Genomic DNA, 144,179 nt, shown 5'->3' with positions numbered 1-144,179 from the left:
AGACGTCAGGAAGTTAAAGCTTGGTCGCAAATGGGTCTTCCAAATGGACAATGACCCCAAGTACACTTCCAAAGTTGTGGCAACATGGCTTAAGGACAACAAAGTCAAGGTATTGGAGTGGCCATCACAAAGCCCTGACCTCAATCCTATAGAACATTTGTGGGCAGAACTGAAAAAGTGTGCGAGCAAGGAGGCCTACTAACCTGACTCAGTTACACCAGCTATGTCAGGAAGAATGGGCCAAAATTCATCCAATATATTGTGGGAAGCTTGTGGAAGGCTACCCAAAGCGTTTGACCCAAGTTAAACAATTTAAAGGCAATGCTACCAAATACTAATTGAGTGTATGTAAACTTCTGACCCACTGGGAATGTGATGAAAGAAACAAAAGCTGAAATAAATAATTCTCTCTACTATTATTCTGACATTTCACATTCTTAAAATAAAGTGGTGATCCTAACTGACCAAAGACAGAGAATTTTTACCTGAATCAAATGTCAGGAATTGTGAAAAACTGCGTTTAAATGTATTTGGCTAAAGTGTATGTAAAGTTCCGTAAGAAACTGAAGTAAATCAACAATGATTTTTGGTTGCTCATGCTCATTCTTTGTACCGATAGATTGTGAATCTCCCTTATTTCTCTTTCTGAAAGTAAACAAGATGGATATGATTGAGGTGATGGTGAGTGTTTACTTGCAGTGTGATTATAGGGCCTGGAGTCCTTTTATGTTTTCTGGAGCCAAGAGGATCAGCAATGCAGTCAGGGCAGTCTACTCTGCATGCCAAGCCAGATGACATACCCTGTACAACAGGCTGGGGCTGGGGAGGCAGAGCATTTTTGTGATAGGGAGAGGCTGTTGTCACATAGCTCAGTGAAGTGATGCCTGTTGCTCACCCATCCCTTCAGAACAATTGTAACCTTGTGCTGTAGAGCAACAGGGGGAGCAGCAGTTGACCTACTAAATATAGTCCTATATTTGCCGCTGTCACTCTGTTCTTTCCAATGCTCCACTTCGCTTTGTTAACGTGATGTATTTGACAAAATTATTAGATCTGTTTTTGTAATGGTCCTGTATGTTATAGATGCCATTTCACTGTCCTTTTTTCCCTAATTCAAATGATATTAGTAATGTTAAACCTACACCACATTTTACAATGTCTCTCTTTGATTGATATGCATCAGGTTTTAAAGAAAGACAGTATGGCCTCAGGTCCAAGATTCATTTTGAGGTGTCACTCATCTGTGTTGAACAACTCCCCAGTTGGTTTTCCAAGGAAGGAAACCCCGTTGGATGGCAGCGACATATTCCTGCTATTCCCATTTCCTGCCCTCCATTCCAAAGGGAGGTAATGGGAGTGAGTGAGTCTGGTCATGGGACTGGTCGCCCCTTATCCCTGTTTTAGCGTCCGATCCTGATACATGCCTGGTGGCAGGGTCTCTTCCTTTCATCCTCTGATGTAATTAACTAGGGATTAGGATTGGACATAGTTTTGGAAATCCTAAATGCTGGTTTCCTTTCTCACACTTTGCTTTTGCTAACTCAATTATAAACTAACATGGAAAAGTAATATTCATGGCCTGTAATGGCCCGTCGTCACATGATATCCCTGTGCTCAACTAGTTTCCTGGACATCTACTAGGTGGTGGGTTTTATTTGACCGCTTGGCCCTGGCTGAGGTCAACTCTGTGACGATAGTAAGTCCCTCTCCTCAGTGACAGGATCACTGTAGCAAAAGGCATTGTCTCACGTCGGCTCTGGCAACTGCGTGTCACGTTAGGAAGACAATTGTAGGAAAGGGGAAAACCACTCCTCATTCCACTACTCTACTAGCTAACCTTGAGATTAGGAATGTCGTGGGTCAACTCACTTTCTCAAAGGGCAATAAAATGTACATCGTCTGTCTTCTGGAGCAAGTCGGAATCAAATATTTCCTCGACCTGTGTAGTAAAAATATATTTTCTCTTACTGTGTATACATTTTCAAGCTGTGTACACTGTACTCAAGGGAAGTAGTAATAATGCATACTCCTGTGCTGCTCATTATGCAGGGTCATCATATCAGGATCCATCTGTCTTTTTCCTGTCTCAGCGAGCGAGTGGCCTATTTACATGTGAATTCTTCCATCGTCCCAGCAGCCTCTCTGAAAGTAGGGTGAACGGGGCCACCTGCAGGGGGAAAGAAAAGGGGAGGGAAAGAATGACAGAGAGCTCTAGAGAAGCTTGCTCTTGCTCGTCATTGGTGTGAAGAAGCCCTCTTTCCATTAATCCTCAGAGGCATGAAAAGAGAGACGGAGAAGAAATGAACAGGACCAGATGGGCGTGTAACAGGGTTTTAACGAATTTATCCCCGGGGGTGATTTTATTTGGCCCCCCATGTTTTCTGAGCAAAAAACAACACTAGCAAATCAGCTCCAAGTGATTTTAATTTGGAAATCTGTTCCAAAGTATTCCCACGCATAATAGATATATGTGATTGTATACAAATGTAAGCAAGGATTGAAATTATTATGTTTTAGTCAAATATATAATTTGGGCTTCAAATTATTTGTCATTATGTTCTGGCCTCCTGACTATCCGCTCAAGAAAAAAATCAGCCTGCGGTTTAATGTAGTTTATGATCTTTGGCATATAATCTTTCATTGGTCCCATAGATTAATTCCATGTCCATTCATTAGGGTTTCTAAATTTCTGAATCATTGTGAATATGTTCCTAGAAATTATCCATTTAATATTCTGGGTCTTGGAAGTCATGGGAAGTAAGACCAATAAACATTGTGTTATCCTTGCTGTTGTTGTTTGTGGTGATTATTTTTGATAAAATATCGCTCAGTTGGTTTGGATATCGTTCTGGCAACGCCATCGCTATGAGTTAGTTCATTAGCTACTCACTGAATGTGAATGTGATTTTATTATTCCTGTCTGGGCTGTTTTGCTATGCATAGAAGTCAGTGCTGCCTGCGTGTTCATGTGATGGCATCCCCTGCCTTACCCTGTGTGGAAGGCTCTGTGATGGCATCCCCTGCCTTACCCTGTATGGAAGGCTCTGTGATGGCATCCCCTGCCTTACCCTGTGTGGAAGGCTCTGTGAAAGGCTCATTGTCAAGGTGATGATTGCTTTGTCAACTCTTGTGTGTGACTGAGAGGGCTTGAATGTTGGCAGCTGTGATCTGAATGGGAGACTGTCAATGTGAGAGAGGGGGACACAGAGAGAGAGAGAGGTAATGTGTAGATTACTTTGTCATTCTCTGCCATTCGGGCCATACACACACTATATATGTATGAAAAAACTCCCGCCAGTCTAGTCATTGTGAAGCACAAGCCTGTGAAATCTGGCTTTCGTTTCATTTGTGCATGAAGGATTAGGACAGGGGGAGAACTGAAGTCCCCATAGCTTTGTAGTGGCTCCATTGTCTGGTGGCAAACGTCAGGGAAAGTTGTGACTTGCAAAAGCAAGGGGTCAACTCAAAGGACTGATTCTTTTGGTGAGGGGGGATGCTGGAGAAAATATATTTTGATGGAGGCAGCTCAGATCTAAATAGGCTAGTTGTGAAGTATTTTGTTCCACTTGTTGTCTCACCAACTTGTTTACTTTGAACTATGTTTATGAAAAATGTTGTTTTGTCCGGAAGGTCCCTCTCTGTTTTGCATTGATTTTCAAATCAGCCTGTCATAAGGATGTCGGGCCTAAAATGAAGTTGCAATCCATGAGAGGGTTCTTTTGAGAGGTGTGTGTAATGTACCATACGATACAGAAGTTAATGCAGTTGCCCCTCCTGACTTTGTTCTCGTCTTTGTCCCATTGAATTTCATTCCTGTTCCATACAGTATGTCACTAATGCCATATCTAATAGATGTGATTGTAATCACATTGGATCATAATCTAACTGTTAAACATCAGCGTGCAGAAGAAGGTTTTGGACAACTTAACACTAATTGCTAATGTAAGTCACCGTGGATAAGAGCCTCTTCTAAGTGACTAAAATGTAATTCCATTCCAGTTGTAAGGGGTAGACATCTCAGAAATGGCTTGACTGTCAAGGTGGACATTTGGCAAGCATTTTCTATGAGACACTGTGGGTGCACCCTAATATCTGCAAGGTAATTCAACAGCCGTGCCATAAAGACTTTATAGGAGGAGTTCATTAACTACAAAGAACATTGGGATTGAATAATGGAACCAGATGCTTTTAATAGAGTCTAGGAGGGGTCGTATTGATGTTGCCCAGCCAGTCATTTACGCCCACCACCGACTGGCCAGGGGTCCTCAATCTGTTTCGATTTCCATGGCACTCAGGGATGGCCCTCACTGTAGGAGCACTTTGCTTTCAGGCCGAGGCTCTCTGCTTCGGTACTCTGGTGTACGAATGCGCCATCTGCCCCACAGCCACATTAAAGTCAAGATAAGAGAGCAAATGATTGGGTTCAGTGGAGTCTGTGTTTCATGGGTCTGCACTCAAGCATACCCTTTATCTTTCTCAGTGTCTCTCTTTTGTAATGGCAGTAAGAGGAAATGTCTGGTTAATCTCTCTCACTCTGTCCTCAGCTGTCGGCATGGAGTGACAGAATCTCTGAGAAATAATTCAATTATTTTCAAACCCTTATCTTACAGGGTCAGGGCTTGATTTGTAGGCTACAGCTAGCAATTTGAACATTAGGGTTGTGTTCAGCTTTGAAGAATGTTGTTTGTCCAAAATGTGTGTGCTAAAGTAACTTGCAAGAATGGTCCCACTGGGCAAAGATGTCAATTCAACCTCTATTCAACATTGTTTCCATGTCATTTCAATGAAATTCAATCAGTGTGTGCCCAGTGGGGTACTTCAAATTAAGTATATTGATCTGTTCATAGAAAAGGTTCCATGGTTGATCAGCTTAATCAGTTTTGAAACACAGCTGTTATATGTCAGGTAGTGAACCCAAATATACAATATTACAAAAGACATGAACGACAATGATAGTGTAGGTTTCATATGAAGTAGACACGGGACGGGACCCCTTACATACGCTCTCTCTCTCTCTCTCTCTCTCTCTCTCTCTCTCTCTCTCTCTCTCTCTCTCTCTACAAGTGAAACCCCGTGGGGCGGTTATTGCCCTCTGACCCCCTTAGTCATAAATCAAACTAAATTAAAGTCAGGATCCCCAGTGCGTCTGGTGTCCCACCCCTGGTAACAGAGCCTGGCCCTGCCGTTGCCCCTGCTCTCCCTCTGCATTCATCACTGCTTCTCCCTGGTGTGCTCACTCATCTGTGTCCAACACACTGGAACACTCCCGTCTAGGAAGGCGCAACAGGCTGCCAGGCAGGAAACCCCTGTTATCAGGAGGAAGCAAGAGGATTCTTCTTTTCTTCAACCCAGGTTTCTTCAGATTTTCTCTCTGTCTCCTTCTCTCTCTCTCTCTCTCTCTCTCTCTCTCTCTCTCTCTCTTGCTCTGTCTCTCTCTCTCGGTCTCTCTCTCTGTCTCTCACTCACTCTCTCTGTCTCTCTCTCTCTCTGTCTCTCTCTCTCTCTGTCTCTCTCACTCTCTGTCTCTCTCTCTGTCTCTCGGTCTCTCTCTGTCTCTCTCTCACTCTCTGTCTCTCTCTGTCTCTCTCTCTGTCTCACTCTCTGTCTCTCTCTGTCTCTCTCTCTGTCTCTCTCTCTGTCTCTCTCTCTCACTCTCTGTCTCTCTCACTCTCGGTCTCTCTCTCTGTCTCTCTCTGTCTCTCTCACTCTCGGTCTCTCTCTCTGTCTCTCTCACTCTCTGTCTCTCTCTCTGTCTGTCTCTCTCTTTGTCTCTCTCTCACTCTGATGGATCATATGGCAGCAATCTGCAGTTAAGCCTCCTATCACTTTCTCCCACTGTTTTCATGAACCCTTCACTCTCAACTCACCCTCCAAATTCTTCAAGCATTCTCCCCTGCTTTGAGTGACGGCCACATTGGAGCTATTTGCGAAATCACCACAGTACATATGTTCATATGCTGTTTATCAATGACTGCTATTTGATAAGTCACAATCAGGGTGTCTCCAAAGAGTAATGGACAAGTAGCAAGTTGCTAATTAATTGAGCCCATTTAAATTGAGCGGAACAATTTGCGACCTGTCCAGTGTGAAGACATCCGGTATGTTCCGTGCTTGCCTAGAAGCTGCTCTATGGCATTGGGGGATGTGAAGGGCTGATAAACTGTAGGGAAGTCCCTACTAAAGCTGTGGTTTAATCTCCCTAGATATGGCTGATAATCCGTTTTTAAAAAGGGTAATACTCTCAGTGTTACTGGTGATTTGCTACAGCCTTAGTGTGGACACGTGACCCAAATGCAGCTCTCTGACACCACTGACCGACACTTTCATGTGAATTCGACAGGTTCAGTATGTCCTTACGCTGTTAGGTGTTGTTCTACGAATTAGACCCAAGACCGTGAACACACCTTGGTTTGTCCTTGATTGCAATGAACATGCTAACCCAAGCATGAACTGTAAGAATGGGTAGATCTACAAGTGCAACTACGTACAGTCAGAGGACTGAGTGGATGGTGATTATCTTGCCTAAAGCAATTAGACTTGGCATGCTAAAATGGCCATGAATCCAACAGTTGCTGCTCTGCCAACCTGGCCGTTGTTCCTGTTCCTTTCTGTGGGGAAACCTTTATGACTTTCTACTGTACCAGGTGGTTCCGGTTCAATCTGTTTCCTGCTACTGCTACAGTCACAGTCTCTCTTTCCTGTGTTTACCTCTCCCCACTTCCAATACCGTAGACCTTTTCTAACGCCTTTACACAGAAGCGTTTGTATGTCTTGAATTGATGTACACGCACATATTGGGCTTTCTTACACCCTAATTGTCACATCTGAACCGTAGAAATACAATAACTCCATTCTATTTCACGTGTTCCTTATAACCAAAGAACGTCCCATTGAATCAGAGCACATCAAGACGACTCGATAAAAGTTTCATTCCTCTGTCTCTGTGAAAGGGACTTGACTCTCTGCCGGTCCATAAGAAGCTGCTCCGCCCAGGCGCCCAGCATGGGATCAAACAAACAGATTCCTTTGAGCGGTACTTTGTTACAGAAATGAAAGCACAGCGATAATGACTTTGTGATGGTAGTTGAAACTCTAGCCGAGCCTCCCAGTGCCAGATCTGAGGCTGTAGACTGGAAGCTCATTAGCAGTATATCTCTCTGGCTGCATTGACTGAACACAATGTAGCTTTGTCTCTATGCAGTCCGGGTGTTTGACACAGTGAGGCCCTGTGCTGAGAAAGACAATCTGACTCAGGACGGAGACACTTCAAAAGACGGCTGGCTCCACCTTTTACCTCTCCCTGAAACCACAGAGGACAGTTAGGTGTTGTCCATCATCCACCCTCATCAAGGGCAAGGCCAGTTCAGTACCTATCTCCCCTTGAACATGAGCTCAATCTCAATTGTCATACAGATTCCACTAATGCAGGTGCATTTCATCCTACAAATGTGGTCACAGATGAGATGACTACAGGTGCAATACCACAATTGTGGAATCTGGTACTTCACTTAGATGATTTGGGAAGTATTGATACCCCGCTACTATCACTTCACTTCTTCATTGGAAGGCTGATATGCTTGTTGACGTTGATCTTGAAGTGTGGCCTACTCGCTCTGGGAACCACAATAGCCTGGCAGGTAACTGGAAAGGTTTGAATGAGAGGTAAAAGTGAATGATGCAGAAACAGGAAGGCAATTGGCTAGCAGATGGCAAAAACACTAACTATCTGTCACCGGGGACAACATCCCATTCCATACTGCTTGAGGTGTTGTTTATGTTGTATTCTGAGCCGTGGACCTGAAGACAATGACAATTGGCATCTTGATTACTCAGACAGTAAGTGTGCAAATGCTGTTATTTAATGCCAAAGTGATTCTGCTTATGTCTGTTCTCACAAACACCCAGTAAAGAATGATAATTGTATTGAGTTGGGGTCAGCAAAAACATTGATAGAGAGTTGAAGAAAAGTACAAGCCAAACCCTCTAAAACTCCATATTACTCACAAAGAACATACATGTTTGTATTTGTTGACACTTTGCTCACTACTGAGTATTATTTGAGTTCAACTGTCTCCTTGTCCTCACAATGGACCCCTCCGGTGGGAGAAGGCGTGGGTGGCTGGTGTTGTGATTTGGACTAGCTCTGCTCAGGACTGGTTTCACTAGAGCAGGTGCTTCCTTGTACAAAATCCTCACCAGCTGCAGAGCACACCGGTCACTGAAGGACAAACAACAGGCATGTGGAGAAAGGGAACTCTCTTGGCAGGAAAACCCATTGCACATAATCCCTCATCAGCCATTGTTAACATCAGCATCGCAGCGTTTCTTGTCATGTGAGGGCATACCACCCGGAGACGATCAGTGATAGAAATACAGTGCCGTTTTATTTTGGCATAGAATGTGACATTGTTGTGGACTTGCTGTAAAGCCTGGAAGAAATCCTCATGGTCTGTCATGACAATAGTCAAGTCCACATTTCATCATTCCTAAACAAAGCTGCACGACCAGTATATAAGGAAGCAGTCTGATTTTGAACCACTTAGGGAAATCCCTGTCCACATACCACTCAGATTCCACACCGTCCATGATGCTTCGAGCCATTTGAATTTCTAGTGTGCCATCAATCGTCACATACATTAGTGGACGGTGTCCTATTTCTGTACTGTTGCTAATGGAGAGAGGGAGAATGTGGGATGGTTTTGTTCCCCCATCCGCTGTCCTGTCTCACAGTAGGGGGGATACCCATTCCCCCTTTTCTCCCTCTCTCCCCATTCTCTTTCACACTCACCCACTCTACAGGCAGAGAGACAAGCGGTGCTATAGGCTAGGGAAGTAGGCCATAACCCAGCCAATAAAACACATGTGCCCATGCAGAGCACATGAGGTTGGTGGCACCTTAACTGGGGAGAAAGGGCTCTTGGTAATGACTGGAGCAGAATTAGTGGCATGGTATCAAATATGTGTTTGATGCCATTCCATTTGCTCCGTTCCGGGCCATTTATTATGAGCCTTTCTCCCCACAGCAGCCTCCACTGATGCAGAGACAGAGCTAGAGATATGTGTCCTATCTGGACTCCAATACAAAGAAAGACATTCTGAGCCTCAGGGACCCAAGGCTCTCCCATGCTAGTAAAGGAAGGGCTGGAGTAAGTTTGCGTGATATTGTGATTGTAGAAAAAGATCACCTTCACACTACAACAGAGAGGTCACAATGAGGATTGTGTTACTAATCATACCCGATTGACCAACTAGCCAGACGTTTGTCGAGGAGTGTTTATTCGCCATGGATACGAGATGTGCTATGGTTCTCAGTTATCTAACTGGCCTTTCTCATAACGCTCAGCAAAATCAACAACTTCCTCCTGGCACTTGTAAGAACGAGCTTTCTCCAGAAATGGGGATTTCCTTTCTGACGGATTGCAGGAGGTCTCCCTAAATGAATGTTTGAATTATGCAGTGCAACATTTTGACAGGTCAGAGTATAATTTCCTGTTAACCCAATCACTGGACAGATTAATGGACATTTAGATCTATGGGAATGAGGCTCTGTGGTTCACATTGTGGACATTGACCAATTGAGATCTGTCAGCTTAATGGGAAGGACAGTAAAGACAGTAGATAATAAACAATCTCAAACTGGTTTATTGCATTTTCAACACATAACAAGTCTTCCCTGTAAGTTTAAAGGATAGTCAATGCTCACAATGACTTGGTTTAGTCATTCAGAAGCACCTCTGTGAAAACAGCCTTCCCTCTAACAGTAATGACCAGCTACACCTCGTAAGCAAACAAGACTCCATTCACTATGAGATAACCCGCCGTGACGTTGTTAAACAAACAACAGAACCTAAAAGTAATAAAACTCTTCCCAATGTTTTGTTGACGTTGCCTTACCAGTGGGTGTTAGCTTATCCACAATGGTCAAAGTCTAACTCTAAAGCCGATGTTTTGTGCCATGCAGTCTAACACAACAGTCATTACATGTAGTCATGCTAAACATTGACTCCTACAGGTACCTACCTGCCTGTGGTGCCATTCAAAGAGAATATTATACAGTAGGCCTCTGTCATTTTCAGCTTTGCCAAAATTACAGTTGCCAGTATGGTACTTTTGAGTGTAATGACCCAGGATTAGAACATCAGGTGTGTGTGTCCTGTTCTTCCCATTTATTCTACAGTTTATACATTCAGAATGTTAGTACTCGTGCATCATTCTAGAAATCATTATCACCGTGACAACCATTTCTAAGTAATCTTTTGACAATACATGATGCATTAGGTTCATCACATCTGTAGGCCACTGACTGAGCAAAACAAAGGCCACTAGACAAGACTGTAAGAAGGCCATCTTATGTGAATCAAGTGCAAAACCAGCTATGTTGAGGGTTTGGGTGTCTTCTGTTTGTTGTTGATCATTGGCTTGGTTCTGTGTGTACAGTTGCTTGCGTGACCACTTTCTCACCGAGTGTCTTTCTTTCAACAAGCAGCTCATGACGTCTGTGGATCACATGAAAGAGTACAAGTGAAAAGAAAGTCCAGGAGGGCCAGATCAAAGGAAGGAATGGAGGAGAAGGTGACAAGTGACAGTGAAGAGGAAGGGGAAGATTACTACAGAACGGAGGGAGAACGGACGAAGAAAGCAAAAGCCGCCATTGTGGCAAGATTATAAGCAAGAGAGGAGAAAACAGAGAGGAGTAAGGCGGCGATGGACAGAAAGGAACAAGAGATGGAGATGACGAGGGTGAAGGAAAAGTGGGAGAAGTTCCATAAACGTGAGGAGATGGTCTTGGAGGGATTGGAAGTGGTCAGAGAAGAGAGCGAGCAGTTAAAGGAAGAGAGAGAGCGGATTCAGAAGGAGATGGAGAACATTCAAAAGGAGAAAAAAAGGCAGATTGCGAGAGGAAGCGATGATCTGAGGAGACCGAGAGTGCAGGCGGTGTCGTACAGGCAGATGTTGGAGAAAGAGGGGAGGAGCTCAGGGAGTGGAGGTTGATGAAGGAGCTAATGGAGATGCTACTTGAAAAGGAGTAGATGCTCAAGGAGCGAGAGAAGTTTAAAGAAAAGAGAAAGATAAAGGATAAATATGTGAAGAAGGAAAGGAAGGTCATTAACTTGGCACGTATGTTTATGAGTGAAGCGTTAAAGGCCATCGAAAAACAGCGGAAGAAGAGAGAAAAAGAAAGGGGGCCATTGAGGAGGGAGATAGAAAGGATGCTTAAAGAGAAGGAGATAATAAAGGAGAGGAGCAAGGAGGAAGGAGGAAGAGGAGCAAGAGGAGGAGAGGGCTCGGAGGAGAGGGCTAGGAGGAGAGGGCTAGGAGGAAGAGGGGCAAGAGGAGGAGAGGTCTAGGAGGAGAGGGCTAGGAGGAGAGGGCTAGGATGAGAAGGCTAGGAGGAAGAGGGGCAAGAGGAGGAGAGGGCTAGGAGGAGAGGGCTCGGAGGAAGAGGGGCAAGAGGAGGAGAGGGCTAGGAGGAGAGGGCTAGGAGGAAGAGGGGCAAGAGGAGGAGAGGGCTAGGAGGAGAGGGCTCGGAGGAAGAGGGGCAAGAGGAGGAGAGGGCTAGGAGGAGAGGGCTAGGAGGAAGAGGGGCAAGAGGAGGAGAGGGCTAGGAGGAGAGGGCTAGGAGGAGAGGGCTAGGAGGAAGAGGGGCAAGAGGAGGAGAGGGCTAGGAGGAGAGGGCTCGGAGGAAGAGGGGCAAGAGGAGGAGAGGGCTAGGAGGAGAGGGCTCGGAGGAAGAGGGGCAAGAGGAGGAGAGGGCTAGGAGGAGAGCGATACAAGTTAGTCATCACTCATTCTACTGAACCGCAACATAAAAAAATATGATTTACAGCATTAAACAAACGCAGCATGAAATTCCTTAACCTTCCACTATTTTTTCTTTACATCCTTAATAGCCAGCTCTAGTTGAATGTTAAGTTAACAATAGATTCCTATCAATAAATAATACTTTATTATTGTGGATGAACTATAGCATGCTAGTTGCTCTCCCTGTTTTCTGAGATATGCTTGCCTGGAACTACAATGCTTCAGAGATATAGTTTCCTGGAATTTGAGGACTTCCAATGGTGGCCTTTGTTATTGGTTGAGGTGTATAATAGCATAGTGGTGAAAGGCTGTACCATAAGCTACATTCTACAGAGTTACAGAAGAGAGGGGTGTGAGGACTCTGTGGCTGGTACAGGCCGTGTGGGTCAGGTGGGGTGAGGGTAGAGGGAGTGCATTGCATTAAATCACTGCTCTGAGTTGCCCTTAATTAAGCACAGATCTAGAATAGTTTGTGCTCCCTTAATCCAGTATTTGCTAGCACGTATTACAGTGCACAAGACTGACCTTAGATCAGCAAATGACTATAGAGAGCAGTGTTTATCAGGACTTAAGTATTAGGAGTGGCACTCGTATGTGGATACTTACACCTGCACCTTAAAAATAGAAATGTTGCTTATAGCCCCAAAATGATTCATAGTGTGGGTATCCAGTTATGTCTTCCCAAAATGGGCATCAACATGTCTGCAGGCCAATCACTCCAATAGGAGATCGATGGTCAAGTTTAGGAACACTTCAAATGTGTCTTTTCAGGCGATGGAGTATGTAGGCTATACACTGAACATTCGTTATTTAGTGTATCCAGTTGAATGGATTCAACACTTACTTATAACTGAAAACGTTTGAGATATGAAGCAAGCTCTTTGGATCATTTGTGGTGTATGAGGCTCTGCTGTAATATTATGAGGCTCTGCTGTAATATTATAATATCTGCTGTAAAACTGCAAGATTCCAGTTGTGTGTGGTGCATTAATATGAAAAACTCCTTCAAACAGGGTTAAACCATTTAATGGTTTCATTTCCCCTTCAAAGTCACATTTTGGCTGTCTTTAAGATGATCGCATGGGGCTAAATCAGTGAGTAATGCGTCCCTGTATGTGCATCAATCCCCCATAGACGACATATCCTCTGCCCACATTAACTATGGCCAAAACTGCAGAATGTTTACGTCGTACATCATTAATGACTTTAGAAGACACAGAGGGGCCAGAGGACTAACATTAACTTTGTTTTTTAACAATAAAACGTGCAGATACACTTCTTTGATATGGATGCACTGGGGAACTGGGAGAGAGTAAAATCAAAAGCAGTGCAGTGCAGAGGAATTTATCATTCAGCAATTACAACCGAGCCATACATTCCCACTCCTTTGGTTTATGCCAAGTGTCTGGAGGGAATGTTTCTACTGTCAGTGGGAGGAGAGGGGGAAGAGAGAGGAGAGAAAGAGAGACTTCTAGGGTCTGTGGGGGGTAAACATCTCTGAGTGCCATAGGGGAGACGTATTTGAGAAATGTGTTTTTGTTGAGTTCTCATGCAGCCCAACCTCTCTTAATGCTATTCTCTTAAGGCAGTTTAGTAAGGGGATAACAGAATACTATTTGGTGCCTATGTGGAAATACCCTGTGAGACTTTGGGGAATAATCTACTATCAATATTTGTGTTTTGAAAAGGGGAAGATTTTTTTATTTAAATGCCGGTTTCACGGTTTTTCAATTGTAATCAGAACAATTTCAATGACTTTATTCTTTTGAGCTTATTTTCCTCTTTAACAACCTCCTTTCATTGCCTTCAGGATCGGCACAATGTGGCAAAATGGACCTGTGAACTTTAGGCATGAAATTAGACTGATGAGTTTAAGTACTTCACAGACCCTTGCTGTATTTCTGGTATTTATTGCCATATGTAGCGTTGGCTATAATTAAAAGATACATGCAAATAGTAGAGATATACAGTTTTATTAGTTTGTGTTATTCTGTAAAAGTAGTAAAAATTTGATGTTCCTCACCCTGTGGTCACTATTTTGGATCAGTTTTCTTTAAACAATTTGATGTTAACAATCAATGGATTTGATGGCCATCATGTTTAAGTTTTTTGTTAACCCTGAAAGTGGTCTATGGGCCAAGAGAATCTATAATTCATGGATATCAAAGTTTTCTTGCAGGTGTAAACAGAAAAGCCAAAACCTAGGAAGAAACCTAGAGAGGAACCAGGCTATGTGGGGTGGCAAACTGGCCAAGATGTTCAAATGTTCTAAATGACCAGCATGGTCGAATAGGCAGAACACTGGAGCACTGGACTGCTCAACAATCAATGGATTTGATGGCTGGCATGTGAGCATGTTTAATTCACACATTTTTGGACACCGAATTTTTATTCAGGAGACACTGTGGCCCCACCCGAGGTCCAGGGCCAAACAGTTTTATAACCCCACCCACTTGCCAAAGCACAGCCCCCATGGACTGGATACAACCATTAAACTACTCCTGTTTTTGCCCTAAAACCCCAAACAGCATAATAATCAGGCCAGGAAGGAAACCTAGTATGTGGGGTGGCCAGTCCTCTTCTGGCTGTGCCGGGTAGACCCCACCCACTCACACAGCAAGGAGTCATCATGTCAGGTAGTCCTGGGGCATGGTCCTATCAGGTCCTGCCACCATCACTTCCATTGATTGTTAGCTTGTGGTGGCTAAAGTTAGCAAAAGTTTGTAGTGGCTCTTTAAAGAACCATGGATTACACTTTATCCGGGCCCATAGGCTACTTTAAGGGTGAGGAACCATGTAACATAAAGTGGTAAAATACATATTAAGAGGTTGTTGGTTTTCAGTCCAGTGGGGTTTTAACAGTAAAGGCCGTTATCTGATGCTAAACTGCCCTCTAGTGTAGAAAGGTGTGGCTGCAGATATTCTGTCAGGTCCCACATTACAGAAAGACCAGGATTCAATCAAAGGAGCATTATGTTTTCGAATAACATCCCCAAGACATACACGCAGTTGATTTGTCAGAGACAAACCATCCACAGAGACAAACTTATCTTTCCGAAAGGTAAGTTACAAAAGAATGTGAGCCTTTATCCGACATCCCAGTGTTTACCATGAGTATGATCTCCTTGAACATCAGGGGAATTGCCTTCAAAAGGCACATTGTCGACGACGTGCCTTTGATTGAATCTCGTCCTAAGTGTCCCTAATATACCTATATTTACATGGTACTGCTTACATAGACAGATATAGTATCATTACATTGTTATACACTTTTTTGATATATTTCTCACCATGTAGAGTGACTGCAAAGCCTCTGTGGTGACTCATCCCCATACATCACAATAGTTTGATGTTCTGATTTCATACAATCAGTTACCAGTGTCACAAGCCTTTCGTACTATTGTCATGTCAACAGCAGGGTTCCTGATATTGTGTTACTGTACACCAGCTCTCTTCTTGTGTAGTGTTAATGAGTGACTGTCATTGTTTTTGTTAGTGTGTCACAGGGATGCTCCCTAGCACCTAGCCCCCACACCCATCCCCTTTAAAGTGCTAGCGAGTGATTCCTACTGTACGAATCAACCCTCTGCTTAATTGGCAGCACGAGTTCTCATTGTTGTACAGTGTTGTCTGCTCTTTGTTTTCCCGTTGTTGTATTGCGGATGTCTTTTCAGCGCATCTCAGCCCTTTATTTTCATATCATCATCACGGTGATCGTTATTGTCGTCGTCCGTCCGCGCAGTGATCAGCGCACTGATGGTGAAGTCTTTTGGTTTAATCCATCAAACATTCAACAGAGGGCGCTATTGCAGCTCCCATGAACACTGAAGAGAGTCCTCAATGGAGTTTTACATGTTGTTTGTTTGCCTGTCTGACATTCTGTATGCGATGTGCTTTAGGCATGTAATTTTGGACACTTCTATATTATTCTCTGAAGTGTGTAATATTGTGTTGAGTTAACTTTGAAGAGCCCAAAGATGAAACGTTTGTTTTTAACCAACAGGCGTCAGGGCCACTGAATACAAGCACTCTGCTCAAACTAAAAACGGTCATTTTAGATGTGCAACCATTAATATCTATTTGAATTCATTTAATTAATTACTTGAATTAATATATTTTTTCTACCCCAAGAAATGGGTAATAACAGGCCATACATTGTATAAAATATCATGTCAACTCAACTTTCAGTCATTCTACCAAATGTCACCTTCCTAGGCCCTTTGAAACTGCTTTTCTGTTGTTGTTTTTCCTCGATCTGGCACTGTGTCACACCACAGACCGCTGTAACACTTTGCAGTTTGCTCCGTGTTCTTCTCCCACAAACAGCAACACTTGAGAGAGTACATGGGCGGCAGCAGCGTTCGCAGCTGCTTTGTATGCATGCTCACAGTCGCACGCCGGGCCGTCAGTATCTGCGAGCGGTGTGATTAATTAACATCCAGTTCATAACCCCCCAAATTAGCGCTGGAGCACACAGGCTAATGAGCTGACTGTGAACCTGGAGGATACAATAACCAAACCACACCTCATCTATCAATACTCAACTTTCTCTTAGCTAAATAGGCCCAGGCATGACTTAACTGAATCTCTCTCTCTCTCGCTCTCTCTTTGTCAGTTTATACATCATTGACCATGGTAAAATAGAGATAATGAAATGGCCCATGTCTTTTCTCTCATATCCTATAGCCTTGTCTGTCTCACAGGCGGGTCTTTCTCAAACATTCACCTTGAGTGACTATACCGGGCCAGTGAGCTCACCAGTCTCAGCCAGAGCCCCAACCAGCGCCATCAGTGTCAAGCCTAGTGGCAGTAACGACAGCTGCACAAACATACACGGTGTAGTTCTTATTTCTTTCATACTACATCCAAACCAAATGCATTATTTTGCCATTCAGTCACAGTCTCCTGATGGTTTTCGGGTGGACACAAAACAAACATGTTACCTAGACAGAGCAGAATACATGTAACTGTGCCTTGTTAGCTCTCAGAGACCTCGCTAACAGCTAACCCACTTGGCCTGTTAGCCACATGGTCCCATCCCGAGCTGCCAGCCGCTGTTGCCGCAGGTGATGATGAAGATGTTGGCACAAGCAACACAGACTCAGGTGCCATCTCCAAGGGACCCAGCATGCACTGTGACAATGTGATCACCTCTCAGGCGACTGATGCCTGCTAACCTCAGCCTGTGAAGCTGCCTAACTGGAAGCAGACTGATAATGCTTGTGTATGAATGACACAATGCCTTTTATGACAGGTTATAAAAGGTCATGACAATGGAGATGAAGAAAAAGGTTATGGTAAAAAGACTGCATACGCTACTTTATGTAGGAAAGACGATGTAGGCCACTTTATGTAGGAAAGACTGTGGGATACTTTATGTAGGAAAAACTGTGGGATACATTATGTAGGAAAGACGATGTAGGCTCCTTTATGTAGGAAAGACTGTGGGATACTTTACGTAGGAAAGACTGTGGGACACTATGTAGGAAAGACTGTGGGATACTTTATGTAGGAAAGACTGTGGGATACTTTATGTAGGAAAGACTGTGGGATACTTTATGTAGGAAAAACTGTGGGATACATTATGTAGGAAAGACGATGTAGGCTCCTTTATGTAGGAAAGACTGTGGGATACTTTACGTAGGAAAGACTGTGGGACACTATGTAGGAAAGACTGTGGGATACTTTATGTAGGAAAGACGATGTAGGCTCCTTTATGTAGGAAAGACTGTGGGATACTTTACGTAGGAAAGACTGTGGGACACTATGTAGGAAAGACTGTGGGATACTTTATGTAGGAAAGACGATGTAGGCTCCTTTATGTAGGAAAGACTGTGGGATACTTTACGTAGGAAAGACTGTGGGACACTATGTAGGAAAGACTGTGGGATACTTTATGTAGGAAAGACTGTGGGATACTTTATGTAGGAAAGACTGTGGGATACTTTATGTAGGAAAAACTGTGGGATACATTATGTAGGAAAGACGATGTAGGCTCCTTTATGTAGGAAAGACTGTGGGATACTTTACGTAGGAAAGACTGTGGGACACTATGTAGGAAAGACTGTGGGACACTATGTAGGAAAGACTGTGGGATACTTTATGTAGGAAAGACTGTGGGATACTTTACGTAGGAAAAACTGTGGGATACTTTATGTAGGAAAGACTGTAGGAAAGACTGTGGGATACTTTATGTAGGAAAGACTGTGGGATGGAAAGACTGTGGGATTATGTAGGAAAGACTGTGGGATACTTTATGTAGGAAAGACTGTGGGATACTTTCTGTAGGAAAGACTGTGGGATACTTTACGTAGGAAAGACTGTGGGATACTTTATGTAGGAAAGACTGTGGGATACTTTATGTAGGAAAGACTGTGGGATACTTTATGTAGGAAAGACTGTGGGATACTTTACGTAGGAAAGACTGTGGGACACTATGTAGGAAAGACTGTGGGATACTTTATGTAGGAAAGACTGTGGGATACTTTATGTAGGAAAGACTGTGGGATACTTTATGTAGGAAAGACTGTGGGATACTTTATGTAGGAAAGACTGTGGGATACTTTACGTAGGAAAGACTGTGGGATACTTTATGTAGGAAAGACTGTGGGATACTTTATGTAGGAAAGACTGTGGGACTGTGGGATACTTTACGTAGGAAAGACTGTGGGATACTTTATGTAGGAAAGACTGTGGGATACTTTATGTAGGAAAGACTGTGGGAGGAAAGACTGTGGGATACTTTATGTAGGAAAGACTGTGGGATACTTTATGTAGGAAAGACTGTGGGATACTAAAGACTGTGGGATACTTTATGTAGGAAAGACTGTGGGATACTTTATGTAGGAAAGACTGTGGGATACTTTGTGGGATACTTTATGGAAAGACTGTGGGATACTTTACGTAGGAAAGACTGTGGGATACTTTATGTAGGCAAGAATGTGGTATACTTTATGTAGGAAAGATTGTGGGATACTTTATATAGAAAAGACTGTGGGATACTCTATATAGAAAAGACTGTGGGATACTTTATGTAGGAAAGACTGTGGGATACTTTATATAGAAAAGACTGTGGGATACTTTACGTATGAAAGACTGTGGGATACTTTATATAGAAAATACTGTGGGATACTTTATGTAGGAAAGACTGTGGGATACTTTATATAGAAAAGACTGTGGGATACTTTATATAGAAAAGACTGTGGGATACTTTATGTAGGAAAGACTGTGGGATACTTTATATAGAAAAGACTGTGGGATACTTTATATAGAAAAGACTGTGGGATACTTTATATAGAAAAGACTGTGGGATACTTTATATAGATAAGACTGTGGGATACTTTATATAGAAAAGACTGTGGGATACTTTATATAGAAAAGACTGTGGGATACTTTATGTAGGAAAGACTGTGGGATACTTTATGCAGGACAGACTGTGGTATACTTTACGTAGGAAAGACTGTGGGATACTTTATGCAGGACAGACTGTGGTATACTTTATGTAGGAAAGACTGTGGGATACTTTATGCAGGACAGACTGTGGTATACTTTACGTAGGAAAGACTGTGGGATACTTTATGCAGGACAGACTGTGGTATACTTTACGTAGGAAAGACTGTGGGATACTTTATGTAGAAAAGACTGTGGGATACTTTATATAGAAAAGACTGTGGGATGCTATGTGTAGGACAGACTGTGGTATACTTTACGTAGGAAAGACTGTGGGATACTTTATGTAGGAAAGACTGTGGGATACTTTATGCAGGACAGACTGTGGTATACTTTACGTAGGAAAGACTGTGGGATACTTTATGCAGGACAGACTGTGGTATACTTTATGTAGGAAAGACTGTGGGATACTTTATGTAGAAAAGACTGTGGGATACTTTATATAGAAAAGACTGTGGGATACTATATGTAGGAAAGACTGTGGGATGCTATATGTAGGAAAGACTGTCGGATACTTTACGTTGGAAAGACTGTGGGATACTTTATGTAGGAAAAACTGTGGGATGCTATATGTATGATAATTGACTTAACACTAAGTTCTGTATTTGATTATTATTATCTCATTATTGCTTCAGTTTAATATGTTTCAGATGTTTTACTTGAGTGATTTTCCTTGAAACTGTGTTGATCACAGTTAGTATATAAAAATAAAAGTCGCACTCTATACACACAGTAATGTATTCGGTAAAACACTAACGTTTCGGGATTATTGTGCCTTCTTCAGGGTTAGTATGAAACTTATGTAGGCTGCATATTTGGCAATATCATAAGATGGGAATTGAGTTTGTAAGCTTTTCTTATATGATGACATATTGTAAAGTTTTCTAAGTTGGAGCTGAAATAAAGGCTCTTGAGCTCCTGGGTAGCTCAATCAAGTTAGAGTGCAATCCTCGCTTTGTCATTATTCAACATTTTCCCTCTTTGATGTTGATGTTTCGGGTTTATCCCTCCCAGCTAAGTACTGTACACACTCCAAGCTTTTTCATATTTAGGTGATGTCCCCCCGAAGCAGCTGTTTGACAGGGTTCAACTCCATGTAACAGGATCAACTTTATCTTTCCTTGTTAAATCAAAGGAATACAGACATGAAATTCTGCTGGCCCATATGAAACTTATTACTGTATTGTAAAAATCAAGCATAAAATGTTTATACTACCAGAAACCAGCAGTATTTTGTAAAGGACACCAATTTATTCATAGACATGTTGTTTTGAATATTGGTAATTTATGTCATATAATGCATTTGCCCAGGTCAGACAACCTCAATAGCTCATTGCTAAATAGAAGTCTTTTAAATGTTCATTGGTTCATTAGATAAGTGCACCCATTCTGATTGGTAAAAGCATTCACTGGGCTTTTTCTTATTGGCTCTCCCTTATGGGCCAGATGACCATTAAGCATCCATGGGTCCGAGCCTTTTCATTACCTATGTCACATGTCGCCACTGACAACAACAACAAGGAGGGAGAAAGGATTTAAGCTCCCTCTTTAAAAGTGTAATGCTATATTTATAAGGCAGTATTTATAAACACATTTGCATATATCAAGATGAAAAAGTTGTTTGAATTGGGGGCAATTTGCATTTGGTGAAACATATGGCGGAGCCGCGGAAGCCATGGGCCATGCCTTCATTACCCGATCTTCGTTTCATCAGCTCCTTGCTCCCCCGCTGAGCCTCCCCACGGTGTCGCCTTCTGTCCCCGAGGTTCCAGTGACAGGGGACAATATGTCCCCAAGGTGAGGAGCAGGGGGAAAACCATGCGCGCCGCTTCTCCAATGATTATTTAATCAGACTTTTCACTCTGGATCTTAAGAGAGGAACAAGGGGAGAGAGACAGAGAGGTACAAAGTGCCGCTTATTACCCATTTGTTAAATGCTGGGATGAGAACGAGGGGAGACAAGGAGATTGGTGATTTATTAACGTGGAGAGAGGAAAGATGAGAGAGAAGATGGAGAGAGGTTTTTGAGAGAGAAAGAGGAGGGTGAGAGGATATAGTATCCAATATTGCAGAGAGGAGAGATGGGGACAGTTGATACGAGAGGAGAAAAAGAGCAGTGAAGAGGAAGAGAGGAGGAATGAGAAGGCCGAGAAAGGAGAAGGGAGAGTAGAGCAGGGCAGAAGGGAGAGGAGAGGGGGGCATTCAGGTGAGGTGCCGGTTGGCAACTTGGCACTTGCCCATCACGGCTGGCTGCAGCTCGGCGTGCCACTCGCGCCACATTTGCATGTGCAAAAAGGGCTTGTGTTGATCCACTGCGGTGGCAGTCTCTCTCTCTCCCCTCCTCTCCTCTAAGCATGTGTGGTTGTCACTGCTTGTGCTTTGTGTAAGTGCTTATGAAAGGGGCTCATCACAACTCTCTTTAGCTCTGATCTGATGTGTTTTGACAGGCGATATCTCATCTGGTCCCATCTTTTCATGACTTCAGGTTATTTTCAGTCACTATTTGGAGCCTGAGTGCACAGCCAGGGCAGAAATAGTACGTCACATTTGTCCGTCACGGTTTCTCTTCACAATGTTTCTCTTGCTATTTCCATAGTTGATTACATTTAGATGCTGCTGGATTTAGAGCCAGGTGGCTTTTACTGAAGACTACTGTTAGTCAAATATGGTGAGGTGAAAGACCTGTTTAGCAGATTCTGTGTTATTCCATTTAAAAATGAGTGACCCATATTTTTATTGCAGAAAAAATCATTCAATTGCAGTGAAATTACCAGTGAAGAAAGTAACCACCCTTTTAGAATTTGTTTTTGCAATTGCTGTCTATACTGAACACTTTCCCTCCTGCAATTTTGTTCAATCTTTTCTGCAGGAACTGTACTGCAAGAACAGACAACAGGATGTAGCATATTTATATTTTTAACAGAGAATAAAAAGACATTGACTTTTCTACATAGAGTAACCAATAGTATGTTCTACATAGAGTAACCAATAGTATGTTCTACATAAAGTAACCCCAATAGTATGTTCTACATAGAGTAACCCCAATAGTATGTTCTACATAGAGTAACCAATAGTATGTTCTACATAAAGTAACCCCAATAGTATGTTCTACATAGAGTAACCCCAATAGTATGTTCTACATAGAGTAACCAATAGTATGTTCTACATAAAGTAACCCCAATAGTATGTTCTACATAGAGTAACCAATAGTATGTTCTACATAAAGTAACCCCAATAGTATGTTCTACATAGAGTAACCCCAATAGTATGTTCTACATAGAGTAACCAATAGTATGTTCTACATAACGTAACCCCAATAGTATGTTCTACATAGAGTAACCAATAGTATGTTCTACATAAAGTAACCCCAATAGTATGTTCTACATAGAGTAACCAATAGTATGTTCTACATAACGTGACCCCAATAGTATGTTCTACATAGAGTAACCAATAGTATGTTCTACATAAAGTAACCCCAATAGTATGTTCTACATAGAGTAACCCCAATAGTATGTTCTACATAGAGTAACCAATAGTATGTTCTACATAAAGTAACCCCGATAGTATGTTCTACATAGAGTAACCCCAATAGTATGTTCTACATAGAGTAACCCCAATAGTATTTTCTACATAAAGTAACCCCAATAGTATGTTCTACATAGAGTAACCCCAATAGTGTTTTCTACATAAAGTAACCCCAATAGTCTTATCTACAGGGAGTAACCCCAATAGTCTTATCTACATAAAGTAACCCCAATAGTATTTTCTACAGGGAGTAACCCCAATAGTCTTATCTACATAAAGTAACCCCAATAGTCTTATCTACATGGAGTAACCCCAATAGTCTTATCTACATAAAGTAACCCCAATAGTCTTATCTACAGGGAGTAACCCCAATAGTCTTATCTACATAAAGTAACCCCAATAGTCTTATCTACATGGAGTAACCCCAATAGTCTTATCTACATAAAGTAATCCCACTAGTCTTATCTACAGGGAGTAACCCCAATAGTATTTTCTACATAAAGTAACCCCAATAGTATTTTCTACATAAAGTAACCCCAATAGTATTTTCTACATAAAGTAACCCCAATAGTCTTATCTACATGGAGTAACCCCAATAGTCTTATCTACATAAAGTAATCCCACTAGTCTTATCTACAGGGAGTAACCCCAATAGTATTTTCTACATAAAGTAACCCCAAAAGTATTTTCTACATAAAGTAACCCCAATAGTCTTATCTACATGGAGTAACCCCAATAGTATTTTCTACATAAAGTAACCCCAATAGTATTTTCTACATAAAGTAACCCCAATAGTATTTTCTACATAAAGTAACCCCAATAGTCTTATCTACAGGGAGTAACCCCAATAGTATTTTCTACATAAAGTAACCCCAATAGTATTTTCTACATAAAGTAACCCCAATAGTATTTTCTACATAAAGTAACCCCAATAGTCTTATCTACATAAAGTAACCCCAATAGTATTTTCTACATAAAGTAACCCCAATAGTATTTTCTGCATAAAGTAACCCCAATAGTCTTATCTACATAAAGTAACCCCAATAGTATTTTCTACATAAAGTAACCCCAATAGTATTTTCTGCATAAAGTAACCCCAATAGTATTTTCTACATAAAGTAACTCCAATAGTATTTTCGACATAAAGTAACCCCAATAGTATTTTCTACATAAAGTAACTCCAATAGTATTTTCTACATAAAGTAACCCCAATAGTATTTTCTGCATAAAGTAACCCCAATAGTATTTTCTACATAAAGTAACTCCAATAGTATTTTCGACATAAAGTAACCCCAATAGTATTTTCTACATGGAGTAACCCACTAAGGGATCTATTCAATCTGTATCTCTGAAGCGAGATAGAAATGTAAAGGTCATTTCAGATTGAGCTGACATGTGCAGCGTTCACCGTGAATGCTGTCTCCACTAACGAGGGAACATTGCCTTGAAATTTCAATCACTCTATAACGCTGAACTTCAGCGATACAGATTGAATAGAGCCCTTAATCTTTTCTACATAAAGTAACGTACATCGTCTATCTAACATTAAGTAGCCCCAATCGTCTTTCCTACATAAGCTCATTCCAACAGAACACAAGGGTTAAAACCATCAGTGGGCCGGGCCCTGAAGAAACAGAGGCATTAAGCACAACCAGGCCTGAGAAAACGACTTTTCAGCTATGTACACAGTCAATTCAAAATACTGGTTTAATTAATTTCCCCTTATGATAATGATTTCATCTGGGCCAATAAATAGACATTTTCACTTAGTTTTATCAGCGCGCGGAATAACCCTAATATTTTTTCTGCCATTTAGTTCAAGTTAAAATAGGGGTATACAGGATGGGTGCATGTTTAGAGCCACACATCCAGTTGGTTAATAAGTAATGACTGCCCGAGATCACAGGAACCTTACACTACAGCAAAACAAGTTAAGCACAAGCTTTGATAATGACTGTTAATAATTCAATGTGTGTAATTATCCCAATATGAAAAGCAACAATGGTGGCGGGGCGCTGTAGGGATGACGAGAGCAATTACAGCGAGTGATCGGGGTCACAAGATCAAGGGGGACATGACAGGCTACCATCTTGTCGAGTCGACTTTGTTGAACGCACAGGTGTTGTCGTCGAGACCGACTCCGTCAAACTAACTTGATCTTCTGTTTCCTCCGTCTATCAAGGGACGATGGGATTCTTTGGATGACTGACAATATGATTTACATGCCACTTCAGATGACAGACAAGGGCACAAATGACAGCATTTTCTCAAATTCTATATATTTCTGGAGGAAATGTGTTCATCTCAATCAATTCACGAGACACGAGGCTACTGCTTAACATTCACAGGTTCACAGTGTGCTCTGGCGTTTTGAGTAACCTAAATGAACTGTGACCTATTGCTTCCTCAGATATGTACCTCCTTTGTCTGTGCCTGTGATTCACTCAGGGCCCACATTTGGAGGTGAAGGATTTGCAACTCAAAACCATTTACATTAATGCCAGAGCTAATCACTCTATTTGTCATCTCCAGATTTGAATCTCATAATGTGCTCCAAAAAACCTGGAAAGAATCTGGCGTCACACAAAATCACTGTCTTTCAACAGCCTCTCTCACTCTTTTACGTGAAAAGGGCATTCACACGCATTTGGCATCCATTGTTGGGGGGTAAATGACTAATCATAACATCATTGAAGTGTAAAACAACAAACGCGGTGTCATTGACAACCTTTGCTCCCGAGCAGTGAGAGTTAATTTGATCTTGATGACACCAGGCTCTTTCAGGCCTTTTCAGGCCATAAGCAGCTGGAGCTAAGAGCACAAGATGAACGAGGGATGAATTCCACATGAGGAGAGAGAACAGAGGGGTAGAGTTGTTATTATACCTCTATTGAGGGGCTAAGAGGGGCTGCTGAATTGCCCTGGATTACATGTGTCTAATTCCAGCGCTAGGCCCTGTGAGCACTGAGCAGCCATTGGGCCTAGGGCCAGTATTAGGCGCTGGTGGAGCGCTGGTAAAAATAAGATCACAATTGCATTTAAAGCCCAGAGAGGGAACGAGAGGGAGAGAGAGAGGAAGCCTATGAACCCTAATTGCCAGATGGTGAATATTTTCGCTCCCTTTCAACGGCGCATTAATTGCAGGGCTGCCCGGGGGTTGAGACGCACTGATCAGTGTGGTAGAGGATCCTGACCCTGATTATCCCCCCTTGAAGGAGGGAGGGCGAGGGGGGTTGCAACAGATATTCACCCAATCATTTGCCTATCGAGCCACCTGGGCCTTGACACTAGGAGTGGCGAGTGTGGAAGGGGGGGGGGGTTTGGAGGGTCTGTGGGGGCAAGGGCAAGGCTGGTGGGGTGGTAGGGCTGCGGTTTAGGAGGTTTGAGGGGTTGTTTCAACATTCCGTGAACCCCGCCATCCAACGCAAACTCCCTCTACCCACCTAACCCTCCTTACAAATCCCTCTTACCCCACCACCACCCTAACGCCCCCTCTGCGACTCGTTTACATATCTCCCAAAGATGTAATTGAATTAAATGAAGCTTTCTTGGGGGCAGCTGCCACAGCTGCTGTTTGTGGCATGTCAAAAGGGCCGCCACGTTAAGAGCACTTACATATGATCCAAATTAGCAGGTCAGATAGGCAGGAGCTCGATGACAGGGCTGAGGCTGCCAGCGCTACGAGGGGCCTACAGCTGGGAGCATTTCATTGGGAGTGAGGGGCCTTTTCAGTTTAGACCCCTGATTATGAAGGGTGAGACAAACACACACACACACACACACACACACACACACACACACACACACACACACACACACACACACACACACACACACACACACACACACACACACACACACACACACACACACACACACAGGTCACTGGGGTAATTAGGGAGCATTAGTTAACTGTCCCATTAGTTGCTCATAAACACAGAAAAGCAGGGGTCAGTGAGTCAGAGGATGAGCTCTCTAACCAATCAGCTGTGAATACTGTAAGACAGGAAGTGATGCATTGGTAAAACTGCCCTTCTAAAATATACATTGAGGTAAAATGATTTTAAAAAACACACATTTTGAATGAATTCCATTACATACAGTGTTTTCCTGAGGATTATCAAAAGTATTTATAGCTGAAATCCGAAATAGGCGCAACAGCGCCACTGTCCGCCCCAGGCGCATTTATTATTGTTTTGAGGAAATGAACATCTAGCATCGTGGTAGGAAAAAAACATCGCTGTTCTATCGCACGTGCAATGATGTCGGACGTTAGTTGTTTGAAGTAAGGTCTTTGCTTCTTTAATATCGCAAACGGACATGGCAGTTTACCGGTATGGATTCAAGCATAAAGGATGATGTTATTTCAAACCAATATCTCAATATATGTCCCAACATTAACTGCATTATTTGTCATTGCTCATTGTGTTGTCAAATTATTTCAAAGGTATACTTTAATAAAGTCACTGCTTATTATAGTGTTAATAGTTTGCATTAGTTGCGCATCCAGGGGATACGTTTATATTCCAGTAATGCCTGTCATACTAATCAGCTTTCGCAAACAATTATCTAATGACTTGTCACTCAAAATCCGTCTGGCAATTATGTTTATTTTTACTGCATGGTAGTGTGGTGTTTATGACAAATGAACCATTATGTAATTGCACCTCTGTTTTCTTTAAGAGGTGTGCTGTATGATTAGCTAGCAGTAGGATTGACATCATTAGACAAATTAGCCTTAAAGTTAACACGAACATTGACAACCTTATGTAAACAACCTTGCACTTGTAAAGTGGTCATCAAACATGCGATGACAACGTGTGAAAATGTTTTTAAAAATGGTTTCACACCGCTATGAAAATGTGTTAAATTATATATCTAAACTATTGGATAAGTGCTTTACAGTGTGTGTATAATTATAGACGTTGCTCATGATTCCCACTGTGTGTTAAAACTCGTGCCGTTTATTATCTAGTTCATTCAAGCCTCGTTGCATTGGTGTATATTGAAGATTTTATTTCCAAAACGCTATATCCATACACTATCTTTAAGATGAATCCACTTAAGGTAAGTCTTTCTTGATAAGAGCATCTGCTAAATGACCAAAATGTCAAATGTAAATGTTTTACATACAGATATTACTTGACGTAATTATTTGTTGAAAGAAATATATAATATTGATGTCACATGTAGCATAGCACAGTTCTTTATTTAAACATAGTTATTTGTTACATTTGACTGTGTAAAACCTATCAGTACCTCTTATTTCTCTGAGAGTGAGGCGGATATATAGCATTTTGCAAAAACAAACATGATTATTTGTCTCTGAAATGAAACCATCAAGTGATAGATTTGAAAACATACATGGAATGTCATTGAACAACCCCATGCCATGATTAAATAGTGAAAAAACACACCAATCTCTTTCATAATGTCTTTCAACAATAAAAGCTGATATACCAACATTTCTGAAAAGGGATGTATAGCGTTTTGGAATGAATCTCTTTATCTGCCTTTATCAGACTTATCATCTATGAGGTCTACCTGTCCCCTCCAAAGCCTAACATGTTTCCTAGCTTCTATCAAAGCTAGGAAACACCACTACTAACCAAGATTATGAGGAATGAAGTTGAGTTATCGTTACCCATTTATGTATTTTTTTGTCTTATTATTTTTCCATTACTTCTCTTATTTTCTCTCTGCATTGTTGGGAAGGGCCCGTAAGTAAGCATTTCACTGTTCGTCTCTAAACCTGTTGTTTTATGTGACAAATAACACTTGATTTGATTTGAATCTAAGGCGTTATTGTTTCTTTCCCGTCCTGTGGCGAGCAGAAAGCCTGTGACTCAGCTGTTTCCATGCTGCATTATAGAAAATGAATGTGAAGGCACACCAAACAGGCCCTTTAAAAATGCATGAGCGCTCCCTAAACCTCCCTCTCCCTCCTTCCAATAGAGCTATCACTGGGGCCTGTTATCTCCCGAACCCCCAGGTAGAAAATGGTAATGATACCACTTAACATCGCTGCACATATGGAGGGAAAATGGAAATGCCAACAGCACCTCAACTATAAAGCAAATCAAATTGAAATATTAATCCGCTGATTAATATAACATTATGAGAGCCCATTCTCTTTGTTGTTTAACAACAAAGGGTTGCAAAATAAGCAACTGCCTAAGAGGTAAGGGGTTTAAAAGAGTCCCACAGAGGTGCTAAAGCCTCTTTCAAACATCATTACTGTGCATAATGTATTCACTTCCACAGTGCTGAGATTTGATATTGATGTTTACTCATTTATTTTTTAATTCATGTTCGTTGTTAATGAATTCTTTGATGAGGGGCATTTTGTAAAGCATTATCCATGCAAGAGAAATAGTGGTGTAGCGTTTCTCGGCCGTTGAACTGGGTATAACAATGCTAGGTGTAAGGAGAAAAAGTTGATGAAAAGTGGGGTCATTTGTCCCCCCCCCCAAAATCCCCAGCGATACATTTTTTTGTTGTGGGTTTGTGATCGCAACTTCTATCCACGCGGGGATGTGTGTTGAGAAGTCGACTGGGAGTTGCACGGGAGTGAGGAGAGAGTGAGATACTTAGCTAATTAAACGAATCTTACTCAAGGCTCCTAGAGGAGGAGATACAGGTTGGTTTCTCCACAGAGCCTTTGGTGGAGCTCTGTCCTTCCCCTCATCTATATTGATCACTGGGGATCTTATGGAGGACAGAAAGTGAGCAGGGAAAACAGGAAGTAAAGTGAAACCACCATCGCTCAGCATCAGCAAGAGATAGTTGAACAAACTGTTTACTCTGAGTTTTACAAACACCTCTTGTATTATTGGTGAACTATTGTACTGTATGTTCCTCAGTTACCACCAAAGAAAGATTGTCCCATGACCTTGGATGATACTGAATCTGTGGAATCACAGTAGGCGGTTTGTACCATTTGGCCATTGGTGAGTCTCCATTCCCCTACCCATCTGGAGACCGTTTTGAGGAAGCAGAAACCTGGACCTCGTTAGACAGCTCTTGGCAAGGCCAGTGCTGTCTCTCTACAGATACTGTACAAGGCTGTTTAAGGCTCTAATCCTACCAAACAATTAATTGCGTAATTGGATCAATTAGGCATCCCAATTGGTCACACTGATCTGCCCCAGTTGCATTATGGTTTATAAATGTATGGAAAACTTTAACACAATATAACAACACGTTCCATTCTGCTACTATTCACCTACATAAAAAGACAATCCGCCAAACATTTACTCAAAAATGTTGAAAAAGATTGCATGAAGTGTCTCTAAAGTGGAATTTGAATTCATCCTTGATCCTTTCCAGGTTTTAGGCAACACATGCAGTTTTGTATTTAGTAGGCTTTGGTCTGTATCACAAACATTTTAATTCCATTTCAATCATGAAAGCACTTTTCAAGTTTCCATGTCTTGTCATATTTGCAGTATATGTTTTCGAGACAGAGGGGAAATCTTTGTGACTTATTGTGTTTGCAATATCTCAATGCTCATACAGCTTCTTTTTCTTTCTCTCCTTCCAGCCAGTCTCAAATGGAGCCCAGCCACACCACTTTAACGGCACATTTGTCAAAATGTGAAAGCGAGCATGGTGCAGATGTTACGTGTGTCGTAAATGATTGCTCCCACTTTCCCCAAAAATGTCGCAACTAGAATTACGGCTTTTCATCAGCCGATATATTTCACTTGTGATTAATTGCAACACTCACATTTGGATCATTTCTGCACAAGAGAAAGCATTTCTGCTTTGTGAAATTGATATAAAAGAAATGCAAATCGATGGTGTTCTTGGCACCAAACATATGCTGCCACAATGCCAACAAGCCTGCCCCTGACAACCCCAGCTGGGGGCTTGTAAGACTTGCTCTTGGCAAAAGACGTTTTTTTCCAGCCGCTTTGCAAATGAACACCAATTAATACGAACAGCATCCAATTCTAGTCCTGCACCTGGTTAAGTCTCTGAGATTCTCCAAATCTATTACATGCTAAGCATCCAATGGATTGAAATTCCATAAAGATCATCATTGTATTGGTGAGTATGTGAAATCCTCCTGAATCCAAACCAAGACAAATGACTCTGGCCCACCATCTCAGTTCAGTTTTTTTTCTTGATCATCAGGTACAATGTAGCATTTTTGTCCTGTCCTTTAATAGCTCACCACTAACCTAGTTGTCTCTCAGCAAATGCATAGACATCTCGACTAGTCAGTTTCCCATCGACCAAATTCTGAGCTGCTGTGGTAACATCCCTGTCTCTCTCTCTCTCTCTCTCTCTCTCTCTCTCTCTCTCTCTCTCTCTCTCTCTCTCAAACGGATAGTCACCATATGACTTATGATGGATAGGAAGCTTTAATGAGCTCTTACAAGCAATTAAGTAATCAGGGAACCCCGCTGCTCGGCGCTGGAGCTAGCGAGAGCGGTGACAAATGGAGGCCCATCAGTACTGTAATCAACACAGGACAAGCTCCTCTCCTTCGCTCACCACTCCCAAACAATGACACGCAAGGACAGCGATGGGGCAACCAGCATGGACCAATCTCATGTTGTTGTTGTGTCTCCAAATAGGATCTGAACCGTTGGACATTCCAATGTACTCTTTTAAAATTGTACGCACATTAGATGTGACTTGCAATACCTACAGGTTATATAGGCACTGAGTGGAAATAAGCGCAATGTCTATGCTATGTGATGTTTTTTCTGCGTTCTGATCAACACAAACATATTGCTATGCACGATTCCTATCAATGATATCAGTGTACAGTTACATTACCACTTCAGTGGGTTCCAGATGTCCAGGTTTACATCTCAACATGTGGTGACAAGGAAAATAGAATCTAATTGCAAGACTTGGCCTGCTCAGCTCCCAGTCCGCCTGGGGCTACAGTATGTATGTAGTGAGGCTCTACGTTCTCAGTTTCACATTCTCACCCACCCAAAGCATGGTGTGCACCCCAGGGTGGTATGACACCTCTCCCACACTCCTGATCTTCCCTGAATAATTCAACTCTTACCATACGTCTTGTGTCGCCGTGTTGGATATCAGAACAGAGTTGGAGCCCGACACAATATGTTGCATGTTGAAAATCAAATATGTTGCTTATTAACAGGGTGGCTTTGGCGAACACTACCTGGAGAAATGCCTAAGGGAGGCTGAGAGAAGTGCGCCCATAGGGTAATGCTCTCTCATGTGAGTGAGGGAAACAGCTGAGGGTGCAGATTTGACATCACTGAAACTGGCACAGTGAACACACACCCACACACACACACAAACATGCAAGCACGGACTGTATGGAAATCAGAGAGTTAGGCCAGCCATGCATGACAAACTGTGTGTGTGTGTGTTTGTGTGTGTGTGTGTGTGTGTGTGAGAGAGCGAGAGCGAGAGAGCCCTGTTTATACCTGGTGCTAACATGGGTCCTTTGTCTTGATCGTGTCTACATTCTGATTGTGCCCACATTTCCAGAAATGTGTCTAAAAATTTAAATTAAAATGTGTCTGTTATCCAGCCACTGTGTCCAGATTTCCTGGTCCCTTCCTTTATGCAAATTAATTCACAGTAATTTGTATTTTTTAATTATTTATTTATTGTAAGACATATATTGATGTAATCAGGCAATGGTGCCACCTTTCAATGATTTTAGATGTCAGAATAATGATGATTTAAATGGTTTCTCTGTCCAGATCTAGCTACACTTGTAAGATATCCAGACACTATGCATGTCTGACTACCCTCCGGTGGTGGGCAGGATGATCTAATCACAATCAGATCACAATGTGTCTTTTGAATGCTTACACCTGTCTAAAAATGTCGGGACAAAGATCGGGACAAAGGATGCGTGTTAGGGAGAGGGAGAGAGAGAGAAAGATAGGGAGAGAGAGAGAGAGCTGGGGGACAAAGAAAAAGGCAAGCTGGCAGGAAGTGAGTCCAACCCTCAATTGACCTCTGCTTTGAGTCAATGCTGAGGGACAACACTATGACAGCACACAATCAAAACAAGGTTTGATGTTTGGGTGGTTGCAGTATCACAATAAAGCACCGGACCAGTTATGTTTTGGTTAGCTACCATCTGGCCCGGTGCCACATGGATTGTGTTCCTTCCAATTCAAATTGGCTCGGTGAAGGACTCATGTCCTTTCATATACTGCTCATTACATTAGCCACCAAACTGAAGATATAATAATTACCCCATCCACTGCAATTATTTCTTCACATTTTTCACTTTAAGTCATTGTGTAAGCAACAATGTTACAGATATCTGTGGGTCCATACAGTGATGGTACACACGGAAGAGTGAGCTCTGTTGCACTGCTAACTTGGCGTCATTTCCTCAGATTCCGTACAGATTGCATCAGCTAATTATGATCTAATAACTGGCAGACTGTCTCAATATTATTACAGGAAGAGTAGGGTTAAATGAATAGCTCATCATCTGCCCTCAGTATCAGTCATGTTGTTTTAATGATCATAATTCCACCATTAAATCTTAATAATATGTCAAGGTCTTAAGGGAAGTATGTCAATTTGCTGCTTCAATTGGGATTAACCCAAGCATTGCTCAAGTTAGGTCTGTTTTTCCAAGGAGGCAAATTTTATTAGCTATGTACACCGCACGCGAACAGACGCAGAGCCACATCATTCTTCAATCAGAGACACAAAAATGTATGTCCATTCCTTTATTAATCTGTTGATGTAGCACAAGATACAGACAAACCAATGGTTTTCTCCTTTGATCATTTGGGCTCTGGCATGTGCAAATACTCAACCATTGAAATGTTGGAAAAATTAACTCTGTTTTAAAGAGCTCCGTGTGGTTTCCATTTGGATATGCATCCCTAAATGAACTAATTTTCAGAATAAATGTGCATCTCTGATTTATAAAACAACCATAAAGACTCAAAGGACCCATGGCGCTTTTGGCTGGACTTTCAGGATCTCTAAAATCACTGCTTTGAGGTGTAAATCTGTAAGATAACTGGTTTTCTCCCCAAGGCGTTCTATTTGTGAGGGAAGCAGACACTGCAAACAGCTTCCAGCTAAGAATCGCCGTAGGAGACAGAGAGAACAAGAGAGCAAGAAACAGAAGGAAAAAAAGAATAAGAGAAAAGAGGGAGAGGATGTGGGAGGGAGAGAGAAAGAAAGAAAAGAGAGGGAGAGAGAGAAACAGAAGAGGGAGAAAAATAGAAAGAGAGAGAAAGAGTGCAAAGGCGTCTGATATAGTAAACATCATCACTGCCATCCGGTAGTGTCTAAGTCTGTCTAGCTCCGCGCTATACATGTCACTAGAACACTAGAGGGGCGGTGGAGCACCAGCAAGACATCTAAATCAATCGGTGGGGAGGAGGGTGGTTGGGTGGTAACAGGGTGTACCCAGCCCTGGGCCCAGGGGTCACCACGGGCATGGGAGGGGGACCAAGGGAGAGGGTGAATGGTGCACAGTGTCAATCGCCCTGTTGAGGAATAGCATGAAGAGACAGTGCTAATGAGAAGAGCACAGTGTAAAACTCACATTAGTGTTGTATTGTGCAGTAGATAAGAGGGAGAGAGACTGTTTTATGGACTGCTGTGTTTAGCAGCTTTAACTTTATGGTAGGCATAGCCATCAAGTCCATGCTACAGTCTTATAATAAGTTGCTGTTTGACTTAGCAAGAGTGGGCTCATGATCTCTGTCATTATACTGTGAAGACAGATATGGGGTCATAGGTTATCGATGAACTAAATACTATTTTTCCATTCCTCTGAAATGCCATGAATAGAAAGGTGAAATATAGACTACATGGTAAAAATAAAAATGTTTCCTAACATGAGCTTTACCACACTCAAAGGCAGAGCCCATTAGAGCAACAAAGTCTCACGAACTGAGAAACACAGTTATCTCTGAATCCCCCCCTCCTCTCCACTAGATCCTCACCTGCAAAACAACATCTCCCCAAAACGAGGTGAACGCTTGTTAAAAATAAACATTACACCTCCAACACCAATTGATCAATTGTAATTACCTACCTGTGGATTGGCCTAGTGCTGCTAGTGCTGCTTCTAAGGCCCCTGGGGCCGGTGCTATAGACAGACCTGGAGCCTGAGAGCCAGTCACAGGTAGAACTCCATAGGAAGGAGGGGAGAAGGAGCTTTTAATTGCTTTGTGCACTGTGTGTAATTGAAGGTTGAAGTGTGTTTGCCATGAGGAGTGTGACTTCACTTGGCCCTGTCTAATTAATCCTGTCACATGAGCCTTCTGCCTTCAATTTTCACTTTGCCGCTCAGCATCGCGAGGTGAGAATACAACTGGAAATATAGGTTGGTAACTGTATATCGCTCACTGGGCCAGATGCAGCACAAAAACAGCTCTGTCGCACGCTGGGTATGTACATAGTCAATGGTAGGCTTTGAGGGGAATCCTATGGTAGGTACACCTATAGCTCATCTCTTGGCAGTAGTACTGTAGACTACTTTATCACTGACCTCAACCCAGAGTCTCTCAGAGCGTTCACAGTCAGCCCACTGACACCCTTATCGGATCACAGCAAAATCACAGTCTACTTGAACAGAGCAATAGTCAATCATGAGGCATCAAAGCCAAAGGAACTGAGTAATATTAAGAAATGCTATAGATGGAAGGAATGTAGTGTGGAAACCTACCAAAAAACAATTAGGCAACAACAAATTCAATCCCTTTTAGGCAACTTCCTGGACAAAATGTGTTGTTGATGGTATCCTCAATGAAATGATCAAATATACAGACAACAAATTCCAATTGGCTATACTAAAACTTAGCTCTGGCATCTTCCCCAATATTTGGAACCAAGGACTGATCACCCCAATCCACAAAAGTGGAGACAAATTTGACCCCAATAACTACCTTGGGATATGCGTCAACAGCAACCTTGGGAAAATTCTCTGCGTTAACAGCAGTTAACAGCATTAACAGCAGACTCGTACATTTCCTCAGTGAAAACAATATACTGAGCAAATGTCAAATTGGCTTTTTACCAAATGATTGTACGACAGACCACGTATTCACCCTGTACACCCTAATTGACAAACAAACCGAAACAAAGGCAAAGGCAAAGTTTGATGACTTCAAACAGCTTTTGACTCAATTTGACATTTGCCATACAAATTGATAGAAAGTGGTGTTGGGGGAAAAACATACGACATTATAAAATCCATGTACACAAACAACAAGTGTGCGGTTAAGAAAGGCTAAAACACACACATTTCTTCCTACAACGCCCGTGGAGGGAGACAGGGATGCAGCTTAAGCCCCACTCTCTTCAACATATATACCAATGAATTAGCTAGGGCAATGGAACAGTTTGTGGCACCTGGCCTCACCCTACTAGAATCTGAAGTCAAATATCTACTGTTTGCAGATGATCTGGGGCTTCTGTCACCAACCAAGGAGGGCCTACAGCAGCACCTAGATATTCTGCACAGATTCTACCAGACCTGGGCCCTGACAGTAAATCTCAGTAAGACCAAATTAATGGTGTTCCAAAAAAGGTCCAGTCGCCAGGACTACAAATAATTCCATCTAGACACCGTTGCCCTAGAGCACACAAAAAACTATACATAGCTTGGCCTAAACAACAGCGCCACAGGTAACTTCCACAAAGCTGTGAATTTCACATGAGTTGACGCTGGAGAGACGAAGCAGGTACGGGGAGTAAAACATTTAATAAAGACGGACATTGAATGAGACAGGAACAGCGTAAGCAAACTAATATTAAAGACAAAAACTATACAATGCAGCAGCGGGGAACAGATCTGGGAACTGACAAAAATAGAGGAGGAAATAAACAGGTGATAAGTGAGTCAAAATCAAATCAAATCAAATCAAATCAAATTGTATTTGTCACATACACATGGTTAGCAGATGTTAATGCGAGTGTAGCGAAATGCTTGTGCTTCTAGTTCCGACAATGCAGTAATAACCAACAAGTAATCTAACTAACAATTCCTAAACTACTGTCTTATACACAGTGTAAGGGGATAAAGAATATGTGCATAAGGATATATGAATGAGTGATGGTACAGAGCAGCATAGGCAAGATACAGAGTCCAGGTGAGTCCAATAACGCTGATGCGCGTGACAAGGGAAGGCAGGTGTGCGTGATGGATGGAAGGAGTGCGTGATGCAGGGCAACCTGGCGCGCTCAAGCGTCGGAGGGAGGGAAGAGCGGGAGCAGACGTGACAGAGACAAGGCAAGAAGGGCATTCTATGCCATCAAAAGGAACATAACATTTGACATATCAATTATGATATGGCTAAAAATACTTGAATTGGTTATAGAACCCATTTCCCTTTATGGTTGTGAGGTCTGGGGTCCCCTCACCAACCAAGAATTCACAAAATGGGACAATGGGACCAAATTGAGACTGCACGCAGAATTCTGCAAAAATATCCTCTGTGTACAACGTAAAACCCCAAATAATGCATGCAGAGCAGAATTAGGGCGATACCTGCTAATTATCAAAATCCAGAAACAAGCCTTTAAATTCTACAGCTACCTAAAGGGAAGCTATTCCCAAACCTTCCATAACAAAGCCATCACCTTCAGAGAGATGAACCTGGAGAAGAGTCTCCTAAGCAAGCTGGTAATGGGGCTCTGTTCACAAACACCAGCAGACCCCACAGAGCCCCAGGACAGCAACACTATTAGACCCAACCAAATCATGAGAAAACAAAAAGCTAATTACCTGACACATTGGAAAGAATTAACAAAAGAACAGAGCAAACTAGAATGCTATTTGGCCCTAAACAGAAAGTCCACCGTGGCAGAATACCTGACCACTGTGACTGACCCAAACTTAAGGAACTCTTTGACTATGTACAGACTCAGCGAGCATTGCCTTGCTATTGAGAAAGGCCACCGTAGGCAGACCTGGCTCTCAAGAGAAGACTATGTGAAGAGAAGGCTATGTGCACACTGCCAACAAAATGAGGTGGAAACTGAGCTGCACTTCTTAACCTCCTGTCAAATGTATGACCATATCAGAGACATATATTTCCGTCAGATTACACAGATCCACAAAGAATTCGAAAACAAACCCGATTTTCATAAACTCCCATATCTACTGGGAGAAATACGACCGTGTGCCATCACAGCAGCAATATTTGTGACCTGTTGCCACAAGAAATTGGCAAACAGTGAAGAACAAACACCATTGAAAATACAACCCAAATGTATGTTTATTTATTATCCCTTTTGTACTTTAACCATTTGCACATCGTTACAACACTGTATATATACATAATACGACATTTGTATTGTCTTTATTCTTTTGGAACTTCTGTGAGTGTAATGTTTACTGTTCATTTTTATTGTTTATTTCACTTTTGTATATTATCTACTTCACTTGCTTTGGCAATGTTAACGTATGTTTCCCATGCCAATAAAGCCCTTTTAATTGAAATTGAATTGAAAATTGAGAGACTGTTTTTCTCAATGTGGGGGGAACACATATTGGGAGATGTTTGATTCAATCAAGCTTTAGCGAAGCAACTGTCCCAGTACACACATTTGATGCCAGTTTTTTTGTTGCTATAGGACCAATACTGTAGGTTCAAGAGTATCAATATTAATTCATTAGCATAGAGATTAATTATGTTTTTAATGAGTGAAATCTCAAATCAGATGAATATGACTCATTCATACCTTCTGGCTTGAACATGTACCGTTGAAGTCTGAAGTCTGAAGTCTACATACACTTAGGTAGGAGTCTTCTAGAGATGAACGTACTTTGGTGCGAAAAGTGCAAATCAATCCCAGAACAACAGCAACGGACCGTGTGAAGATGCTGGAGGAAACAGGTACAAAAGTATCAATATCCACAGTAAAACAAGTCCTATATCGACATAACCTGAAAGGCTCTCAGCAAGGAAGAAGCCACTGTTCCAAAACCGCCGTAAAAAAGCCTGACTATGGTTTACAACTGCACATGGAGACAAAGATCATACTTTTTGGAGAAATGTCCTCTGGTCTGATGAAACAAAAATAGAACTGTTTGGCCATAATGACCATCGTTATGTTTGGAGGAAAAAGGGGGAGGCTTGCAAGCCGAAGAACACCATACCAACCGTGAAGCACGGGGGTGGCAGCATAATGTTGTGGGGGTGCTTTGCTGGTCACAAATGGGTCTTCCAAATGGACAATGACCCCAAGCATACTTCCAAAGCCCTGACCTCAATCCAATAGAACATTTGTGGACAGAACTGAAAAGGCGTGTGCGAGCAAGAAGGCCTACAAACCTGACTCAGTCACATCAGCTCTGTCAGGAAGAATGGGCCAAAATTCATCCCAACTTATTGTGGGAAGCTTGTGGAAGGCTACCCGAAACGTTTGACCCAAGTTACTACCAAATACTAATTGAGTGTATGTAAACGTCTGACCCACTGGGAATGTGCTGAAATAAATCATTCTCTCTACAATTATTCTGACATTTTGCATTCTTAAAATAAAGTGGTAATCCTGATTGACCTAAAACAGGGAATTTTTACTCTGATTAAATGTCAGGAATTGTGAAAAACTGAGTTTAAATGTATTTGGCTAAGGTGTATGTAAACTTCCGACTTCAACTGTATATATCTTTCTTATATGATGAAATCTTATATAAAGATAAGAAGCTTACAGATGTAAGATCTTAATATAACCTATATTGTCACAGCAAAATCCTGCAGCAACAGGGTTTAAACGTTCAGTCCATAATGTTGCTTGATCAGCGGTAGGCTATTACCTGGCCAAAAGTAGGCTACATGAAAAGTGTAATACTGTTAATATAACCGATGTGTTCAGTGAATTTATGTAAATCATGAAGCTCATCTGCATTTCCTGCAAAGAAAATTCTCAGCAACAAAAGAGTAATCAAATTAAGATCCTACATCTGTAGATAAATACTTGACTTACTTCTCAATACACTAGAAAATAAACACATACACATAAAGTAATCACATATCATACCCTCTCCAGCCTACAGACACTGAAGGGCAGAGCCAGGGACAAAACAAACAACCTCCTTGCCTCCCAACAGACTTAATGCTGACATGTTTGGCCCACATTCTGTACAAAGTGTTGTGATCATCATCACTTTTTACTATTTTTTCCCCCATTTCCACTGTTTTCCCTGCCTGGACTTGCAGGAGGAGTGAAGACGAGCCGTTGCCCACAGTGAGTCCCCCTGGCACAGATAGACATGGGATGGCCGTGCAACAGTATGTACAGCCTGCCTTCCTTCTGTTAGCAGTGCATCTGAAGATAGCAAACTGCACTGTTGCTCGCACTCCCCGATCCTGTTGTTGTCGTTGGCCAGCAGCCACCGCTATAGCGAGCCAACTGAGTTAACAGACACTTCCGCTCGGCACATAAGGAACCATCTGTTTAAAGACAAAAAATAAATAAATTAAGTGCCTCTCTATACCACCCGTTTCCTCCCTCCTCCCATCCTTCTATGACCATGCTACAGTTAAGTGTTTTACAACATAGCTACTCCTCATACTTCACTGAATAGCCAATGAAATAGCGTGAAAAGTGACTAATGTGCCTAGGGTCTCTATCTTAAAGGAATGACTTAACAAGTACTTCTCGACACCTAGATGACCTTGATTCAGGACTCTCCTCGCTGTCTAATGGGCTTTATTGAATTTCCCATATTTTGTCAGATTCTCTTTTTCTGTCCGCAACATTATTCATTGGTTGACTTCACACAATACGTGTTGTTGTCTCTTATGAATGATTTAATTGTCATGTTACTTACTAGGCGCAGTCTTTGAGCAGTAGATTACTGTGGTCAATGTCAAGTAGGGTTTTGAAGTAGGGTTTGATCCTGAAGTCTCGTTGTGTTTAAACCAGGGTTCCACAGTAGCCTTGGCTTTGTAAATCTCTTCAGACACGCCAGCTTGTAGCTAAATAAATATTGGTTGAGGGGCATTTGAAAAAACATATTGTCCTGGCTCGGCATCCAATCCCTCGGCCCTCTGTTGCCAAAACAAGACGATGGGGGTCTACAGCAGAATTGATCCTCACATGAGTGGGTTTGTAATGGTCAACTCAAACTCACTGCCATGGCTGTCTCTCAGGCTTTGTTTAGGTTTTGTGTATATATCATATGCTGTATATGCCATATATAGGCATATATTACGGTGTCATATATATGACGTTACATCATGTAAGCTTGTGGAGGAGCCTGGTTGTGCCGTTTACAATATCACACAGCACCTTTGTTGTTCCCAATATGTTTGACGAGAAGAGATGGGGGGGGGGGGGTCTTGTTCTTCTGTCGTCTGTTTACACCTTGAAAGAAACACATTCAGAAATATATTTGCCTCCCTTGTTTATGACATGTATTTTGAGATGGTGTTCTAAATCTGACAGGCGCCACACTTGGGTTTATTTTTCATCTTTAGATATCATTGGCCAGGGTCTGTGTAGGCCTCCGCAGACAATTGTTTGCTTGTGCCATTTAATATGTGCACTATTTGGAGCATTTTGTTAAGCTTAAAATCATAGTGTTTCTATTTTTGTTTTCGCTTACTTTATTGACTCTGTTAGGTTCAAATATGCACATTTTTAGAATCTCGCCAGATCCTGGATTTAGCTAACAATACAAAGCAAACTGTTCTCTGCCTACCTTATTTTAACATTAGGGAAACTTTAACATTGAGCTACAAAAGAATAAAATAACTTTAAGAGAGTTATGACTAGAATACTACCACCTGTACTCAATCTCACAGGTGAATGTCCCATAAATTCTCATCATAAAGAAATGAAGGTGTATTTTAATAGGTGCATTATTTAGTAGATTTGACATGGCTGCCATGTATTAGCACAGCGAGCGCATCTGTAAAAACTCCACAGAGAAAGAAACTGATCATTTTCCCTGGACCTATTTCTAGTTCTCCTCTTAAGCCTATTTTAAGAGCATTAGGTCGTTATAAATGTGAGGTGGTCTACATTTAGCCATGCATCTATCATCATCTGACTACATTAGTGTACTTTCCAGGCTCGGCACTGACTAAACTCTCTCTGTGAGTTAAATGAGTGGATTCCCTGACTCTTATATTAAACTGATTTTTATTTTAAAAATGTTTACTTCTCCCAGATACATTTTTCTTAGCGTTGTCATTATTGTTATTTACGCTACTGTCTATATAGCAGAAAATATTTGTTAAACGGCTGAGGAAAGGCATTTAAATGGTTGAAAAATGAATTATGTATGTATACACTGAAAAGCAGCCGTATGGGAATTATGTAGCTAGGACTCCATTTTGTGCCTATTAAGAGCCCCTCTGAGGTACACTCGCTGTATGTAGCAGAGCTAATGGTCCAGGGGAGGGGAAACTGTGCGTGAGTAGGTTGGGTCCTATGCTGCTAAGTTCTCTGGGCCCGGCGACAGATGGTTGGCCACCACACTGACACTGGGTGGCTTTGTGTACTAGGGTCTGTCGTGAGACTGATCTGTGGTGTTGGCGTGGCAGAGATCAAACGACATTGTGGAAGGTGAAGAGACGGGTCGAGCGCCAGGCCAACAGTGTGACACCCGGAGAAGGAGATGCGAGACGAGGCGCTGTCGTGGCAACCCTGCCTCGACTGTTGGTTTTGACAGCCTCCCGTTTGTGTGTACAAAACGTCTCCGGAGTCGAGCGTTGGCTGGCGGTGAATGTGGCACGCCACATGGTGTGTTGGGGCTGTCGTGTGAGAGTTTAACCCTCACCACTCGTAGTGCAGGTAGGAGACGAAAAAAAGGAGCCACACTAACAATAAGTACAACAACAAATGATCACCATCATCATCATCACCATCATCCTCATCACTAAACGCAAAAACAATTTGCAGGTGCAGGCAGTAATAATGACTTCAAAGCTATGTGAACAATAGATGCCATGCTGACATACAATCACAGATCATCATCAAGACACAAACACACGTCATGTGTCATGTAAAGGGTTGTTTAAATACATCACCCATTTTGGATATTGTGTAAACGGTAACAAAGATAGGTCTACATATTGAGAATAGACTTTGAATGGCAAAGTATTTTGGTTTTCATTTAGTGGTAGTAGACAAAATTAGATGAATGTGAGAAATCCCCATTGAAAATAAGCAGGGCATCCATTCTACAACAGTTCCACCCACTGGATAAAGGATAGGGCTGTTAAGCGATTACTACCCCGTCCTATGATCAGATCATCTTCTGCAGACAGTCTAGTCAGAAACTACTTCGACCCGACGCTCCCACCTAAAAGCATCTCAATATCCAATTTCGCAGCTTTCTAAACATGGATCAGGCCCCTATATATTACTGCCATGATCTTGGTGTCAGTTTCTGTCAGTCAGTCTGCTCTTGGTGTTTCATCTGCTCCAGAACAGGGAGATGGCAACCAGATCAACAGGGGAACAGTGTAATGAGTGTGGATGGAACCACTGGCGATGCTTAGATCTGAGAAGGCTCCTCGTAAATTACAGACGACGCTGTTCGTCTCAGGAGTCAGCAGCTTCTCTGAGACCTTTGATCCATTCGCTGTGTGTGAGTGGCTACTGGAGAAAACAATTACGTCAGACTATACATTGCACAACCTGGATGGGCTCGGTGCAATTAATGAAACTGTTGTAGATGTAGGCTCACCTACATTGGACATTAAAGGGCCAATGTGTATTTATGAAAATTATTGTTTTCATGTTTTGAAATATGATTGGTGTGTAAAAAATATATATACAGTCAAAGGTTTGGACATACCTACTCATTCAAGGGTTTTTCTTTATTTTAACATTATCTACATATTAGAATAATAGTGACATCAAAACTATGAAATAACACATATGGAATCCTGTAGTAACCCAAAAAGTGTTAAACCTATCAAAATATATTTTAGATTTGAGATTCTTCTAAGTAGCCACCCTTTGCCTTGATGACAGCTTTGCACACTCTTGGCATTTTCTCAACCAGCTTCACCTGGAATTCTTTTCCATCAGTCTTCAAGGAGTTCCCACATATGCTGAGCACTTGTTGGCTGCTTTTCCTTCACTCTGCAGTCCAACTCATCCCAAACCATCTCAATTGGGTTGAGGTCAGGTGATTGTGGAAGCCAAGTCATTTGATGCAGGACTTCATCACTCTCCTTCTTGGTCAAATAAGCCTTACACAGCTTGGAGGTGTGTTGGGTCATTGTCCTGTTGAAAAATAAATGATAGTCCCACTAAGTGCAAACCAGATGGGATGGTGTATCGCTGCAGAATGCTGGTTAAGTGTGCCTTGAATTCTAAATAAGTCACTGACAGTGTCACCAGCAAAAGCACCCCCACACCATCACACCTCCTCATCCATGCTTCACGGTGGGAACCACACATGCAGAGATCATCCGTTCACCTACTCTGCATCTCCTAAAGGCATGGTGGTTGGAAACAAAAAAATCTCAAATTTGGACTCATCAGACCAAAGGACAGATTTCCACCGGTCTAATGTCCATTGCTCGTGTTTCTTGGCCCAAGCAAGTATTTTCTTATTTTTGGTGTCCTTTAGTAGAGGTTACTTTACAGCAATTTGGCCATGAAGGCCTGATTCACATAGTCTCCATTGAACAGTTGATGTTGAGATGTGTCTTTTTCTTGAAATCTGTGAAGCATTTATTTGGGCTGCAATTTCTGAGGCTGGTAACTCTTATGAACTTAGAGTTTCAGTTTCATCATAGCACTTGATGGTTTTTGAGATGCACTTGAAGAAAGGTCTTGAAACCCCCCTTTTCTCCCCAATTTTGTGGTATCCAATTGTTAGTAGTTACTGTCTTGTCTCATCGCTACAACTCCCGTACGGACTCGGGAGAGGCGAAGGTCGAGAGCCATGCATCCTCCGAAACACAACCCAACCAAGCCGCACTACTTCTTAACACAGCACGCATCCAACCCGGAAGCCAGTCACACCAATGTGTCAGAGAAAACGCCGTACACCTAGCGTCCTGGTCAGCGTGCACTGTGCATGGCCTGCCACAGGAGTCGCTAGATCACGATGAGACAAGGATATCCCTACCGGCCAAACCCTCCCTAACCCGGACAACGCTAGGCCAATTGTGCGTCGCCCCATGGACCTCCCGGTCGCGGCCGGCTGCGACAGAGCCTGGGCTCAAACACAGAGTCTCTGGTGGCACAGCGACACCCGGGAGGCCACCTTTTTCCCTTTTTAAGTTCTTGCCATAATAGGGCCTTGGTCTTTCACCAACTAGGGCTATCTTCTGTATACCACCCCTACCTTGTCACAACACTGATAGGCTCAACACAGATAGGCTCAAATGCATTAAGAAGGAAATACATTTGTCAAAATAACTTTTAACAAGGCACACCTGTTAATTGAAATGCATTCCAGGTGACTACGTCATGAAGTTGGTTGAGAGAATGCAAAGAGTGTGCAAAGCTATCATCAAGGCAAAGGGTGGCTACTTTGAAGAACCTCAAATATAAAATATATTTTGATTTGTTTAGCAATTTTTTCCGTTACTACATGATTCCATGTGTTATTTCATAGCTTTGATGTTTTCACTACAATGTAGAAAATGGTTCAAATAAAGAAAAACCCTTGAATGAGTAGGTGTGTCCAAACTTTTGACTGGTAATGTATATGAAACCCGTTCAGGGAACAGAACAAAAAACTGGCAAAGAATGACATTTTTCAAGGAACAGAAATGGAACCTGGAACAAAAGTGATCCATACTGTTTCAGAACAGAATCGTTATTTTAAAAGCATAGGAATCAGATAATAATGTTATTTTATGTTCCAAACATTTTTTTTCTATTCCCACAACAAAACACATATGTAAAGCCCTCCCTCTGTCAATCAGAAACTTATTCCGGTGTCTGCCTGCAAGCTGAAAATCTTTGCCTGTGCATGTTTAGGCTGTGTCTGTGCATGTTTACCCCCTCCGAAGCATAGGCTAATGTAGCTACTGATGTTGCAAGCATGATTCAGAGATTATGGAGAGAGATTTTTTATGAACTAGAGAATAATGGATTAACTTTTTCAATGTTAGTTAAGGATACTATAGGCCAAGATACTACTTTTTACATTGGATTTATTAACTACAAAAGGTAAGATGTGTTTTTAATTCTGGTGGCGCTCTGAACACACAAGCTTTCTAGCTAGCTAGCTCAAGCTTGTTAGCTAGCTGACTCAAAGGACATTCAAAGTTCCTCTATAGAAGTGGCTTCTCCTAGGTATAATTCTGTAGACCTAGTTCATATAATGCATGTCATAGCAAGATGCCCAGCGCTTCAAGCCTCCTCCTCAACCCTCCCACGCTATTAAATGTATATTTTTTTAATCAGCAGACAGTGCCTTTAACTGTACCAACAGCTGTAATGGGCCTGCTATTACACAGGCTTTATTATCTCCCTGCTTTTCCTTGTAAAACCACTGTTGTTCCTCTGATTTACCCCTGAATGATTTATGCTCACTGGTCTGGCCACTGATAGACCATGGCAGGAAAGATAGAAACACACTTAGGGGCTTTCTCATGGGTAAACACACCATATTAAAAGCACACTTGTTTCAAAAGCCCAAACACATTTGCTACATAGGGGTGGCCCAATGTCATTTCACTTGTCAAATACCACAGTGTCAGAGCCAATCAGGCGACTCGGCTGGCAACACAAGCCATTTAACCTGAGCAAACACTGCGTGTCATGAAGCCCAAAGAGAACTTAGAGCCTCTGCAAACACCGGCGAGGTATAGCGAGGACCATTGGGCACGAATCAAGGCAGCCACGGTGAACAAGAGTCACTCCCGTAATGGGTTTGTGATGACTCAAGAACTAAGGGCCATCTGCTTGCTCCAGTGGGGGAGGACCGAATGGACAGAATCACAGTTCAGAGACACACAAATCATCCCATATTAGCATGACTGGTAGTAAAGGGAAAAATGTAGCTACTGTCACACAATGCATAAGGTTTAAAAAAATGGAAATCTAAAGTGATAGTTTAGTGATTTGGCATATTTAGATATGCGTTCTCTTTGAAAAGCAGTATATGGACAATGACAGAAATATGATAAATTAGCTGAACTATCCCTTTAACCCATGTTCTATGTATTGTAACCAGATAACAGGATTAGCATGGCGATTTTCAGCTCCTATACATGAAGCCTAGAGGACTTCACAAAATGAACTCCTTTCTCTGAAATCTATTTGTTTCTTGGTGAAATAAAATGTTATAGGATCTCTATAAGCTCTCTTGCTTAGTGCTCTTTTGTAGGGCATTCAATTTCCCTGATGACATGAACGCTCACCACGTATTTAAAACACAGAGGTTTGCATGGGATTTCAATGTGGAACTTTGAATAAACCACAGTCATTTGTGTCCGCTCTTGAACCGTGAAGTTCATTTCAACAGCCAAAGTCAACCACAGCCTTGGACACACACAACTGAGATGAGGCACCAAAACTAAAAGTATTTTCTCCGGAAGCACAAGTTTGAATATACGGTCGGTCCACGACAAAAATGCCTTTTACATTCTTTTGATATTTTAAGTAGAAATTGTGAATCAATATTTAATTTTAAAAGCCTGTTATATTAAATGAAATTTAATATAGACCATGTAATCACAGTTGTAGTATAAACAGAGGCTTGCTAAAGTGAAAAAAGTCAACGTTTCACCATCATTGTAAAGACCTATTTATTATGTTGCTTTGATAAAGTCATTTCTGAAGACTATTATTTATTTAATGTGATTAGTGACTCTGTCCCTCATTTTAAGGTCAACCCTTAAAATGTACTGAACATTCAAACATTCAAATGTACTGAACATTCACTTTAATATGGTGAAACTATGTCTTTAAAAAAAAAAATCCTAAGAAACATTGAACATCCAATAGTAAAATCGTAGTGTCAAATCAAAAGAGCTGGGTCGAGCTGCGCCACTTTCTGATGTTTTGTGGTGAAAATCTGAGCGGGTTGAGCATATCACACTAACCCTGTTACCCATAGATAGACCGGCTAGAAATATTTGAGCAATTAAATTGCCACTCCCTGTTGCACACAACAAGCTTCCATTCCTCTTGTCACAAGGAGATTTATGGCTGATTTAAGATGAAATCTCCAACCCTGTTACGGTCAACCTAGTGTTTTTATGTATACTGAACAAAAAAGAGTAATTCTGTCTGTAATAAAGCCCTTTGTGGTGAAAAACTCATTCTGATTGGCTGCGCTCATGTGAAATCCATAGATTAGGGCCTAATGAATGTATTTCTGTTGACTGATTTCCTTATATGAACTGTAACTCAGTAAAATCATTGAAATTGTTGCATGTTGCGTTTATAGTTTTGTTCAGTATAGTTGAACATCTGTTCTTTATGACAGAATGTAAAAATTAGGTCAAAAACTGTTTTTTTTAACCAAGTTACACTTCTCAAATCACTGAATTGGCGGAACGACCCTTTAATCAAATAATATGTAATTCATCATATTAAAAGTTAGGTGTTAGTAAATGCTTCAAAAAAGCAATCAGATGGATAAAGTTAAAGGGGCAATACATTGCACTATAGGCAATCAATAAAATCATCTAAGACTAGGACCTATAATAGGGTTTGCCTGTAACCTGGCCTGACAAATTAAGCCAAACTGTGCTTTTTCATTACCTACACATCCGTTTTCATTTTTCCCCCAGTGAAACCAATTAAACAATGCTTCCTTAAATTAGCCATTGATTTTTTTGCGAGTGACACTTTACAAGAGGCAATAATAACTTTAAGGCAGTGTTACTTTTTCATTACTGACACTCCAGCTTTTAAGAGTAGGAACAAAAGACACCAACAATTGTCCAACATGAAAAAAATACTGCCTTAAATTAGACATTGATTTTTCTTTGGGTGTCACTTTTGGCTAAATGCTTTGCGGTAGAGAGTATTCCCACCAACCTGGAAATTGACGAGTTACTTTTCTCCATTGCACTTCTCTACACCAACCCACACATGCTTGGTTGAACTGCTCTAAATTTGTCTATGCCTGTCAGTAAATCTATGAACTACAACTTCTTATCCTTACTGAGTAATGCGGTTTTGAAAGCTTACAGAATATTATACTTCAATTCTCTTTAAAAATGTTTACTTGCTAATAAATCTGAAAATATTGTATTCATGGTTAAAAAAAACATGTATATATTTTCATGGGTGACAATCACGCATGTACCAGTTTTTCAGCACTATTTTATTACAGAATTTTGGCTATTGCTAATTCCATCCCAACCTGTATACTTTTTTTCACAGAACTTCATTGTGGTGACTTCATTTTTTTCCCTTTTTGAAGAATATAAAACAAAACATATGACTAAACAAAACACTTAAACACAGAACGCAGAATTGCAGATTGCAGTTTGCCATTATGTTTAGACTATAAAATGACAGTTACAATTCGAAGCAGCAACCAATGTGCATTTACCTGATTATACATGGAAACCCTATAACATAACATGGATCTTTATAATACTAGAAAATTCAAAATATTTCTGATACCTTTTAATTCAAATGCAACACGTACATCATTTGTCTACAAACAAAAAGGAAAAAGTTAGATATGATTTGATTTCAGTTAGCATGTTTATCTCTTTTTTGTATGCATTCCTCACATTACGTTTGTTTTTAAAAGGGGGACAACAACATCGTGTGATAGGATATAAAGGGAATGTTTGTTTTGTACAATTCCCACATTGTGGCCTTGAAATATCGGATAACTCGTGTTATGGCTGAATAAATACACATCATTAACATAAAAAACATTTGTGTCGTATAATGTAGGACAAATCAGAATTAAATGTTTGTTATAAATATGTAATTCATTAAGTTGGCCGCTGGTGTGATATACACAACAATGCAAAGACTAAATAAGGTACAGTCTCTGCTTCATTTGTCTTTTGAATACAGGTCATTTGTATTACATATAATAAAGTATGTTTAGGGTGAATTTGTTTGCATCTGATCGTTTCGTGTGGAATTCCTACGGGTCTACACAGTCAATGCAGTTTTGAAAAGGAACCCAATACTCCGTCATATCATGATGCACTGTGGGTAAGTCAGTACTGGCAAAGGGGCACGTTTAAAACTGGCAGCAAGGCAGCATGTAGATGTCAACTAAGATTTTTATAATTACATTACTGTTTCAAGTCTAGAATTATGTCACTTCACCATAAAAGTATTTTAAAAGCATGTCATTACATTACATTGCATTATTCACTTAAATGAGTAAGAAAGTACACATGATGGAGATGAAAGGGCAATTGAACAAAAAGAGGAATGAAAGAAATAATTGAGGATGTTTCCTGTAGCTGTCGAAAAGATCAGGAGGATTTTTTTTCAGCTGCCGAGACTGCAGGAATATGTCCATATGTGACCTTTGGCCTTTGAGTCCTGTCTCATACGAATACGGCATGCTTATGGGGGGGGGGGGAGAATCCCTCCTTTAAATTCAACATAAACATCTGAAACGACCCAATTACATAGCTAGCCCCCGCAGGTTCACAAACTGTCAGTCAGTCCATAAAGTGCACTCTCCATCCTGCAGCACAGCTTGGACGTCAAAACACAAATGGAAGAAAAAGGGTGGTGTTTGTGAGAGAGGGTGACTCGGGATCCTCTGAATGACAAAGTCTTTCCCCTCCGTTCGTAGCGACTGTGAAGTACACCAGTTCGGCGTCTTGGGGCTTTACGTTAATAAACGTAGCCCTCGCTGTACGGGTGTGGCGGGTTGCAGTAGGGCCCCGCCTCCTGCACGTAGGCCATGTTCTCGTCAAAGTGTGACAGCGGCACTGTGTCCTCCTCGTTGATCTGCCGCTCCATGTCCGTCTTCAGCACGGGCCGCTGATTGTCAGGGAAGGCCATGGAGAACAGAGCCTCGGGGTCGCACACAAATTTGTACACGTATCTCTCCCCTGCCACCTGGAGATAAGATAAGATTAGATAAGATGAAATGAGATGAACTTTATTGTCCCCAAAGGGACAGTTGTCAGAGCTCATGGTTGACTATGGAGAAGAAGGTATTTTATAGATAATCAAACGTGGAACCATCGTCATATGTCTCTTGTCAGGGTGCCGCCTTAGGCCTCTTTTACCTTCTGCATAATGCCTTTTTCGTAGTAATAGCGTAACGATCGGCTGAGTTTGTCATAGTTCATAGCAGGTCGATTCTTCTGGATTCCCCATCGACGTGCAACCTTTGTCACACACAACCACGAACAGACAGACACACATAAACAAAGGGGAAATGGTTATGGTGAAATGAATAGAACCAGAATGTCAAAGAAAGATCACATTGTACAGATTAATGGCTTCAGTCTTGTAACATATTCCTTGGGCATAATAAGAGGTGAGAACATAACACGCCCCCTGTTGCACAACTTCCCGGTAAAAATGCAATGACGTTGTCTTAATGTCAGAGCTTACTAATCCATATTTCCTAATAACAGCAATTAGAGTGGAACCAGACTCCACACCCCTTGACAGGGATGTGTTCATTAGGAACTTGTCACCCACCCAGTGGAGCAGGCAGCAGATGTTACAGCACCTGTCTACCAGACCACACAACCTCCCCAGCACCCATTCTAAAGCTCTCTCTCTCTCTCTCTCTCTCTCTAACCCTGTATCTCTCTCTAACCCTGTATCTCTCTCTAACCCTGTATCTCTCTCTAACCCTGTATCTCTCTCTAACCCTGTATCTCTCTCTCCCTCGACCCAACACTAAAAACGTTGCACCCTCTTTCATGTCCTCATGCTCATTCATGTGTTACGGCCACCCAAAGCCCAAAGTTAGCGCGTTTGGTCACCTGATGGTATGAATGCCCCCCTGTTCGCTGCAGCTGGCTGGTCCCACTGAGTTGGGCCATGTGGACCGATGTCAAGTTACCCCCCCAACACACACATACACACACACTCCTCTAACCATTACCCTACCAACACACCAGACACTGACTGTGCCTCTCTGTCTGCGATGTGAGCGCACAAACCAAGACCTGTTCCATTTCAAAGGGCAGAACCGTCAACACCGTTTATATTTTTAGGAACAGGTTCATTGAAACATTTAGTAGGCCACTCTCCGGTTGACAGTTTGTTTGATTTGATCAGATTTCATACTTTTAGCACGGGGTGAGGCAATAAAAAAGGAACGTCAGTATGGTACATTTCCTCGTTCAAATGTTTCCTAACACATTATTCTGACGGTTTGAAGAACAGATTTCACCTCAAACTCACTTCAATGATCAGAATAATCTGGTCACTGTTGCTTGAAGGGACTAAGATACTCCATGTGGAATATGATGAGACAGACATGCTCTCACCTCCTCTGGCTCGATGAGTTTGAACTCCATGCCCCGGCCGGTCCAGGCGATAAAGTGAGAGTTGGACGGGTCGTCCAGGAGAGCCACCAGGAACTGCCAGAGCTGCAGTGAGCCTCGGCGCTGGTAGGTTGGACCTTCACGGTACAGACCTGACTCCTGCTTTATGTCACCTAGAGGGGGGGTGGAGGGACAGGGAGAATGGAGGGAGGAGGAGGATGGAGGGAGGGGAGAGAGGAGGTTGTTATTTCACGTTTCAATTAATATCTTTGATTGAAATTACAAGTGAAAGCAGCCGTTTATGTGTCGACTCTTGGACATCTCACCTTCAACCTTTTCGGGGACCACGCAGGTGTCGTCGTAGAAATGTCTTGCAACTTTATCGAACATGCAGCCTGAGAGACGAGACAGTGTTGAGAAATCACGTTAGGGAAACGGCAACTTGGACGGGATGAATAACCCAACCAACATGCATGTCTCCAAGCGTCATCCCTCACCTTCAGTCCTGCTGCTGTGAGCCAGATAGCCGTCTTGCCTCAGGTAGACAGAATGGCAGCTAGGCACTTCTGCTGGAGACAGGGAAGAATGGGTGTTAGAAGCCCTTAAGGGAGCATTAGGACAGTATCAGCTATCTGAGAGCAGTCAGTTACTGCTCACTCACTGCACCACTGCCCCTGATTAAAGAACATGTCTTCTAGCATGACACTGGAGCTCAGCCAACACTAAGCGCACAATGACACTAGTCCTGAACAGTGCAGTGTCATAGTCTAGGCTAAGCTCAAGATAACCTATTAGCAGCGTTGGAGTAAATGTAGCATAAAATGCCGGCCATGTTTTCGGCTTGTTCTGTTTCTTCAGCAGTGAAGCATGATGGCTGTGATGACTGTTTCACTGACTGCAACTTCACTGGTACTATTTACAACAGTATAATATGACATATGTCTGGCCCTCCTACCACATTACAGCTGCTGGTTACAATCAAAGGGCCGAAACAGTTACAAAGTGAATGGTCAATAAAATGACTAACCCCGTTAATTTAGGGCCATCAACATTTCTCTGAACTTCATCAAAGTAATGGGATTGTAGAGGAAATTACTGCTAATGAAATTACCAGGCTCCCCTCCCATCCTCTCCACAGGCATGGTCTAGTAAACAAGCTGCAGAATGACTGCTAATAAATTCGCCTAAATGGTCAATCTGGGATATAAAACATGCTGGAAAAGGGCTCCCTCTGTTCATCCACGCCATCGAGATACTTGGGAAACCTGCGTAAATGTTTGCAGGGTAGTGTTCATTAGGCACCAAACTGAAGACAACAGACTGAAATAAACCTGTGTAGCTCAGTTGGTAGAGCATGGAGCTTTGCAACACCACGGCTGTGGGTTCCACTCCACGGGGGAACAGTATGAAAATGTATGCACTCACTACTGTCAGTCATTCTGGATAAGAGAGTCTGCAGAATAGCTCACATGTAAATAGTGAGGACTACCTGGATATAGAAACATTTGTTTTCTGTTGCAAATGTTTTCTGTACACGCTCTCTTATGAACATGTCCCTGTTGAAAAGGGCTCATGTTACAGAGAGAAGGCCAACTCAAAGGGAGCTCAGTGCTGTTTATATGGAAATCTTTCTCTGCATGGGGCAGCAGAGTGGACGCCACATTCCACCCTGACTGGGCACACTATTACACCACTCCATAGTAATCTCTCCTTTGGCTCCAGCTTATGAATGAAGCAAGCAGGATTAGAACACCCCACCACCCCTTCTGCGGGGGCGGACTGTGACCAGGCACAGACATTAGAGCACCACAGGAAATGGAGCCCGGCACAGATACCCAAACCAGAAACCCCTGCGCTAATAATGGGTTAATCCAATCAACAGGCCCATTCCTCAAATGACAACTATCTGGTCTGATTAAAAAGAGGGTGGTATGATGCTGTGGTGGGTCCAAATGCTCAAGTATTTGGTTATATTATTGAGTGAAAAGAGTGTTCTTTGGCCGAATTTGTCATATTTCTCTAATGATGTACACTAAAATATAAATATACAGTAGGCTACATTTTTCTATAGCTCTAACCAAGGTTATAGATTCAACGGTCGTAAAGGTGGGGAGAGGTCTGTCCGTAATAAAGACATGCTTTTTTTGACACCACACTCCACAAAGCAAGACCTGCAGGCTGTATGTATAGATACGTAGGCTATGTGTGACGTTTTTAAAGGTATGTAGTTCTGTCCTTGATCAGTTCTTGTCTATTAATGTTCTGTATTATCTCATGTTTCTTGTTCTGTGTTGGACCCCAGGAAGAGGAGCTGCTGCTTTTGCAACAGCTAATGGGGATCCTCCTAAAACCCCAAAGACTAAATAAGACAATGACACCACAATATTAAATACAACACATTTTACTGCATCTCTATTACCACCACCTCCTCCCCCCAAAAAAGAAGAGGACAACTAACACACCTACTCACCTGAGTCATAGGTGAAATCCCTGGGCTCCTGTTTGATCATCATGGAGGGGGGGTACGTGGGGGGAATGGGCGCCCCTACCATGGCAGGGTGCTCAAACAAGGGGTCGGGGTACTCCTGCTTGAAGCCTTGTGGGGGGAACAGGATGTTGGGCTCAGACATCTGTCTGTGGTACATGGGCCTTCCGTCCCGAGACATCGACGGTGGGGAGGGGAACGAGTGGCAGGGCTCCGACAGCTGACGTCGAAATCTGAAAAGGCAAGAAAATGACATTTTCACAAATTCTCATGATAACCGATTGAGACAGATGGACTGACATCAATACACATTTTTATACCTAAAACTTGACAATTTATACAACCTGTTGTGTATAATTAGAATGGTACATCGGGATTCAGGTAAGCTGTACTGAATGTACTATAATGATCAAATAAACTTAAAATGTGCACTTGAAACTATGTCGATAATGTTTTGTTAGTGCCAGTTTAAAGATGATGTAGTGGTAGCCCACAGTATACAGTAGCTGTGTAGTACAGTACCTGTGGTCCATGGAGTAAGTGCTGTCCGGGAGGGGCTGGGAGGGCTGGAGGTGGGGGTACGTCCTGTCTGGTTTGGGGGTGGGGATGGCCGTGGGGGAGCCATTACGAAGGGGGGACACGGGGTTGCTGCAGGGGGGCGTCGCTGGGCTGGAGGGCTTCATGCCTGTGGGGTGTTTGTGCTGCTGGTAGGCACTGAGAGACACATGGGGTGGAGGGATCAGTCTGTTGTTGTATTTACATTATGTCGACGCATGCCATTTGACAGAAGCCATTGTAGTGTGGCCTGGTATTTGAAAGCTATCCTTTTCCATATCCAATCGTCTTTTATGTTACAGTTATTGTCAAAACGACAGTTTAAAAACTTTTCGGGCATAAATCTGAACTTGAATTTTGACACATTTTCCTTTAAGAATATATATATATTTTAGCGTATGCTCAGGGTTTAAAATACTTTTGTGTTTCCTCTTCTAGAATACATCTTCATGATGACCCTTGACATACACGGCACTGTAATATCGCAAGCATATGCCACAATGCCATATATCACAAGTCAAATCAATTAAAGATTTGATGTAACTAGGCAATTATTGTGCCATAGTCATTTTGGTTCATTTGAAAAAACACCTGAGGTAGACAGTATATTATCCTAGATCTATACCCCAAGTCAAGCGCATCCCACTTGAAACATTTAGCACAGCACCTGGCCTTTTGTTTCATAGGGAATGGCTGCAATTCCAATGTCTTGAATTCTCAAAATGGAAGGAAGTAATACAACTTTGAAAACAGGGTGGGAAGCCAGAAGTACTGTAGTTTATCAAGCTATCATAATGAAGCAGTCATTATCCATCTAACAGCGTGGAGATATATTGGACAACCTGTGGGGATGAAAAAAGACTGTACAAAATGTGATTCATTTTCATTTTCATCAAACCAGATTTACCTGCAGAATCCTTGTGAGATTTCACTACAGGTAAAAGAAATACTACTTCAATATCCCACAGGATATTTTCCAAACCACCAAAACTTATAATGTTCATTTTTGTGTGTTAGTCTATCTCTTTGTGTGCAATCTGGCTCTGATGGTTCCAGATAGCGGAAAGTGGAACCTCATGTGATGTCATACTGGCTGATGCAGAGAGCTCGGATGTTTTCAACCTGTTAATACTTATTTTATCAAGCTGAGGCTGGTGCTGTGGCTTACCTACCTGATGTTGTACAGGCACTTCTCCCCATAGTGGAGCTTGAAGGGCCTCTCCTGGCTACAGGCGGAGCCCAGCTCGGAACAGGGGCTGTGGGGCTCCTTCTTGATCTTCAGCTGCAGTCCGTGGAATGCCACTACGACATGCATGTGTGAGAGGGAGGGAGGGAAGGAGGGAGGATGGAGAGGTTAGACATTAGATTGGCGACGTTGAAACATTTATTCAGTAACTCATTCATTATTTATCAGTACTCTATATGTACAAATGTACAATAGTCATATAGTCCAACACATACAAAATCCTTATTCAACACTTGGGTAATAGGCATACATGTCCAGTACTTCATCTTACTCCACTGCTATCCCTAAGGACAGGGCCGGGAATATCAATGCAGACTATTTCTATTTCTAAGTCCAGAATCCCAGTCTTCATCACTCACTGTAACTTACTTCTCGCAGTTACACAATGGGAGTCTCTTTCTTCCTGAAATATGACAATTTCAAAGCAGGGCTAGACACCACTACATCCCTATCACGTTACAGCTAACTGCCAATACTGTCCAGACAACACTAACAAGGCCCATTGATCTGAACCCACTCTCTGTACCTATGCCCAGTTTCCCACAGTGGCCTGTGCATTTAAGAAGCTGTTAAGTGCCAAATCAGTTCTGATTAACATCCCATCATCTTGAGTCATGATCAACACTAATTCAATTGGCCACGGTGATGAAAACCAAGTCACTCAGGATCAAGTCAGTCCCGGGTACCTGGAGAGCTAGCGTGTCACCGCTAATAAACACACGTAGGCTACGTACGTGCGCAAACATGCACACGCGGTTGCACCAGGCACATGCACAACTACTGAGGAGAGTATAAACCCAAAGTGCTTTACTTATGCAGAGAATATGGCACAATCATTTCCTCGTTACCGTTGAAAGGAAGTGGTTTGTCAATCTTCATGTTAAAATCCGCATCCGACCCACTGTGACGTCAAAACAAAGTAGATACCGATCATGAATGGAAGTGAAAATCAATCAAACTAAACAAAGCACTAAAAATGCTTGTCTTTTCTCTGGTTATTTAGGGCTAGAATCATGCTCAACTGTCTACCTGGGGGATTGCCGGGCCAGTGTATGTTTTTCTAGAATGGGCCTTAGAAAACAAGCCCTTTTCAGAGCTGATGACTGAGGAAGTAGTTTAGGGGTTGAGGAGCTGAGAGAAGCGGATGTTTTGAGTTTCTCACTGCTGACTGACAGCTTGGCCTGTGTGACAGTGTCACAGTCTCTCTGTGTGGAGGAGTCGATCTGTCAACACCCCATCTGACGCCTGTGTCCCAGAGGACTGATGCACGGGGCACGTTGGGGCAAAGCACAGGGGATGTTCACAGGTCTCGCTGGCCTCGGTGGGGCGCGACCTTTACGGGTCATCGATCGGTGGTCAAAGTGGTACCTCCTGAGGGGAGACCTTTGACGAGGTCGAACGGCGTCACAGGCGTTGCAGACACAGAGGCTGCAGCCTTATCTGGCTAATTAAAGGCTTATGGCAAGAGGTACAATAAGTAACAGAGACGTATTGTTTACTGTTTAGTGATGTACATGTATTTATTAGTGGACATACACTGAATAAAAATATAAGCGCAGCATGTGAAGTGGTGGCCCCATGTTTCATGAGCTGAAATAAAGAATCCCAGACAACACAAAAAGCTTATTTTTCTCCAATGTTGTTTACATCCCTGGTTAGTGACCATTTCCCCTTTGCCAAGATAATCCATCCACCTGACAAGTGTGGCATATCAAGAAGCTGATTAAACAGCATGATCATTACACAAGTCCACCTTGTGCTGGGGGCAATAAAAGGCCACTTTAAAAAGTGCAGTTTTGTCACGCAACACAATGCCTCAAATATCTCAAGTTTTGAGGGAGCATACACCAGAGAGAATTTAATGTTCATTTGTTTACCACAAGCTTCCTCCAACATCGTTTTAGAGAATTTGACGTCCAACCGGCCTCACAACCGCAGACCACGTGTAACCACGCCAGCCCAGGACCTCAAATCCGGCTTCTTCAAGTTCTTCGTGTTGCATTTATAGTTTTTTATTTATATCTTTAATAAAGCACTTTTGTGGGGAAAAACTCATTCTTATTGGCTGGGCCTGGCTCCCCAGTGGGTGGGCCTGGTATGCCCTCCAAGGCTGACCCATGGCTGCATCCCTGCCCAGTCATGTGAAATCCATAGATTAGGCCCTAATTTATTTATTTCAGGTGACTGATTTGTTGCATGTTGCAATTATATTTTTGTTCAATATAATTATGGTTTGTCAAATTATGTATTTGTCCTACAACACAGTAAGTTAATATGCACATGAACTGAATGAACTACAATGTTAAGAACAGCTCGTGTGCTCTAAGAGAGGCACCTAAAATAGAGATGGAAATGTCACAATAGATTTATCAGTGGGGTGCCAAGGGTACACCAATCAATATGGAAGACATCACCTGTAATGAGAACAGATAAACCTTTTTAGAATGTCATGTCCATCAATGTTAAATTGCTGTGAGTATCTACAGATTGATTTATCTAAATGACTGTGCATTTTAAGAACAAGCATTTCTGACAGTTATTTACATCATTTTGAATGGTTTCATTTGAATTTCTCAAATATTCTGTCAACTTCTTTGGCTAGTTTTCTGTACAAAATGAACATGTGTTATGCTTGCCCACATGAATTGCATTTTAGTATTTTGATAAATTACTATTGTTTGTTTGGCCCTATTCCTTATTTAGAAACCAAACGATACATTTGATTCAAAACAACATTTTAATCATTGATTTTTATAAATACAGATTTGAGTGTATTTGCATTTTGTCTGACTTTACACTTTGCAGTGCACACAATCTCTTTCATTTATTATTTTGGTTCCCTTATTTAAATCATATCTGAAATACCCCCCAACCAGCTATGCCGTTCACAGTGAATTTTCTCAATACAGCCACTATATTAGCTGCAAACTAAGAAATGTCATTTTGGTGCCAATCATTCCTAATTACCACAAAACCCCCTTGAGGGCAACAGTTGTGTGCATTGGGTTACAAACTGTGTATTTTGGCATTTACAGTGAAGTCTACTTTTGGCAGATATTTCTCCAGTCCATTCATAAAATATCAGTCTTTTGGCAACATTGGGAAAAAAACGTCAATTTTCACACAGTGTAAGTGCTTGCCATTACTGTTAATGTTAGTAGCTCCTATCCGCTGATTACATGTGGTCTCATTTTACACCATCTACAGTACTTCTTCATACCCTGCTAAGTTATGCTAATGAGAGCTTGGAAACCACTAAATTTGAAGGTAATAGACAAAGAACATGTCTCCTCCACGCCCAAAGCCTTTAAGATTCAATGTCTGGAAGTTTCCCCTTCAAATGTGATGTTAAGTATGGTTGATATACATGGGAAAATTGTCCACAAGTGAGGTGATAAAGTGAGGATGTGAATGCTTTTCAAAAAAAACATGTCAAAAATATCCGCAGTGATCTATTTCCATGTTTCCACCTGTTCTCTATGTCTATTTTCTCATACTGTATGAATGAATTGACTGTACATGTCATACACCTCGCTTTTACCTCTATTGACCTCTAAACAATCCCACCATCCTCTCTCACTCTCTCCTTGGTGAAACCCATATTGGAGTCCTGCAGGCTGGGACGCCTGCTCGAGAGCCCAACCACGGTGCCCTCGCCCTCCCACCCACCATCTGTTTCTGCCTCTCCAGTCTGCTCCAGCATGCCAACAGGACGTTTCCTATGGTCAGCAGTCCCCTACTACAACGGACACGATGGGCCCTGGATGGCTTTGAAGGACATGGGGACCTCAAGACCTTATGAATGTTACTGTGCAACCATTTTGGATCCTATAGTGGATATGTACCATACTGTACCTCTACGGAGCTCAGAGAAACTGGTAAGAGGTTCCTCAAAGGCAAACAGTTTCTTGAGACAAATGTAGAAATAAAAGTATTGAAATGAATAAAATATTCCGAGGTGAATATCTAACATGTGAGCGATAAAGGGGGGTAATGGTCATTACAGACACAGTTTCCTGCTTTCTCACTGTTGCATAGGCCTTTTGGCTCATCTAAAAGACATGTGCTAGCACTGGATCCCACTGAGCTCCACTCACTCCACTTCTGTCTCCACGTTGGCTGACTTCCTTCATAACCCCACTGTGCCAACAACAGCCTCGTCTCCACTCACTTTAAATGCTCATTGTACTGTGCCACCAAGTGCATTATAATGTATAGTGCATTTATGTCAAGACATATTGGATTTCTTCCAGTATAACCGCCACAACCAATGCTGACAGTTACAGAGGATAAAATACTGTTGGAAAATATTGAGTTTATATATATATATATAAACACTATCTGATTATTATCACTTATTGCAAATGACTCAAACTATTTTGATGTTTTCCTACATAAATAAACCAGTGCTATAATATCATTGCTCCCTCTTCCACCCCCTCTCTTCCACCCCACCTCTTCTACCCTCTCTTCCACCCCCTCTCTTCCACCCTCTCTTCCACCCCTTCTCTTCTGCACCTGTCTGCCAACCTGCAAGACTAGCTCTCCGGAGACCACATATGAGAGTGAAGGTGGGGGTACTGAGAGACATGGAAAAACACACACACACACTCACACACAAACACATAGACTCACACATACATACACAAATACAATAACATTGTGGCATCATATACTCACAGTTTTCAGTCTGGTAGTCTGGGACAAACTGCTCGTCATTGTCGGGAACTTGAGCTAGAGAAAGAAGCAGAGAGGAAAGGAAAAAGTGATTTTCATGCCGATGGACAACACCAGACTCACGATATCCAGTCTAACCCTCTCAATCATTTATTTTGGCAAAAAGCCTCTAAAGACATTAAAAAAATCCCTTTATGGACATGTATCTATTCATGAACAAAGCAATGTAAATGCAGAATCCTCCCAACGTTTATCCAAGTTATAATGCACCAACGGACAAATAGAATGCAAATGGAGCAGCTAAAAGCTAAAATAACAGTCTCTAGGGAGAACAAATGTATTGTTCTTCCCCTCTTTCTCTTGATTGCATATGTCCTGAGGTTGTCTGGTCCGTTTTTAGATTATGCTGTAGCTTCAGGAGTTTGCTATCTCCACACCGATAGCAATAACACCCATTGTTAACAGTAGCTAATTGGGTTCTTCCCCACTGCTGAATCCACCTGTACCTGCCGAGTTAGCTCTGCTCCAATCCAGAGTGTTTCACCTATCATTCACACTCCTGTGCTTTCGGCTAATGTTAAGACAATGAAGGCTCTGCACAGGGTCCAATTAGACATGTACATATTTATATCACACATATTTGCACTTTTTAGGTCCCTGAAGTTTGACGAGTTTGGAAAATTGTGGCAAACGGCAATATGAGAGATTTTTAAATGTGTCATTAGCACGTCTATTTTTACGCACAAAGAGGTGGATTCTCATTATCACTGAATCAGTATCATGTCGAGGCAGGTCTGTATTAGATGATCATGTTTTGTATTTTCACTTTTCAAAATGAGAGAAAAAGAACGATCCAACAAAATAGAAAAAGAAAAACCTATTTTCTCACAATATGTGTGGTGGAAAAACATGTGAAAAACTATTAGGTCAAAGCCTTGTGTGAACTAATGTTCACTGTAAAACAAGTGTCAATACAGTAGACTGTTCTGATACACACTAGGAAAGATGAATTATATTGTATGGTGCAATACTGTAAAGATCAACATAACAGCAACTGAAGTATAATTGTAAAACCCTGTGCACCTGCTGACTTCAATTCTTTGTGCCAGCCAAGCCCCCTCTTGCAGTGGGATTGTGGTGTGCACTGATTTCTGCATCAAGATGGCCATTGTAAGAACTACAAAGCACCTTTTCATGCAAAATAATGTCATACCTTGCCACTACAAATAATTACAGACCAGAACTTTCTCTCAATTCAAAATACTGGCTCCACCACAAAACCATGACTGGAAAACATTCACCCAGGGCAAGCCTGACCACTCAAAGAAAAGAAAACAATGTCTCCACCACAACCGTGTACAACTTCTTTCTACTTCAAGTTCGCTAGCACTGTGTAACACACGCGCACTGCAGGCATCACAAAGTCGCAAGGTTCAAAGCGAGAGGGGAAGAAGGATGGCGACAGACAGGCGGAAACGAAAGGAGAGGAGGAGAAAGTGATGTTGAAGCCGGATGCATGAGTCACCGGACCCAGTCTGTGAATGGGCCAGCAGATCCCGGCAACAATTCCCGGGGAGAGCACCAAAATTAGAACTCTGCCGCCATTCACAAAAAAAGAGAGAGAGAAAGAAAGAGAGAGGGAGAGAGAGAGAGAGAAAAAGAAGAGAGAAAAGAAAAACAGCCAAGCCCCATACACAGGCCCTGAGTAGTAGTGGCACATCCTTTGTCTTTTCCTCAGCCCATTCTATTCATCCCAGCCCAACACCATCAGGCTCCTGTACCTACAAGTACTGTGTGTCTGATGGTGTTAGGTTTCAAACAAATCTAGCTAGCGCGCCAACAACAGGGCTAAGATGAAAAGAACGGGTTGAGCAAAAGATTTACTATCTCCTTTTAAAAGTTTGAATTCAATAGACCAGACTGCATCAGCTATCATTTTCACATTCGTGTCAACATTTTATTTTAAAAAATTACAGTATTATAAAATTGTGGCAACCTCACCGAATAGATTTCAAAGTGAAATTGATACTTGAAGAACTCCCAAAAAGAAAGAGAAAAATAGCCTTGGCCAAAATGGCCAGGTTAAGAACCCTTCAACCTCTCAGTTTGTGATGTCAGAAATTCAGTCTGTCTCCCACAATTCCTCCTCTTATTTCCAATTACCTGAATGAATAAATCATTGAAATAGGTAGGTAGGTATTCCTTTTTATCTTAATGGACAGGAAGTAATTTATTAAATCTACTTCAATCTTGAAACGTACATCACAATGATCCACGACATGCAGAACTGTACTCCTTACAGTAATATCTATATCAGGAACCAAGGCCTTTTTCCCCACTTAAATACTAAAATATTAAAACGACATCTTATTCTTTTACAAGCCCTGCGGTATATACTTCATAATCTAACTGGCATAGAGTAGCTGGTAAAGTATTCCAATATCTATTTCAAAGCATACTTTTCATTTTTAAAACCCCTAAATTACACTGCAAGCATTTTTAAATGTATTAAAGAATAGATGAATCTCATCAATGATTAAGTTGCCTATCCACCTGTGCAAAGCAGGGAGAAATATTTTTCTACCTCTTTGGAAAATGTAATAAGATAACCTCAAAAGAATTACCAGGAAAACATCACAGTTGATAGAGTATGATAAAAATGTATATTACTGGTTAAGGATCTACACTTTAGACCTTAACATTACGACTAGAATCATCTGCCAGTAGAGACCAAGGCCTACTGGATAAAGAAACAGGTTGTCTTGTTCAATACTAACATAGCGCAACAGTAGAGCTGAAGAAAATATCTAAACAATTTACCATAAGTACACATTTTTCTAGATTAATTTCAAATATGTGGTCTGAATATAAATCATCAAAAGTTCAATCTGTCATCAAACCTCAATTCCCCTCAAAGCTTGAGAGACCAACAAAGAACAAAAGCCCTGACACTGACATAGATTGAACAACAAAAGAATGATGTCATTATTGATACCAAATGTTGCCTAATGTTGCCTAATTCTAATCCAAACAAAATTTGTTTTAAATAGTTAGCTGACACAAGATGTTGGCATGTTTTTGTCTTCCATAATGCAGTCCACAGTCCACAAATGCAGTGCATTTAAGGAGAAAAGTACATATGCAGTGCATTGGGGCGGCAGGTAGCCTACTGGTTGGATCATTGGGCCAGTAACTGAAAGGTTGCTGGATCGAATCCCTGAGCAGACAAGGTAAAAATGTGTCATTCTGCCCCTGAACAAGGCAGTTAACCCACTGTTCCTAGGCTGTCATTGTAAGTAAGAATTTGTTCTTAACTGACCTGCCTAGTTAAATAAAGGATACATAATTTTTTGGAGAAAGATGTCCCACATACAGAGATAAACTTAGTTATATTTTGTGTAGAAAGGGAACACATGGTGCATTTACAATACGAGATAAGATGATGGGACCACATTATACAGCACATAATGTCGTGGGCTTGTTTCGGTCCCTAAGCAAGCGGCAAGTACAAACTTCAAGATTTGTCATGCATGCATACAATCATATTGACATGGGAAATTAAAATGATTAAAAAGTAATGTTGAGGACTTTTATAGAAGCTACAAAAGAACTCACACGTTGAATCCACATCCTACTTCTTATTTACACCACTATTTACTCAGAGTCAGAAACTTTGTGATTTCCTGTTTTAAAACCTAATGCCAATAACATAGATTGGACATACTGCATATTATAATTTATAGGTCACTCTAAATGTAATCAAAGCAATATTAACATCCACAAATGTAGCAACAAAAGTTTTAAAGAATAAAAGTTTTTCTGTTAATGTATATTGCAGCTTATTAGCAATTAACTGTATGGAAGAAACATTGCAAACGAATGCAAATGTCCCATGCAAAGAAAAGCATTTTCAATATGTAAATGATATTCAAGAGAAGAAGATCAAATGTAGATACAAACGACAGACTAATACGTTTACAGACTTAGACATGCACAAACATATGAAACATGCATCTTACGAAAATGGTACAGGCTCAATATGATCAATATTCTTTACTAACCAAAACTTCTGTGCTGCAAACAGGGCGGAAAGAAGACACCCGCGCTTAAATCCTGAAGCATCACGTCTGAGTTATACCACACAGAGCAAGTCTTGCCATAAGAAAAAAATAATTAAATCAACAAAAAAATAAAAAATAAACTCTCAACAAAAAAAAAACAAGTAAATCCGTTATTTTTCTTCCAATAAAAAGATAAAGAAACAGAGAAGACAGCTGATACTACAACTATGGAGGATGATTTCTAGAGAGATGCGCTGAGAGGAAAAGAAAGAGAATGAGTGAGGGAGTGTGAGAGAGAGAGAGAGAGAGAGAGAGCGATAGAGAGGAGATGGTAGAGGACCGGTGGAGGTGGGGCGGTGGTGGCGGCTCGCGTGCGTTAGCTCTTGCCAAAAGCAGAAGAGACAGTGAGCAGCGGAGAGCTTTCTCCTGGTAATTTGTGATGACACTCTGGGTAGAGCCTCCTCAGTCTCCCTCAAGACCACGCTCATCACAGTCTCTAATGTATGCATGACACACAAGGTGCCTCTTCCACACAGGCTTTAATTGGACTGCACGTTAGTAGGAATGGAACTTGGGGCCAATTTTTTCTACATCTCTACCTTTCCCGTTCCCTTTCTCCAATTCTCTTACTCTGTCTTTTAAACCAAGTGAGCTTGTTGAGCTTCGACACTACAGTAAACGTGTAAACACTTACCTTCCGCCAGCCAGGTCTCTTGCAGTTGACTGAGGTCCTGGAAGAGTTCTAGGAGAATAAAACAATAGAGGACAATCATGGAGGGGAAGAAAGAACAGGACAAAAAAAGCTTTAGAAACAATTCCCTCCACTATGACAGGCTGATAGGCTTAGAATGCCATTGGAGGCTTGGCCAGATGATTCAGAGGCACGTGTGTAACTAATAACAACTCAATTTGTGTCTGTAGCCACTGACAGATGCTACTCGCAATCTTCACAGGTGAATGTCTTGTAATTGAGATTTTGCTTACGAGTGCAGGTGGCCACAAACAAATTGAATTTTGCTAAATGTTAAGAAGCCGTGAAATTAACTTTTCCCTCCCCTCTGCTCTACCTACCTTCAGTGTCCAGGGCTAGGTCAGAGTTAATTAATTTTCTTTTTCTGTCATTTGCCGGTCTCTCACTGCAAGTTGTCTTCCCTTGTGGCCTCTAAACGGGAGGAAACAAATCAATGTCTCCCACTGGAGTGATTCTGTTGTGTACTAGCACAGATGACAGCTGAGAGAGCAATAGATGGCCATCAATCACACACCTCACACACTTTTAAACTTGCCCCTGTCCCTTTTCTTTACCTATAACTACAGAGGGAATGCAACACTTCAGTGAATACTAGTAATAACGTTATTACAATATTTCTTATAATATATATATAACATCATGTATTACACAGTAATAGTTTAAATATTACGCTATCCGTTCATACATCTGCACATGGAGGTGACTGAGCGACCGAGTGACCAGCTTGCAGGTTTTACATCAACTTAATAACACAGTAATGAATAACATTTTCCTGATATCTAAGTGCTGTTTATTTTTTTATTTGGTCTCGGGTTATACGTTAAAAAAACGTGGCTCTCACTCACATTGGATTTAATATAAGGCACTTGTTGGTCTTGAATCCCATCCATTCTCCAACGCTAATGCTCTACTTTAATTGATAAGCAATGAGCCAGAATTGTCCGCGGAGTGTGCCGTCCGACCACCCTATATCAAGATGGATTGGGGGAAGAATAAAATGAATGGACCGTCTAAACTTGCCGAGGTAGTCGACCTGAAACAGTTTCATTCATAAAGGTACAAACACCTCCGCAGTGAACTTGCACTACGATTATCTCACTACAAAAGTAAATAATTGACATATTAGCTGCATAGCTCTCAATGAGTTATGTTTACTCACCTTTGTAAAGAGGTAGGCTATGCATAAGGTTGTTTACAAACGGTCCACTTCTAGCTATAGGCTGTGCGCAAGGATGGTGATAAATATTGAGAACCACCACCTAACGTGACCAAAAGCTGTCCAAAATAATACTCTAAAGCATGTCGTAAACACAAAATAGAAAATAAAATAATAGGGACACTCACCTAATTAATCTGCGCCGCATTCATTCACGGGTTTCTGTCTGTATTTAGTAAGAAACAAAAGTCAGCGATGTGAAGCCCGCTGCTGAATCTGACGGCTGAAGCCTGCGCACACTCAGCTCTAGTGTTGGTTTGGCGCCGCTTGGCTTCGCCTTCTGGGGCCCCCCATGGAAAAAGAAGGCGCTCCGTTTCCTATTGGTTGTCAGGATTTCACTGGATCCGATTTCCACCCTTCAATCAGGCACATTTTTAATCATGTGTGTTTAACTTCTAAAGAGAACAACTTGTGAGGAACAGTGTCACAACTGTCTCTGTCTGTCTGTCTGTCTGTCTGTCTGTGTGCTTGTGCTTGTGCTTGTGTGTGCATGTCTGTTTTAAACTTTATCACTTTGCACAATGTTTCTCAAAAATTGGGCTTTTAAAAAGCCACTTATTATACTTTTACTTGATGCCATTGTAGTGTCTTACCACTTAGTACTTATTTATGTAATAAGAAATACTCTGAATACCAGCAATTGAACTGGAGCTTCACATTTACTCAAACGAGTTAGTACCAGAATAACATAGAACAACACTGCGCATGACCAAGGGTGCTCCATCCTTAAAGGGGTCATCAGTAATTAACAGAACATAACACTACATTTGAAGAAGGAAATAGGTTACCTGTGTACAGAACCTGTTTTGTTTTGTTTGAGAACATGTTTCTCAGAGCACGTTTTTGATCAAACACACACACACACACACACACACACACACACACACACACAGTCGCATTCACACACAGTCGCGTAAACGCACAGTCGCATAGACACACACAAACCTTATGTTCTCCTATTTTCCCTAACCCCTAACACTAAACCTAACCACTAACGCTAACCCTAATTGTAACCCTAACCGTAAACCTAACCCCTAAACTTAAAATAGCCTTTGTCCTCATGGGAACATGGGAAATGTCCCCACGGGGAATGTTTTTCCTTGTTTTACTATCCTTGTGATTTTAGCTCCCCACAAAGATAGAATAACCAACCCACACACACACAAACACAGACACACACACGTACCCTTAGCCTAACCCTAACCTTAACCCTAACCTTAACCCAAAAACTAACCTTAACCCTAACCCGAGCTCCTACCCCTAAAACTAACCCTAGCTCCTAACCTTAACCCTGAACCTAATTCTAACCCAAACACTAATTCTAACCTTAACCCTAAACCCTGTAGAAATAGCATTTGACCTTGTGGGGACCAACAAAATGTCCCCAGTTGGTCACATTTTGGTCCCAACAAGTATAGTTAAACACATCCACACACACACACACACACGCGCTCCCTCTGTCCTTATTTCTCAATCAGAGGCAACACACACACAGATGTTAGCACACACACTTTGTGACCATGGAAACAGCGTTTTGAAGTGGTTCCAGAGGGACTTGCTAAAGCTGCAGCTCTCCCCTAATGTAAGGGATGCACTGCTGTGTGCCTCATACCTGCAGAAGGCACTGACCTGTAAGTAAATCACAGGTCACTGGGCAACTGAGGACAGGTTTGCATCACAGTCAATACGACACTGACACACAGTGAGAGCAGTCTGGTGCTTTACAAAAGAAAGATATCACTAACACTCACACCTGACTCCCCCCCCTTACTAAGACTATGATATGTGGTTGTCCCAGCTAGCTATAAATGCACTAAATGAATGCACTAACTCTAAGTTGCTCTGGATAAGCTGTCTGCTAAATTACTCAAATGTTAATGTCAAATATAAACATCTAATGATTTGGGGGAAATTCTAAACAGTTATTCTAATATTATACAAATTGGTTATTACATGAATCAAAACACTTGCATGGCTGATGAAAATATCAAAGAAGCACATGTAATGTTCAGTTGAAAGGGTGTTATATGTCAGTAGAAATCTTGAAGCTGACCTATGGCCAATATTACATTTAAAAAATACATGTTGTATTGATACACACAATGGAGAGGTGCAGTGAAATGTGTTGTTTTACCGGGTCAGCCATTGTAGTACAGCACCCCTGGAGCAAATCAGGGCTAAGAGCTTTGCTCAAGGGCACATCGACATATTTTTCACCTTGTCGGGGCAGGTAGTCAAACCAGCGACCATTCGGTTACTGGCATAAAGCTCAGACTGCTAAGCTACCTGATGCCTAAGACATTGATGGGGATAGGAAGTGAATTATCTTGTCACTCCTGTGGAACCCCCCGGAGGCCTGAGAAACACAGGTCAAGCGTAGGTGTCCTGTCCATCTGACACCAAGCGAAGAGGTAAACACACTCATTTGCCTCATCCCTAGAGAGTTAGGAAAACAAACATTAGCTATGTGTTCCAGTTGAGATTTGACATTGTATTGTATTAGTAGCAACACCATGTAGTTACTTTGTGCAGAAGGCATTGATTGTTTTATGTGTCACATAAGCCTACAGTAAAGATATAAATGAGATCATAATGAATGAGGAGTTATGATTGAAATTATGTAATATAATCAAAATGATTTTCATTATTTTAAAAGTAATGTAGGCTAAAGGAAATGATTAGATTTGTTAAGGGACATTTATTTTAAGACTAATCCTATATTGATTTAGTTGACTCAAGCAACAAGAAAAAAGCATGTTACAGGGTCATTGAAGGGTCATCGCAGGATCAGGGTGCAAACTGTACACAGCACTGTCAAGTGTGACATACCATGAGCCATAAGAAGGTTTGACAGGCATCTCTCATGGCTTGAGTGTATCCACTGTATAAATAGCTTTAGAGCAGGTGTAAGAACACTAACAGGATCGTCCTGTCGGTGACAGTCAACCCGTCTTAGGTGACATTGTGCCATTGAGTGCCATTAGGTGTCAACAGGGTCAAAGATAAGAAGACATGTCGGTGAGCATGTCAAACGACAACAACATTTAATTGTTTTCATGTTCTGTTCAGTTTTTGAACAGAAGAACACATTGGCGTGATTTACAGAGGAGAGCAATGCTTTACGCAGAAAAATAACATTGTGTACAAAAAATACAACTTCACTGTACAAAGCAAACACTGCACATACAAAGCAAAGTAATGGAAAAGTTGGTGGAACCAAATCTTCCATAAGCAGGATGGGACTTTGAACAGAGACAGAAATCCAATACAGTCATCTTCTATCATTGAATTGTACTTAGAAAACATGCAGGAATGCATTTCACTTGAAAACTTGTATCTATTCATGTACTGTTTGGGTGTCATTCATGTGTAACAGATTTGAAGAACTTCAGATAGTGTATGATCTGATCTGAATATGGCCTTTCGTTCTGTTTATCTTTGGTAGTATATTATATTGAGATATGGGTCAGAGGTTTTGGTGAAAACTGGACGAATGATGTCAATATAATAAAAAGTCACTTTAGATTTCTGAAATTAAGAATACAATATACTGTTCAGGTTAACAATATCAGGCCATTCTTATGGCTAGTCTTACTTATCTGCACATCATATGCCAGACCAAATAGCCTCTGCAGATATCTAGAGGGAGAATGCAGAGCTTCTTCTTGTCTCTGAATAACCCAGTCATGCAAATTGATTAGACTGATTCTCAAGATTGATTCTTCAATTCTAGCTCAAGTATGTCAATAGTAATTTCACATTTGGACTTGAGTTTTAATTGGTTAATGTATGCATGTATGAGTCATGTATTGTAAACATGCTCAATGGCAAACCGTTGAAAAAGACAAATCAATGACCGAAGGAGGTCAAAACCTGCTCTGGAGTCTTGACTGTGATAATTGTACTACATGATGTACTCAATTCTATTCTTTGAAAGGTTTTTCTATTATAACAGTTAAGTGTATAAACCTTTGAGCAATATTATATCTTAAAAATACCTGAGTACCTGCCCCTGAAAAACAGGACTCCCTGACCACAAAAGGTTGATTTCAGGTTGATATGATTTCATTTAGTGTGAGAGAAAGGCAGTAGTTGAACCCTGACAAAGTGTTTTACTTCCAAAATGAACAACAGTACAATTCCACGTTCAAAAATAGATCTTGGTTATCCATGCAACTCAAGATGTGCACAGCACAATTAGAAGAAATGGTCTGGATATCCCGTGCAATATAGAAAAAGTGTATATGTCATGTGACATGTGCATGCATTTTCCTTAATTGGTCTATGAGCCTTAATGGAAATAGTTTCTATGATCCAGCTGCAAGACATTTGAGCAAGAACCTGGCAAACATGTTTTGTGGGAAACTTAACAGAGCCTTTGAGATTCTTAAATCCATTCTCTGATGAAGTCAACATTGAAGAGATAGTCAGTCCCCGAAGAAATGCGAAGCAAATAACCTGAAACGTTAACTTAGACCAAATGCTTATAGTATATGTTAACTCAATGTCATCACTGTCCTTGTGCACCCTGAAAGATATGTTCACCTCATAAACAGTAATCCAATGTCCATCATGCATTGGGGGTGTTCAAACGCAAACACATTCAAAACATTGACGCCGCATAAATCAATACCGTATCATACAAATTATTTTCAATGATTGAAGGAAGTGACACATTTCTGTCAAAGGACTTGATCCACATGGCACGTTGCACTAGACCACTATAAAAATGACATTTAGAAAAAAACATGCCATCGTAACAGTATAAAGTTGAAATCTGGAAAGGTAAACAACTGTTCCAGAGGGACAATACCACTGTGTTGGCATTGTGGAGTGGCACCGCATCATGAACCAAAGCTTCTGTCCTTGTAGTTCCTCACTCTAAATAAGTAAGGGGGGCACTGACATTTCCATGGCAGAAGTAGCATGCACAGCTACAGTATGCTATTGAATGGAGCTAGGCTAACAAATTGGAATCCTAGCATCATAACCTAGCGACCCAAATGGAGCTAGGCTAACAAATTAGCATCCTGGCATCACACCTAGCGACCTCCGTGGGTAAGACGGCTTGATTCTCTGGAGAAGAGGCCGAAGGCTAAGTCTCTCTCTCTCAGTCTTTGCTCTCGCTGCATGTTCGTCGGATCACAGAGGAGAAGAAGCTGTTGCCTTGTGGGGGACCCATCAACATCGGGGCCTGGTTCTTATGCACTATTTCAATCTGGTGTGGACAGAGAGTGAGGGAAACAGGACAGAGTTACATGGTGGTATGCTATGGTTGGGTGAATGCTTTCATTACATGGAACACACGGACCCACTGAACATACCTGTACACTGTACAGCAAGGGAGGTCATGGCCTGTGTAATAATGTAATCTTGCCATTCCAATTAGCGACCACAGAGAAAAGCTTGATGCTTGAATTCTATGAGTATTAGACGCTATTAGTATGTCAGAAGAAGAAAAAGTGAAACTACCACAGATCAATGAGAAGGTAAATATCAACCATCAAGGTATGCCCTGACCTGGACGCAGCTCATTATACTATAGCCCTCGCAGTATAAACAAGAATAATGAGCAAGGTGAACAGTATCATCAGCATAAAAGAAACCCTTCTACTTCAAAGAGACGCGTGCCGTTCATCGTTCATGAACTCTAACACTGTAGTGGTCGCTATGGTGCGTGGGCTTGATGTCCAAATCATATTCAACGTGACTGAACTGAATGTTACTGGACTATCATTTAATTGACAAATGAACCTTTCCATGAGAATTGAGGTCAAAAAAAGGTTCAGCACAAAATAAGGACTTGAAAGAGAAGCTGTCCGTGTTTGAAAGCTTAAAGGGCTATAAGAGTTTGTATTTCATGGTAAATAAATTGATACTAATTTTCAAATAGATTCATTAAAGGGGCAATCTGCAAAGCACAACAAAGTGGCTACCCTGCCACTGTTTTGGTAAATAAGGGCTGGAGGCTGGAGAACGTAACCAAACAATGCTATCAATATCTGGACTGACCATCCATTAGATCAAAATGATAGTTTTAACCACGTTTTAAAGCTACACAGTTAGTGTTTGTTTACAATTGACTGGATTACAAACAATGGAGTAAAACAAATGTATATTTTGGGTTCTGATGGTGTACAACAGTTAAACTAAGATAATTAAGATATTAACAAGTTATAGTCGTCAATAATCAATGATTATATATACTTTAAAAAAATGTATGGCCCTTTAAAGGTTATTCCAGTGTACAATAGAGATGTAGTAATACATGTTATAAGTGCAAATGAATGTGGTTAATTATCTTATGTATGCAAGACATGATTTGCATAACTGTTGTTGTTAATAATTAGTTGGATAACATCCCATTTTAATGAACTTTTAACAGGTTGACTGATTCAAAATTCGGCATCGAGACGTCTGTAACTCACCATGGAAATCATCCAACACACAATTATGTATTGTCAGAGCCTAACTTTGATTTGTGGAGTTTTGCCAACAGACACAAGTGCACTTACAAACTACTTGTTTTGTCATGCACTAGATTCTCCCATAATAACTGAAAGATCTGTATGTAAATTCTGGCTCCACTTCATCTGTGATGCTGTCAGATTGTAATTAAAAGCAAACAGTGGTTTAATCAGCACAAATTGAGCCATTTCATTTTGAAAAGTGAACAAAATGTAAAACAAAACAAACACTTGTACTTGTGCAGGGGAGTAGTTTGAGGGACCAGGTGAACACATTCAAAGAAAGGGACGTGTTATTACATGTCAGTTATGATAAATTACAAATATTTAAAACAATGCAACTTCCCTCTCAAGAAACTTCTGCCGGGGTACTTTAAAGCATTCATCTCTTATGTGGGAGCATAGTGACAATTAGATGAGGAACTTTCTAGATGAACCACCTGTGTGCAGCACATTCTACATGCATTAATACCACAATACACGGAACATTGACATGACTTACAGTACAGGGAGTCTGCATCCAGGGCTCTCCATCAATCTGCATGGGGAGGGCTTTGGTGGTCCTGACAATTACAAACAAAAATCCCTCTTAAAACATGATTCTTGACTTCTGTCATGTCTTCCATCTAGATTGTTTCTATGTTGTTATCAGTGTTCAAAAAGGCTGGATGGGATTAAAGAAGGTCGACTGGGGTCAGACAGTGATCAGTGGTTGTGGTCAAGGGGTACCGACCTGATGGTGACCGAGGAGCACTGGGCCAGGCGTCTTCCTGCGCTCCTCAGGCCGATGTGGATCTGTCCCATCTCCATGGCTCCCTCCAGACCCACCACCTCCAACAGCTGGTCTGACGGGTCTACAGACACGGAGACATAAACACAGCCACACATAGAGCTCAGACCATCTCTCGACCATCCTGTTGAGCCGAGCATTACAGTTTGAATTGATCCTAAATCAAGCCATTGGTTAACTCTGGAATCCATGCATCTTGAGTACGAAGAAGAAGAAGAAGAAGAAGGAGAAGAAGGAGGAGAAGAAGAAGGAGAAGGAGGAGAAGAAGAAGAAGAAGAAGAAGGAGAAGAAGGAGGAGAAGAAAGATGAGAACAGGAGGGATAAAAGAGGCAAAAAGGAAGTGTGCTTCATTTTCAAGGTGCACAGTTTGCCTTCCGCTCTCTGAAGTCTGAATATTCACTGTTGAAAGGAAAAAAGAAGCAACAAGAACAACAACCAGCAGCCATAAACAAAACACCTATTAATTAGATTGCACCGCCAATGCAAAGCAATCTTGTCTTCCTATAATTATTAATTTATTTTCTGTTTTGAAGTTATGAGCATTGATTTTGCCCCTGCTGGAAGCCCAGTGTCGCGCTGAGCCCATCTGTTTCAGCGGGCCTGTTACTCCTCCTACTCTCAGACTACCCCTCCGCAAATTAAGCCCTGTTGGGAGTGCAGAGAGACACTAATTGAAACTAAGACCCATTTTAGGGACTTGGTGGGTATGGTAGAACAAACTAGCATGCTGTCATTGATCGTGCTGTATGGTGCTGTTGCTAATGCTAGGTTGCTGCTGCTAGGGTCAGGCTGATGTTGAGGGCTTCTAAGATGTTTGAGTGATGCCTTGGACACAGTATATAAATCAACCATATTTGCATTTCTATGGATGTTACTGTTTAGGGGTAGTGTCCAGCTGTAACTATAGCAACAGGCTGGGTCAGCACCCTCTGTGTTAAATTGTGAATGGAGAGCTTGCCCTGGCATGAGAGCTAAAAAGAGAGTTTGTGTGTGTTCGCACGTGTGTGCTTGTGTGTGAATACGTGTGTTCACACCTGTGTGTGTGTTTATGCCTGCATGCCTGTGTGTGTGTGTGTGTGTGTGTGTGTGTACAATGTGCTAGCCCCCTGATACTGGGCCCTCCCCCCCAGCATGCCTTCTCACGTTAGCGCTGCTGGCTCACAGAGCCCCTGGCTGACACGTACGATGGACAGCGTCACCACGGCGAAGGATAAACGAGTGGAGATTCCTGGTTGCCCGGGGCTACACACGGGTCATATAGTATACCCCAGAGTGCTTACTGTGGGCCAGGAGTGTGCTCTGCTCTCAGTAACCAACGTCAGGGCAGGGAGGTCGTCAATGGACATATGGCTTCATAAGGCTTTGAATTTGTCTATTTTTGAAAATAACAAATGATTGGTATATGATTATCATAAACAGTGGTGGTTGTATTAGTATTTTCATGAGGCTACTTCAGTTGTTTAAGTATATGCCGTTGGGGGAGGGGTGAGGGACTAAGCTAACATTTTGAATTATTTTAAGATGGTCATACCATGGATCATTTAGCTATTTGATTTAGAATGGAATCCCCCAAAAATAAAATAAAATAATTTGAGAAAATATTGAATATGGCCTTTACTACTATAGTCCATAGAAATGCATGAATAACACATTCATGAATTTGCTAAATATTCAACTCTATTTTTTTTTTGGCACAAAACTACTTCCATTCGTTTGTACTTCAGATGAGTCCCGTGACACTTGTGGAGGTCGTAGAGCATAATGGAGAACATCGCGGTCGCGAGAGACTCCCTTATATTAGTTTGTAGTCCAAACTGTTCGGGAAAGATGTTTTCTTGAGAAGACCGATCTTCGGGATGTCTCATGGTCTGACAAACACTGCTGTAGCTCTGCCACCTTCCAAAGCAGACACAGGCAGATGAGGTGGATTGAGACACAACCCATGCAAAAAAAACTGATAGCTCTCGCTTAAACTGACAGATTTTGATGGGGATTGTATTATTACGTTACTTAGATTGAGACAAAGGTGACACTTAAGACACTTAAGGATGAATGAATGCCTGTATAATACTATCTGACTGTTACAACCAGTGCAGTGCCCGTTTAATAATAGTGATGGATGCATAACTATAGCCTGGTCTGTAGTCTATAGTCATGGAAGAAAGAACAGACTCCAGTTTCCCCAGATTTGAAAAGGGTGAGCGCAGAGGCACTGGTTGCACGTTTCAGACGAGAGAGACCACAAAGATGTATTTTTCTTTCTTCTTGTCAAGCGATTGTTTTTTAAAGGGCAACACTAGTTACACCAGCACTTCCGGAGAGGTTTCTCTAACTCAGAGCCATGTAAATATATGGCTCTGCTCTCACTTATCTGTCTACTACATTCTGGTCAAGTGTTATTGGTTGAGAGTTGGTCATTGCGGAGAGGTTTTGGAACATATCATCAAGCACTCTGAGAGAAGACCGTCTCATCATGCAGTGTTTAAATGGGCAAAAGGTGGAGGGTGAAGTGGAAACATAGATCTTGCAGAAATAAAAACTTGTTGGTGTTGAGCGATTTTTGAGGTCGGTTCAGTTACAAAAAAATAATTGGTTTAGACGTTGTTGTTTTTTTTACCCCTTTTTCTCCCCAATTTCATGGTATCCAATTGTTTAGTAGCTACTATCTTGTCTCATCGCTACAACTCCCGTACGGTCTCGGGAGAGACGAAGGTTGAAAGTCAAGCGTCCTCAGATACACAACCCAACCAAGCCGCACTGCTTCTTAACACAGCGCGCATCCAACCCGGAAGCCAGCTGCACCAATATGTCGGAGGAAACACCGTGCACCTGGCAACCTTGGTTAGCGCGAACTGCGCCCGGCCCGCCACAGGAGCGCGATGAGACAAGGACATCCCTACCGGCCAAGCACTCCCTAACCCGGACGACGCTAGGCCTCCCGGTCGCGGCCGGTTACGACAGAGCCTGGGCGTGAACCCAGGGTCTATGGTGGCACAGCTGGCACTGCAGTACAGCTCCCTTAACCACCCGCTTTTTAATGGAAACTCCAAAGCCAAAAATAGTGATCATTCAATCGCCAAAACATTGAAAATATTCCATTGTCTTTGTCAGGTCCACACTGGGTAGACATCATCAGAAACATAGAAATTTACTATGAAATAATACAACATTTCAGTTGTGTATATTACTTAATTTTTATTTGATGGCTTTATTATTTTTCATTCCTTAAAGTCATCATCTCATCTCTGCTCTGGCAGTAGAAGCCATACTGTACTGTCTGTAGTCATCTTGTTTCGCTAGGCTAGCCTGCCTAAGTATGCTGCAGAGCTGTCTGAAGAAATCATTTTACGAGTTCTTCAAAATAGATAAGGCATACTTTCACAAACTGTCTCTATCTCTATCACTCGTAGTAGTGTTGTGTACATTTCTCTCTCATGTGGTTAACGTGGTCTTGATTTTGGTTAATCGCTTGCACTACGACTTGTCCTTGTAGATAAATGGAAAATACAGTCATACAAATGTAGTTTTACACTCATAGTGGTTTCAAAACAATCTGTTTTAAAAGAGGGGACCAAATAAAGACCAAATCGTTCCTGATCGCACATCGACATGACTTATCTCAGATAGAAGACAAGACTGAGTCACAGAGATGTTACAGTGGCTTACACACACAGCCAAGTCCTATATTAAGCAGCCCACGCCTCATAATCGAGTTGTCACAGTGCACGATTAGTCCCAGCATCCTTGTCATTGTCAAATACCTGTCCAGGGCAGTCTCTACTCCACTGACAACATGCAGAGTGACAGAGAGGGAGTGGGTGAACGACGTTGAGACCACCTTTAGAATCTCCATGGTACATGTCTCAGGGAATCAGTCCCCCCCCCCTCCCCCCATTGCCACTCCCCTCTGTCCCCGTTCTAAATAATTCACCCATAGCCATTCCCTTCCACCTGAGGGGCTTGTCTCCTGGCGTCAACAGCGGGATGACTTAACAGCTCCAGAAAGGTCAGTCGTTTTTTCCCCCAGTTTGATCCACACTTCGCACTCTGTGCTCTGGGTACGTGTACAGCCCCCAGCCCCCACGACCCCCAGGCTAATGCACTCGGTGTTTATGGGCCCCTCTAATACTCCATTCTCTGATCTGACAAGTTGGGCCTCATCTTGAGCAAACCTTCAGCAAGGGCAACCAGCAACCAGCACTCACTCACTGGCCACTAAGTGCCTTTTCAGGTTCAGGCTGGGGGTTAGGATAAAACAAAACAAAATGATTTGCACCAAATCAAATGATTTTTGGGTGAATTAATGGAAGGGAGGGACTACTGTAGTGTATCGATGGGGTGTGAATTGATCATCTCCGACCACCACTACCATCTTAACCCTCCTTGCCAAAGCTGTCATTTCTAAGGCTCTGTCCATTGCCTCTCTCCCAGTCTATAAGAGTAGAACTCAGTGAAATGGATGATGCCCTAGGTTATTAGAAAGAACATGCATGATCCAAATGGGTGCATTCATCAGTGCTTGACTCGTATTGACTGAAATTAAAGAGCAGGGGGAATCTCCTCGATACTTCACTGTTGGTGAAGCACATAATGGATTTGGTACTTTGATTTTAACTGAGGAGGATACATCCCAGAGTATGTAGTCAATGGGTTGCCTATTATACAGTGCAGTGTACATCGCAGTGGTACTAATTCATGAAAACATCCTTGGTATGATTGCACATTTGACAATGAAAAATTGTCACATACCCAGTCTTGTGTGATTTGACTTTCACTATGCACTGTATGAATCTGATTTGGTTGATCTATGATCAAATCAAGCCTGGAGATAATACACCAGCAAAATACTACCACATTCTACAGATGTAGAATCTTAATTTGATCACTCTTTTGTTGCTGAGAATCTTCCTGCGGTGCAGAAAAGGCAGATTAGTTTAGTGATTTACATAAATTCACTGAAAACCCGCACTAAAACACGGTTGTATTAACAGTATATCACTTTTCAAGTGGCATACTTTTGTCCAACTAATAGCCTAACCACCAATCCAGCAACATTATGGACTAATATATTATTTTGCAACAACAATGCTGGTCAAATTAAGATCCAATGCCCTTGCAATGACTGCACACCTTCTAATACAAACACATTGATCACAGCTACAGCATCATTGCGCACAATGGTACGTAGCATCATCTGGACATGTGCGCAACAAAAGTTTAACACTCCCCATTTCTGTCAAGCGGCCTACGCATACAATTTGATGATATGTTTGATAACTCCAAAGCATGTACCTCACAGAACTCACTGCAACTGCATCTGCAATGGGATGCTGCAAAGCAAACGCAGCGTTCCATTGGAAATGAATGTACTTCTGGTGTACCAAAACGCAGTGACGCTGTCGCTGTGATCAAGGTGTAAGCGGTAGCCCTAGTCCACTGTGAATTACACTTCCCTATATTATGCTGCTCCATGTGAGGACAACCCTCTACATAGTATTGCCTAAGAAGGTAATAAATGCGTGTTTACAGGAACTTAACCAGTGACTAAGGTGATCATCCGCAAACTAGACATGAGTAGACAGTTCACCAGTTTACCGGCTGACCTTAAATCCTCCTAAACAATAACATGTGTTAATTCATAGATTCTCCTTGATGGGCTTCCCATCTGACATATTTCTGTATTCAGGGCCCATAAAGGCAGCAGAATTGACACTGAGCTCCCTCAGTCTGCTCCTATTAAGCCGGGTTTGTCCACTTCCACCTACACAAGCCATTACCAGTCAAGTGACAGTGCGAAACAGTGACATTAAACCGCACCCCTTCATCCCAAACCAAATCTAAGCACTGTGATTCAACTTGTCATTGGTGAAATATTCATGCCAGCGCCAGGGAAAACTTTGTCCCAAAGTTAGTCTCTCATCGGTCTAATGTGAGCTTGGACAAGGTCTTGCCTCTTAGTGTCACAGGTTATTAGGAGAAAGGGTCTTCTATGCTAACAAAACTATACACAAAATGGCAGCCGATCAGCCATTGAGTTGTAGCATTTCAAGCCTGTTATCCGGTGTATGTTTGGTTGTAGTACTGATCTGTAAGAGGCATACCTGAATATGAGCAAGCCTTCAACATTTTAAAAGACCTTAAAGGGCCTATGTAAAATACCCCATGTAAAATAAATGTGACATTGTGAACAATGTTTCCTCAAAGTTGGAATTGCAATAAATACATTTCAATTTCACCAGTATCCATCATTACGATAGCTACCTTGGACAGCAAATTGAAGCTCTTTGGGGTCTAGCACTGTTGTCCTCTTATCCTGGGTCTTCTTCCCTCCCCGGCGGTTGCTCCGCCTTTTCCTGCTCTCACCCCACAGGTTGGAGCCGCCATGCATGCTGGGAATATTTAAAATGGCGATGCCTTCCAAAGAGATGCTGTCTAGGTCCAGAGTGATGCCATCGCACTTTACAAAGAACAAGGGTCAGGAAAGAAAGCGAGAGAGAGAGAGAGAGAGAGAGAGAGAGGGGCAAAATGGAGGGAGCAAGAGAGAGAGTGATTACATCATATCAATAATCAAAGTGTTCCTCTTGAAACATTTGTGTAGCAATAAAATCATGTTAAGTAGATCATGCTAATTTTGCTTGAGCCAGAGCTTCTCAGTTAGGTGTTTTCAAAACTTTACCACACTCATCTGACAGCGTTCACTGCTGAGTGATGATTAACAGTTTATGTCGAAGCCATTTGATCTTTGACAAGCTGTAAATGTCCACCAGAAGGGGACCTGCCACCAGCCATGACTCCTAACAACCTTATACTAGTACGGCATCCATATTAGGAATACCCTCAGTTGCCAGCTGTGTAATAAAAGGCCACTTCTCGGTCCTCTCCCTCAGTGGAGTTTAATACATGGCATGTATTCCACACCGAACCTGCTCCCCTTCAGTACCATACTAAGTAGCCATCCACGGCTAATTAATGAAGACCTCTACCACCGCTGATGGCTCTGAGGAGGGGGAGATGGATCAGATAGACACCACCTTCATTATCCCTCAATATCACACACAGCAGGGCCGTGCCGGGATAATTACCTGTGTGTTGGGCTGAGTATCCGTTAGGGGAGTGGGAGGGGTAGAGGGGAGGCCTCCCTCCCTCCTCAACACTTCAAGACTGAAATTGGTACAAATGGAAGGCTATTTGTGGATCAGGAGGTGGCTGGTGCTCAGTGTCTTAAAATGGTGTGCACTAGATTAGAGGCATTATTCTCTCTCCCAGGGAGATTGTACCTAGGTGCTTTACTTTATGCTTCTTGTTCTCACTGCATTGTGTCTGCTTTCAAAATACTTAATTTTGCATGTTAACAGTATGTGTTATTGTTGCAGAGAACAGTACAAGTGAGAGTAGTTTATGTTGAATTATTACATAGTCATTACACAGTAGTGCAATTAAAAGGTGACAAGTCATAGGATTAAATGGCATAAAAATACTCAGTCCCAATCTCCCAAAATTGAAAGCAGGCAGTTGTATTTACCTCAACCTCTAGAAAGTCGTGGAGCTTCTTGCATGTGGCCGAGAAGGTCTCAGAAGTGCCAAACTCAAAGTACCACAGCTTATTCTTTGTTCTGAAAAACAAGACAACAAGAAGTGTAAGGGGACTAGGAGGAAACAAAAATCTATCTCTCCCCACATCAAAATCTACTGCCATACAGTCAGCAATACAAAAAGTGGTTCAAGTGATTTCCCTCTCTCTCCTCGCAATTTCTCGCTTTTAGTTAGTCTGGGTTTTATGGAATAGCACTCGGTCTATAATAGCATTGATTCATGTAGTTTGTCAGAAATGTATTTATTTCAGACTTTTCAGAATTGACTTGGAAGTATTCTCCACCATTGTTTATCAACAAAAAAATATCTAATAATAAAAAAAGTGTTATCGTCATATACAGAGGTGCAGTGAAATGTGTTGTTTTACAGGGTCAGCCATAGTAGTACGGCGCCCATGGGGCAAATTAGGGTTAAAGGTCTTGCTCAAGGGCACATTGACAATTTTTTCACCTTGTTGGCTTGGGTATTCAAATCATCAACCTTCAGGTTACTGGGCCAGCACTATAACCGCTAGTTTACCTGCTCCCTTATAACCCGTTGCCGTGAATACCTTCCGCCATTGTTTGGATTTTAAACTTATTCACAAAATCCAATCTCCAAAAACATACAACGTCACTCATTAATCATAATGTCTCACACACGTAGAAGCCCAAAGACTAATGTAAAGCCGATTAAGCACTAGAGTATGTGGGGTGGGTACCTTGCATTAAAACACAGCAAGGGGTGAGAGAGGGTAATCTAACTGGCCCTTCAATTAACTGAGGACTGGGGTGCTGCTCCTGGTTCCTAGGGACACATGATCCCAGAGCTAAGCCTGATGATCAATGACCCTGCTAGTTAGAGTCACCATCTGTCTTTATAACAGAGTGATACTCTGTATAGAGCTGTATGCTTTTACTTTACTGAGCCGGCTTGTATTTATTAAGCATCTCAGAGCAGGAGTGCAGATCTAGGATCTGGTCCCCACTGTCCATTCATTACAATCTAAAAGGTCAAACTGATCCTAGACCAACACTCCTACTCTGAGATGCTTTATGAATACTGTCCCAGACGTTAATCTCAAGATTGGTGCAGAATGTAGGCTACATCTTAAGACAGAGCAAGCTGTAAAACAAAGCAAATAGAAACTCTGAAATACTCCACGTGGACCGCTGAGTGAGAATGGATAACTGTAGGCCTAATACACAAAGGGAAATGAACATACAGAACAGAGAATAAAAATCTCTATGAAGACAGGATTTCTTATAGACTCTCCAGGCTTAAAAGGCCTACAAGGTGAATCAATATTACTAAACGCTCTGGTAGCCACAGTTTGGCCAGCAAAGATTACTTGTCTCAACTTATTGCACTCTGCCCATAGAGTTAGTGAGCCTTGAAAGACTCATAATAACTCACAGCTCATCCCCCTTTGAGCAAGAATTAAGTGGGGAAAGAAGATATCTATCAACATGTGCTAAGAAAGATGTTCAAACCTCCTTCCCCTGGTAAAAACAGATGGAGCAGTCTGAGGAATATTAGCTACTCTTTGTAGATTCTGTACTGTACATGTCGTACACATTGGAGTTCAGTTTAATAAGTGAAGTTAATGAGGCATTAATCAACCTCAGCAGGCTGAAGAAATTTGGCTTGTCACCTAAAAATCTCACAAATTTTTACAGATGCACAATTGAGAGCATCCTGTCAGGCTGTATCACCGTCTGGTACGGCAACTGCACCACCCACAACCGCAGGGCTCTCCAGAGGGTTGTGTGGTCTACACAACGCATCACCGGGGGCACAATACCTGCCCTCCAGGACACCTACAGCACCCGATGTCACAGGAAAGCCAAAAAGATCATCAAGGACAACAACCACCCGAGCCACGGCCTGTTCACACCGCTACCATCCAGAAGGCAAGGTCAGTACAGGTGCATCAAAGCTGGGACCGAGAGACTGAAAAACAGCTTCTATCTCAAGGCCATCAGACTGTTTGTAACGGCGTTCTTCGTTTGTCGAAAGAGAGTCGGACCGAAATGCAGCGTGTTGGTTACTCATGTTTTTTAATGAATGAATCGCGGTACATGAAATAACTTATAAATACAAAAAAACAACAAACGGAACGTGAAACCTATTACAGCCTATCTGGTGAACACTACACAGAGACAGGAACAATCACCCACGACATACACAGTGAAACCCAGGCTACCTAAATACGGTTCCCAATCAGAGACAACAAGAATCACCTGACTCTGATTGAGAACCGCCTCAGGCAGCCAAACCTAAACTAAAAACACACCCCTAATCAACCACAATCCCAATGCCTACAAAAACCCCAATACGACAACACAATAACATAAACCCATGTCACACCCTGGCCTGACCAACTAATTAACTAAAACACAAAATACTAAGACCAAGGCGTGACACTGTTAAACAGCCATCACTAGCACAGAGAGGCTGCTGCCTACATACAGACTTGAAATTATTGGCCACTTTAATAAATGGAATACTAGTCACTTTAATAATGACACTTTAATAATGTTTACATATCTTGCATTACTCATCTCAAATGTATATACTGTATTCTATACTATCTATTGCATCTTAGCCTATGTCGCTCTGTCATTGCTCATCCATATATTTACAGTTGAAGTCGGAAGTTTACATACACTTAGGTAGGAGTCATTAAAACTCGTTTTTCAACTAATACAAAAGTATCTATATCCACAGTAAAATAATTCCTATATCAACATAACCTGAAAGGCCGCTCAGCAAGGAAGAAGCCACTGCTCCAAAACCGCCATAAAAAAGCCAGACTACGGTTTGCAAATGCACATGGGGACAAAGATCGTACTTTTTGGAGGAATGTCCTCTGATCGGATGAAACAAAAATAGAACTGTTTGGCCATAATAACCATCGTTCTGTTTGGAGGAAAAAGGGGTAGGCTTGCAAGCCGAAGAACACCATCCCAACCGTGAAGCACAGGGGTGGCTATATCATGTTGTGGGGGTGCTTTGCTGCAGGAGGGACTTGTGCACTTCACAAAATAGGTGGCATCATGAGGTAGGAAAATTGGATATATCAGTCAGGAAGTGAAAGCTTGGTCACAAATGGGTCTTCCAAATGGACAATGACCCCAAGCATACTTCCAAAGTTGTGTCAAAATGGCTTAAGTACAACAAAGGCAAGGTATTGGAGTGGCCGTCACAAAGCCCTGACCTCAATCCTATAGAACATTTGTGGGCAGAACTGAAAAAGAGTGCGCGAGCAAGGTGGCCTACAAACCTGACTCAGTTACACCAGCTCCGTCAGGAGGAATGTGCCAAAATTCACCCAACTTATTGTGGGAAGCTTGTGGAAGGCTACCCGAAATGTTTGACCCAAGTTAAACAATTTAAAGCAATGCTACCAAATACTAATTGAGTGTATGTAAATGTCTGACCCACTGGGAATGTGATGAAAGAAATAAAAGCTGAAATAAACCATTCTCTCTACTATTATTCTGACATCTCACATTCTTAAAATAAAGTGGTGATCCTAACAGACCTAAGACAGAGGATTTTTACTAGGATTAAATAGAAATTGTGAAATACTGAATTTAAATGTATTTGGCTAAGGTGTATGAAAACTTCCGACTTCAACTGTATATATTCTCATTCCATTCCATTAGGTAGTTGTTGTGGAATTGTTACACTACTTGTTAGATATTGCTTCACTGTCAGAACTAGAAGCGCAAGCATTTCGCTACACTCGCAATAACATCTACTAACCATGCGTATGTGACCAATAACATCTGATTTAATTTGATTGTGGACTGAATGCTGCTCTAACATTCATAGCATCACATCACATCCACATAGAGAAAGTTTATGAGCACCAATGTCTCTTTATAGCGAAATGCTTGACTTTCTTTAGAGATTTCTTTGGAAGCACACCTCACAGCCATTGGTTAATTTAGCCAGAGACCCCAACAGATGATTTATCATCATGGAGAGAGAGAAAAACAACCTTACAACAGTGCTGACATGCAGAACTGAATGCAATAAAAAATGGCCTTCTTTTCGCTAGGAATCAAAGCCTTACTAGCGGGATGTATTAGTGTAAGCAAAGTAACAATCACTAAATTATTGATTTCCTCATTAGGAGTTTTGTCAGGACCATTTAGCCGCTTTATAAATTAGCTTTCATTAGCCACTTGCAGGATAGCCCGGCTCGATGTTGATTTATAATGTGCAAGATGGTCAATAGGTGCGGGAAGAGAGGAGTAAGGAGAGAAAGGGAGAGCAAAAGAGAGAGAAAGAGAGAGAGAGAGAGAGAGAGAGAGAGACAGTGGAGGGAGACATGGGGCATGCTGAGAGGGCCTACTACACAATAACACATCTAGCATCTCTCTAACATGACTTCCAACAGCTGCCCTGGGCTCCATGTGCAAACCTCACCATAAATCTATGTGCTTAGCAGACCTAGGTTCAAATATGATTTGAAATCATTTAAAATACTCAAATTGTGCTTGATTGAACTTGCCTGTTGAAATGTACAAATAGAAAAGTCCCTCCCGACCTAGGCTAAAGCAAATGCGCAATGTAGGCTATTTCATATACTATTTGAACCCAGGTCTGGTTCCTTCTCTTGAGAAACCTGTCTGTGACAGCCGAGAACGAAAACACACTCCTGTTGTAGACAAAACACAAATACAGACGTGATCATAATTTGCAAGCAAACAAATGTGGTGGCCTATTCGCGAGTCTATTCAAAAACAAAGAAACTTGGGGTGTGACTGAAACTAAACGATATGCAGTCTTTACACCTGCAGTGAGCTCTTGGACTAATACTTTATTTTTTGGGGGGGTTGTTTTTGTTATTTTCAAGAGGCCCTCGCACATCTGAAGCACTGCGTCCTCTAAGACACAGGGGAACTACCCAGGTCTCCAAGCAGCTGTATTATTTGGTTGCCAGGCGGAAAGTTTCTTTCTGTTTACATGAGAGGCAAACTCAAGAGGCTATTTTTCTCCTCTGACATGCACTACCTTTTTGTACAGTGCACCCCATATCATCACAGTAATAGGCTTAATAAGCTTAATACAGTATGTCTAAAACACAGCAAATACAGTACAATATAACCAAAACCAGACACGGCGCTTTCTAGAGAGTCTCAAGTCGACTTTGTAGTAGTTAAAAATGGGAATAGATAGCTGACATCTGAATGTCCTGTTTGTTCCCTCCACTTAGGATGTCTAAAACATACAGTAGTTGTTACAGCGAATTCACAATTATAGTACTATATCAAGGTTATATTTTACTGTAACCAAAACACAGCACTTTGTCATCCGCAAGTCTACTGAATGTAGCTAAACAAGGGAATAGATAAAGTAAAAATCAACATATACTATTACACATTGACTTCTTTACAGTACAATATAACCAAAACCAAAACGCAGCACTTTGGCGTCTACAACTTTGTGTAGTAGTTAAACATGGGAATAAATGGAATTGATAGAGTCGACATCTGACTGTCCTGTCGATTCCCTCCACTTAACCTAACAAGAGAGCCATGGCAACAAATCACGGCCTTATCTCCCTGCTCATTAGATAATTAGGAGCATCCTATTGGCCCCATCGGATTCCCATCCTTTATGTGCTGATAGACTGGCGCTCAGCACCCTGATCTGAAACACAGCTGGAACAGGGAGAAGTTCCAATGAGATGGCCAGTGAGGATCAATGGAGAATCAACTGAAAATGATCGTCTGAACAGGCTGATACTTTTACTGTGGGTCAAGAGGTTTGACTTTGCAATAAAAGTGAACATAAAGGGGTTTCATTAACCAGAGTGTGTCCATAATATCATAATTTATAATCTATCACAAATGTAAGTTCATTTTGAAGATCAGATGAACAAAGAAAGGTACTTTTTCCACCACTGAGTGCACGAGAGACAATATGTAGCTACAACTGCAATGTCAAAAGACAACACTATCTCAGGATTCGCCAACCAGTGAAGCAAGCAGCTCCCTGCGCAGACTTAACACAGTATTATGCCCCTGTTCTCCCCTCATCAGTCAACTCATCTACTTTATAAACCCCTGTCTCGTCACTGTATTAAAACGTGTCAAAGGCAAACAGGCTTCAGTGTAGCATGGCTAGGCTATCCCCAGGCCACAGCACCTTGTAATACTCGTTAATGCTCTTTCTACTGTCCACTGTTAGCATGAGGCACAGAGCCATTGATTTTTCCCTCTGACACTTAATCTAAGCCCCTGTGATCTATGACCTTATTTTCACACTAATTTATTTTTGATCAGAGGTGATAAATATCACATTGACATAACCAAGTCTTTGTGCATTGCATCAATGCACTGTTTTGTTTAACATGACACCGCCCCAAGTGCTACAACTCTGACTGGCAGCTTGACGAATGGCCTGTGTCGTGTTGTCTCCCCTTTCTTAAAGAGATATTCCAAATAAAACAGTACAATGAATGGGTTTAAACTACAAGAAAATTATCCCTGGGTGTAATATAATATCCGTATCATCCCAGCAAACTAAAATTGTTCTCATAACACAAAAACGGTTCAGTCTTGATGATTATACAAAGTTTGTATGAAACATTTGCCTGATGTTGCAAGATAGTTCCCAGAACATTTAGCCTGTTCTTTAAAGGTTCCCAGAATGTTTCATTAAATTGTCAGAACATTGTGGGGATATCACAAGGTTCCCAAAACACTAAAACTATCCAGTTGTGCCGAGATTCAGATAATGTGTCTCAGGGTGCACAAAACGTTCCTTTGGTGTTGCAAGAATGTTGACAGAACAGCGTGCGAGTTCTTTAAAGGTTCCCAGAACATTTAATTAGGTTATAGGAACAGTGTGGGTATAAGATATGATCAGTTGTGATGACGTTTATACAATGTTTAAGTTAGGTTGGACACGACATTCCCTTAATGTTTTAAGAATGTTGACAAAACACCTGGTCAATTTATTTTTAAAGGTTTCCAGAACATCGTATTAAGTTATGGGAGTTGTCTGGGATGTTGCAAGAATATTCTTGTGATTCTCACATATTGTACTTAAAAGACTGCACAGAACATAAACAATGTTCCACAATTGGTACCCTGATGAAGACAGCTTGTCTTTCGAAACATTGGTTATTACATTTACTCCTAGCGAGCCAGCACCTCGCCTAAACAGCTGTGAGTTTCTTTCGCCTCCAAACTAACATTGTCTTGGAAGCCCTGAGAAAATGTCAAGAACATTTAGAAAATGTTATATTAAAATTTTACCTAATATTATCACAACATTCTCAGCATACATATTTCTAGTTCCTTGAAGCATAAGAAAGCAGATTGGAATACATCCCAATTATGTTTCCCTATAGATTTAATGGCAATTTGCATTTGAAGATTGTAATTGTTGGCCAACTACAAAGTGATAGACACACAGCATTTCATTTCATCCATTTAATTAAATGTTGTTATCAAAAACATTATTTTCATGTTTTTGGGATGTTATCATCATAATGTTAATAAAACCCTAACGAGAACTTAATGGGAATCTTAGCTAATGTTCTGGGAATGTTCCCAGTTTGCTGGGATAGCTCTAATAATTTAATCTGAGTTTATAAAAAATTGTCCTTGTCATTGGAACTTTTCTGTTGCAAAGCTCAGCTCAAACTAAACTCAGCAAAAAAAGAAAAGTCCTCTCACTGTCAACTGCGTTTATTTTCAGCAAACTTAACATGTGTAAATATTTGTATGAACATAACAAGATTCAACAACTGAGACATAAACTGAACAAGTTCCACAGAAATGTGACTAACAGAAATTGAATAATGTGTCCCTGAAAAAAAGGGGGATCAAAAAGCAACAGTCAGTATCTGGTGTGGCCACCAGCTGCATTAAGTACTGCAGTGCATCTTCTCCTCATGGACTGCACCAGATTTGCCAGTGACTTGCTGTGAGATGTTACCCCAATCTTCCATCAAGGCACCTGCAAGCTCAAGGACATTTCTGGGGAGAATGGCCCTAGCACTCACCCTTCATTCCAACAGGTCCCAGATTGAGATCCAGGTTCTTTGCTGGCCATGGCAGAACACTGACATTCCTGTCTTGCAGGAAATCATGCACTGAATGAGCAGTATGGCTGATGGCTTGTCATGCTGGAGGGTCATGTCAGGATGAGTCTGCAAGAAGGGTACCACATGAGGGAGGAGGATGTCTTCCCTGTAACGCACAGCATTGAGATTGCCTGCAATGACAACAAGCTCAGTCCGATGATGCTGTGACACTCCACCCCAGACCATGACGGACCCTCCACCTCCAAATCGATCCAGAGTACAGGACTCGGTGTAACGCTCATTCCTTCGTCGATAAACGCAAATCCGACCATCACCCCTGGTGAGACAAAACCGCGACTCGTCAGTGAAGAGCACTTTTTGCCAGTCCTGTCTGGTCCAGCGACGGTGGGTTTGTGCCCATAGGCGACGTTGTTGCCGGTGATGTCTGGTGAGGACCTGCCTTACAACAGGCCTACAAGCCCTCAGTCCAGCCTCTCTCAGCCTATTGAGGACAGTCTGAGCACTGATGGAGGGATTGTGTGTTCCTGGTGTAACTCGGGCAGTTGTTGTTGCCATCCTGTAACTGTCCCGCAGGTGTGATGTTCGGATGTACCGATCCTGGGCAGGTGTTGTTACATGTGGTCTGCCACTGCAAGGACGATCAGCTGTCTTAGGCATCTAATAATACATTGCAATTTATCGCCCTGGCCACATCTGCAGTCCTCATGCCTCCTTGCAGCATGCCTAAGGCACGTTCATGCAGATGAGCAGGGACCCTGGGCATCTTTCTTTTGGTGTTTTTCAGAGTCAGTAGAAAGGCCTCTTTAGTGTCCTAAGTTTTCATAACTGTGACCTTAATTGCCTACCATCTGTAAGTTGTTAGTGTCTTAACGACCGTTCCACAGGTGCATGTTCATTAATTGTGTATGGGTCATTGAACAAGCATTGGAAACAGTGTTTAAACCCTTTACAATGAAGATCTATGAAGTTATTTGGATTTTTATGAAATTATCTTTGAAAGACAGTCCTGAAATAGGGATGTTTCTTTTTTTACTGAGTTTATAAAGAGGGGTCTTGTTTTTTTGTTGTCCAATATCGAAATACAAATAATCCTAGATTCATCACAATAAATATACTGAAGTAACAGAATGGCTTGTAAAGGGATATGGTCCTATCAATTGTTATAATATAGGGACAACAATAATCAGACACATACAATCTAAAGACTATCTATGTATTTAATGTACATTATTTCCTGTCTGTTATCTCTCACCCTAGACGTGAACATACTGCTGGTGGGAAGGTGTGAGAAGAAAACCGTGTAACCAGCTGGTGGCTCTGCAGGGGCTATGGGTGCTCGACAGAAGATGGGGGACACAACAGGGACTAGGAGACTTTTGGAGGAGTGATGGGGAGTCAATATGTGGTTGGGGTCTTGGACAGTAAGAGCTGCTGCTACAATGTGAGAAATCAGAGGGCATTGAGACTACTATAGAGCTTTCATCTACAATCTTAGAACAAAAGGGTTTGATGGTTGTCCCTATAGGAGAACCCTTTATGGTTCTAGGCAGAACCCCTTTTGGTTCCGTGTATAACCCTCTGTGGAAACGGTTCGACATGGAACCCCAAAAGGTGATATCTGGAACCCAAAAGGGTTCTACGCCTTTTCTTTCTAAGCCTGTATAGAAGTATCATATGAAATATTACATACCAACCAGTTTGAATTAGAGTTTATGGAATTTACTGAAGAAGACTGGTGGCTCACTTCTGAGGTCCAGACAAGTGTGAAACTATGTTTATATAGGATACGGTTGTGTGTGTGTGTGTGTGTATGTCCATGCATTAGTGAGTGTGTGTGTGTTTGTTTATCTTTGTGTGTACAGTATATGTATGCGCTCACTTGCCTGCGTATGCGCATGTGTGTGACTGTGTGTACATTCACGCTGGGCTGGGGACAGGGCCACAGGTGAGATCTCTCTAAATTACACTCACAAGTGGCCATTAATTATAGATGACATCCTGGTCAGACAAACGATTTCATCCTCAAATGAGGTCCGAGGGCAGCATCTCTCCAGGTCCACAGGGGCCCTGCGGGGAAGCGGTTTGGGAGTGTGTGTGGCAGTGTGCGAGTGGATCCAGTGGGCCCTGCACACACGGCAGGCTTTGATGAACACACTCATTATGCTAAAGAGCGCTCCATGCCTGGGCTTCCCTGTGCCTCCAGGAAAGGTTAACGCCGGAATGGTTCAACAGAACAGCCACAGGCTACATAAGGGAGAGTGGTAATAGAACCAGTGCTTAAGACAGTAGTAGTATTAGACTGCCATACATCATATACATACCTCAGGCTTAGAACACAGACCCATGTCGGTGGCCATTGAACTGTTGCTAACAGATTATTGAAATTGGCTGAAAGTGTAACTGCTTTTGAGGGTACAAAGGCATAGACGACGACAAAGTCTATCTCGCTATAATCATGTATTTTTCTTTCTCTCCATCCCTCTCTCTCTCTTTCTCCCCCCCTCTCCCTTACTTTCTCTCTCTCTTGCTGAGGCAGAGATTAGTGTGTAATTACATGGGAGATCAGTAACAAGAGAGAGAGAAAAAGGAGCAGTATGTTTGAACTAGACAGAGGGAGGTAGTGTGTGGCGTCGTCACGGGTCGACTGATTGTCTTACTTTTAATCCTCGACCTCATTATCACCTCTTGGTCAGGCTGCAGTCAGTAAATGAATCTATCTGCCGATGTGTCAAATCTTCACACATTCTCCCTCATAATCACCCAGAGGTGCCAAAACAGAGAGGGAGTCACCCCCGGCCTGGCCCCAGCATTCATTACATTCATCAACCAAATCCCCTCATTCCATAATTTAAAAAACAATATGCCATTATTTTGTTGCTAATTAAACCTGATCAAATATGTATGTCTTCTTTAAGGTCAACCCGACGACAAATGTAATTGACATGCTCTGAAGAAAGAGAGAGAGACAGAGAAATAAATGAAGAAAGGAGTGCAGAGTCGGTTGTGATTTCGATGGGGGGGATGCTTCTTCCACTCATTGTAACCTAGTAGCCTCCGGTGCCAGGCCTGATAGCTGCTGAAAGACTAATACAGTAACTGAGAGATGGTGAATATAGCTGATTTGGAAGAGTCAGTGATGTGCAGTTCAACTGTGACATGTGGGAATGTGTGTCAGGCTGTGTTTTTGAGTTAAGACTGCTGTGCACTTTCATGCGTCTTGGTGTTGGCTTTACACAGGCCCAAGTGTTCTATCCTGTACAGACAGTGTTCTCTGTCTTACACCCGCTATTGAACACTGTTCATACACTCGGAAGGAAATGGCTCCATGATAAGTTGCATTCTACTTGCAATGGACATGAGCCCCTTGGACAAATCCAACAAAATATACGCTACCTTGAAAAACTATAATCATGCATTATTCAATTGGCAAGGATAGTGTGTAATAGAGAGATCCTAAACCCATTCCCTCCTGTAAATTATTCATTGAATTCAAATAACAGATGGTATCATTTTCTTTAAATATCTCAATCATTTTTCACATGGGCTTAAAATGGTATAAAACAATATATTTGATGTCTTTGTATACATTATTGTTGTCCTGTGTATTAATACAGCCATATCGTGTTACTGAACAGTTTGGGAATGGAGAGTTAACTTAATGATTCAAAAATATACAGTGTGGCTAAACCTGTACCTTCAATGTATGGCAACAGTAGCATTAGAATATGCCTAAAACACACATACAGTTCAGTAAAAACACAAACTGCAATGTTAAGGAACATTTGAGTTCTCTCACATATATCTCTTTGCACTGCAGCAACCCTTGCAGACCACGTAGCCTAAACAAGCCTTTGGATAATAGTTTGCTGTTTGTTGAACTAAAGTCAGAGTAAACATGATAAATGAGTACAAATGGGATTATTAGGAGACTGTGTGTCATCACTCCGACACACGCATGATGTCAAACTACCCAAGCAAATTCAATTACCCACGCCATTACTCCCTACTGCTGGTGGAGACGTATTGGTCGTGTTAAATATTGATGGGAACATAGATGCCACATTTGTTCATCTCCAAAGGTGAACACATCTATTTAAGGTAATCACAGATGCTAAGTATGAGACAAGTCCATTTACTGTATCAAGTGACTACTGAAAAAAGAAGAAGAAGAAGAAGAGTCTATTGCAACGAGGGTTCCGGCCATGTTTTTAGAGCTTTCTGACTTGGTGAGTATTTCTGATCATAGATGTCACACTACCAAAGGTTTTGAATGCCACTTTTTTCTCACATATTGCTAAATGAATGTTAAACTTCAGAACCATCCCTAGTATGTTTGAACTATATACTTTGACAGGACCCACTGTATACATTGACCAATCAAACAATCTAAAAGTCCCCCTTGTACCAATGCAAAATCCTCTCGACTCATACATATATTTGTAGTAAACAAAAATAAATTCATTAAGATATGGGCTAAAGTACGAGGAGAGAGAGAGAGGGAGGAAATACCCGTGCTAACCACATACCAGTTAGAAGTGGCAGCTTCACAGGTGCTGACAGTCAACAGGGGGGGGAGGAGTTAACATGCGGTGTTGGTGAAGTGTTGGTTAAAACCCAACAACACATACCTGCTGTTAAAGCGTTCAGGGTGCCTCTCCCTCATCATGTGGAACCGATGTGCAATGGAAGCATCCTAAATAAGGGAGAGAAAATAACATGGATTCAGCAATGACTTTTATTTTGATACTCATTTATACAGTGGAAAGGGCCTATTAACCAATGGACACCAATGAACACACCTACTCATTCCATTTTTCCACTTTGTGGTTGCTACATGATTCCATATGTGTTATTTCATAGTTTTGAGGTATTCACTATTATTCTACAATGTAGAAAATAGTAAAAATAAAGAAAAAACCTGGAATGAGTACCGGTAGGTGTGTCCAAACTTTTGACTGGTACTGTATATTATGGGTATAAACCTATATAAATATTTTCATTTTGAAATAAGCTACACAACTAAAATAGTTTAGATTTCTATTTGGGATATTGTTATTTCAATTAATTAATTGATGAGATATAAAGATGTCGCAAAATACAGGCAAGATGTTGGTACTAAAACCAATACGATGGCTTTTTAACACCAATTAAAGTCAACTTCTTCCCCTCTGGTGATAAGCAGCTCAGCCAACTTTCTATTGCACCCAAAAAACGACACATATGCCTGATGCATATTGATATGCCTAAACAGAACCAGGGTGTTTTTGAATTCCTGGCCAACTGGAAGGCGGGCGGTGGTTGAGGTTTGAGCCAGGGATGAGGGTATTGACAGAGAGCTTGACGAACAGCACGCCGTCTTTCCACACAGGCTAATTAATTAAACACACATTGCTAGTAATCACAGCTCCCAACGTACAGGATGCTGCCGGCTCCCCTGGCAACCAACTTGTTCTCTCTCTCTCTCTCTCTCTCTCTCTCTCTCTCTCTCTCACTCACTCACTCTCTCTCTCTTTCTCTGACCCGGGGCTAGAAGTCTACCACATTGGTAGACTCACTGGCAGTGTTGGGTGTGAGTGTGTGTGTTTGCGTGCAGGCATGGGTGATGAGAATGACAGACTGTGAGATTGACAGCTACTCTATTAATCAAGAGAATCTAAGGAGTAAGTAAATCTGTGCATGTTTGTTGAAAAATCTATGTGTTCTATGAAATGCTACCAAAAAGTATACTACCCCTGGGCCAGAATTGACCAAGGTCTTTGTGAGTCACGATGATTGCAAAGTAAAAACAACAACTGACGAACAGTCTTCAACCACAAAAAGGGGAGAAAACTTCAGGAAACTTTTAGGGTTTGTTCCTATCCCCCCACTTGAGCAATCTGTTTTGACCCGCTCCATGTTGAGTGGCTCTATTGAAACGCCAGCCACAGAGAGGACCCCCTGCTAGCTCTCAGTACAACATGTAGGAGAAACCAACAAAAAAATCAATGCCGTTTTCTTGATGTCTTTTCAAGACGCTGTTAAATAAAGACCAAAGAATTTCCAAGATCCCCGCAGACTCTATTTATCTTCAACATGAGCCAGAAGAGGTGAGATGATGGATATATCTGAAAGATTGGAACTTGATTTTCTTACAAACAGGACAATAACTGAAAACGAGAGAGCGAAAGGAAGGAGGAGTTGTTTGAAAATATACTGCAGCTCAGAAACCAGGGAGGATCCACTTCAAGTAACCTCCAAATTGAAGAAGGTACACTATAACCCTGTATACGGTATGTTGAATCAAATCAAAGCAAATTTTATTGGTCACATGCACATATTATGCAGATGTAGCGAAACACTTATGTTCCTAGCTCCAGCAGTGCAAAACAATACACGCTAATCCAAAAAATACAAATAAAGGAATTAAGAAAAATAGAAATATTAGAATGAGCAATGTTAGAGTCCGGTATGTATAGACATTGGTGTGTACAGACATTATGGACAGTATATGAATGGAAAATGTGTGTACAGTAGTAGTTATATAGGACATACCTTGACTAGAATACAGTATATACATAAGAAGTAGATAAAACAGTATGTAAACATTAGTAAAGTGACCAGTTATCACTGACTATGTACATAAGGCAGCAGTCTTGAGTACTGGGTGTTAGCCGGGTAGTAACAGTGACTAAAGTTCAGGGCAGGGCACTGGGCAGAGGCCAGCTAGTAGTGACTATTTAACAGTCTGATGGCCTGGAGATAGAAGCTGTTTCTCTGTCCCAGCTTTGATGCACTTGTACTGTCTCCAGATTGTGGCGGGGTGAAAAGGCCGTGGCTCGGGTGGCTAGGGTCCTCGATGATCTTCTTGGCCTTCCTGTGACACCAGGTGCTCTAGATGCCAGCACCCTCTGGAAAGCCCTGCAGTCACGGACGGTGCAGTTCCAGGCAGTGATACAGCCCGACAGCCCGACTCTCAATGGTGCGCCTGTAGAAGTTCCTATACTTCCTGTAGAAGTTCCTGTCAGTCTCGAACTGTAACTAGATGGACTGCTACTGCAACTACATTCCACTAAAGCTACTTTGTCACTTAGGGCCAATGTAATGTAGAGCAAGTTCATATGTACATTAAGAGGACATTAACAGTAGATCATCTGAACTGATGATACAAACATCAACCTCAATCCCCAAACAGCAGTAGGACAATGAAGTCTCTCTCTCACGCTCCCTCTCACTCATCTTGGGGCTGCCTTCAAATAATTACCATTGTAAAACTCTGGCACCCAAATTAATACAGTACATGTGTAATGTAATATGCCCTCATAGCTCAAAGTTTAGTCCAATTATGAGTGGTGCTCAGGCAGCTGATGACTCTCCTTCACCGGGAGAGTAATGACTTTGACATGCGAGCCTGGGTCATTAGACGAACTGACTGCATCATCTTAGGACCTCCTCTGTGATTAGGTCTGTCCCTCAGCACACTAAGCCCTGATTGAGATCATTACACTTCACGTCACTTTAACGTCCTCATAAAGGGATGGCGCCATTAATTCCATTCAACTGGAAGGAATGGCTGGATTGGAAGGATAGGAACAGGAGGTGTGCTTCAATAGTTGACGATGTGGTCGGATGATGGTCTATTGGGAAGACTTTATGACTTGAGTTTGGTGTAAATCTTGTAAAAATGGAAGAGGAAGTTGTAGGTGATCCTAGTACTTTGTGAAGTTTGACAGGAATGGTACGTTTTGAAATATACTCTCCCCATCCAACACTTTTACCCATTCATTCACCGACCCCTGGGCTTGTACAAGTTCAAACAGACGCCTTTCGGTTTGTGCAATGCCCTAGGCACCTTTAATGCCTGATGCAATGGCAGGTTGATGCTTATTGTCATGAATCTTGCCCTGGAATCAGAAATTAGCCATTTCCACTAGCTGCAAAGTCAAAATTGGCTATATTGTAAAAATTCAGGACAACAAAAATGATATTTTTTTGTCTTAATTTAAGGTTAGGTTTAAAATCAGATATTATGACTTTGTGGCTGTGCCAGCCAGTAACCTTTCTGCAGAGCTGCCTCCAATGCAATAATGCCAATAAATGCCAACCTGCGACGCAATGCTTAGAATTGTTAAGATTTAAAAAAAGTTCACACTGTACATAAAATGTTTGAAATCCAAGAATAAGATGCTTATGATTACACTTTTCTGTGGCTCGACATAGTGAACCCTTTTGGTTACTATTGATCCTCCAAATTTGACTCTACAGAAATGTCATTACAGAAACAATCTTTCTTCATCTGCAAAATCTCTGAGGTAATTATTAGCTTGACTTGTTTTGTAATCTTTATTGTATTCAGTGTTTTTTCCCCCAATGGAAAGCAAAATTTGATGTGAAATGTGACACAAAATATATCACACTCAATTCCATGGAGAGCTCAGAATCTTCCTAATCCCGGGTAAACAACTTCATTTGTCAACATGTTCGTTAGATATTAATCCCACTGTTAGAAGGCCATGAAAATAGTGTTGTTGTTTGCAATGGCTTAAAGTAATACTTCTGCTAAGGCTACTACTGTTGTTTGGTAGAAGGGTATTGCAATATCTGTATATGCATTCCGAAAACATGTTTTGCCTCAAGCCATGACGAATATTGAGGAATTATGAGAGAAATGATCTTTATTTATTCTAATGCTTACAACCCCATCGTCTGTTAAGTGGACCTACCTTCGTCAATACGGGAGAAAGCAAAGGCATTTATTTGACTAACATTTGTAAGGACATGCATCACTCATTTCCCCGTCATGTTCGAATGTCACAACACCAAGATGCCGGCGTCTCCCAACCTGCAAATGTCAATTACCATATTTCCCCTGACATTTATCAGTAATGACCCACATGAGCAGGGTGTAATCAGTGTCATTATGTTGAAGATGGACAGAGATGGGCCTGACTCTGCTGTAGACGAGTTTAAAGGTGCGTAACACCACGCAGATGCACAACATACTACATATTCTTCAACCAGAGGTGATTTAAGTTTAAGCACATCTCAATAGAGGCTTATTAACTAGCATTTGATCAAAATGAGTAAGATTACTCAGAAGAACATATGATTACGTTACTGCTTTAAATTCGGTATACAGTGTTATCCAATTGAGGAATATATAGATTATTTGATCGAAATGGATGATTCACGATAAGCATGAAGTTGTCAGCCTTGTTGTTTTAGGTGAGAGCCTTAGATCTAACATGGCCCCTCTCCTATTGACTAGTCCAGTTTGTAGAATCACTGTTCTTGCTCAAAGGGATACGTTTTAGATATTTAGATATGTGTTTACTTATCTTAAAAGCCATCTATGGACATGGAGCGACTGCAATCCACACTTTCATTTTGTTCAAACAGCCACTGCCAGGATTTGCTAGTATTAGGAAACACATGTTTTGAACCGCTTAACTATGCCTTTAATGTGATAAATGCTCTGTATATTAGTGTAGGCAACTCACCACCCCAATGGAGAAATAGTTGTTGACGATGTTGTAAGGCACAGGGTCTCCCCTCTCTTCTTTGTCTGTGGGTGTGACGTCAATCTTCCAGCGGTCCAACATCACCTCAGAGCTGTTCTCTATGTCCCTCAGGATGTTCAGAATGCTCTCTCCCTCATAACCTAACACAGAAACAACGTAGGTTAGCTTATGTCGTAGATAATACCTCAGAACATAAGCTAAAACACAATATAGTATAGGCCATAAGTATTTTAATATAACATTATTCTCAGGACTTTTAGCTATTCTAACTATTTATTTATACTGATTTATTCCTACTTGAAAACATAGACAAAATAAAATATAGTCAAATCTAAATTCAATATCATGAATCATGTAATTGGACCAAAAAAAAATAGAGTACACACATTTATGTTTCCTTCATTTAAGAGGAATAACATAATTCATTTAACATTTTTTGCACACTTTGGGTCATTAAATTGCTAAACATACCTCCTCCCCATCGCAGACACCTTGCCAGGTCATTTCCTGTTCCAAGGGGAAGTACACACACAGGGGGGTTCCTGTCCAGATTGGCCTTATCTACACAAGAGGTACAAACAAAAACATCCTACTTTAGTATTGCTACTATGCCATTTATCAGACACTTATCCAGAGCAACTTACAGTCAATCAGGGCTCCCGTGTGGCGCAGCAGTCTAAGGCATCACATCTCAGTGCTAGAGTCTCACTACAGATCCTGGTTCGATTCCAGGCTGTATCACAACCGGCCATGATTGGGAGTTCCATAGGGCGGCGCACAATTGGCCCAGCGTCGTCCGGGTTTGGCCGTCATTGTAAATAAGAATTTGTTCTTCACTGACTTGCCAAGTTAAATGAAGCATTTTACGTACGGGTGGTCCTGGGAATCAAACCGACTATCGTGGCGTTGCAAGCTCCATGCTCTACCAACTGAGCTACAGAGGACCACACCCCCACATTCTGACCACAACAACTAAACTGAACACGAATCCACTTTAATATACTGTATCTTTATTTGATTTGATTTCACTTTGATTTGCCCAGGTCTCTGAGTAAAAACAAAAACAAATCTCAGTCAGTGCAGCACGGTTATCTGACCATCACTCAAATTTAAAATCTGTGCAAAAACAGATAGACCTTGACTCGACGTGAATGTCCAGTCTCACAGGCTATTTCTGGAGTAGCATTCATTCTGTCCATGTTATTACTTCTCTTTGTTTTGATTGATAAAAAATTGAGGCAATTTTTAAAAGGCAGAACAAGGAATATGTCTTCAAGAAAAAATTGACTTCAGGCAGGCTGTTTCTCAAATGACGACTAATATGCCGATTTTGAACTCACATAATCACCCTATTTTACCTCCCTTGAATACGCAGGCTTTGGACGTAATGAAAATATTTATATACAAATCATAAAAGTATATTTGATGATTTCTTGCAAAATAACGAGAGCACTGTTTATTTCAGCAAAGTAATACAACATTATAATAATCAAAACACACAAAAGATTTTACAGTACAGCACAAGGTTTTGAAGAGAGCACGATGAAATGTTAAGGAAAGGGGAAAACTGTTATAATGCAAAACGTTGTTATATTTAGAATGTACATACAATTTTTATTATGAAATTGTGAGGACCAAATTCATACTTAGGGCTAGTTCCATTCATCCCACTAGTATACTCACTAGTGTATACCAGGATGTGTTCACCAGTCTGTTCACCAGTGTAACACTGGTGTGGCAGTGGAAGTGCACACTCACCTATGAAATCCAGAATCCAACCGACTGTCCCATCCCCACCACAAGCTAACACTCTGAAATCTGGGACCTCTCGGAAGAAATTCAACCTTGAACACAACCAAATAAATCATATACACAATACCATTCATGTAATGCATGAAATAATCCCCTTTCAGAGAGAAACATAATATTTTCTTTATCTACTATAAATTCATTAAAATCTTTAGACATTCTGCCCTGAAAGAATGTACTATTTTGTCCAATAGTAAATTGAACTCAAGGCTATCTTATTCAAAGGTACTGGAAGTGTTTGATCTCCATACTTATCCCTATTTTATCTCACATCTATACTGTAACTCTGATGCACTGAAGCGGCTCTACAAAGGCCCCTATAATCTCACAAAATAACACAGATCACATTGACAATTATTCCTTCAGCCAGCTAGTCTGTTCAGAGGCTAATCGGATCAAGATGGCCAATGTTCAGTCCAACTTCTTCCGTTCCTTCACAATAACAAAGCCCTAACTGAATGAGGGAGCCTCCAAACCTCATATGGCGGATAAATTATTCGCTCAATTACTCTCCAACTGGGACTGCAAACCGTATTAGGTGCAAAACAGACGGCCGCGAACATGAAAGGCAACTTTGGGGATATTTAAATACCAAGAAACAAACACTTAATTTGGGCTAATTGCGTTAGCGCTAGTGCTAATTGACAGCAGTGTGTGCAACTGCCTCAGCCTGCTAGTGGCCACGGTGACCAGTCACCTTGTTAATGCCAACCGCATTACATACACTTCACCAAATATTAACAAGGTTACAGCCGGGCAAGGTCATCTGGAATGTTCCCAGCTAAAGATAGAGAGAGGCTTCTTCTGAGCGCAACACGTCTCTAAGAGCCTCGTAAATAAACATGGCCTTCCCAGCCAACAAAGCTCCAAACACAGAGAATCAACAGCGAAGACACAATATAGCCGACAAGGTCAATTTCAAATCTTCCGACTGTGTAAGATAGATCTATGGAGTAAAGCCATTGTTTTGCCCCTCTGGGCCACTGTAATTATGAGCACAAACTAAACCGTCTACAAAAGTTTTTCCTCTTCGCAAACCACTTACATTCTGCTTTCAAAACCTAATCAAAATCAAGCAACATTAGAGCACGGCAGTGACGTGTTCCTGCATTTCAGAATGCTCCCAAAGTCATGTGTCTAAAACAAAAGGGGCGGAACCTTGTGCATCGACATGACCTGCTCATCTTCTTAACCATAGACACGGATAGTCCAACAACCCCAGACCCATGCCTGTGCAGCCTACAGCGGTATGCGTGATCACACATCAACATGCCTCGCGTCACTCACAATATATCGCTATTGCCACCCACTGTAACCACTACTAGACTCAAGCACAGTGTTGTTGTCTCACTGCTTGTGATCTCTGATCTCACCTCTCAATCACGTCTGCATATGAATCCTGATTGAGTGAGAGGCTCAAATTGAGAGACCTCCCTTGCATGAGATGTTGGATATTATGACTGGGCAACAGCGGAATACATTAGGGCTTTGTAAACAGTCGCTCATCCACCACTCTGATTCCACATGTAACTTGAGGATAATAATGATAGTTGAATCATGACTGTAGAGTGTTCTGTGCACTTTAGGTGATGTTGCGGAGTCTGTGTGAGATGATTAGAGCAGAACTTACCCAGGCATTGGTCCGTTCTTGGCCAGGTTGTATACCTGCCGAGGGTTTAAGAGGTACTGGAATTTTCTGTAGATCCTGGAGGAGAGGAGAGGAGAAACAAGGAAAGGAAGAAAGAAGAGGATGAAATTGTGACAACCAGCAATACGGTGTTGAGTTGACCCACAGAAACCTAATGAAACATCTCCCCCTTACAGCTACCACAGAACATCTGGAGTGTGAAGAAAAGCCCAAATGCAAACACTTAACTGAAATGTGATCAACTGAACCCCTGTACATTGTCTGTATGCCGTTTTGCTACAGTATGATTGACAGCTCCAATGCCCTATCCCAGTGTCATTGTCAGCAACTGGGAGGACTATAGGAAGAAGTCATTAGAAAGACTAATTCATTTTAATTTACATTTCATTATATCAACTGGCTCAAGTCATGTTTTGATCTCATCATTTAAACAAATGAGGACTGGAGTAATAAGGAGTAGAATGAATATGTTCAGTAATAACCCAATTAGGCCCTGGGTTAAAGAAGGAGGTCTAACCTATACACTGACCACCAGGGATGTGACAGTCAATGACAGCGCCATCTAATAACCTCTGCTGAACCAGGCAGGAGTCCGTAGGTACATGTTATTGTGTTTCTATTTGACTAACTAAACCTTGAGCACTCAGTGTGCAGCCGGGTTACGCAGCTCTTTGATTGAAGAGCAGTTCTGAGAATCGCTTTTTACAGAGAGGTAGAGCGTGGGGAGAGAGTGTGCTTACCTGTCGCCCTGCTTCCCTCCACTCTTGGGATTCACAAACACTAGCAGAGGATGAGTTCCCTCTATTGTTGTGATCTATAGGAAAATATAGCAAAACAGAAAGCGATTTCAGTCCAATTGCTTATAATGTAGTAGGGTGATCTTACGTTGAAGTATAGCGTAAAATCATTATTATAAACTGTGAATAAAAAATATTTATGTTTATATATATTCTAGTTACTGGTATCGACAATTAAAAGTTCAAACATTTCTCATGTGAACCGCAGACAAAACCCAACAAAATCCCAGGAAATCAACTGAACAATACCCCTCCTAATTCAAGTTATAACCATCACCATCTCCTGATTGGGAGAAGCCGTTTGAGTCTTGAGTGACACGGGGGCTATCCTTAGAGACAAGCCCCTCTATCGCTACCTCTGGTAGAGCAGTGGCTAGAGAGAAGCAGTAGGCCTCTACCACAGAGGAGGCAGCCAGGGCTGAGGCGAGGCATAAACAAAACAAGCCCTAATCGCAGGCTGTAGCCTACGAGTTGGCCTTCCTGCCGCTCAGTGGCGGGCGGCGGTGACAGTGCGCCCGTGCAGCTCCCTGACACAGATGAAGCTCTTAACTCTCCGTCTGCTATCCCAGCAGGCCGAGCGGTGGATTAATGAGCTCCCTGTCCAGCCAGGAGTGATCCATTACTTCCTCTAATTATAAATAATAATCCTGATTATTATGCTGGTTAGCCGGAGAGGGCAGAGATGGATGTGGCGGGGAGATGATTCAGGTTGATTGTCACCGGTTGTCTGTCTGTTAGATATTAGGGAGGATTTGGATGGAGCTGATTCTTGTTTTGTTCACCAGTAGAAACTAATCTCATATTAATCCTAACAGAGTCATTTTATGTTATCCTGCACCTATCATAGTCTAAATTGTGGTTAGATTCGAAATGTCAATTTAAAGTACACATTTTTCACTAAATTCTACTAAATGTTATCCTGGTGCTTCTATAGAAGAAAAATAAAAAGGTTTGGATTGTCACCTGTAGTCCTTGGCCATCCACTGTGACTGAGTTGGCTCTCTGCATCTTCCCTCTGCCCCCTGATTGGCTGGATCTGGAATCTTTCCTCACCATAGACTGTCTTTCCTGGGGGTCAAAGTGCACAGACATTTTGAAAACAATCTAATGCACGTTATCAAAAATGATAAAACTATCCTGTAGTAAATTTGTATATAAGCAGAATATGGTATCATGTTGAAAGTTAAATTCACCAGTATGACAGGACAGATTGTGTTGGGGGGCAGGACATGGTCCTTCAGTGGTCCACAGTCACACTCAGGTTTCACATGGGAGGCACACTTATTATGAAGCTGGATGAGGGGAATCAATTACAACCATATTAGTATCAGGGTGACATTCAAGATCATAACATATTATTCAATGTTACCTTTCATTTGATTGCCATTTGTAATTTGATATTAGAGTTCAGTTCCTTTAAAATGTATGGGGGCAATAAAATATAACGTTCAGTTTGTATCAGCGATGTAGAATTGTTTTTAGCTAAACGCCAAGTGCTGTTGAGTAAAAAGCAAGAGCATGTTGTGTAATTTACAAAAACACAACTCCCAACATTTGGTTTATTTAAAAAAGACTGATATCAAAACACATTTTAACTGTGGTTTATTTTCCATTTGCAGAATACTGTAAATAACTGTTACCTGGTGTAAATTGGTAAAGTGAGGACTCAGATAGAAGGTGCAAAAAATAAATCATAAACAGCAAGATACAGTGGAAAATAATGAGGAGGTGGCTGATTCTCCTGGGGGGTGGGGGGGGGGGGTGTACCGTGATTTGGCACCACACGCAGTGAAGCCCAGTCAGACCCTGGTAACACTTAATGGTTTTGTGACACTTGTCACACTTGGTCGGGCAGTTTCCCTCCACCCAGAAATGGTGCATCACCTGTGGAGCGAGAAACAGAGAGAAACAGAGGAGGAAAGCAGAACAGAAAACAAGTGAGATATCCATAATAGTAAGAAAGAAAGAAAGAAAAATGTAACAATGTTGTTTGTGTATTGGGCATGTATTTAAACCAGACTAAATATTGTAATTAGATATGCTTAATATCAGAATGACTTGTTTAATTCCATTAGTGGGGATCTAAGCTCCGTGGAGCATCGCTGATCCGAGCGTGCCGATTAGTAAACACTCCAATTGGATGCACCTCTATGTTTTTCTTGCTCTTCACGTAGGTTTTGATGCACGATAGAGGAGCACGGGCCACACAGCGCTCATGGACAGTGTACTTGCAGACTGGGAGAGGTGGAACACACATTTTGACAACAATGAAAAAAAAATCACTAAAACAAGTAAAAAATAGCAAACATTAAATTGAGGTTGGAGATTCACATTTTCAGGGGGCGATTTGGATCACAAAAATGACTTCTTAATGATGAAAAAGTGCATGGAATGGCAAAAAATGAGAGTAGACATGAGGAAACAACGGTTACTGTTACCATACTCACATGAGCAGCATAGCCCTTGCTTTCCCAGACCTATAAGCATGTTCAGACACAGGTTACAGTAGGCCGGCTTGTTGAAGTGTTTCAGTCTCCACACATGCTGCCCATCGTCTTTCACATTCTAAAGGGAAGATGATTGATTGGTTTGATTGATTGATTGGTTAATTATTGACTGGTTGATAATTGGGTCATTCGTTACATGGCAGATATAAATAGGCCATGTAAAACAAACATGCCTCTCTGACATGTACAACAAGGAAACACATCGGCTCTATTTGTGGCATTTTAATCTACAGCGTTCGACAACGTTTGGCAACTGAATGTGGCCCATGTGAAAGATTTTGCTCATTTTTTACTGTTCTCCAAAGCCATCAACTTTAGTGGGGAGGATTTCCTTTAATCCTGTGTCATTAATCATGTCATATATTATGTCAATCACAGCAAAATGACAGTCTGACGACACTGTAAGTGACTGTCTCATTAGCATTGTGATAAGTGACGGCTTGTTCAAGATCATTGAAGACAAGGCAGCAAAAACTGAAAAGATGACTCCATCTAGTGGACAAAGAGAGCTAGGACATCAGTGGTGCCATCTGACGATGCTATTGACTAGTTAGGCAGTGGTGGGAATGTCCAGACGTTGTACCTGATTCACACAATAGGGCCCACCCCAAACATGCTGTGCTGGCTCAAATGTTTTTTCCCCACATTGTCCTTTCCAGCACGGTTCCAGCAACTATGGTGGACGAGGAACCAGGCTGGCCTAATACAGCTGGCTTTGGCTCGGTTTGGCCTGGTAGTGTGAATCATGCTACAGAGGGTTTAAAAGGCCCAGCGCAGTCAAAATTGTGTTTTGTCTGTGTTTTGTATCATATTATACAACAGCTGATGAAAATAACACTGTAAAGGTCAGATTTGTTTCTGTGTTATTTCCTGATAGTTGGGTCGTTCCACCAATCCGGTGCCTTTAAAAAAGTGCAACTTGGTCAAAAAAAGACGTTTGCTTTCACCTCATGTGAACATTCTGAAACAAAGAGCACTTGCTTTCTCAAGAGGTAAAATAACAAAAATGACTAAAGTAAGTGCCTCTTAAGTGTCAAATAAAGTAACATAGTTGAATGTAACAGGAATGACGATTTCATCTTAAATCAGCCATAAATCCCTGTGTGGCATGGGGAATGCAAGCTTGTTGTGTGCAACAGGGAGTGGCAACTGAATGCAAGGTTCATTAAAAAATGTAACATATAAAACATTTCTAGCCTGGGTTGATGTGTTATGCCCGACCAGCGCCTTTTTCTACCACAAAACACCAGACAATCGCCAAAAAGAGTAGAACCAGCTCTCCTGCTTGTACACTATGATCTGACTATTTGAAGTTCAATGTTTCTTTAGAAAAACATTTTTTCAAAGGAGTAGTTTCACCATATTGAAACAAGAGTTCAGTTCACGCAACAGGTTTCTCCTGAAAATGAGGGAAATACGTAACTGTATCACTAATCACAAAAAATCATCATCTTCAGAGATTACTTTGTCAAAGCAACAAAAATAACTAGGGCTTTACAATAATGATACTGTGATACATTTTTGGATTAAGTAGATTGAAATCTTCCTAGAAGTGACACAGGGTGGATGGAGGGATGTGAAAAATGCTGCATTTTGGCACTTTAGCAAGCCTTTATTCATATTAAAAATACGATATATTTAATTCCTCATGTGGTCTATATTAAAGGGCACTTCATTTAATATAACATTATTTTAAAATTCAAGATTGGTGCACAATTCCTACTTAAAATATTAAAGGGACACGTAAAAGGCACCCACTTTGTGTAACGACCCATTTGCTGGTTGAAAATGCAATCTAGGGGGCCTCCCGGGTGGTGCAGTGGTCGAGGGCACTGCATTGCTAGCTGTGCCACCAGAGACTCTGGGTTCATGCCCAGGCACAAATGGTCTAGCGTCGTCCGGATCAGGGAAGGTTCGGCCGTAGGGATATCCTTTTCTCATTGCACACCAGTGACTCCTGTGGCGTGCCGGGCGCAGTGCACGCTAACCAGGTCACCAGGTGCACAGTATTTCCTTCATTGGCTTCCCGGGTTGGATACACGCTGTGTTAAAGAAGCAGGGCGGCTTGGTTGGGTTGTGTTTCAGAGGACGCATGGCTTTCAACCTTCGTCTCTCCCAAGCCCGTACGGGAGTTGTAGCGAAGAGACAAGATAGTAACTGCTAACAATTGGATACCATGAAAAGGGGGTAAAATTTTAAAAGAAAAGAAAATGCAATCTGCCTAGGATCTTCTCATCAGCAGTTTTTGCATGAATGGCAGAAAATAAGTTAATAGACCAATAACAAAGATACCACATTCTTTTGGAGGGATTGGAAACCCAAATTGGTCTACACGGACAAGTTCTGGCCTGGTATAGATCTTATCTGTCGGAAAGATATCAGTTTGTCTCTGTGAATGGTTTGTCCTCTGACAAATCAACTGTACATTTCGGTGTTTCTCAAGGTTCCGTTTTAGGACCACTATTGTTTTCACTATATATTTTACCTCTTGGGCATGTTATTCGAAAACATAATGTTAACTTTCACTGCTATGCGGATGACACACAGCTGTACATTTCAATGAAACATGGTGAAGCCCCAAAATTGCCCTTGCTAGAAGCATGTGTTTCAGACATAAGGAAGTGGATGGCTGCAAACTTTCTACTTTTAAACTCGGACAAAACAGAAATGCTTGTTCTAGGTCCCAAGAAACAAAGAGATCTTCTGTTGAATCTGACAATTAATCTTAATTGTTGTACAGTCGTCTCAAATAAAACTGAAGGACCTCGACGTTACTCTGGACCCTGATCTCTCTTTTGAAGAACATATCAAGACCATTTCAAGGACAGCTTTTTTCCATCTACGTAACATTGCAAAAATCAGAAACTTTCTGTCCAAAAATGATGCAGAAAAATTAATCCATGCTTTTGTCACTTCTAGGTTAGACTACTGCAATGCTCTACTTTCCGGCTACCCGGATAAATCACTAAATAAACCTATCTCTCCGATTTGGTCCTGCCGTACATACCTACACATACGCTACGGTCACAAGACGCAGGCCTCCTAATTGTCCCTAGAATTTCTAAGCAAACAGCTGGAGGCAGGGCTTTCTCCTATAGAGCTCCATTTTTATGGAACGGCCTGCCTACCCATGTCAGAGACGCAAACTCGGTCTCAACCTTTAAGTCTTTACTGAAGACTCATCTCTTCAGTGGGTCATATGATTGAGTGTAGTCTGGCCCAGGAGTGGGAAGGTGAACGGAAAGGCTCTGGAGCAACGAACCACCCTTGCTGTCTCTGCCTGGCCGGTTCCCCTCTTTCCACTGGGATTCTCTGCCTCTAACTCTATTACAGGGGCTGAGTCACTGGCTTACTGGGGCTCTCTCATGCCGTCCCTGGAAGGGGTGCGTCACCTGAGTGGGTTGATTCACTGATGTGGTCATCCTGTCTGGGTTGGCGCCCCCCCTTGGGTTGTGCCATGGCAGAGATCTTTGCGGGCTATACTCAGCTTTGTCTCAGGATGGTAAGTTGGTGGTTGAAGATATCCCTCTAGTGGTTGCGGGGCTGTGCTTTGGCAAAGTGGGTGGGGTTATATCCTTCCTGTTTGGCCCTGTCCGGGGGTGTCCTCGGATGGGGCCACAGTGTCTCCTGACCCCTCCTGTCTCAGCCTCCAGTATTTATGCTGCAGTAGTTTATGTGTCGGGGGGCTGGGGTCAGTTTGTTATATCTGGAGTACTTCTCCTGTCCAATTCGGTGTCCTGTGTAAATCTAAGTGTGCGTTCTCTAATTCTCTCCTTCTCTCTCTCGGAGGACCTGAGCCCTAGGACCATGCCCCAGGACTACCTGACATGATGACTCCTTGCTGTCCCCAGTCCACCTGGCCGTGCTGCTGCTCCAGTTTCAACTGTTCTGCCTTATTATTATTCGACCATGCTGGTCATTTATGAACATTTGAACATCTTGTCCATGTTCTGTTATAATCTCTACCCGGCACAGCCAGAAGAGGACTGGCCACCCCACATAGCCTGGTTCCTCTCTAGGTTTCTTCCTAGGTTTTGGCCTTTCTAGGGAGTTTTTCCTAACCACCATGCTTCTACACCTGCATTGCTTGCTGTTTGGGGTTTTAGGCTGGGTTTCTGTACAGCACTTTGAGATATCAGCTGATGTACGAAGGGCTATATAAATACATTCGATTTGATTTGATTTGATTCCAAACCTGCCTGCCAATAACAGCTGGTTTTAGCAAAATTCTTGCTTGAGAAATAACTTTTGCAGTAAGGTACTTAATTGTTACCCAGATATGATATTGATATAAAAATGGCTGCATTGGGCCTTTAACTGAGCTTGAACTAAATCCTGCACACACTCTGGCCATCCAGGACCAGAACTGGATACTTCAGAGCCATGCATAGACAATCGCTTTGGCTCCGGTCTAGAAAATTTGCCATTGAAAGTAAAAACAGTGATGATGTTTTGGTAACACATTCGTGACTACTCACCGTCTCTAGGCCCAGTAGTACCAGCAGGGGGATGGTCGTGCTGCCTCCCTGGATCCACTCCTCCAGAGACACTGTGCCGTCATGGTCATAGTCAATCTCCTGCATCATCTCCTGCAGAATCTACTCACAACCAATCAGAGACAGTAGTGGGATCGGTCAACACAGATTATATATGACACCCCCATTCAAGCTATACAAAGTTACAGTATTTTCTTGTTATTCATATAACAGACACTAGCGGGCCCTAGAGCTTTATGTCTATGGATCTGCAGTATATTAAATGTTTATGAAATAATATGTATTTTACCGGCTTCAGTTCTGTCACATCCCATTCCAAGTACTCAGCAACATGCATCATTTGAGAGATGATGTGCTCCAGTTCCTAGAAGTGGAAAACCAATCTTGCATCAAAATATACCTATGATACAATAGCCATTCTTCAATTGATGGTTTTAGACTGATGAACAGCATGTCAGTTGGTCAGCTGGTACAATCTTCTCTCTCCAAAGGAGAGTTGTACAATGCACAACAAAAGCAGCTTGAAAACTGATACAGGCTTGATGACTTAATTACAATGGTTGCCCTACGGGAGGGAAATTATCGTGTAGTGGAGAGTCATCACATGCAGACCAGAGCAATGAACATGAGACATTTACCCGCCTGCTCCTCCATAACAAGCCCAAGCTTTTTAGAGGGCTTGTGTAATGTTACCTTAGATTATATTGTACAAGATATTCTACATTTCCATGGTTCAGTGTCATGGTTAGAATGAGATAAAGGTAAGATTCAGATTTCCAGAAGGTCCTCTACTGCAGAATTGTATTTATAGAACATTAGGTAGCTATCATGTACTATTGTACCCAGCATGGTCTCATAGACTAGACGTAACATAGTAAAATAAATCTGGGACACTCAAATTAGTATGATATGTTATGCTTGGTATAGTTACATAAGACACAAGGTTACTTTAAGGCAAAAACGAAAGCAGGGTGGTTGGTCGGGTTGGATGGGTAGACTTATAACGCGTACGTCTTGCATCCCAAAAGGATTGCGTGTTAGAATCTCATCACAGACAACTTTAGCATTTTAGCTAATCAGCAAATTTACAACAACTTACTACTTTTTAGCTACTTTGCAACTACACGCATGTTAGCTAACCCTTCCACCAACGCTAACCTTAACCAAACTCTTAACCCTAACCTTAACCCCTGCTCACTATAGCAGCTTCATTCACTCTTCGTCTTCTACTTGCTAGTAATAGAGAAAACTCCTGTGGAAAACTTGGCCAGAAACTAGCAAGTGTCATATGAATTCACAACATCACCACAAACGTCTTTTCAAGCCAGGTGAGTGACAATCGTTTGAGATACTACCTCGTGATGTCATAATGTCACAGTTTATTATATAGATGTAACGGCTGTCATCTGGAGATAGAGAGGAGGACCAAGTTGCAGCGTGGTAAGTGTTCATGTCTTTTTAATAAACAAACTGAACACTGGAACAAAACAATAAACGACGTGAACAAAACGAAACAGTACCGTGTGGCCCAAACACTCACACGGAAACAAACACCCACAAACCAAAAGTGAACCCCAGGCTACCTAAGTATGATTCTCAATCATGGACAACAATTGACAGCTGCCTCTGATTGAGAACCATACTAGGCCGAACTCAAAAACCAACATAGAAAAACAAACATAGACTGCCCACCCCAACTCACGCCCTGACCATACTAAAAGACAAAAACAAAGGAACTAAGGTCAGAACGTGACAATAGATAGTTGATCTGCTCTATACGGTTTTAAATAGGTTATGCTAGCTAACGTTAGCTACAGTATGTAGACTAAATTAACTAGTTATAGGTTAGGTAACTACTGGTAGCTAGGTAAAAAAAAGGTTCACATGTAAACATGATTATATTAAGATAATGCACAATTAATTATTTGAATATTTATTTGTTGATTACAATTTTAATGGTTTGGCATTATAATAAGTATTGTGAAAATATATTTTGACATTTTTATGGACAACATTAGCATAATGTTTTCTGTTAGAGAGTGGAGAGGAAGAAGACTGGATAGGAAGAAGAGTGAACGAGATAGAGGAGAAAAGGTGATGGGAAAGGTGATATGATTACAGAGCCTGCCAATTTATTATTCCAAACAATGTTTTTAAGATAAAATACAAAAATGAGGCAAGCAATGGAAATCTGTTAACCAAAGTATTTGATCTATTAGTGTACTATTTATTATTAAAGATTTGGAGAGGAAGGAGAAGAGAGTTAGAATGAAAAATGAAGGGAGTAAAAAGAGTGAAGCGAGGAGAGTATAGAAGAGTGAGGTGGCAAGGTAAAGAGAAGGAAGACGAGTGACAAAAAGAGGAGGAGAAAGATTGGAGGAGAAGAAAAAGTTAAGAGAGTAAGAAGAATGACACAAAGAGAGTGAAGAAGAGCAGACAGAGGAGGTACAATGGCTCTTTCCAAGAAACGGAAATGTCATTTTAATGACAACATGAGAGAATTTCCATTTATACGCTCAGGTCAAGACGATAGAATGGTTCACTGCACCCTTTGAAAAAGAGGAATTACAATTGGCAGCGGGGGAGGAACGACAGTGGTAGAACATCAACAGACGAAAAAGCATAAAGCCTCTCTGATTGCCCGTGTTGGTATGTCCTCTGTCACATTCTTCAAGAAGGTAGAACCTTCCCAAGAAGAATATGATTTAGCTGTGCAGGAGGGTGTCTTTGCATACCACACTATGCGACACAATCATAGTTACAGATCTATGGACTGCACAGCACAACTCACATGGAAGATTTATGAGCCAAAGTTCACATGTGCTAGGACAAAATGTGACGCCATAGTGAGTAACATGGTAGCACCATGGGCAACTACATTGGTAACACAGGATCTAGACCAGGTTGAATTTGTGTCCCTGTCCATTGATGTGTCCAATCATGGACATGTAACGTTGCTGCTAATAGTAGTCAGATATTGTAAGATATATGATGGAAGCACATCTGTGGAAATAAGACTGTTTGATTTTGTTGAATTGAAAGGAGAAAAAGCAGAGGAAATTGCAGCTGAGGTTCTGGTGGTCTTCCCAAAAATTTACCTGGAAAACAAAGTCATGGCATTCTCTGCCGACAACACAAATACCGACTTTGAAGGACTGAATAGGCTGGGGAGGGTCAATGTCCATACCAAAGTTAAAAATGCTCTGTAGCGGGACGTGATTGGCTTAGGTTGTCCTGCCCACATCATTCATAACACGGCCAGAACAGCTTTGGATATGATTCCCCTTATGGTTGAGTACCTGCTCACAAAGATATTTGGATATTTTCACCATCAGAGTAGAAAGACTGAAGAGCATTTGTGAGATTGTTGGCCAGGAGTACCATAACATTTTAGGACACAGCAATGTTCGCTGGCTGTCCATGCTCCCTGCTCTAGAAAGAGTGCTGAAAATGTATGTGCCATTGAAATGGAAACCTGACCGTATTCAGTGACACGATCAAGATGCTTGGAGGCCAGGCAAAGTGCTGTGGAGTCAGCAGCAATTCTGAGAAACATTGAGGCAAAATTGACTGCAAGACGTGAGGACAACTTCATTCCAGTTTTGGTCAGAGGACTTCTGAGAGAACTAGAGGAACATGAAGCAATGTCTAAGGAGAGCTTTCCCAAAACATCCCAATCGTTCTTCACTACAGATGTGAACTACTTGCAAGCATTGGGGAAAGCACAAAGATAATCTAAAAGATGTACATTGTCTCCTGTTAAAAAGGCAACCTCAGCATGAAGAGATCTAGAAGGCAGCAGCCACACTGCAGGAAAAATGCCCCAATGTGACCATCAATGAGGATGCATTGTTTGACGAGGTTACTGGCCTGCAAGAGATCATAAAGGGGGGATCGCTTGAAGAATGGAAAACATCTGAGACACTGCTTAGTCAGAGATGGAGCACGGTGGTTACCCACTTCAAAGAGAATGACATCCCACACACTAACCTGGCTGATTAGCGTCTGTTGTCATGTGCTTACCTGGAAGTAATGCACCAGTCGAGAGAGTGTTCTCCCAAATGAATGATATATTGACAGCAGCAAGAAATAGGTTCACTGTTCCTACCATCGAGGCCATGCTTATTGTGAAGACAAACTTCAACCTCCCCTGCGCCAGGAGTTCATGGAGAGGCTGGACAAAGACAGAACAATTCTGAAGAAAATATTCTTCTTCTGAGAAATATACAGATTAGGTTGGTATAGGTATATTAAGTAGTTAACAATCTCATCATCATCTTATTTCTTTATTATGTTAAGTATTTCACATATACTATTGTCTGTTTTTTCTATTTTGCTCATGTTCTCTTCTGCTCTTATTCTACCCAGACTACCAGGACCACTGAATGGCTGTTCAGATCAGTTCTGTCTTGTCTGTAGTGTTTCTGTAGTATAGTTGTTTTCTCTATCACAGTGTGCCTGTTAGACTAAATACATGAAACCGGAATTGTCCCCCTTTTTCATTTCATAGATAATAACGTTTGACTGTCAAACTGGAAAAGTCCCCGGTTTTTATTTCAGAAATCTGGTCACCTTACCCTAACCCCTAGCCTAGCTAATGGTAGCCACCTAGCTAACGTTAGCGTTAGCCACCTAGCTAATGTTAGCCACAATAAATTGGAATTCGTAACATATCACACGTATTGCAAATGTGTAACATATCATGCGAAATGGATGGCATACATCCACAAATTAATACGTACCTTACCATACTTAACATATCATTCTAATTGGAGTGTCACGGATTTACATTTACTATGTTAAATCTACCCTTGAGTTCATGGTTGCAGCACCAATCGTTTTTCAGTACAGTAAATAACATGGCATGTATAGGACAGAACCAAACATGGCTCTGGTATAGGCTTTAGCAAATAACAAAGATGATGTTTCATGTAAGGCTGTGTTCAAATAATTTGTTTGGCATATTTTTGAAAAGATATGAAGAAGGAAAAATGATTACCGAACTATCCAGAGACCCATTCCCATCAGTATCATAGAGACGAAACATAACTGTGGAGAAAGAGATCAAACATTTATGAGTTTCAATTGGTGTTTTAGAGGCAATAGATGTCATTGAGACACATTTTTACGACCAATTTAGTTTCACGGATGCACTTTACTATGTTGAAGAACTAAAACTTCCTTTATTTTTTAAGGGTACAATCAGCTCCCATCAATTCAAAGCAATGTTTCCCCACATAAAAGTGTTCTTAGCATCTCAGTGTTGAAGTCTGATTGGTTCCTCCACTAGCCCCCAGCCACCACTCAACACCATCACCATGGAAACAGACAGCTACCTCACCAGAACAGTGTGACTGACAGAGATACGCACACACACACAAACACACCATATCACTATAGTAATATAATCATGACAACACTCTCCTCTGCCCTAAGTAATTTACATACTAATTGATGTTTCCAATACGTGGAAAAGTGTTTTTAGCTAAGTCTCAGCATAAAGCTACCCCCTCCCCCAATATCAGTACTGGTGCGGCTCGTGACAAACCCAGCTGGATTGAGGAGGGTGAGCCGGTGAGTTCACTAAGGACTCGAAGAGGGGGGTTGTTAATTTCATATGGGGTTGACGTCAAGCTGCTGTTTGTCAGACACTAATTAGGAGCTAATTGACAGCTTCCTGCTGTGGTGCGGTCAGGAGGAAGGGGAAGTGAGGTAGATGCCTGGAGGATTGGGAACTCTGCTGGAGCTGGGAAGGTGTTTGTGGTGGTAATCCAACGTGGCCACAGGAAGGTGATGGTGTATAGAGAGATGGGAGGAATAGCATGCAGTGAAGTCACTCAAAAAAGCATAGAGCTAAGTTGTCTAACCATATGAACCTACAGTATAAAGACTGTTATTTGTCGTTGTCCTCACCTGCTCTTCAAAGCTGAACTAATACTAGTTGCAGTAACTTTTACTGAATTTTACTGGCATAGGGTATATTTCCTCAGTCATACAGAACCAAGGGAATTTAGCTTGCTACTGAAGATGATCAATACTCACTTTTTAGATGTTTCTCTTTTTGCCATGCATTCCCTGACTTTGCACAACCTATGTAGACCTACAGATATAGCAGCTAAAGTGAATGTACTGTAAGTGTAAATTGAAACCAGTCATTCTTAGAAGAACCAGCAGAGGGCCCTGTTAGCACCCCAAGACATCAGCGAGGCCAGACAGAAGGAGATGTAGGTTGGGCAGAGTGGGATTCTCTCTGCAAGGAGAGATACTGTAGCATCCAAGGCTAAACCAATGTGCTCCCTGGGCCAGACCTGCTAAATTATGAACACACTTAATTTTTAATGAACGGCTCTGCTCTTCAATTATTCAGCAGTTGGATGAGAATTATAAGAACACATAAAAAGGCTGATGTTCAATTATCTAATATAATGTCATAAATAAATAAGTACACATCACAAGTTTAAGTGGAATAAAGAGATACCATGGCAACGCTAATAAGGGCTTTCAGTAAACATAATGATTCAAGTAGACTACAGCGAAAGGGGTAACCTGCTGCTCCTGCTTAGGTAATGGGAAATATAGAGCAGTGTATTGGGACAAAGCTCTAAGTTGTTTGGCTATGAGTGTTTGTATTTACGGTACACAAATGTCATTTTTCTCATGGGTAAACCCCAAAATAACATTATAGCCAAAGGAGCTCCAGTATATTCCCCTTTCAGAGGAAAAATAATAATGAGTCCTCACACTCCAGTTTGTCCTCGGGTCGGCCACCCTCCAGCAGTGAGAGGTAGCAGACGATGTCCTTCAGTTGAACCATGCCTAGAGGTCTGGGCAGAGTCCTGGGTAGAGGGGGTACCTTCAGAGGGGTCGAGTTCCCTTTGATCAACTTGAGGCCTGCAGAGAGAAGAAGGCCAGAGAAGGTCAAAATGTAGGCCGGTTATGATCATTGCTGAGCTTATGCCTCTAATGTCAACCTCAAACTGTCTTTCAAACTGTCTACCAATAAATCGAAATTCATGTTGTGAAATTGATTGCAGATGTTATATAGGTGTAGTTTTTGCCAATATTACGGTAGTATATGTTGACTAGACAGCACAGTGTTAGTTTGTGAAGATTGTAGTTAGTACCTCAGGACACGTTTTGTGAAAAAGAACAAGATGATGCTACAAACGCTGCACTCAATGACTTGCCTGTAAGCTACAGTCCACGACAACAAGGCAATCTGAGGTGGTCTGACGACAGAATTAACAATACTGAACCAATTACAACAGTATCACCCAGTGGCACTGCTCTTTGTGGTAGGAGTAAAAACTAAAGCAGACCTAAACAACTTTAGCCTTTTATTTGGTGTTGGAGAGATTGTTTGTCTGCTGCTGAGGTCATAGTTTCTATGCCTTCTTGATCTGTTCCTTTGTTTGTGTCTGAAGTGAAGGTGCGGTGGTCTTTCTGGCAAAGTAGCTTTAAAAATTCAGTATCAGCGCACACAGACAATATACAATCTATTTTGCCCCTTAAGGACATAATCTGAAGGTTATAGTTGAAGTGCAGGGTCTTACCAGTAACTCTGGGCTTGTCTATTGAAGAGGGGCTGGGTTTTGGTCCCTTGTTACTGAATGATAAGAAGAGGTGTTGACAGAACTCCTCTGCCAGCTCGCTCTCCAGAAACGTCTGCATGAAGACCTTGAAGCCTTCAAAGTCAATCTCCTGAAACAAGACACAGAACATGATCCTGGTTGGTATAATTCCCATGAGGGAAGATTTAATAACCATATCATGCCTGGGAGAACAAGGAATTACATTACCTGATTGAGTATGTCTTGCTTCTATGCAGCATTGAATAAAGACATTAGGCATCTCATTAAATCAAACTTAAGTCAGTTACTCATATCCTGAAAAGCTGGTGTGACACTCAGCATCCCCTCCATAACCAAAGTAAGTAGTGGCTCTTAATTTCAAATGCCAAAACTAACAAAGATATTGGTTTGAGCTGAATATAGACCAATAACATTGTTGAATGTTGTTGACATCAAAATGACCAAGAATTGGTAGCAAGTCTGAAGTGATGGTACTGGTCTACATTACGAAGAAGCCTCAAAGTAGTTCTGTAATGGTTCATGCAATGTTAATGATGCCACATCACAACCAGAACAGTCAGAACAGTGTCTTATGGGAAGAAAGACAACCTCCTCTGGGTTATATTTCGCCAACACTCCGTCTCCATGGAACTCCTGCAGCACATCTTTCAGCTTCTTGGTTGAGTCTAAAAGAAAAACATTCAGCACATGTTATAACCATAAATGCTTCCCATTAAATAGCAAATGATAACATCATGTCCGTGAAGGGAGATCCCACTGCGGGATCTCATCTAATTGTCTCTAAAAAAAAAGGTAGAGTCTACAGCTGAGGAGAAATCACATCTGACACCCACCAGACCGCATCGAAATCACAGGGGGAATCAACTACAGTTTTGGCAAGTCGGTTAGGAGATCTACTTTGTGGATGACACGAGTAATATTTCCAACAATTGTTTACAGACAGAATATTTCACTTATAACTCACTTTATCACAATTCCAGTGGGTTAGAAGTTTATATCACTAAGTTGACTGTGCCTTTAAACAGCTTGGGAAATTCCAGAAAATGATGTCATGGCTTTAGAATGTTCTGATAGACTAATTGACATAATTTGAGTCAATTGGAGGTGTACCTGTGGATGTATTTCAAGGCCTACCTTCAAACTCAGTGCCTCTTTGCTTGACATCATGGGAAAATCAAATGATATCAGCCAAGACCTCAGAAACAAATTGCAGACCTTCACAAGTCTGGTTCATCCTTGGGAGCAATTTCCAAACGCCTGAAGGTACCACGTTCATTTGTACAAACAACAGTACGCAAGTATAAACACCATGGGACCATGCAGCCGTCATACCACTCAGGAAGGAGACGCGTTCTGTCTCCTAGAGATGAACATACTTTGGTGCGAAAAGTGCAAATCAATCCCAGAACAATAGCAAAGGACCTTGTGAAGATGCTGGAGGAAACAGGTACAAATGTATCTATATCCACAGTAAAACGAGTCCTATATCGACATAACCTGAAAGGTCGCCCAGCAAGGAAGAAGCCGCTGCTCCAAAACCGCCATAAAAAGCCAGGCTACGGATTGCAACTGCACATGGGGACAAACATTGTACTTTTTGGAGAAATGTCCTCTGGTCTGATGAAACAAAAAATAGAACTGTTTGGCCATAATGACCATCGTTACGTTTGGAGGAAAAAGGGGGAGGCTTGCAAGCCGAAGAATACCATCCCAACCGTGAAGCACGGGGGTGGCATCATCATGTTGTGGGGGTGCTTTGCTGCAGGAGGGACTGGTGCACTTCACAAAATAGATGGTCGAAGAATACCATCCCAACCGTGAAGCACGGGGGTGGCATCATCATGTTGTGGGGGTGCTTTGCTGCAGGAGGGACTGGTGCACTTCACAAAATAGATGGTATCATGAGGGAGGAATATTATATTGATATATTGAAGTAACATCTCAAGACATCAGTCAGGAAGTTAAAGCTTGGTCGCAAATGGGTCTTCCAAATGGAGAATGGCCCCAAGCATACTTAAACATGTGGCAAAATGGCTTAAAGACAACAAAGTCAAGGTATTGGAGTGGCCATCACAAAGCCCTGCCCTCAACCCTATAGAAACTTTGTGGGCAGAACTGAAAAAGCGTGTGTGAGCAAGGTGGCCTACAAACCTGACTCAGTTACACCCGCTCTGTCAGGAGAAATGGTTCAAAATTCACCCAACTTATTGTGGGAAGCTTGTGGAAGGCTACCGGAAACGTTTGACCCCAGTGAAACAATTTAAAGGCAATGCTACCAAATACTAATTGAGTGTATGTAAACTTCTGACCCACTGGGAATGTGATGAAAGAAATAAAAGCTGAAATAAATCATTCTCTCTACTATTATTCTGACATTTCTCATTCTTAAAATAAAGTGGTGATCCTAACTGACCTGAGACAGGGAATTTTTACTAGGATTAAATGTCAGGAATTGTGAAAAACTGAGTTTAAATGTACTTGGCTGAGGTGTATGTAAACTTCCGACTTCAACTGTATGTATGTGTGTAGGCATATATGCAGTGTGTATGTATGTATGTATGTATGTATGTATTATGTATTATTGTATATTATTTTACTGCTCTATGGATATAATTATTGTTTGGATTACCTTATTTATTATTATTTATTAATGTACTTTTTTCCATTTTTCTTTCATTCTTTATGTGATGCGCATACGGAGAACGCCAGACGAAGAATTAACATTTAATTACCGCAGTGAATTACTGTAATGTTTGTTTATGTGTCAATTAATCCATTAAGGGATGGGTTGCCAATTGGCGATTGGACATGAAAATAAAATGTCATTCATGAATTAATTTCATTCATTGTAGCTTCTGGAGCAACAAGACTAGATTTGGAAGGATGACCACGTGAAACCATGAAACGTGTGCCTGGTAGCCTGTGTGATAAACCCACCAAAAAGAAGTTATTTTTTTTAAATTATACCTTTATTTTACTAGGCAAGTCAGTTAAGAACAAATTCTTATTCTTATTTATAAAGTATTAACTTTCTTATCACTCCTCTACATGGCCAAAATACTGTCAAGTTGTCATCCTAATGCTAACACTTAAAAGGACATTTATTTTGTATTTATGTATTTCACCTTTATTTAACCAGGTTGGCAAGTTGAGAACAAGTTCTCATTTACAATTGCGACCTGGCCAAGATAAAGCAAAGCAGTTCGACACATACAACAACACAGAGTTACACATGGAGTTAAACAAACATACAGTCAATACAGTAGAAAAATAAGTCGATATACAATGTGAGCAAATGAGGTGAGATAAGGGAGGTAAAGGCAACAAAAAAAGGCCATGGTGGCGAAGTAAATACAATATAGCAAATAAAACACTGGAATGGTAGATTTGCATTGGAAGAATGTGCAAAGTAGAAATAGAAATAATGGGGTGCAAAGGAGCAAAATAAATAAATACAGTAGGGGAAGAGGTAGTTGTTTGAGCTAAATTATAGATGGGCTATGTACAGGTGCAGTAATCTGGGAGCTGCTCTGACAGCTGGTTTCCAGTTTCAGAGATTTTTGTAGTTCGTTCCAGCCATTGGCAGCAGAAAACTGGAAGGAAAGGCGGCCAAAGGAGGAATTGGCTTTGGGGGTGACCAGAGAGATATACCTGCTGGAGCGCGTGCTGCCATGGCGAACAGCATAGGTTACTTTAGGCCAAAATACATGTCACATCAATGTTCTTTTACACAACACCTGGGAGAATACACACCGCAATGTCACTGAGCAAAAAAATCCATTCTAATAATCGTCTCTGATTATGAAATCATAACTTCAGTGAAGTAGACTGTAGAGTATTGGTGCTCATGCAGTATGTGAAGTGAGGAAAGTGTGCAATAGAGTTCATTTCACCTTTTAATGAGAAGAGAGGGGGCTAAAGTGAGCTGGAGGGACTGAAAAGGAGGGAGGAAGAGGTGGAAACAGCAGAAGGTCCATTGTTGCACCTCGGAGAATAGGATATTTTATAACCTTTCGCTGCACAGGGAGCATAATGACTAGCTGAGAGCCAATTTGAAACACGATTATCCAAATCTCAATCACATACTGTCCCTCACGCTTTCTCATTTCCCCCCGTTCCCGTACCCTGTCTCTTCTCAGACTTTCAACATTATAGTGGAGCCGGATTTCTTTTAGGTGGTAGATCAGCTTTAATATTGCAGATAGATTGTAGTTTCCATCAATGTAATTGTCTGCATTATTTCCAATCCCCATAAATATATATTTTTTGTAAATATATATATATATATATATATATATATATATATATATATATATATATATACACACACATTTCTGGAAAATATTTACAAAAAAATTGGAAAGATCGGAAATGATGCAGGCAATTACATTGATGGAAGCCACAATCTAACTGCAATATTACATCTGATGTTATGTCCCCCCCACTTCTAAAACAAAAGTTGCGCCCCTGGTAAACATTGAGGAAGAAGAAAAATCAATCCCAATCAGAGACAGTAAAGATATGCTGGAGAGCTGCTTACAGTCAGTGGAACAATGTTGTCAAGACACGTAGAGCAGTTAACGAGAGAGATGTCATGGCCAAAGTGAAACCCTTTGCCTGCAGAAGAGATCTCAAGCAAAAAACATTCATTATTTAGATTTGGACAGAGGTCTGTGAATATCTAATACAATACCTCCAGTTAAGATGCTATATAGATTTATGGTCCTTATTGCTGCTCAAATTAGCTCTGTTGTTTTAGTCTTCTCTAACACACTGTGTCACATACGTGAGGAGAGACGGAGCAAGGCGCAGCGGATGTAGAGTTCCACATATTTATTATAAATTGAAACTTAGCAAAAAAAAACTAAACAATAAATCAAATAAACGAACAACGAACCGTGACTACGAGATGCACATGCACAAAACACAAAATAATATCCCACAAACACAGGTGGGAAAAATGCTACCTAAATATGATCCCCAATTAGAGACAACGATTACCAGCTGCTTCTAATTGGGAATCATACAAATCACCAACATAGAAAAATAAACTAGTACACCCCATAGAAATAATAAACTAGAATACCCCCAGTCACGCCCTGACACACTACACCATAGAGAAACAAGGGCTCTCTATGGTCAGGTCGTGACACACTGGGATGAAGTTCTTATTGTTGTGGAGATGTGAGAAGTCTTTTGAGAATCCTTCTTTTTCCGAAAAACACATTTTAAAACCACAATACAATAAATATAGAAAATAATAATGACACTAAACCTAATTGTAATCCTGGAAACAACCAATGCAAGAAAAGTTTCAGTATATCTCACTATTCCTACTGAAGGCAAGAAAAACCATCTATCTCAAAACATGCACAGTCAAATTAGTCATTTACGAAAACCTGAATACTTGCAGTAGCGTTCTTGAAAATAACTTCAAAACGTTCATAACTCTCTTTGGCCTGATGCTTTTGTGTTATGATTGATCATGTTTTATCATAAACAGCACCAGAGCACCAGACAGATGTACTGCTTGAGCTGGTTTTTCTGCAAAATCAGCAAGGGGCTCCAATAACAGATTACAGACATATGGATGATTCCAAGTCATCAGAGAAAGAGGGGGTTTTGTACTGTTTGAGCTTTACACCAAATCAAGTTGGATTAAGCTGGGTTTCATAACGCAGTGCCAGTGCATGGAGACATTCTCTGCTCTGCTCTTATGCAGTCACCATTACAGTAACTGGGCTCTGTTATCCTGCCATAGTCAAGCAGTAGGTAAAATCTCTCTGTGTGAGGTGGATCAGGACATGCTCCTGAGATGGGATCTACAGTAGTTTACTAATCCAGTGTCACATCTTATACCTGACTAGATTCAATTTTCAATGAAGTTTAAACTTGATTGCGAGCGTAAAGTGACGGTGTACACGTGCACACACACACACACACACACACACACACACACACACACACACACACACACACACACACACACACACACACACACACACACACACACACACACACACACACACACACACACACACACACACACACACACACACACACAAACACTCACACACTCACACACTCACACACTCACACCCACTGTCAGAGACACAGACTTACATTGAGCGTACTCCTGCAGAAGGGAGAATTCAGCTGGGGTCAGAGTGACCCACTTGTCCTGGTTGGTCATTGTGATGAGTCCTCTTCTCCCTCACATCCCCAAACTATCAGCCCACAGTCCACTCTCTGGAACAGAACATAAAAAAAGTTGTTAGGCCTCTTTCATTATAGTCTTTTGTGGCAGGCTGTTAACAGAAATATATTTGGTTTGGGTTCTGACATTCATTCCATCATCACTGGTCATAAAATTGCATAAATGTATTGAATATTGATCCTCACATCATTATATTGCTATAGTGTAGTACAATATAGTATAGTATAGTATAGTTTAGGAGAAACCAAGAAATGCTTATGTCCATCTGTAACCAAAAAGTATATCAGTCAGTCTGTCAGTCAATTAGAGACTGAGGCTAGGGACTTGTTCATAATTGATTCATAATAATTACTGAATCCCCTAATCAATGCATTTTTCATGCTACCACAAGTATTACATCAGACAAGTACATTAATCATAGTATGGCTCACAGCCAAGCTAATGCTAGCTCGTACTATCCAGCACTATGTGCTATAGCTAGCTAGTAATTTGCTAACTGGCATGTCAATGTCCAAGATGAACTCAACAACTCACTGCATTATTTGACATATTTCTTACTTACAGATGTAGGATCTTAATTTGATCACCCTGTTGCAGGAGAACTTTCCAGGACATTTAAAACATGTAGTGTATTTGAGGTTTAGAAATGCTGAAATTTCAGACTTTGTTTTCCCTTACAAGAAATATATCAACCCCTCCAATTTGTAAGTCGCTCTGGATAAGAGCGTCTGCCAAATGACTTAAATGTAAATGTACAAAAATGTCCATTAATTATAATCCACATAATAATTCACATTTCCTGTTGCCTGCTTTAGCAAACTGGCTCAAATTAAGATCCTACAGCTGTACCTAAGACAACATTTAGTTTATGTGTAAAGAAACATTTATGACAGACAGTATAAGGGACATGTAGGAGTTTAAGTTATGATTGTCCAGGACTGCTGCATGTCCTGTTGACAACAACAGAATGATGGGCCGGCTGCCAGGGGACAGACAGCTGGCATCACTGATTATGGACAATGCCATGGTGACAGAAGATTGGACAGTGTCAGAAAAGAGGGGATGTTATGCCACTTTTCCTTTGCTGTAGAGCCCCCCCCCCCCCACCAACACACACACACACACACACACACACACACACACACACACACACACACACACACACACACACACACACACACACACACACACACACACACACACACACCCACTCAATGGGTTGACAAAAAACAGGATATGCGTACTGTAAACTTAATCCGTTCTGCATTGTAACTACTTTAACTACTGAGAAGGGTTCAAAAAGCATTACACATTCATGTAAAGAGAAATAAATCATGTGTGAGTGTGCGTGTGTGTGTGCGTGTGTGTGTGTGTGTGTGTGTGTGTGTGTGTGTGTGTGTGTGTGTGTGTGTGTGTGTGTGTGTGTGTGTGTGTGTGTGTGTGTGTGTGTGTGTGTGTGTGTGTGTGTGTGTGTGTGTGTGTGTGTGCATGAGTGTTTTGGAGTAGTCAGGTACTACAGTATATAGCCTAGAGTATTGTGTTCTGAGGACTACTGAAGCTGAATATTCCACTCCCCCCTGCTCTCTTAATGCACCTGTGTTAGTCTCAGAGCCAGCTTCCTTCCTTTTTGACCCAATTCCCTCTGACCAATTATAAAACCTCACAGCAACAAGTGCATGTAACAGTACTTTACCACCTCAGTTCACAACAATTTCCTAATGAAAGAGCTGGCATGGAATCATCCATTAGTGTACTAGTATGAGTGCATGCGTGTGTGCGTGCATGTGTGTGTCTGCACATACAGTATGGACGAGCGATGTCAGAGCGGAACGGACTAAGATACAGTAGAATAGTATAGAAAACAGTATATACATATGCAATGAATAATGCCAGAAATGTAAACATTAAGTGACTAAGATACAGTATATATATATGAGATGAGTAATGCAAGATATGTCAACATTATTAAGTGAATAAGATGCCGTAGAATAGTACAGAATACCATATATACATATGAGATGAGTAATGCCAGATATGTAAACATTATTAAAGTGACTAGTGTTCCATTCCTTAAAGTGGCCAGTGATTTCTAGTCTATGCCTATAGGCAGCAGCCTCTCTGTGCTAGTGATGGCTGTTTAACAGTCTGATGGCCTTGAGATAGAAGCTGTTTTTCAGTCTCTCGGTCCCAGCTTTAACGCACCTGCACTGACCTTGCCTTCTGGATGATAGCGAATGATAGCTTTGCTTCAACAAAGTACTGAGTAAAGGGTCTGAATACTGTGATATTTTTTTATAAATGTGCAAAAATGTGCAAAAATATATTTTAGCTTTGCCCTTATGGGTTATTGTGTGTAGATTGATGAGGGGAAAAAACGATTTAATCAATTTTAGAATAAGGCTGTAGTGTAACAAAATGTGGAAAAAGTAAAGGGGGCTGAATACTTTCCGAATGCACTCTATATACATTATCGATGCAATTGCACAGTATAGACAGATGATTGAAGAAGAATATACTGTATATCTCTGAAATACATTCAGCATCTGTGACTAAATAGACCATAATGTGGTGCCATGTATGCATTATTATGCTATTTAGACTGTGAAAAATCACAGTAGTCAATCGAATCGCTATAGGCATTGTACTCCCTCCCATAATCTTTGATCTATTGCTTGTGTGACAAATACATATCGCAACTCTGCAATCCCTCTCTAGGATTTATACTTATTGCTATCATAAATACTAGTTGTTATATTTGTCTTGTAATTCACATTTACAATCCATTCCATATATGAGTGTTAGATACACAGAAAATAAAAATTCTCAAAATGATTCTCATTCTCTATTGTTTATAATCCGTTTACATCACTGGAGGCTGGTGGGAGGAGCTATAGGAGGACGGGCTCAACGTAATGGCTGGAATGGAATAAATGGAACGGTATCAAACACTTAAAACATATGGAAACCACGTTTGACTCCCTTCCATTTAGTCCATTCCATCCCATTACAATGAGCCCGTCCTCCTATAGCTCCTCCCACCAGCTTCCATTGGTATACATACAGTATAATGCACATATCCTCATCATAATGCCCATAGAACTGCAACGACATTAGCACAGCAGTATTTCAACCCTTTAGCATATTTCTCAATGCTGCGAGTCTAATTACACGAGCAGTGTACAGTATCTATCGTAGCGGCACTGTGATACTGATAGGATTGATTCATTTCCAGTGGTGCAACAGTAGGTTATCAAACACTGTTGCTGTCCTCCTCTCTCTTAATCTCTGTATCTATCAATGAATTCATCGGTAATACCACCCCAGGTAGAGGATTCTACTGCAAGAGACACCAGCCATACAACTAGAGAGTAGCTGACACTACACATGAACAAATACACCCACTACATTACACACACACACACACTATATACACACTCACATACAGTCAATGAACGAACAAACAATAGAATGCAGTATCAAGATGAGACTCACCTGCTGGATAGCCAAGGCAAACTGCCGGGAGCAGGGAGTAGTCTTCCAGACAGATGTTTAACAGATGACGCTTACACACTCTCACACACACGCATCTTGCTCTTTCTCACACGCTCACATACAAATACACACCCTCACTCACATCCTTGCTGAATGTACTGGAGGAGAGCGTAGAGGGTTTGTCATCAGATGGTGTGTGTGTGTGTGTGTGTGTGTGTGTGTGTGTGTGTGTGTGTGTGTGTGTGTGTGTGTGTGTGTGTGTGTGTGTGTGTGTTAGACCCCCCCTCTCTGCTGTGTGTGTAAGATTATCCGCGTGTGGCTGTGTTTGTGTGTGTTTGTGTGTGTAAGTGTGTGTTTTTTAGAAGCAGTCAGTGCTAGAGGATAGAAACTCCAATAGAAAAAGGGGGAGTGTGTGTGAGTGTGTGTGTGTGTGTGTGTGTGTGTGTGAGAGAGAGAGAGGGAGAGAGTGATAAAAAGCACAGAACGATCTACCGCTTGTCCGCAATGATAATCAGTTCTCATACTCACTGCTTACGTCACCCTTATCCCTCTTCTCCTCCTCTTTCTGCTCCTCTATTCCCTGGTGAGGCTGATGTCCTGAGCTCCCGCGCTCTCTCGCTCTCTCTCTCTCTCTCTCTCTCTCTCTCTCTCTCTCTCTCTCTCTCTCTCTCTTCCTCACACTCTCTCCCACTCTCTCTGGCACTCTCACGCTTTCCCTCTCCCTCACTTTCTTTCTTCCGGTCTCTCTCTCCCGTTGCCGTGGCGCGTATCACCATTAGTATTCAGCAGGCAGGTGGTAACCGCGGCGACCTGTGGGAATACCTCTTGATTGAACTGATGGGATGTGAAAGGGGCAGGGGCCGGGGTCTAGGGGAGGGGGTGTCGTGTTCAACAGACATGAATCAGGAGTAATATTCTCTCATCACTGTGGTGCTGCAGCTGTGGAGGGCTATTTAACAGCAGCCCAAGGCCAATTACATTCAGAATCAATAGGAAAAAGGATAGGCAGGGCCCTTGACATTTTAGATACTTCAAATACAGTACATGTTTTCTATGGCTGTAGCTGAAATGCAAAGGAAAAGACTGGAGGGCTACAATATATTATAGTTTGACGACGCATGTTCACCAAGGTAGCACACAACATATGAATACAATAATAGCTATTGCTGAAAAGCAGCGACATTATTTCTACTCATACAGAATGAACAACTTGCTGTTATTATATACCAGCCTTATAAAAGAGAGAACATGTCGGACAAAACACACTGTGCCTCCCAGCAGTCTACTCTGCTATTTGGACCAAAGCTAATACCCACCAATTCATTTAACAGTCCCGGATTACACGTAGTCAGCTATCTATCGCCCCCACACCTTTCACACAACCTTCCAAATAATGACTGTCTCATTTGACACTAAGGTCGCAGTGTATTGAATTGAATATCTGATCCCTGAAACGATGAGTGAAAATAGAGGCGAAATCATTGACCAATGTGCCAAATCTGCCAATACCGTTTATGTTTTCAGAAACACCTACAGGCTCTCTCAGTCTTTAGCCGACCGAGGCCAAGGGTATTTGTGTTGTTTGCCAGTGGGCCTGGCTCCAATCTAGGTATTGACATTTTCTCCCATGTGACAGTCGGTGGTTGGGAGAATACGCATCACATTGACGTAGAGAACATACCATTCCCTAGCAGTTGTTTATCACATTTTATCAGCAATAAAGAACATGTACTTGTCATATTCCACTCCAGGTTTCAAATTGAATATGGATTTACTATACAGGGTATGTCAGTGCTAACCCATGACTGTGCAATTAGTGTATATAAACTCAGCAAAAAAATAAATGTCCTCTCACTGTCAACTGCATATATTTCAGCAAACTTAACATGTGTAAATATTTGTATGAACATAACAAGATTCAACAACTGAGACATAAACTGAACAAGTTCCACAGACAAGTGACTAACAGAAATTAAATAATGTGTCCAGGAAACAAAGAGGGGGTCAAAATCAAAAGTAACAGTCAGTATCTGGTGTGGCCACCAGCTGCATTAAGTACTGCAGTGCATCTCCTCCTCATGGACTGCACCAGATTTGCCAGTTCTTGCTGTGGGATGTTACCCCACACTTCCACCAAGGCACCAGCAAGTTCCCAGACATTTCTGGGAGGAATGGCCCTAGCCCTCACCTTCCGATCCAACAGGTCCGAGACGTGCTCAATGGGATTGAGATCCGGGCTCCATGCTGGTCATGGCAGAACACTGACATTCCTGTCTTGCAGGAAATCATGCAGAGAACGAGCAGTACGGCTGATGGCATTGTCATGCTGGAGGGTCATGTCAGGATGAGTCTGCAAGAAGGATACCACATGAGGGAGGAGGATGTCTTCGCTGTAACGCACAGCATTGAGATTGCCTGCAATGACAACAAGCTCAGTCCAAGCTCAGACCCTCCACCTCCAAATCGATCCCGCTCCAGTGTACAGGCTTCGGAGTAACGCTCATTCCTTCGACGATAAACGTGAATCCGACCATCACCCCTGGTGAGACAAAACCGCGACTCGTCAGTGAAGAGCACTTTTTGCCAGTCCTGTCTGGTCCAGCGTCGGTGGGTTTGTGCCCATAGGCGACGTTGTTGCCAGTGATGTCTGGTGAGGACTTGCCGTACAACAGGCCTACAAGCCCTCAGTCCAGCCTCCCTCAGCCTAGTACGGACAGTCTGAACACTGATGGAGGGATTGTGTGTTCCTGGTGTAACTTGGGCAGTTGTTGTTGCCATCCTGTACCTGTCCCGCAGGTGTGATGTTTGGATGGACCGATCCTGAGCAGGTGTTGTTACATGTGGTCTGCCACTGTGAGGATGATCGGCTGTTCATCCTGTCTCCCTGTAGCGCTGTCTTATGTGTCTCACAGTACGGACATTGCAATTTATTGTCCTGGCCACATCTGCAGTCCTCATGCCTCCTTGCAGCATGCCTAAGGCACATTCACCCAGATGAGCAGGGACCCTGGGCATCTTTCTTTTGGTGTTTTTCAGAGTCAGTAGAAAGGCTTCTTTAGTGTCCTAAATTGTCATAACTGTGACCATAATTGCCTACCATCTGTAAGCTGTTAGTGTCTTAACGACCGTTCCACAGGTGCATGTTCATTAATTGTTTATGGTTCATTGAACAATGAAGATCTGTGAAGTTACAGTGCCTTGCGAAAGTATTCGAAAGTATTCGGCCCCTTGAACTTTGCGACCTTTTGCCACATTTCAGGCTTCAAACATAAAGATATAAAACTGTATTTTTTTGTGAAGAATCAACAACAAGTGGGACACAATCATGAAGTGGAACGACATTTATTGGATATTTCAAACTTTTTTAACAAATCAAAAACTGAAAAATTGGGCATACAAAATTATTCAGCCCCTTTACTTTCAGTGCAGCAAACTCTCTCCAGAAGTTCAGTGAGGATCTCTGAATGATCCAATGTTGACCTAAATGACTAATGATGATAAATACAATCCACCTGTGTGTAATCAAGTCTCCATATAAATGCACCTGCACTGTGATAGTCTCAGAGGTCCGTTAAAAGCGCAGGGAGCATCATGAAGAACAAGGAACACACCAGGCAGGTCCGAGATACTGTTGTGAAGAAGTTTAAAGCTGGATTTGGATATAAAAAGATTTCCCAAGCTTTAAACATCCCAAGGAGCACTGTGCAAGCGATAATATTGAAATGGAAGGAGTATCAGACCACTGCAAATCTACCAAGACCTGGCCGTCCCTTTAAACTTTCAGCTCATACAAGGAGAAGACTGATCAGAGATGCAGCCAAGAGGCCCATGATCACTCTGGATGAACTGCAGAGATCTACAGCTGAGGTGGGAGACTCTGTCCATAGGACAACAATCAGTCGTATATTGCACAAATCTGGCCTTTATGGAAGAGTGGCAAGAAGAAAGACATTTCTTAAAGATATCCATAAAAAGTGTCATTTAAAGTTTGCCACAAGCCACCTGGGAGACACACCAAACATGTGGAAGAAGGTGCTCTGGTCAGATGAAACCAAAATTGAACTTTTTGGCAACAATGCAAAGCATTATGTTTGGCGTAAAAGCAACACAGCTCATCACCCTGACCACACCAACCCCACTGTCAAACATGGTGGTGGCAGCATCAAGGTTTGGGCCTGCTTTTCTTCAGCAGGGACAGGGAAGATGGTTAAAATTAATGGGAAGATGGATGGAGCCAAAGACAGGACCATTCTGGAAGAAAACCTGATGGAGTCTGCAAAAGACCTGAGACTGGGATGGAACTTTGTCTTCCAACAAGACAATGATCCAAAACATAAAGCAAAATATACAATGGAATGGTTCAAAAATAAACATATCCAGGTGTTAGAATGGCCAAGTCAAAGTCCAGACCTGAATCCAATCGAGAATCTGTGGAAAGAACTGAAAACTGCTGTTCACAAATGCTCTCCATCCAACCTCACTGAGCTCGAGCTGTTTTGCAAGGAGGAATGGGAAAGAATTTCAGTCTCTCAATGTGCAAAACTGATAGAGACATACCCCAAGCGCCGTACAGCAGTAATCGCAGATAAAGGTGGCGCTACAAAGTATTAAATTAAGGGGGCTGAATAATTTTGCACGCCCAATTTTTCAGTTTTTGATTTGTTAAAAAAGTTTGAAATATCCAATAAATGTCGTTCCACTTCATGATTGTGTCCCAAAATACAGTTTTATATCTTTATGTTTGAAGCCTGAAATGTGGCAAAAGTTTGCAAAGTTCAAGGGGGCCGAATACTTTCGCAAGGTACTGTATTTCGATTTTTATGAATTATCTCTGAAAGACAGGGTCCTGAAAAAGGGACATTTCTTTTTTTGCTGAGTTTAGTAGGGTGGTAGTGGCTGGCTTATTTTTGGAGGGAGCATCCAAGCACACGCATCACCCATCCATGTTATGGATGGATCCAGTGACACAGACCAAAACAATGACGGGTGAACGACATGAAAGCCCCACTACGTAAATGCTAATAGAATTGCATACGATCAAAATGCAGTAGCGAGATGAGTCAGATTGTCTGCCTGTTGTGCCATGCTTACGTCATCCCTACTATGAATGAAAATAGTCAGTCGCTGTGGTGATGAATAGTCACTCAAGCAAAGTATGAGAGAGGGCATAGACTAGACCTACGTCATTCCACTTCCTGACACAATCGTTATTGATTTTAGCATCACTATAATTGACTTTTGTCTTCCGTAGATCATCCACCACACAGATGAGGCTATAGCCTGTGGGCTTAGTAATCAAATAATATTACTTAGCAAATATAGAGCAATATGATAAAGCTATAAACTATACAGTTGAAGTCGTAAGTTGACATACATTTAGGTTGGAGTCATTAAAACTCGTTTTTCAACCACTCCACAAATTTCTTGTTAACAAACTATAGTTTTGGCAAGTCAGTTAGGACATCTACTTTGTGCATGACACAGGTAATTTTTCCAACAATTGTTTACAGACAGATTATTTCACTTATAATTCACTGTATCACAATTCCAGTGGGTCAGAAGTTTACAAACACTAAGTTGACTGTGCCTTTAAACAGCTTGGAAAATTCCAGAAAATGATGTTATGGCTTTAGAAGCTTGTGATAGGCTAATTGACATCATTTGAGTAAATTGGAGGTGTACCTGTGGATGTATTTCAAAGCCGACCTTCAAACTCAGTGCCTCTTTGCTTGAAATCATGGGAAAATCAAAAGAAATCAGCCAAGACCTCAGAAAAAAAACATTCATCCTTGGGAGCAGTTTCCAAACGCCTAAAGGTACCACGTTCATCTGTACAAACAATAGTGTGCAAGTAAAAACACCATGGGACCACGCAGCCGTCATACCACTCAGGAAGGAGACGCATTCGGTCTCCTAGAGATGAACCTACTTTGGTGCAAAAAGTGCAAATCAATCCCTGAACAAAGCAAAGGACCTTGTGAAGATGCTGGAGGAAACAGGTACAAAAGTATCTATATCCACAGTAAAACAATTCCTATATTAACATAACCTGAAAGGCTGCTCAGCAAGGAAGAAGCCGCTGCTCCAAAGCCGCCATGAAAAGCCAGACTATGGTTTTCAACTGCACATGGGGACAAAGATCGCACTTTTTGGAGAAATGTCCTCAGGTCGGATGAAAAAAAATGGAACTGTTTGGCCATAATGATCATCGTTATGTTTGGAGGAAAAAGGGGGAGGCTTGCAATCTGAAGAACACCATCCCAACTGTGAAGCACAGGGGTGGCAGCATCATATTGCGGCGGTGCTTTGCTGCAGGAGGGACTGCTGCTCTTCACAAAATAGATAGCATCATGAGGGAGGAAGTGATGTGGATATATTGAAGCAACATCTCATGACATCAGTCAGGAAGTTAAAACTTGGTCGCAAATGGGTCTTCCAAATGGACAATGACCCCAAGTATACTTCCAAAGTTGTGGCAAAATGGCTTAAGGACAACAAAGTCAAGGTATTGGAATGGCAATCACAAAGCCCTGACCTCAATCCAATAGAAACTTTGTGGGCAGAACTGAAAAAGCATGTGCGAGCAAAGAGGCCTACAAACCTGATTCAGTTACACCAGCTCTGTCAGGAGGAATGGGCCAAAATTCACCCAACAAACAATTTAAAGGCAATGCTACCAAATACTAATTGAGTGTATGTAAACTTCTAACCCACTGGGAATGTGATGAAAGAAATCAAATCTGAAATAAATCATTCTCTCTTCTATTGTTCTGACATTTCACATTCTTAGAATAAAGTGGTGATCGTAACTGACCTAAGACATGGGAGTTTTACTAGGATTACATGTCAGGAATTGTGAAAAACAGAGATTAAATGTATTTGACTAAACTGTATGTAGACGTCTGACTTCAACTGGATATTTATTTATTTATTCACCTTTATTTAACCAGGTAGGCAAGTTTAGAACAAGTTCTCATTTACAATTGCGACCTGGCCAAGATAAAGCAAAGAAGTTCGACACATACAACAACACAGAGTTACACATGGAGTAAAACAAACATACAGTCAATACTACAGTAGAAAAATAAGTCTATATACGATGTGAGCAAATGAGGTGAGATAAGGGAGGTAAAGGCAAAAAAAGGCCATGGTGGCGAAGGAAATAAAATATAGCAAGTAAAACACTGGAATGGTAGATTTGCAATGGAAGAATGTGCAAAGTAGAAATAGAAATAATGGAGTGCAATGGAGCACAATAAATAAATAAATACAGTAGGGGAGTTGTTTGGGCTAAATAGATGGGCTATGTACAGGTGCAGTAATCTGTGAGCTGCTCTGACAGCTGGTGCTTAAAGCTAGTGAGGGAGATAAGTGTTTCCAGTTTCAGAGATTTTGTAGTTCGTTCCAGTCATTGGCAGCAGAGAACTGGAAGGAGAGGCGGCCAAAGGAATATACCTGCTGGAGCGCGTGCAACAGGTGGGTGCTGCTATGGTGACCAGCGAGCTGAGATAAGGGGGGACTTTACCTAGCAGGGTCTTGTAGATGACCTGGAGCCAGTGGGTTTGGCAACGAGTATGAAGCGAGGGCCAGCCAACGAGAGCGTACAGGTTGCAGTGGTGGGTAGTAAATGGGGCTTTGGTGACAAAATGGATGGCACTGTGATAGACTGCATCCAATTTATTGAGTAGGGTATTGGAGTCTATTTTGTAAATGACATTGCCGAAGTGGAGGATCGGTAGGATGGTCAGTTTGGTAGGGTATGTTTGGTAGCATGAGTGAAGTATGCTTTGTTGCGAAATAGGAAGCCAATTATAGATTTAACATCAGATTGGAGATGTTTGATGTGAGTCTGGAAGGAGAGTTTACTGTCTAACCAGACACCTAGGTATTTGTAGTTGTCCACATTTTCTAAGTCAGAACCGTCTAGAGTAGTGATGCTGGACGGGCGGGCAGGTGCAGGCAGAGATCAGTTGAAGAGCATGCATTTAGTTTAACTTGTATTTAAGAGCAGTTGGAGGCCACGGAAGGAGAGTTGTATGGCATTGAAGCTCGTCTGGAGAGTTGTTAACACAGTGTCCAAAGAAGGGCCAGAAGTATACAGAATGGTGTCGTCTGCGTAAAGGTGGATCAGAGACTCACCAGCAGCAAGAGCGACATCATTGAGGAATACAGAGAAGAGAGTCAGCCCAAGAATTGAACCCTGTGGCACCCCCAAATCAAATTTATTTATATAGCAATCAGCTTAAAAGACTGCCAGAGAACCGGACAACAGGCCCTCCAATTTGATAGACTGCCAGAGAAAACCCCAAACAGCAAGACAACAGGCCTCCCTAGAAAAGCCAAAACCTAGGAAGAAACCTTTGATACAGAACATGAACAAATGTTCTAAATGACAGATGGTCGAAGTAATAAAGTTGAAACTGGAGCAGCAGCACGGCCAGGTGAACAGCAAGGAGTCATCATGTCAGGTCATGTCAAGTCATTTGAGAAACCAAGGCTATCGAGTCTGCCGAAGAGGATGTGGTGATTGACATAGTCGAAAGCCTTGGCCAGGTCAATGAATACGGCTGTACAGTATTGTTTCTTATCGATGGCGGTTAAGATATCGTTTAGGACCTTGAGCGTGGCTGAGGTGCACCCATGACCAGCTCTGAAACCAAATTGCATAGCGGAGAAGGTGCGGTGGGATTTGAAATGGTCTGTAATCTGTTTGTTGACTTGGCTTTCAAATACCTTAGAAAGGCAGGGTAAGATAGATATAGATATAGAGGGGGGTTGACCGCAGCTGCTTTCCAATCTTTGGGAATCTCAGACGACACAAAAGAGGGGTTGAACAGGCTAGTAATAGGGGTTGCAACAATTTCGGCAGATCATTTTAGAAAGAAAGGGTCCAGATTGTCTAGCCTGGCTGATTTGTAGGGATACAGATTTTGAAGCTCTTTCAGAGCTTCACCGTTCTCATGGTCATTGCAACTCCACAAGGTGAGATCTTGCAGGGAGCCCCAGGCCGAGGGAGATTGACAGTTCTTTTGTGTTTCTTCCATTTCCGAATAATCGCACCAACTGTTGTCACCTTCTCACCAAGCTGCTTGGCGATGGTCTTGTAGCCCATTCCAGCATTGTGTAAGTCTACAATCTTTCCCTGACATCCTTGGGGAGCTCTTTGGTCTTGGCCATGGTGGAGAGTTTGGAATCTGATTGATTGATTGCTTCTGTGGACAGGTGTCTTTTATTCAGGTAACAAACTGAGATTAGGAGCACTCCCTTTAAGAGTGTGTTCCCAATCTCGGCTCGTTACCTGTATAAAAGACATCTGGGAGACAGAAATCTTTCTGATTGAGAGGGGTCAAATACTTATTTCCCCCATTAAAATGCAAATCAATTTATAACATTTTTGACATGAGTTTCTCTGGATTTTTTTGTTGTTATTCTGTCTCTCACTGTTCAAATAAACATACCATTGAAAATGGTGTAGGCGTACTCCAACAAACAGAATGGTGTGGGCGTATACCGGTCATTAAACATATTCATGTGAGTAGACCGCTGATTGGCGATCTAGTATGGCTGGCTGTGTATAATAATAGGATATTACATAAATGCCATCCCTGGTATACTCCAGCAACTACAATACGGGTCCCTAGTGGCTGGCGGTCTGTTTTGATAGTTACCTATTGGACAGTTGGGCCTCTCAATGTATATATGCCCACAGAGAGGTGCATGGGAGCATGAACTTTGAAGGGATCGACAGTTGTTCTCCACAAACCTCCTCCACACTGACCTCATGTCATCACTCGTTCCAAATGGGCATCTATATTCTCTCAACTTCTCCATCTGTCCATCCATCACTCAATTCTACAGTATAAAACAGGGCACAAGAGCACAAGACAAGACAGCGTTATGGTTTGGAGAGATTGAAGATGGATGGGATGGGGTAGTGGAGCTTTGTCTGATCAATGTGTCCGATTGAATGTGTGTGTGTGTGTGTGTGTGTGTGTGTGTGTGTGTGTGTGTGTGTGTGTGTGTGTGTGTGTGTGTGTGTGTGTGTGTGTGTGTGTGTGTGTGTGTGTGTGTGTGTGTGTGTGTGTGTGTGTGTGTGTGTGTGTGTTCCAGTGCCATGCTGACAGTTAGTAGCGCAAGGCTATAACCATAACATGAGTCACTAGAACATTTATGGCAGCGGGAGAAGAAAAATCACATTTGCTCTGTCCATCTGCTGGCTGGTGCCGTAGAAGAAGAAAACCCCAGAAAAAGAACACATCTATTAGATATCCATAATTATATCATATCCCCAAACGTTGTTTTTGTTTCTTACTATATGCCTATCGGTGTTGGAAAGGTGTTACGGCTATTTCAGACAGCATATCCTCTCGTATTTATGTCCAGGTTGCAATTACTGACATGTCAGAGGTGAGAGATACTGAAATGCATTGCACAGGGGAATGCCACATTGTGTTTCAGCTGACTGCTAACGTGAGTTAGTGTTGGTCGACTGAGCGGAACACTCTTAGACTCACGCAATTGCTTTGATGATATCACACTGGCATAATTTATCTTCATACTGAGCCAGTGATGTAGGCAGACAATGCAGTGTCTGTAATTCATCTCCTAATGCTGAGAGCAGGGAAAAAATGGAGGGGAGATTAAAACTTTTTAGGGCTGCAATCCCGTTAATGGGATGATATGACAACAGCCAGTGAATGTGCAGGATGCCAAATTCAAAACAACAGAAATCTCATAATTAAAATTCCTCAAACATACATGTATCTTATATCGTTTTAAAGATAGTCTTGTTGTTAATCCCACCTCAGTGTCCGATTTCAAATAGGTTTTACAGCGAAAGCACCACAAACGATTATGTTAGGTGACCACCAACTCACAGAAAACCCAACAATTCTTCCAGACAAAGAGAGGTGTCACAAAAAGCACAAATAGAGATACATTTAATCACTAACCTTTGATGTTCTTCATCAGATGACACTCATAGAACTTCATGTTACACAATACATGTATGTTTTGTTTGATAAAGTTCATATTTATATAAAAAATCCGAGTTTACATTGGCGCGTTACGTTCACTAGTTCCAAAAACATGCAGTGATTTTGCATAGCCACATCAATTCAACAGAAATACTCATCATAAATGTAGATGAACATACAAGTTATACACATGGAATTATAGATATACCTCTCCTTAATGCAACCGCTGCGTCAGATTTCAAAAAGACTTTACGGAGAAAGCAAACCATGCAATAATCTGAGACTGCGCTCAGAAAATAAATAAAATGATCCGCCATGTTGGAGTCAACAGAAATCAGAAATCACATTATAAATATTCCCTTACCTTTGATGATCTTCATCAGAATACTCTCCCAGGAACACTAGTTCCATAATGAATGCTTGATTTGGTCGATAATGTCCATTATTTATGTCCAAATAGCTACTTTTGTTAGCGCGTTTAGTACACAAATCCAAAAACTCGTGCAGGTCCATCCGAACGTCGGACGAAAACCTCAAAAAGTTATATTACAGGTCGAAGAAACTTGTCAAACTAAGTATAGAATCAATCATTAGGGTGTTGTTATCATAAATCTTCAATAAAGTTCCAACTGGAGAATTCCTTTGTCTGTAGAGAAGCCATGGAACGCAGGTCGCTATCATGTGAATTGCGAGTGACCAACCCTTGGCTCTCTGCCAGACACCTGGCTCATTCAGCTCCTATTCAGCCCCACAACCCAGTAGAAGCCTCATTCAAGTTTCTAAAGATGGTTGACATCCAGTGGAAGCCCTAGGAAGTGCAACTTCATCCATATCCCACTGTGAATTCAATAGGGGCTAGGTTGAAAATCGACCAACCTCAGATTTCTCACTTCCTGTTTGGATTTCATCTCAGGTTTTTGCCTGCCATATGAGTTCTCTTATACTCACAGACATCATTCAAACAGTTTTAGAAACTTCAGAATGCTTTCTATCCAATACTAATAATAATATGCATATATTTGCAACTGGGACTGAGGAGCAGGCCGTTTACTCTGGGCACCTCTGGGCACCTTTCATCCAAGCTACTCATTACAGCCCCTGCAGCCATGAGGTTTTATGCCACAGAACACTACATGACGAAAAGTTTGTGGACACCTGCTCGTCGAACATCTCATTCCAAAGTCAAGGGCAGTTATATGGAGTTGGTCCCCCCTTTGCTGCTATAACAGCCTCCAGTCTTCTGGGAAGGCTTTCCACTACATGTCGGAACATTGCTGCAGGAACTTGCTTCCATTCAGCCACAAGAGCGTTAGTGAGATCAGGCATTGATGTTGGGAGTACGCAGTTGGCAGTTGGGTTGAGGTCAGGGCTCTGTGCAGGCCAGTCGAGTTCTCCCACACTGATCTCGACAAACCATTTCTGTATGGCCCTTGATTTGTGCACGGGGCCATTGTCATGCTGAAACAGAAAGGGCTTTCCCCAAACTGTTGCCACAAAGTTGAAAGCACAGAATAATCTAGAATGTCATTGTATGTTGTAGCATTAAACTTTACATTCACTGGAACAAATGGGCTCGCCCGAAACATGAAAAAAAGCCCTAGACCATTATTCTTCCTCCACCAAACCTTACAGTTGGCACTATGCATTCAGGCAGGTAGCATTCTCCTAGCATCCGCCAAACCCAGTTTAGTCTGTCGGACTGCCAGATGGTGAAGCTTGATTCATTACTCCAGAGAATGTGTTTCCACTACTCCAGAGTCCAATGGCAGCGTGCTTTAGACCACTCCAGCCGACGCTTGGCATTGTGCATGGTGATCTTAGACTTTAGTGCAGCTTCTCAACCACGGAAACTCATTTCATGAAGATCCTGACAAACAGTTTTTGTGCTGATGTTGCTTCCAGAGGCAGTTTGGAACCCGGTAGTGAGTGTTGCAACCGAGGACAGACGATGTTTACACTCTACGCGCTGCAGCACTTGGCGGTCCCATTTTGTGAGTTTGTGTGGCCTACCACTTCGCGGCTGAGCCGTTGTTGCTCCTAGACATTTCCACTTCACAATAACGGCACTTACAGTTGACTGGGGCAGCTCTAGCAGGGCAATTATTTGACTTGTTGGAATGATCCTATGATGGTGCCACGTTAAAAGTCACTGAGCTCTCCAGTAAGGGCCATTCTACTGCCTATGTTTGTCTATGGAGATTACACGGCGGTGTGCTCAATTGTATACACCTGTCAGCAATAAGTGTGGCTGACATAACCAGATCCACTAATTTGAAGTGGTGTCCACATACTTTTGTTTATATAGTGTGCCATTCTTGTCCATACTATAGACGTTTACTCAGAATTCATCCTGGAGTATTGTTCAGTGGGGGACGTTTAAGACTAGAATAGAACAATATATTGAATCAAGCGTTCCGACGTAGAAGCTTTCCGTCTTGGAAGACACTATGACAGTAAACAGTATTCGTGTCTATGAATTCTTATTGATATCTGTCTGTTACAAATTCACAAGAAGGTGATGAAAAACACATTTTTATATTTATTTAACTAGGCAATTCAGTTAAGAACAAATTATTATTTTCAATGACGACCTAGGAACAGTGGGTTAACTGCCTTGTTCAGGGGCAGAAGGGAAGATTTGTATCTTTTCAGCTCAGGGATTCAATCTTGCAACCTTTTGGTTACTTATCCAACGCTCTGACCACTAGGCTACCCTGGTTAGAACAACATATCTGAGTTAGAAAATGGCTTGAGCAGAATGTCACAACTGAGATCTTGTGTTGAAGGCTTGGTGTTCCCGGCGGAAGATGCAGAGATGCTTTACTCGCCCTCTAATTCTGTCTGAGAGTGATAAACGGGGGCCTGTGGAAGACCTTCATTTGTTGGATGCTATCATGGAGCTGTTTGGATCGTTTTAGACTGAGATGGAGAGGAAACAATGTTTTCTTTAGTCAGAGAAAAGGCTTTTGTAAATTTCCATCATAAACGTGTGACAACTGACATGCCTTGTGAGAGCTTATTCTTATTGTCTTTCCTTTTTCATTAGGGTAAACCCAGGGGGAGAATTCTCCCACACCCGTATAACTAACAATGCTTCGTGTTGAGATGCAACAAGCCCAATTCTACTACCTATAGTTAGGATTCTATTTCAGATATACATGATAGACCGATACACATTATATTCAAACATTGAGCCTGGCATTTGTATGCCTTTATTTCCCAATAGAGCCTCCGAATGGTGAGAAATTCTTAGAAATGAGACGGCATGCTTTGGCTCGTCTCAATCATGAAGTGATGATAGGTGGAGTGAGTTGGAGAAGTGATGCTGTCAAATGGGATTCTGAAGCCTACGGTTGTAGCTTCATTTCTATCTTAAAGAGACATTGATCGGTGTCACAGAGCTTGTGCCCTACTCATTTAAAGGTTACACTACTGCAACAGAGTTAAGAGCCTATCGTAACATCACTCCACAGCGAGCTTTTTGTATAGCGCAAACGACTCGTACTTTGTCAAGCGGGTGGTCATGTGTGTTGGCGAGTTAGAGGAAGGGAGGAAGCTCTACATGCTAAGCCAGCAGACTGACACTGGTTATGCAACATTTGGACTAATAAATGAATTATATGTACCAATTGATTCTTGAAGAATATAACTTAGAAATGCTTCATGAGTTTAGTTCAATAATTGTACCCCATCAGAACCCAAACTATAAGCTTATTTTACTCCAATGTTTGTAACTGTAAACAAAACACCATATAGCCTTAAAACTATCCTTTTGATATCATGGATGGTCAGTCCTTTTGATATCTCGGATGGTTACATTTCTGCTGCCTGATTTGCTGACTATCCTTTGTTGTTTAACGCAACGTTCTACATGCCATTCCAAAATGGCTGCTGTGGCTTCTGCTACCTAGCATGAGAACGAAAAATGCAGTTTAATTAAAAACGAACAGTATTTAAATCATCTAAATTTGTCAACTGGGATAAGTAGCAGTACAACGACATCTTCCATCACTGGATTGAGGTACGTTCTCGAGCATATCCAGTCCCAGCTCTGGAATATGCTACAGAAGTTTAAAGTTAGGGGAGTTAGTGTCTTTGCCTGTTTTTAAGACTCTGATCAACAACACTGTTTGTGAAAACTGCAGTTGTTTCTAATCTTCAAGTGTATCTTTAACTTGTGACACTTTGTATTTTGTGTTTATTCTGTATTTTTCTGTAATGTTTTATGGACATGCTGCCATTTCCCTGTTTTGCCTTCTTGCCAGGTCACCCTCGCAAAATAGGTTTTTAACCTCCATGGGTTTTACCTGTGTCACGCCCTGGCCTTAGTATTCTGTGTTTTCGTTAGTGTTTTGGTGAGGCCAGTGTGTGACATGGGGATTTATGTGGTTTGTTTTGTCTGGGGTTGTTTGTAGTTATGGGATTGTGGTTAGAGTAGTACTCTAGGAAAGTCTATGGTTGCCTAGAGTGGTTCTGAATCAGAGGCAGGTGTTTATCGTTGGCTCTGATTGGGAACCATATTTAGGCAGCCATATTCTTTAGGTCTCTTGTGGGTGATTGTTCCTATCTTTGTGTTTGTTTGTGGCACCAGATACGACTGGTTTGGTTTTTTCACGTTTCTTGTTTTGTAGATTGTTGTACTTTCATCTTTAAGCAAGTTCCTGCAGCAGCGACAGAGGCAGCAGCAGGAGAAGCAGCAGCAGCAGTGGGAGAGGCTGCACTATTTGGAGAAATGGACTTGGGAGGAGTTCCTTGATGGGAAAGGACCCTGGGCAGAGCCAGGGGAATATTGCCACCCCATAGCCGAGCTGGAGGCAGCGAAAGCAGAGAAGCGGCATTATGAGGAGCTAGCACGGCAGAGCGGCTGGAAGCCCGAGAGGCACCCCCAAAAATGTATTGGGAGGGGGCACAGGGAGAGTGTGGCAGAGTCAGGAGCCAGACCTGAGCCAATTCCCCCTGTTTACCGTAAGGAGCCACGGATGTTATCAGAGCTATCGGCGAAGCTGAGGGTCGAGGAGTTATCGGACAGAATGGAGGAGAGTGAACGGATGGGAGATGAGGAGACACTCAAGGAGGTGTTAATAGAATTGGGAGAGTGTGAAGAAAGAGAGCAGTTGATTTGGAGTAGTATGCAAGGCATTCGTCCTGAGGTGCGTGTCCCCA

At 41.7% G+C, this 144,179-nt stretch overlaps 2 protein-coding genes across 9 annotated transcripts; both read right to left on the bottom strand.

Annotated features, from left to right (window-relative positions):
- Positions 1 to 48,958: 48,958 nt before the first annotated feature.
- Positions 48,959 to 67,465, bottom strand: LOC135520183 (ETS translocation variant 1-like). Of its 6 annotated transcripts, XM_064945548.1 has the most exons (14): positions 67,211 to 67,465; positions 67,026 to 67,086; positions 66,712 to 66,832; positions 66,187 to 66,277; positions 65,810 to 65,857; positions 61,058 to 61,111; positions 56,304 to 56,433; positions 55,099 to 55,290; positions 54,562 to 54,809; positions 52,589 to 52,660; positions 52,418 to 52,486; positions 52,095 to 52,264; positions 50,874 to 50,975; positions 48,959 to 50,700 (listed from the first exon to the last, which is right to left on the bottom strand). In XM_064945548.1, the coding sequence occupies exons 3-14, from the start codon at positions 66,754 to 66,756 to the stop codon at positions 50,473 to 50,475; spliced, it is 1,449 nt and encodes a 482-aa protein (XP_064801620.1). In that variant the 5' UTR covers positions 66,757 to 66,832; positions 67,026 to 67,086; positions 67,211 to 67,465; the 3' UTR covers positions 48,959 to 50,472. The 6 variants fall into 6 exon arrangements, with proteins under 6 accessions (XP_064801620.1, XP_064801618.1, XP_064801621.1 ...); XM_064945546.1 differs by lacking the exon at positions 67,026 to 67,086; XM_064945549.1 differs by lacking the exon at positions 67,026 to 67,086 and having other exon boundaries at positions 52,589 to 52,657; positions 67,211 to 67,464.
- A 2,644-nt stretch (positions 67,466 to 70,109) lies between these two features.
- On the bottom strand, positions 70,110 to 128,605 carry LOC135520181 (diacylglycerol kinase beta-like). Of its 3 annotated transcripts, none has more exons than XM_064945544.1 (24): positions 128,569 to 128,605; positions 124,455 to 124,580; positions 118,920 to 118,996; positions 118,293 to 118,440; positions 117,481 to 117,630; positions 115,739 to 115,788; positions 111,029 to 111,103; positions 110,722 to 110,841; positions 106,184 to 106,301; positions 105,883 to 105,971; positions 105,504 to 105,620; positions 104,930 to 105,028; positions 104,700 to 104,804; positions 103,680 to 103,753; positions 102,922 to 102,996; positions 101,241 to 101,326; positions 99,954 to 100,043; positions 99,462 to 99,622; positions 94,614 to 94,678; positions 81,862 to 81,952; positions 80,601 to 80,796; positions 74,283 to 74,403; positions 74,052 to 74,112; positions 70,110 to 72,300 (listed from the first exon to the last, which is right to left on the bottom strand). In XM_064945544.1, exons 2-24 carry the CDS (start codon positions 124,522 to 124,524, stop codon positions 72,193 to 72,195), a joined length of 2,346 nt encoding a protein of 781 aa, XP_064801616.1. In that variant the 5' UTR covers positions 124,525 to 124,580; positions 128,569 to 128,605; the 3' UTR covers positions 70,110 to 72,192. The 3 variants fall into 3 exon arrangements, with proteins under 3 accessions (XP_064801616.1, XP_064801615.1, XP_064801617.1); XM_064945543.1 differs by lacking the exon at positions 128,569 to 128,605 and adding an exon at positions 128,041 to 128,481; XM_064945545.1 differs by lacking the exons at positions 118,920 to 118,996; positions 124,455 to 124,580; positions 128,569 to 128,605 and adding an exon at positions 118,539 to 118,780.
- Between the last annotated feature and the right edge of the window lie 15,574 nt (positions 128,606 to 144,179).

This window comes from Oncorhynchus masou, chromosome 29 (genome assembly GCF_036934945.1).
Source record: "Oncorhynchus masou masou isolate Uvic2021 chromosome 29, UVic_Omas_1.1, whole genome shotgun sequence".
Lineage (NCBI taxonomy): Eukaryota > Metazoa > Chordata > Actinopteri > Salmoniformes > Salmonidae > Oncorhynchus > Oncorhynchus masou.
Note: the sequence above shows the minus strand (reverse complement) of the source record. Positions and strands in the feature narration are given on the sequence as shown.

What these genes read in the sequence shown, in the direction of transcription:
- LOC135520183 (XM_064945548.1), bottom strand. Translation starts at nt 66,756, where the DNA reads ATGGATGGGATTCAAGACCAACAAGTGCCTTATATTAAATCCAAT. An exon ending in CCTAGCCCTGGACACTGAAG is followed by an intron (nt 65,858 to 66,186) that starts GTAGGTAGAGCA and finishes TTATTCTCCTAG; the next exon opens with AACTCTTCCAGGACCTCAGT. An exon ending in AACTCATCGAGCCAGAGGAG is followed by an intron (nt 50,976 to 52,094) that starts GTGAGAGCATGT and finishes TGTGTGACAAAG; the next exon opens with GTTGCACGTCGATGGGGAAT.
- LOC135520181 (XM_064945544.1), bottom strand. Translation starts at nt 124,524, where the DNA reads ATGACCAACCAGGACAAGTGGGTCACTCTGACCCCAGCTGAATTCTCC. An exon ending in ATGGGTCTCTGGATAGTTCG is followed by an intron (nt 111,104 to 115,738) that starts GTAATCATTTTT and finishes TTCCACTTCTAG; the next exon opens with GAACTGGAGCACATCATCTC. An exon ending in ATGTGACAGAACTGAAGCCG is followed by an intron (nt 110,842 to 111,028) that starts GTAAAATACATA and finishes GGTTGTGAGTAG; the next exon opens with ATTCTGCAGGAGATGATGCA.